The sequence below is a fragment of the Stegodyphus dumicola genome, chromosome 5 (genome assembly GCF_044657685.1).
Source record: "Stegodyphus dumicola isolate Sdum_Otavi_A_Nest chromosome 5, ASM4465768v1".
Classification (NCBI taxonomy): Eukaryota; Metazoa; Arthropoda; class Arachnida; order Araneae; family Eresidae; genus Stegodyphus; species Stegodyphus dumicola.
The window spans coordinates 206,435,984-206,580,162 of NC_140772.1; the positions used below are offsets into that span (position 1 = coordinate 206,435,984).

At 32.5% G+C, this 144,179-nt stretch overlaps 1 protein-coding gene across 2 annotated transcripts; it reads right to left on the reverse strand.

The window, feature by feature from the left end:
* Nucleotides 1-11,252: 11,252 nt before the first annotated feature.
* Nucleotides 11,253-81,848, reverse strand: LOC118185214 (uncharacterized). 2 transcript variants are annotated; one of them, XM_035355038.2, is made up of 6 exons: nucleotides 81,421-81,848; nucleotides 29,722-29,851; nucleotides 26,508-26,684; nucleotides 19,592-19,711; nucleotides 19,216-19,459; nucleotides 11,253-17,403 (listed from the first exon to the last, which is right to left on the reverse strand). In XM_035355038.2, exons 3-6 carry the CDS (start codon nucleotides 26,673-26,675, stop codon nucleotides 15,335-15,337), a joined length of 2,601 nt encoding a protein of 866 aa, XP_035210929.1. In that variant the 5' UTR covers nucleotides 26,676-26,684; nucleotides 29,722-29,851; nucleotides 81,421-81,848; the 3' UTR covers nucleotides 11,253-15,334. The 2 variants fall into 2 exon arrangements, with proteins under 2 accessions (XP_035210929.1, XP_035210930.1); XM_035355039.2 differs by lacking the exons at nucleotides 29,722-29,851; nucleotides 81,421-81,848 and adding an exon at nucleotides 27,753-27,913.
* Nucleotides 81,849-144,179: the final 62,331 nt, after the last annotated feature.

The following is a 144,179-nucleotide window of genomic DNA, read 5'->3' on the forward strand; positions in this document are numbered from 1 at the left end:
GTGTTTGAGATTTACTTCGTAATTTTTAATATAGATATTTTGAGCTTTTATGTATTTTTGCCTTCTCGCGAAGTGAGAACTGAATTAATTAAATGAGAAATACTCAATCGTCTGTGAAAAACTGTTTCTTTTTTGTTTTGTTTGCTTAATTTCTTTTATACATCATTCTAGCTTTATTATAGTATTTGAATAGAACATGTGGCAACGATTAGATAATTCTATTCTTTAAATGATATAAATTTTGTGCATTATGAGTTATAATATGAATGAAATATATACGTTAACTATTATGTAATTATTGGATTATATAACAGTTAACTTAGTTTCCGTTACATAATTATTATATAAGTTAACTGTTATATAATTATTAATACTGTTAAGTGAATCTAGCGCCAGAGTGTCGCTATGGTAAACAAATACTAGAGTGAATTTTACAGAATGCATTTATTCTATTGTGGTTTATGCGCTGTCGGCGAAGTAGATTTAATTCAATCTAATAAGTTTAAATGAAATGCAAGAAAACATGCGTATAATTCAATATTCCAATTTAATATTCCGATACAAGGAAGTCATGTGGTGTACACATCAGATTTTTTTAATATTAAGTACCGAAATTTAGTGAATTAAAACCCACAAGCTTATCTTTTTACAAAAAGAAATGCTAACAAATTATAATTTGATTTTTTAACTTTTCCTAAAATGTATTGCATTTTCGCGTCGTGTGAATAAACTGATAGTATAGTTCTCAGGTATACTGTGTTTTTTTTTTTTTTTTTTTTTGAAAAGGTTAATATATAATTTTTAAATTTTTTATTTACCCGGTAACAATTGGAATTCTCTTCCAATTTCAACACTAGAAAAGTCATCCAATTTTTATATTTTAATCTTAGCGTAATTAAAGTACTGGTTTTTCAGCTGATTTCCACAATAATATTTTCTCACAAAAGACTAGGTGCAATACTTCCACAAACATAACATGAGTGTAAAGGATTAATGCATGTAACAAATAGATTTTTAGAAACAATATCAGTAACATGAAGAGCGTAAAATGCGAATACCTTCTTTATAATATATTTCTAATATATAATATATATACAATCAAAATTTTAACAAAATAGTAAATACGTAAAAAAGCAAATTTAAAGTTAAAATAATGTGCAAACATATAAAAGAATTAGTTTTCGAACTAATTTACAATATCATTTAAATTCAGATAGCATAAGTAAATCAAGTGCAAAACCAAAACATGAAAATAAATTCACCAATTTAGCAAATTAAAATTAATCTAAAAAAATTTTTAAAAAATGCATAAGTTAATGACTGTTGAGCAGGCAGGAGACAGACTTATCAAGGGAAAGTTGCCTCTATTAAAATGGACGAAAGGGTTTCTTCATAATTAGTTTTCATCAGCAATCGATTGGATAAGGCTACAGAGCACTGGTAGTTTGAACTGTGGTGGACAGGCTAGCGGCATGGGGTTTTTCTTGAGTGTCGAATGAATAAGAGCCATGTTTTAGAAATACAGATTTGAATTAGTCGCAATAAATATTGTACAGTCTTAACTTATCTTTCCTACAGTAAATTAAATATTAAATCATATCAGCGTACCACAAAATAATAATAAAAACAAAATGAACTACTTCTACAGGAGAAGTATGAAAAGTTACTATAACATAACTAAAAAGTTACCATAGCATTAACAAGCACAGTTTCATATACCGGTTTTGCACAAAAATTCCGTTTGGCGAACGGAATTTGGCCGACAGAATGACTGAATTTCTTAAGCTCCCGGCAGGGTTTAGCCGCTCGTTCTCACATGGGTCAAGGTATGTAGAACTGGTTAGCTCATTTGTTTTTCGCTCTTTCACATGGTGCAAACTGAAATTCTGAGAGTTTTACTTTGTTCGTTATATGCGAAAAAGTATTTAAACATTAAACCTAATCTATATCGAACGTAAAAAAAAAAAAAAAAAAAAAAAAAAAAAAAAAACCGCTTCAACGTATTGCATTGTCATTGACAAACAAGTTGTATACAAAATTTGAACTCAATAGCTTATCAGGAAACAAGTTAAAAATTGATGACAAAATTCTGACCACATTGAAACATCACGAAAGAACTAAATAAAAGCGTGTGAAATCGAAAACACTTCTCTCAATGTACTTGTAAGTACAGTGAAATTGAAAGAAGTGTTTATGTTTAAATTTGGGAATGACATAATGGTCAGTATCGCTACCAAAACATTCTTTCTAACTTTTAAGAACTCTGTTCTTATATACAGGTACCTAATTTATATTCTGGTGAGAGATGACAAAAGTAGAAGTTATAATAAGTTCATAATAAGATAATGGGTTAATGAAACTACATTTTACAGGCAAAATAATGCAACCATGACTAAGAAAAGAAAAGATCAAAGTCTGTGATTCTGCAGAAGGCTTACGAAAAGAGGACCTAGGAGATTTTATGATAACACTAAATGTGGAAAGAGCGTCAAGCAAAAATGTATTAGGAAATGTATATAGAACAAGGTTAATTAATTTTAGCGCAGCTTTCGAGGGCTGTCTCCTTAAGGTGAGAGATGTCTTAGAGGAAAGTATAAATTAAAATAAATTTGCAGTGCAAGCAAGATCATAAACAATGAACATAAGCAAGTGAAGTATAAATCATATGGAGTGAAAATTCAAAGGAATAGATATAAGCAAAAATAAATCACGGAGTAAACTAAATCAATTGAGGGATTTTTACAAGATATGGTACAGAAACTTTTAGTATGAATTTTAAACAATTCAAAAACATTAACACGCATCGTTGATAAGTCCTCGGGCCGAATTCAATCTTGGCTCTCACAGCTTAACATTTTATCAAGCTGTCCACAGTTTAACATTTTAATTGCGGCATTGGGTTATACAAAAGTGCACAAGAAAAAGGTATTATGATATTGTTCCAATTGCTGATCTACCGAATTTTTTTAGTTAGTTAATTAATGTTATAATAGATGGCTCCATATCTTTTTCAGACTATTTTGTTTGTAAAAGCAATGTTGGTTTCGCCTGCAATTTTCCCGTTGAATTTGCCTAGAGCTTTGAAAATGCTGTCTTCGAAAATTTGTTACTCTCAAATAAATTTCACGTTTACATTACAAAGAGTTGAAATAAGAAACAAATGAAATAACTGTTATCTTCAGCTTCAACAGAGTTTAATTTACCACTCATAAATCCATTCTCTCTCTTTTTTTTTTCTTCCGCCATTTTATTCCAAGTTGAAAATGAAAGCTAGGGAATTTTATCTTGCGATAGCCACCGAAGAATCAATTGTTCAATTTCTTCGAAAACACTGATTATGACCATCATAAAATAGTTTTCCTATTTTAATAACTAATTACTACTGAACCAATTAGTACCATCACAAAATAGCCTTCCTAATTTAAAGTAGATACTCAGTTAAGGAAGGTAGATTGCCTATTATGACAATACTGATATTAGCATCTACTTCTCGCATATGATTAAGGTTTACAGTTTCGTGTAAATATTAAGAACAAATGATTAATTCTTAATTGACACAGCTCTAAATTAATATTTTGTCCTATGACTATCATTTATAAATAATGCGTTGCTCATGTCTATAATCATTTCCAAGCGTAAAATGTTGATATAAAAAGTTGTCCCTCTTTAATATAAATATCTATCTATCGTGTTAAGTTGCTAAGCTTTAATTCTAAGCTGAAAGTAGATTCTACTAAAGTTTTTTACATTTTGTTTCAATTAAAATTGTAATATTATTTATAATACTGCTGCCAAATGTGAACTGAAAGAAAATATCAACCAAAATTTTAGAAAGACAGTGGTGCTGCCATCTACAAGGGCATTTCTGAACTAAATATATTAACCAATGCTGAAACGGTTTTTGAAAAGAGCTTTACTTTTGGAATATTTTGTGATTTTTAAACTGAAATACTGCTACGATAATTAGATTCTCTAAAACGTTCTTATTCAACGAACTAACTCGTTTCGAAAAAAAAAAAAAAGATAGCAATACTTATTTCAGCTCGCAATTTTTAAACCGTACAAATCACTGTTTAAGCAGAAATAAACTAACTGTTAAAACCAACAGTCTGGGAACTTCAAATTATGCTTCGACATCTCAAAACAGAATTAATGACCAAAGGCTTCAAAAGTTAAAAATATAAAAAATATAAACATTAAAATATAAAAAAAGCGCGCAAACGGGTCTTCAGATTCCTTTTTAACATCTAAAATGTTCCTGGTTGAATATCTACGAAAATAATTAAGCTGCATAAGTTTAAAATAACTAGTTTAAAATAATTAAGCTGCATAAGTTTGAAATTATTTAATTAGGTGATCTTAGATTATTTTTAATTTGTTTGTTATTTTTTGTTATTTTATTATGGTTTTATTATTTCTTCATTTACCTATTTCATTAATTATTTACAGAGAAAAGATGAATTTCGTATGGTACTCCTTATTAAATGAAATTAGATGTATTTCAGTTACGGAGAATACACACGTGTTTTCAAAAATTACACTCAGACAGTATGGTGAAGTTAAAAGAATTTTAATACCTGTATCAGCTTATGAAAAAAATCTCCTTAGAATATGATGTAAATGCTAATCTGTAAATCTGACGTAATTAATGGCCTGCATTTTCTCATTTCAACTAATTCGCATAGACTAGTTGACCACCATCGTCTTTAAGTGCTGGAGAAGAAGTTCTTTATCGTGACTTTGTCGAAATCAGAAATTTCAGTGGACTCTGGCCATCATGGATTTAAACTACACAAATATCTATCGTTTTGTTTGATAATTTCACTATGCAGTATTCTTCTCACTAAAGAGAAACTTTCCCAAGGGCATTAAATTCACACGAATTTCATTTTCTTATACTGTGGAGTGAAACTATCTGCTGACATCAGATTCACTTTAATAAAATAGAGTGTTTATACGACTGCTTTTTATTATGAAGAACCAATATTTTTCAGGAATTTCAGATGGATATTTGATTTACATTCATTTATCGATCCTTACTGAATTGAGGGCTAATAACGAAAACATTGCAATAGCTGTTGCCTTTTTTGTTTTTCTAGTTTGCAGGTACCAGTTGTCGTATTTGTCAGGCTTTAATTTCGTTTCGCCGAATTTTGTTTGGTTACTTTGTAAAGAAGCATTTAGACTTAAACAAGTCAATTTTGTTGTTTAGTTTTAAACTAACCAATTTAAACTAATTTAATTTTAAACTAACCAATTTGCTGTTTTCTATCTTTCCTCATTTCCATTTCCTACAAGAATGATGTTTCAGTCCCCCCCCCCAATGATAGGCAAGATACAGAAGAAGGATACTATTATCAAGTTAGTGCCTTTGTTACTTCAGCCAGAACGTGTTCTGCCATTCGGCCATGCTGTTTCGCTGATTTAAGCTTGATATTTTTACGGCCATGCATATTAATTGCCGGTTTGTCTACGTCGGTGATAGGGCTAAGAGTCAACCTGAATTAATTATTTGAATGCAGCTTGGGTTGATTGTTTAATTTAGACTTAATTTTAATTTTATATTTCTATTCTGAGCTGCAGCCAAAGGTATTGGCTCAGTTTGTAAGGACCAGGAGTGTTGTCTGTAAGTTCTTGCTTCAAGTTGAACAAAAGAGTCTTTTCACCCTTCCTACGTTTTGACATTGATACAGTTTGAACTTAACGAATAGACGTTTTACAGTTCAAATAAAGATTTATCCAGCAAAGTAAAGTTAATTTAGCTAGCATGTTACAATTTGCTTATAGCATCATGAGTAATGTTAATTAATTTGTGGTAAAAGTTCCTAATTCATCATCGAAATCGTTTTCTGACTTATAAGGAAAATCAGCTCTTCCCTGACCGTGCTGGATAATCGAAAAGAAGAAATAAAAGTCTGTTAACGTCGAATCCATCGATCACTACCTCCTTAATAAATAAAGGTAACAAAAAACTAATTGCACCTTGTCTTTATTAAAAAAAAAAAGAATATTCTAATTCGCCTTTATGTAGTACATGCCCCTTTCCCAAATAAAAGTTCTGAGCCAGATTATTACAAGAACAGTTACTTAAGTAAGTTTCGAGATAAAAGAAAATAAAGTTTAATAAAATAAAAGATAAAGTTCCAAAATATAAAGTTTCGAGACGTTCAGATCACAGGTCTGGAGCAAAGTAAATTTAGATAAATTGTTAAAATTAAATAAAACCTAGGGACCTAAGGATTCCAGTAGATATTTATAGATCGCCTGCACTGATTATTTATGATTTTCACTCACCAGAGGGCAGTACAATATTGTTACAGTGACAAAACCTACCCAAACAATTGATGGTGCAACGCTACATGAGAGAGAACTTCCAAAACTTTGGAAAGACTTCGCTAAAGATGTTTCTAGCATCGGAATGAAATTAATTAATTAAAAAAATTATTCATTTGATATTTACTCGTTTATCTTATTCTTTTTTCTTTCCTTTTTTTTAGCCCAAAGGGGCATTTTTTTCTAGAAGGGGTATTAATTTCTTTTGGCATTTTGCGTTGGTTCTTAAAACTAGTTCCAGGTTAAAAGGGTTATTTTTTAACCGGTGGAGCAGATTTTCTTTACAGCATAGTAAAATTGTTAACATGTTTGTTCATAGATGGCAGCATTAAATCGAATTGTTACGCCTTCATAAAGGCAAAGAATATGTGCTGTTTGTATGTGTTGTTTGAATTGAATATGTAATGTTACATACACGTTCTTTGATAAGGGTGGCCACACACTTCTGCAATCAGCAGCTCTTTGCTCGGTTTAACCGACCACAGCAACTTGGAAAAGGCGCCAACGCCTTACTTTAAGTTACCCATCGTTCATCAAGGCTCAAGGGTGCCACAGCATAAAGGTACAAATGTAAAGGAAAATTTGCGTATTAACGATTTCTCCACAAGACATACGTAATTGTGCCCTGTCATAAAGGCATTTTTTTAGCTTCCGCGACCTCTGGCCAAGACACAAGCATGCCTTGGCATAAAAACAAAAACAAGCATTTTTTACTTGTTAACATTTTTGGTTTCGGTTTTATTTAATTATGGCAATGTTTCGAGGACTATCTGCCTAAGAGAAGTAATGCATTCGTGGAATACTTTATTAGTGAAACTGGCTCGCATACACGTTACACAACAGAAAAACTACGGAAACTCCCATGCAGACAGCCCGTTCGCTGGGATTCGAATCCATGACCGAACTACCAGTATTCAACAACTTTTCCTCTTTGCAGCTGCTGGGTTGCGTGTTAACGATCCCTCACCAAGACACAAGTGTACCCTGACATAAGGATCCAAAGGGCATAAAGATGACATGAAATATGCTATTATCTTTATTAAAAACACTGGATTGGAATAAATGTACCAATTCATCTTTTTTGAAAAATGGTGGATTGACATAAGGATACCGACATTTTTGTTTTGACTAAAGGGAAACTGGTTAATACTTTTCATGGGAAGAGAGAGAAATATTCCAATAGTAATAATAAGGAAAGTAAAACAAATAAATTGATAATCTTTAGCATATATGTTTTAGATGATAATGTTATCATGAATAGTATCTCAAAAATCGTAATTTTCGCCGAATTTTTCGAAATTTAATATTTGCACGTCCGTGCAATCTTTTTGTGCAAAATATTTTTTAAATGAGCATATCTTGAGAATTTCCGATATACAGTCTCGTGCGATAGAGATAATTTTTTTTTCGTGCAGTGTTGCTATTGCTCGCTTTGAAATCGTTGAGTTTGTTAATCAAAAATTCGTTAAAGTGTTACAAAATATAAAATACATAATAAAAACAAATTCCAAATTCCAAATTTGGGGTTCCAGATGTCCATATTCGGGTGGAAATGTACGTTATTCAAAATTTGATAGCTCTAGGTACCGCTGTTTTATCACAATGCGAGAAACATGCATACATTTACGTAGATTTTCATTATTTAATTTCTTTAAATATAATAAAAGGATCTAATATTTTTTGGCAACAGTTTAAAAAGTGATTCGCCGTTTATAGTGAATCGACGCAAAATACCAAAACGAAATTAATAGCCCTTCTGGGCAAATTCCCTCTTTGGGCTAATAAAACTCTATCTTGAATATTAATTTAGTATATTCCACAGGATCAGCTTCTCCATAATCAAAACTTATATTTCTTCGTCGAACTCTGTGACGTGGCTGCGTCAGTTTAAAGTTAGCCGGAATATCAATCTCGTCGGCGGGTTACGTTGCATCACAGAGTATTTAATTAAAAGTCCTGTTCCGTGAAAAATCCTTAAAGAAATCTTTACAGATTTTAATTCCAGAGCAGATGATAAATCGTATTTTGTCTGCAACAGTTTGCTTATTGGATTCATGAAATTTAAGATTTTGTATCAAATAGTAATAATAGAGCACAAGAACCTGAACTTTTCAAACCAGCACATCCCCATAGACAACTAACGAGACGCTGGACGAGAGGAGAGACAGTCTTTAGTAAATCTTTGAGATATTGAATATGACGCTTCCAGTTCATCTTATTGTCAAGAACAACCCCAAGATAGGTAAACTGTCAACGATGGTTTAAGAAGTAACTATCAAGTTCAAATATTTTATGTGCAAGAGAGAAGGTCTGAACTGCAGTTTAATCAAGATTAAAAACCATGTTATTAGTACTATACCAGTTTTTGAAAGTTTTAAGAGCACCACAAGAATCCGCTCAGTTACACTGTGCGCCCTTCTGCTTCGATTGCGTCCAAAAGACCAAATCATTCGCGAACTAAAGGTTGCGAATTATCCCAACTGAAATCAGGGCATCAGTTAAGTCATTTACGTATCTATTAAAAAGGATGCAACTTAGTCCAGATCTCTGAGGAAGACCAATCTGCAGCACAAAACTCCGAGATACTTTATTTCCAAAACGGACTTTGCAAAGACGTTGGCCAATAAAAAAGCAAATCCACCTCATTTTATATTAACTTCATACGCCTTTCATAACATACCCTGTCATACGTTGATCTAAAATCCATATAAAATATTTCCAAAATCAAGAGTCTCCTTCACAAAATGGACAACCTGAAAATGTGTCCATCGACCCTTACGAAATCCAGCCTGTTCGCACCTTAGTAAACTAAAATGCTCCAGATACCAATTTAACTTCGAATGAATCATCCTCTCCATCAACTTCCATCACATATGTTAGGGAAATAGGTTTATAACTTTACAAATACCTTGCATCTCTATCGTTTGTGAGAACTGGGATGATCAGCGCTTTCTTCCATTGTATGAGAATCACACCAGTCTCCCAAATGTAATTATAAATATCCAAGCGTATCTGCTTTGCATAATCACCATCTTAATCTTAGGAAATTCAGTATGGATGTAGTCCACGCTTGAAGATTTTCTAATTTTAAGATATCTCAACGTGATCTCTAATTCATGCAATACAAAAGAGAGATGAAGACACCATCCTATCTCTTTTAGAGCGAGGAAAGTTAAAAATTTTTATTTTATAATGCTTAAGACATGCTACAAACAAAATCACTCTTTTTGGGGTTTTGATAAAATCCCATCCAAATGCTTTTGCGATAGATTCGTCAGATGTTAAATTGTTAAATTACCTACACACATGGGTTCTTTCTTAGGTGCAGCATATTTATTTTGTATTCTTGGAAAGTGCTTGTATAACTTCAAGCTATCTGTTTTATAGTTAATCCCTGAAATAACTTTATTAAATGCTTTCCACTTATACTAACATAAAGATTTTTTTTTTTTAAGAACGCAGATTGTCTCCTCCAAAAAATTACTAATATTCTTTTTTTTATTTACACTTATTTTATTTAAGTTTTGAATTAGTTAACTGAAACACAAAATCATATGCTAAAATGCCGAACAAAATAACTGAATAGAATAAGCAACCGTCTTTACATTTCTAACCCGAGCATTATGTGGGTACAATTCAAATTCATTCACAGAGTAAACTTTATAATAAAATAGCCCGAAAATAAAAGTCTCGAATTTAACTTCTGATATTTATATAGAATGAAATATTACGTAAACTAAATAATAAATGTTTTTAGCTTTATGCAAACAGAAAAATACTCTTATCATCGATAAACCTGCTTTCAGAAGAATAAAAGATCTTTGAAGATTAATTTGCAATGACCAAACCAGGACAGAATTTACTAAAATTATAAGTATATCAGAAAAGTAAATGTTATGAATCTTGATATTATTTCCCTGTATGCCGATTCTGGCTGTAATATTATTTAAATTGTTTAATGCTATAAATCGTAAATTTTGTTTAATTTTTCTACATTGCATATATGTGTAAATGCCTTCACCATTACAAGTTTATTTATGGCTAACTTACAGTTTCTTGTATTTAACGCTATTTTTTCTAAGGAGTTATCTTGTGGTGTCATTAAGGTTTTTGATCATGGAGATTTGAAAAATGTGCAATGCCATCGCCGGAACTCGAAACCTGGACCTCTCGAATACGCTCTAAGTGTGTTACAGTTACACCACGAAGGCATGCTGGAAGGAGGGAGAAAGTACCTTATTTACTCCCCCTTGTTAAAGGGCGACTGGTTATTAGGGGATCCAGTCGCCAAATCCTGGTGGTGATGAATTATTGTCCACCACTTTTTTAGTTAAAGCATCACTGTCGAGTCATTTTTTTTTTTTTTATGCTGGAGACATGAAAAATGTGCAGTGCCCTCGCCAGGACTCAAACCCTGGACATCTTGAATACACGTCTATTATGTTTCCAGTTACACCACGAAGACATGCGGAAAGGAGGGAAAAAATGCCTTATACTTTTAATGCTGAACGAGCTGTTCACTTTGTTTAATTTCATTGTATATGGTCTGTATAGTTTACAGTTATTTTACGTTGTTTTTCCTGTTAAATATCTCACGTATCGATTATGTTAATTATTATTACACATATTTGCTGGCAGTGTCACAGTTGAGTGTTTTAGTCAGTAACTAATGACCCCACTTAGGAAAGACTATAGGTTGTTGCTTAGTAATATCAAACTGTTTCTTTAATCCCTACATATATATTTAGGCGAAGCAGGTCGATAAATATATATACATATAGAAGCCACTTAACATATTACGTTGTTCAAAATCATGTAAATAAAGAAACATTTATGCATATACAGATGGAATATACAGTGAGATGTGACGAATATGAAGATGTTTTCAATACAGTGCAGCTTAAAAAAGAAAAAGACAGTTTACAGTTTGTATCATTGCTTTATTGGAGAGTGAGGAAAAATTGCAGATTTTGCAGCAAGTACACATTCTTACAATATGGACAAGAATTTCCTCGGAGCAACATTTCAGTGTGAATACTTCATGATACTGAATACGTGATAAGTTCTGACACAGTAGGAGAAAATAAATTACATTTAATAGAATTTTAAGTTGGAATGACAAACTATTTTGGCAGTGAGAAACTTACTCCCATATCTTTCGAAAGAATTTAAAATTCAATATTAAAATATTCCGCGAATCAGTTTAGTTACAGAACAAAATTGGCTTCTAGAAAAGAGAAACCATCTTTTTAAAATCTATTACACTTTTATATTTTAATTAATATCAAAAGTTGAATTTTGAAAAAAAAGTTCAATTAAAAAAAGTTGAATTTTGAATTTAAAAAAAAGTTAAATTTTGAAAAATTTTTCATGTTTTCTAGGATAGTTGCACATGCAAATAAACAAAAACAAAAACAAAAAAAAAAAAAAAAAAAAAAAAAAACAAAAAAAAAGACTTGGCTGTTAGTAAACACAGTCAGATTCATAATATGTTGGTTTTAATTGCAGATTTACATACTTATTCAGAAAATTATAGTTTAATATTCTCGCAAAAAAATTATGAATTCCACATTCCCGTTTCTCCAAAGATTATTCGTGAAAATTTTGAATTTACGCTTCCTTTTTTTCTTTTCACATATGACTAGATTTTTATGTTTTTCAAAGTCATAAACCTTAATTTGAAAATTTATTAAATTTACATTATTTTGCGAGAAATGAGCCAAAAAATTATCTAGATTATTAATTCATTCGGAAATATTCAGATTTTATATCATAATATTTCCATTTAAAATTATTGCAAACTTCATAGTTTGTTATTCCATTTCGGTCAAATTATTGTTCTATGTTTTAAGTTAGAGTAATGTAAACATAAATTCATTTTGACAAATTCTTCCTTTGATGATCATATAATAACTATGTAAAATTCATTTGAAGAAGTTTTGGAATACAGGTCAAAAGTTCAAGACAGCAGAAAACATACACATCTGATTAGTTGTATTTATTCAATTAAAAAAATTGTAACTGTTATACGAAATCATTTCTTACGCATAATGCATACATGTATGCGTGTACTACGTTTTGTTACCCGTATTTTTATTAGGCTAATAAATTTGAAATATCCATATGTAGGTCCTATATACTTTTTCACTAGCAAATTTCTTTATGATGCACTTGCATAAATCTAATTTAGAGTGTAATTATTATAAAAAAACTAAAATTTAAAATGAAAAATTTTTAAATAATTATTTTGAATTTCTGCAGTTTATTCGAGAAGGAATTTAAAAATTACACAAAATATTATTTATAGGTTTAAATCCGTTAAAAATACATATATATGTAGCATATAAATACTTATCAAATATTTATTTAGCTGAAAAAAATCAGCAATTTTCATTTTTTTATTTTGTTTTAATTTTTATTTTTTATTTATTTATTTTTAACATTCAGTTCTTTATATTTCGATACATGGCCTTCAATATTTGCCAAGAATTTTAATTTCCTTTTAGAAGTTAGCACGTTATATTTCCACCATATGGTCATAACCCAAAAGGCATAAAAAAACAATTACTAACTAGAGTTTAATCTCGAGTTTTCGTGATTATTATTAACAGCGTTCTTATTTAATTTAATTTTCTTCCTAAATAAACTAATATTATGCTGTCTGTTAGTACAGAGCACTAAATACTTCTCTTGCACTGGAAATGGAAATGTTATTAACATATTTTAAAAAATCTTGTTAAAAATGCAATGAATTACAGAAAGACTGCATAACCGGGAGTCTATTGTAAACTATTTTTTTTAAATAAATTATTTTCAAAAAAGTTCCATTCAAGCAGTTAATAAGTGAAATCCAAAAAATATTTAATTTAAATATTTTTGCGCAAAGGGGCGTTAACGCAGAAGGGCTATTATTCTCCAAAAGGAATCACTTCAATGCGATGTATCGCTTTTCAGATTGTTGCTATCAAATATTATCGCCCTGTAGTGTATTTAAAGAAACTAAATAATGAAGAATCTGCATGAATGTATGTATGTTTCTTGCATTGTGAGGAAAAAAAAAAAAAAAAAAACGTTATCTAGAGTCATCATATTTTAAATAACATAATCCTGCACTCAAACATGGGCACCTCTAAGCCCGAATTTGGAATTTATTTTATTGTCTATTTCCTATTTTTTTAAAGTTTTAACGAATTTTTGATTAAAAAGCTCACTAATTTCAAAGCGAGCAGTGGCAAAAGTGTAGGAAGTAAAATATTTTTAGCTCCACTGCACGAGACTGTCTATCTGAAACTCTAAAGATATGCTGTTTTAAAATATTTTTAGACTAAAATGGCGATAGCCCAAGTTCTCTAGAAATATAAATGTGTGTATAAATGAAAAAAAAAAAAAGTGCCCCTTTGGGCATAATATAAAATCTAAAAGCTTTCAGACTTTTTTTGGGGGGGGGTAATTTTCTCTGTTAGGAACTTGACAGGTAAGTAGTTAATTAAATCTTCAGATTCAGATCCAAAATTAAATCTTCAGAACCCAAAAAATATTATTCCTTAAGCTATTAAAGACAAGGCAGGTAATCAATAACATTGTAATAACAATTTTATCTTTCCAATCACTCAATCTCCTGCTTAAATTTTAGTGTATTACATAAAATTATTTGAAGCTGCGTATTACATAAAATTCAAATAATTTTATGTAATACGCAGCTTATTACAATTCAGGCGAAGATTTAAACTTCAAATTTGTCGTTCGAGAATTTAAAATCTTATAAATAATATATTTACCCCTTTTCACAACATACTACAGATCAACGTATTTTTTATCATCTGCTCATTATTCATACTGCAGAAAATAAATACAGGCATACATGTACACATACATTCACTTTTTTGACTGAAAAGGTACTTATTGCATATATTTTGGAGAAGTAAAGATCGTTAGAGTAAAATATACCCGTAAATAATTACATAAAAATTGTACAATAGCTAAAACACACAATTTTAAAATGATTGGAATTCATTAAATTGCAAATCATAGTAAATTAATTTTAGAATGTAACTGAATGCATAGTTTTTAATTTCTAGAATTTTTAATATAAATTATTAATTTTTGCTATTTAGAAACTTTAATAAATAATTAAATATTTTTGTTTAGTTTTAAAGAAAAGTTCAGTTTCTACATGTGTTTAATAACAAGGTCTAATCAGGTTTATGGTTTTGATCTTACTGCAGAAGGAAAAAAGAAACTGTTGTACTTATTCTAACATGAATGACGTTAGAAGACATTTAAATATTGTTGATGGCATTGTAGAAAATCATACTTCGATATTCTATCTGTACGTACACATGAATGAAACATAAATATGTAAGTATAAACATTTCTTTGATTTGAAACGACACAAAATAATAAATTAAATTATAAAACTCAAATATTTACAAGTCATGGAATAAAATTCTACATTTCATTTTGTTAATGAGTAGATACTATGTCTTGGTAATCAAGTCCTTTTTTTATTGCTGGTCGCAATGAAAGCCTGCTTCTATGAGACCAAATAATTTTGTGCTCAAATCTTCACTCGTAGCATATTTACGTGATCATCAGAGTGATTGTACACAAACAAGTCCGATGCTGAATGCAAACAAACTGTGACATGGTTATAGGTTTGATGGGATAACGTTTCTTGAACGATTAATATTAAAACTTTTCAAGTTTTACTATGCATCATGTCCAGAATGAAATATCTACGACAGAGTTAAGTCAGTATAAGAACAACTAATCTTGAAACAAAATTGATGCCAGCATCATCAACAGGGTATTTCAAGTACAGTTACTGATGTGAGAATCAAATTATAACAGCCTACCAGATGCGGAAGTTCGAGAAAAAAATGCTTGAGCTAATCAATAGGGAACATAAAAATAAAGTACTAGGCAAATAAATGTGCTATGAATGAACTACATACATTTGGAGATCACTGTAAATTAATTTAACATTTATGAAACATGTCCTTCATTTAGATCTGTAGTGAAGGGAGATTTCCCTGACGGAAGCACATTTGGAAATTCCGTCATCAGGTGAACCAGGCTCACTGGATATCGATTCTTGTGCGGACCGCTGAGACAGGTAAGAATCATGAGAAGAAGCGTTAGACAGTGGAGGTGATCCTATTACGTCACTATAAGACGGCATTTTAAGACCGTTATGAAAATTTCTCCTCGCATTTTCCATGTTTGGATGAAGAGCTGGCACATTGATTGGGAGACTTATGGGAGGAGACGTAGAGTCATTATCACTGAGATCTGTCATTGGATATTCATAATGATGTCCATCAAGGCTATCAAAGAATACTGCGTTGGGTTGACAGGATGTAGTTTTCCAGTGAGTTCGAAGACCAGAAGCACTGATGTATTTCTTGTTGCAAGTCTGACAGGTATACGGCCGCTCGTTCGTATGTAGTCTCTTATGGAGTTTTAAATGAACAAACTGAGTGAATTTTGCCGGGCAGAGATCGCATGCATACGGTTTCTGTCCACTGTGCAAACGTAGGTGGGTTTTTAAATTGCTTGTGCTGCTGAACCTTTTTTTGCAAACATCGCACTGATGTGGCTTCTCACCCGTATGTACTAAGTGATGCTTCTGTAAATGCGCCAGTTGAGTGAAGCTCTTTGCGCACACGTTGCACTTGAAAGGTCGCTCGCCAGAATGTGTCCTTAAATGAACTTTAAGGTTAGACAACTGTCCAAATGTCTTCGAGCAGACATTACATTCATAATGCATTTTACCATCTTTTTTCTTTAAAGGATAGGGTAGCGAACGATAACCTCGTCCATGGGAACCAGGAGAATGAGGTCGCATGGGATGCAACCTATCAGAACCAGGTGGTGAATGCATATTTGTGTTTAAGAAGTTATTCTTCGCAACTTCCAGATGACCAGCAGAATGATTCATCAAGTTCATGTGATGGTGAGCGTTGGAATGATGAGAAAGATTCAGTTGTTTGGCATATTCCGATAGTGGTGGTGCATGAAATGGCCCTCCGTTACGTAACGGCAGTGGAGCGGGCATTCGTTCTTGTATTGAATATGTGTACATATTGAAGTGAGCAGGAGAAAATATCGGAGCAGCCGTATTGCTGTAAAGGAAGTTGTTTGTCGTGCTGTGAAGAAGGTAAGGATTTGGAGGACTGCTGGGAGCATGGCTTTTGTCTGTGGAATCTGGACTATGCATTTCGTGATTCTGACTGCTTGAAGTGACGAAATGTACCCCATTTTTGTGCGCGTATATATTTTTAACATTCTGAGATGAAGAGTCTGGGTTTTCGTTACAGACGTTAGGGACAATAACTCGAACCGGCTCCTTCAAGGTTTCTCGATGGAATTCTTGCAGTGTTCGTATTGAAGAATTTTCTTTCTTACACGCCGTCAAATATTGCGCTAAAATACCTGAAGGTAAAGGTCGTGTATATTCCTCATTCAATTTTGAAACTGTCCCTTCGTAATACATGAAAGCAGATTCCCTCCTATTGATATCATCATCCGGAAACTTAGGACTGCTTGCACATTTGGGGCTGCTAGGATGTGGGGCAACATACTGGCTGTCGATTTCCATTGCTTTTACGCTTGTGCTTATTTCTTGAAACTCTTCCTCCTTGCTTGATTTATCATCCACTTCCAACTTCTCTTCTTCCTCAGGATCTTCAACGATAGTAAGCTTACCATCGTATTCATTGTCATCAATCTTCTCCGAAACGTTGATGTTTCTACAGTTATAAGCCCTGGCGATTTTTATTTTTAACTTATGAAAATCGTTCCTACCGTGCATATTTTCATCTTCCTCTTTTTCTTCAACTTTTGACAGTTTATCATTTTCGTTTTCAGAGTTTTTCGCGGATTCTGGAATCTCGGTGGTCTTTGCTGCTTTCCCTTTGACGCTGAAATCCAGAGCGAAGCTTTCACTCTCACTATCACTGCTATCTTCCGGTGGGGTGAGAATATCAACATGTTGGTGGGATTCATAATGTTTCTTGAAGTTTATCGTTGGATGTCCAAAAGGTTCTGCCGGTGGGGTTAATTGATTACCTGAAAGAAACAACGAAAAAAATCTATTTAATCAAAATGCATTTTTAACAAAGATAACAGTTTAGATAACAAATACGTTAAGTATTTTCAAGCTTTTAAGTTAAGTTTTATATAACAGAGCGAAAGATATTTTCAACAGTTTCATTTTATAAAAGGTAAAAGATGACCAATTATGAAACAATATTCATTTTAAAAGACAACTTTATTCAATTTTAGAGATCAAGCTTTCGAAATAGCTGTTCAAAGATTTTCTGCAAAATGCAGCTAAAATTACAAATGATTAGGATGTCAGTAAATTTAATGGGAATAAAAATTAGGTTGATTTTAGTTTACATATGTCTGCATATATACATCAGACATGGTCATTAGATTTGTTTTCGCCGTATATAAGCATATTTTATCACTTTCGATTTCTATTTTCATTGAAAAAACGCTATAAATGCAACTATTTTACTTTTTGTAAGAAGTAAAGGAAGTATTGTATTCGCAAAAAATTTCGGATATCACATTTCAACCGAAATATCCATTTCGACTATTCCCGAATTCATGTGAACTTTTTTTCGCGTGACGAACTGTACGTAAGAGCAGAATAAAGGACTCTTTTCCCCTATGATGGATTTAAAGTGGATTCAAAACGGATTTTTTCATGACGTCTATATGTATGTATGCATTCATGCATGTATGTATGTACGTATTTCGCATAACTCAAAAGCGATTAACCTTAGAATGTTGAAATTTTGTACACGGGACTGTAATAACATATGGTTGTTCACCTCCCTTTTTTATTGCAAGTGGCTGAACCAAACGTATATATATATACGTATATACACGCATGCACAGTTTTATCCAGCTTAGAATTCCTTACCGGGTATTTATTTTCGCAATTGTCTGTCGTAGTTACATACTTCCAGTTACAGAATTCTTTTAAATGACGGAATTTTGTAACGTCATAAATCTGTTAACCAGCTGTTAAGAAAACTTAATTATGAAACTTTTGTCCCTGAATGTTATTAGAGACAGAAGGGGAGATAAATGTGTCGAAAGAATTTATTTTTTTTTACTTGACACTCCATACTGATTAGCCTTGCAAATGGCTGAAACGAAGTGTTAATAATATTAAAGCTCTTGTTCGAAACAATTCTAACTGAAGAGAAACAACTGAATAACAAAAAACGAAAGCTTCACTACAAATGTTGCCAACCCAATGAACAACGGCATGGACACATTTATCGACCCAATCAGAGCGAATTACTAGAATTCAATAATTTTATCTGCTCAGTTATATGCGAATCCAAACTTCAAATATGTGCATGGAGAAATTCATTAAGAGAAGAGAAGATCAAATACAAATCTTCATTTCCTGTTATTGATTCTCATTGTGAATGTTCATCTTTCGTATTTCAATCGGTAACACCAGCCACAAAACTAATACAGAAACCTGCTTGACTTCTCGCAATAAAGACAATTAAATTGATTTTTTCTTGCAAGATCTGAAAAGAATCTATGTTATTTAATTTAATAAATATAGGTCTGATGACTCTAAATTAGATCCAGTTGTCTAAAATACGAAAGTAAGGACTTAGGTTTAACAATGTACAGAAAAAGAGTAGCAAATGATCGGGTATCACTGGTCTACGTAAAAAATAAGTAAGAAGGAAAGATAAATTCATTTCTTCTCTCTCCCCACAGAATAAATAATGAAATCAATGTATTTCATCACAGTAAAAATATCTCTGAATCATCAGAAGAATGAATTTTATGATAGCAAAAAAGTTAAGCTACATGTTAAAGAAAACACCGCAGACTACTTACGTATTCCATTGTCAATTTCTATGGCTGCTTGCAGACGCATGGCATATTCTTTGCAATACCATACTAGAAGTTCTTGATTAGGTAGGATTGGTTTAAAGGTGTAGAAATAGATCTCCTCTTTGACTTGACAAGCAACTAAGTTTTGCTCCGAGAGTTGGTAAGCTGGACTCACATGGCGCATCCAGTTAGACTTGTGGACGTCAAAGCCATCCACATAGTAATATTCGTGATCATTTTTGTATACCTGAAATTGAGAAGGATTTTTGTTAAGAACATAGTTGATAACATTTTTGAAGGCAAAGTTCAAATTCATCCTCAAGTAATTGTAGTCATTTAAGCTTACGTTCTAATGAAGGTAGCGATTTAGAGAACTTACCCTCCAGAAGTATTTCTTGTTTGTAACGTGGTTAACCTCTGATACATGATAGCAGTCGCCATCCATTGGTCCGAAACGGGTGCCCTTTGGAATGTAATCGGTCGCCCAAACTCCCAAAGCCTATAAAGTAAAGTAAATGTATAGTGAGCAGCAGTTAGAGTTTGAAAAACGAAATAATTTAAGTCACTCCAAAGGAGTACTCACAAGAAGGATAAACAATACTTAAAACAGGAGATAAGAAAAATTGAAAGCTTTCAGATGTTACATTACGCCCAAAGGGACGTTTCTTTAACGTTTTGTGTGTTACCTTTATTTATTAAATATCACGTGCTTTGCACTTAACCATAAAATCCAATTCAACAGCAATATCGCAAAATAATTGTGAAATCAGCAAAGCTTTAGAATTTCCGATACACACTCTCGCGCGCTGGAAATATTTTTTTTCTTTTTTTCCCTGTACAGTGTTGCCATTGCTCGCTTTAAAATCATTGAGTTTCTTAATAAAAAATTCTTTAAACTTTTACAAAATATGAAATAGACAATAAAACAAATTCCAAATTTGGACTTCTAGATGACCATATTCGGTAGAAGATTACGTTATTCAAAATTTGATGGCTCTAGGTACAGGTTGTTTTATCACAATGAGAAAAAAATACATACATTTACGGAGATTCTTCATTATTTAATTTCTTTAAATATAACACAGGACGATAATATTTGGTGGCAACAATTTAAAAAAGTGAACTGACATTTATAGTGAACCAACGCAAATGCCAAAATGAAATTAATAGTCCTTCAGGGCAAATTTCTCCTTTGGACTAAAAATCTTAGGCAGAAATTCTAAGAATAAAATAGCATTCAGGTTATAAAAAGCTTTTGGGATAAAGGTCAAGGAAATTTTCAAAGGCTTAGGCAATGTTCGACGTATGTATTATACACATCCAGTGTGAATCCTTAAATTAGCTAAGCAAGATCTGTAATTAGAGATTAATTTCCACCGATTTTTTTCTTAACCAGAGTGAGGATTAATTAACTGGCTCCTGATTCTAAACATTTTAATTTCGCTTTTGCAAAACCATTCTTGCCATTGTAAACGGCAGTTTCATAAGACCTTTTATCGCTCAAACGGAAATGAAAAATAAAAGACGATGGGAATAACGAAAACCAATGAAAGGCGTCTGAAAATAGACTTAGTAACCTACATAACCAAATGTTGAAGATATTTTCTTCTTATCTTATTAATACCAACTTGTCGATCAGAAGCAGAAAAGGATAGCATACGTGTAGATAAGTTTAGAAAGAAGTTTTGAAGGACAAACAACAGCAGGAATACAGCGAGTGTGAGGAGGAAGGGGGTGAGAGAGCGATAGAATTTCGCTAGCTCTGTGTCAGCTCTCGATGATAACTCTTTCAAAGTCATTGACTTCGCATGGCCTTAATGATTAGGCGAGAAAATTTCAAGGTTAGATTAAAATGTCTGGTTTTTAATAGTTACGACTTTTAACAATAAAGAAATTCGGAAGTTAAATATTACGCTTGATGGCTAATGGAATAAAAAGACGGATGAAATTTACGTGAATAAAAGAGGGCCGTCTTTTGATGAAACTTCAAAACTGGTTTACTTGATTCCCACCACTTAACCCACCTCCAAAAATTATTGGTTATAGAACGTGCTTTAAAAAAATTAATTACGAAATTCTTATTCTTTATAATAAATGAACAGACATTTTCAACTGGGGAGAGGGAGAGTTTAGCCTAGCTATTGTGAAACGAATCTGTTAAATCCTGTGGAGAATTAAAATCTTGTGAAAACTTAATTTTGGCGATAAGATTTATATTTTGTGCCTAAAACTTGTTTCAGATTACAGCCAGGTACGGATCGTAAAATTCAGCTGCCAATGGTTAGGTTAGGTTAGGTTAATTAATTAAAGCAAATCAACTCCAGGACAACTCCAGGCCTATGCCGAGGGATGCCTTCGTGAAGGACTTTTTAAGGGAAACTGGCTCGTATGCACGTTACTCGTTCAGCTGCCTGGGGAAAAACGGCGATAAACAGTTAGAAATGTAAAAAATATTTTTATATTCGATTTAGAAGAATCCGAAGAATCATACTGAAAGCTTGTGTTTGTATGTGCGCCAGTTTCTTAGCTTCTAAGGGATAAGTCAAATGGTGCTCCTTTCACACCAGTCGTGACATGTCCGTTACAAAATGAAATTCTAATATACGTAGCAAAGAGAATTCAAAGTGTTACGAAGTTTATTTGCGACATTTTTTGCCCTTGGCAGCACCATGAACAAAAATAAATGAATAAATAAATAAAATAAAAAGCATATTGCCTGATATTAAAAATCGAATAAACTTCTTATTCATATTTTTGCCATGAACTTCTGCCCATGCGCAGACAGGTCGCTGGCATGTGCCACTATCTTCGAAGCGGTCATAATCTTAAAGGTCAGTTGTCCCGATCATCATCTCCCTCGTAAACCAAGATAATAGAGCTGCGATAGGGAATACGGGCCGGGAGGGGAATATTATGTAAAAGTGGATTTCATTCCTTTATTTTTATTTATTTTTCCCCTTTTCCTTCGGAAACGGAGAAATACTACGAGTTTCAAATTATGTCATATAATACCCGGGGATTAGAGAGTACACAGTTTAACCATCTCTGCTAGTTAATTACACAACAAAGCAAAGATGTACCAAGATCAAAATTTATGATATTTCGAATCAGTTTACCATAATCAATGCTCTAGTAACCCCAATATAATCTAAAATTTTGCGCAACTCCTGCATAGTGAGAGCAGTATGTTAGATTTAAAACGATAAGTAATATGCCAATCTTTTTACTAACAGTAAGCTTATTAAAAAGTTCACTTCATGAGCGGAAGACGAAGAAATCGAAGACTTCAGAAAAATGGTATAATACAGACTTTTCAAGTACAATATTAGTTTGTTTACATCGTAGTTTTTCAAATACAATATTCGTTAGCAGCTTTTGTTTTTACAAGAACCATTAGCTTCTACAGAATTTATGATAACTTTTAGCATTTCTTTGAAGCAAAAAGGAAGAAAAACAGAAAGAAAGGAAAAGGTATCATTTGATATTTTAAGCGTTAAGACAATCCTTAAATCTAACTATCTAACTCCTGTCATCGTATATTAGATGGAAAATTTACGTCATAACTTCGAGTGCGTTGTAAACGTATTCTTAATTACAAAATTAACAATACACAACATTAAACTATTAAGATAAGTAATTAAGATAATTAAGATAGTAAATAAAAGTTACATAGTATATAAAATTAACATGTAGAATTTGCAATTAGGACAATTTAGAAATTCATGAAATAAGTTACCAATAAGCTTGGAAAAGAGTTTATTGATTCGAGTTACTTAATAAACCTACTTTTAATCAAAGAAACTATAGATTAAAAATATATTACGATTAAAAAAAATAAAACTCCGTTATAGTGCATCTCTTATATTTTTAAACACCATAATAAGCAAATAATGTGCGAGAAATTTAAAGCATATCAAATCCAAATCGAAATCCTTCTTTTCCATTAATTTTCCTTCAATAAGAAAGCAGACATATTTCTTGTGATATTTATACAACAGCTATATATTTAAAATCATCATCTAATTCTACAGCACTATAAAATTCAGGGAATATATTACCCAAGAATTGACAATAAATAATAAATCCTCACTCTTTTAAAAATATAGTACAATGTTTTAAGAGCTGTGATATTTACAACAGTTAATAGGCTCACTTTAACCTGACAACTTCAGATTGGAGCAAACGATGGCAGCGTTAGCTTCCTTACATTTTTTTTTTATTAAGCAGGGTCATTAGGTTTTCCGAAACAGAAGACTTGAAAAATGTGAAATGCTCTCGCCGGGATTCGAACTCCAGACCTTCCGATTACTAATTGGACGTGCTTTCCACTTAGGCCACCAAAGTATGAGCGAATGAAGAAGAAAATACCTTATATTCACCCGCACTTGAAAAGCATCTGGGAAGGAAGGGACCCAATCGTCCACCTCCTTTTAGTTTGGAAGACACACAGTTTTTCGTGTGTTGCTGTGATTTATCTCACTTGTCTGACAGTAACATTAGAACAAGCCCACGAAATTCATTGTGGCAAGGAGAGCACGTTTCCGTCTGTCGTTGGCAACAGTCTTGAGCACCATGCAAGTGACAGACCGACGACTAGTTCCGTCCCCAATTTTGATGGGAAGGACGCCAGGAATGCGGACCCGAGGGTCTTCCACTTCTCCTACCATGAACCTCTGGCGAGGAATTCCGCTAGCCACATATTTAGAGTGGCCCCATGCAGCACAGACACTATACATTTACAAACATCCATGTGTTCTTCGGACGTTACCTCCTATGAAGGAACAGGCTATTTTACATCCATGCCTTCTCCGGGATTCGAACCCGGGCCCTTTGGTATCGCAATCAGGCTCCCCTAACCACTACACCGTCTGGGCGGCCGTTCTAAATAAATTAATAGTTTTAAATTAAGGTGCTCAAGAGTCAAAATAAAGTAAATTATGTTTGAACGCTGAATACTAACCAAACACTGAAAGAGTCAAGATAGACTAATTTGCAAGAATTTTTTCATTCTCACTACTCAGTCATAACAAAAATATACCAATCCGAGCTGCTTTACCAAGGTATTTTCAAAACTGAAGTCACTGAATTTTTTCCAGCCTTAAGTCACTCATAATCCCATTCTCTGTCGACTTCACGACTGTAAGTTCACGTAAACGACTATGAATGATAAACTGTGTATTGTTATTTACAAATTTCTGCTCATTTCATTTTTATCCTATTCGTAAAGACTGGAGTTTATAGTTTTTCGGGGTTACAAGTCGTTTTTAGTTTCAGTTAGTTTATTCACATTCTTTTCATAAGATTTCAAAAAGTCAATTTGTAGGAGATAGAACTGAATCATTTTGTGCTTCGCTTCTTGGGAAAATGTTCGCTTATCAGTAGGAGGAGGAGCAGTGTTTGAAATCATGTGCGCATCCTTTAAACTAGGCGATGAGTGGCCTTGGCCTTGACTTCATACGGTGTATTTTTATTCCTGTTGTCTCAAAGACAACCATGATCCATTAGCGATTGAAAAAACTCGAGTAGGAGAGAAAGATATTGTTGAAACGCCGTTGCGTTGAACGAATTTCGATAATAAACTAGTTTAATAATTTAACACGTTTCATGAGAGGAAAGGTTAAAATGGAACTGATGAAACAGGCGGAATATGGATGAAGAGAGTTGCTAAGAGTCGCAGCAGCTCTCGAATACCACTAATTCAACTAAAAAATTTTTGTATGTATGTAAAAGAATTTCAGATTTAACATGGACATTAGGTATTTCAGATTTTAACTGAAGATACTGGTCTAAATATAATTAATTTCTTCACATTTGCTTTTTGATTTAATTTATGTTAAAAATATATTTTTTATGCCCTATTTTATCGGTTATTTTATCCATTTATTCTATCTAACTATAATTTCCTTGACCATTTTATGCCCCCTTTTTTCTTCCAGTTATCCTTTTGTTTAGAACTTTACGTTTGTATATCGTTTGCTTTCTTTAGATTTATTTATTAAGAATATCTTTAAAACTCAATAAAAATATTTATAAAGAAATTAAACGGAAAATATGTCACTTTAAACCAATGGTTCTCAACCTTGTTTTGCCCTTTGCACCCTCTTCACCGTTACTAGACGATTATCTCCCTCTCCTTTCCAAAATTTGAAATACATATATATACATTTATTCAAATTCAGATTTCTTTTAATGTATTTTAAAAATTTAAGAAGAAAAAGCATAGAAAATGTTGATAAATATCAAAACTTGAATAAAAGTGGTTCTCCATAAATAAAAGTTAAATAACAGGCTGACTGCATCCTCCCTGAAACAATGAAATTCTCCCCCCCTGGGGGGAATTCACACCATGGGCGAGAACCACTGCTTTGAACTATTACAAGAAGCTATGTCCTATTAATCCACCCTGTGAATCAAGGACTTATATACAAATTCAGGAATTTTTAGACGAATTTAGGAATCAATTTATAAAGTATTTTCTCCCTCCGTTCCTCCAGAATGCCTTCGTGGTTAACTGGAAGCATATTCGACGCGTATGCGAGACGTCCAGTGTTCTAGTCCCGGCGAGGGCACTGTACATTTTTCACATATCCAAAATCCAAATGACTCTACAAATGGCCCCGAACTAAAAGGTGGTAGTCGATAATTCGTCGCCACCAGGATTTGGTAATTGGATACCCTAATTCCCAGTTGCCCTTTAAAAAAGAAGAGGACATAAGGTATTTTCTCCCTCCTTCCAGCTTGCCTTCGTGGTGTAACGGTAGCACACTCGGCGCGTATTTCGAGAGGTCCAGGTTCGAGTCCCACCGAGGGCACTGAACATTTTTTCAAATCTGCTGCTTCAAAATAACCAAATGACTCTACAGATTTATGGAAAATTTACTAAATTCTGATTGCACACTCACAGACTATCAAATTCAATTCAATATGCAGGTTTCACGTCTGCTATTGCTTGCGAACATATTAAAAATGATTAACTACATAATTAAACTATGAATAAATTTATTTTGCAATATGTCTGACCCATGAAATATGTTTGCTGAATTAATAGTCGTATATTTTTTCCATTCATCGATGCATTCAATGACGCGAAAAAAATCACTTTGCGAGGCAAGTAATTTGAATCTCATAATCCAACATGTTTGGTAACTGGCAAAGTTAAAGTTCCGAACATGCCGGGTTATTAGACTTTTGCTAATACATAGCACAAAATAAAACACGTGCTTCTTCGTGCTATGCATTATATTATTATTTCAGAAATATATAACATAAACTGATTGCATAGTTTACCAACTTACCCCGTGGTTTGACTTAGAAGGCTTGAGGGTAAGGTTCCTCGGCAGCGACGCTTCCGACTTGTTGCGAGTGTCATCTCTGTCCACCTGCTGATCGGGCACACGGTAGATCGCCAACTGGTCGAACTCCTCTTCCCGAATCTCATCGAGGTTCCAACAACCATCTTCCATTCTACGATTCTGAAACAAATTAATAGAAATTAATGGCAATCTAAATGGAAAATTTATTTTCAACGGAATCTAACACAACCAGTTTGCACCTGAGAAAAGATTACTCAGGTTATTCTTTTAATTATTTATTGCATCAGGTTAAGAATTCCAAATAGTTAAACATTTCAGCAAATAACAGAATGAAACAAATAGAATGTTGTAAGGATAAAAATAAGTTTTGAAAAATTCACGTCAATTAATTAATATTCGAAATGGTACAAATCGTATCTCCAAAATGCGATAAATATTTGCATTCTTAATCATTTTGCTAAAAGTATAAAAGCTTTTAAATTTATTATTTGCATTTTGTGCCACTTAATAACTAGCCAAGAAGATATTGTTACCATTATGGAAAATACAATCAATGCTAACATCAATTACTGCTATTATGAAAAATACAACCAATACTAAAACCAATGGCTACTCTTATGGAAAATACAACCAATGCTAAAATCAGTGGCTACTGTTATGGAAAGTACAACCAATGCTAAAACCATTTACTACTCTTATGGAAAATATAACTACTGCTAAAAAATATAACCAATGCCTTATAATAAAAGTAAAGTTTACTTTGAAAGAAAAATACTTTTAAAGTTTTTCATAAGGTAAACCGAATTTAATTTAGAAATAAATGCTTAATAACAGCAAGATGACAAAATTTTCTATTATATGCTTATATTAATTTATTTCTATTGCATATTACATGAAACAACATTGAGCATTTTAAAAAATAATATAAATCAGGCTTCTGTGATATGTCAATACTAGAATTTTCGTCTCTTTTCTCTTTAATACAATGGCGAAGTATTTTTGCAAAAGAATTATTTAAAAAAAAAAAAAAAAAAAACTTTAAACCAAGTATTTCAAATAATGCTCTTAAATATTATTAAATAATTTAATATTTACTGAATAGTAATTTTCACTAAGAATTCCGAACATCTCTTTGTGTTAATTATAGGAATTATAGGAACATTATAGGAAAACGACAGTTTTAATTAAGAAATCAATTTAATTTCCGTGTAAGAATTTAATATTTACCTCGTTCACGACAGTACTTTCGATAAATAAGTACTCTCCCGTCAGAAATAATAAATAGGTACTTCATTCCCACCGAACTAATCATTGCACTAAAAGTAATAACTCATGTTTACCTCATGTTTTGAAGACGCGGAGACTACTGGCATGTCTCGATTACTCTCAGCGACTTCGGTGGATGAGCGAAAAGGAAAAATTTTTATCTTAGGAAAATTGTTATAGTTTCGACCGCCCGTGGCGCTACGGTTCCGGAGAAAAGTACTACCGCGCAAGAGAAAAAGCATTATTCCTCTCCTCCATCTTGGATTCACCTGAAGATTGATAAAAGTGATAGACAGGATAGTGGAAAATAAGGCGGAGACTCCTGTGACGTCACGGGGCGGAGTTCGGATGAGGAGAAGAAAGGGATTCGAGAGAGAACTCCTCTGCGGAATTTCGGGAGTGAACCATTTCTGGGAAATTGATTAATAAGGAAGAGGGTGGGATTTATCCCCTTTATACCAAATAAAATATTCCAGGTTTTAGTGGTTTTCCGCCTAAAAAACTTTAGTTAACCAAATCAGAAGTCCCAGACTGCAAATTATAATTAAAAAAAGTCGCAAATTTGAAATAAATCCTTTGACAGAACAGTCCTTTTCAGCTACAAAATTTATGGAAGATAAACGAAAATAAGATGTATTAGTAATAATAGTAAACATAAAATAATAAATTATTTTGGAGTCATATAATTTTAAAGCATAAAAATATTCTATTACACCATTACTTTATAATTATAAAATATATACATTATTAAGAACATACATACAATAGTATGAAATAAAAATTTTTGGAAATTACTCGAAAGCTGATTTATATATTTTTATTTACGGATGTTTCGAATTAAAACACACAATTGCTCGTCCAGTGAAACAAGAAGCATTTTAAAAATTTGCGTAGTACTTAAAAAACTAAGAAAATTAATTTAGCGTTGGAATCCTGTTAAAATTAATAACATATTCTTTGCAAAAAAATACTCAACTGCTTTACTGTTTTCAGTTAAACATGTTCTGCATTAACAGGACACAAAGACATTAGAAATGTGTTTGAAATGTGCTGCACTTTACTATATAGTGGATCCCATTATAATTAAATTCAGATTTATAAGTTCTAGCAGGTCGCAGTGGCGATGGCATCCTTCTCCAAAGATCTTTAATTGCTTAAAGAAATTAAACATAATCTGTATTCTAAAATGAAGGCCTCACTCCAAAGATCAAGTAAAATGAACACCCTCCCTACTCCATGACTAAAAACGCTTGAGATATGTTTCTATTTTGTACTCTGTCTTTAAATTTTTTCTACCATTTTACAGGTAACCCCAATTACACCCAATAATACCATTTTACAGGTAATTTCTACCATTTTACAGGTTTGTTTGTTTTTTTTTTTTTTTTTTCCTTTTTTCCCCTTTCCGTCTTGCGTTACGTGTGAATTACGCTAATTTTTTTCTTTTCTAAATATATAAACTATACACGAAACCGCGCTTTTCGAATGATTCGACGAGAACTGTATTTCTATAAAATTTCAGAGTTGCGTAAGATAAATAAATAAAGATGCCAAGATAAATAAAAATTTTAAGTAACAAGATAAATAAAAATATTTTGTAAATTTAGGCTGAATTTACAATCAAAACACTTGATTTACGGGTCTAATTAACTTCCTAAAAGTTGACCTTGTAATCCAAGGGCAATTTAGAACAAAACGATCAAAAAAGGTCTGATTTTGATTCTTCTTATCAAGCACTTAACGTCGAAACTGACGTTATATCGAAAGGCTTCATTTTATCTAGAAATGGTTTACGATCCTGATATTTTTTTAATATCTGATATACCTTATTTCTTCGAGTATAATAGCTATGGATAAAATCACATTTTTCCGAGATATAGAATTCAGCTAGAAAATTCTGAAATCTTTAACGTGTTTAATGCAAACTTACCTTGTTTCAAGCTGTAACTAAAATTTTGTCGTCTGCAGTTCAAGGCCAGATGCAGCATGAGACAGTAGTCATGATGTAGAAAATAATGAGATTCAAAATTTTGAAAATTTTAATCTGGTAAAAGGCATGCCTAAAATCAAAAATAGATAATATAAATATTGTCACGCATTTTCTACTTTGAATAAATATAATAATACCTCGTCAAAAATAATCAGCTAGTTACTTATATATAAAAAACCTACCGTTGTAAATTATCTTCTAATTAACTGCTTATTGTTGGCCATTTAAGTTTCAGATGCACTAAAGTTTTAGTATATTCAGGTTACGTAGACTTTATTTTCAGGTTATATGAGATTTATTCTGAGACTGTACAAGATTTTATTTAATGCTTTTAAGATTAAAATTTCACAATGAAAATTTCTGATTCCATAAGTGATTTTTTTAAAATCAATACAGATCAGGAAGAATGAAAATTTAAAAAAAGATGGGGTAATCAGAAACCTGATTAATCTGCTGCCACTTGTATATGACGCACAAGCTCTGTCAAGCAATTTTTTGTTTAAAAATAAAATGTTACGGTGTTTCAGTCTCATGGCACAATGGTAAGTACGTTTGCAGAAATCTCTAAATACATAACCCCCTCCCTTCCACCATATTTAGTAATTCTCCGACTTGCCTCGACTTAGTATCATCCCGACTTACGTCGTCCATAATAAATTGTAAGAAAAGGGATTTTTTGCGTATAGTCTCGCTCGAAGAGAATTTTTTATGCGGATCAGGTGCAGATCCCCGTGTCCTACGGTTTTCTGTAATTATAGTATAAGGTGTTTTCTCCTTCCTTTTCTGCATGCCTTCGTGGTGTAACGGTAGCACACACTCGGCGCGTATTCGGGAGGTTCCGGTTCGAGTACCCGCAAGGACATTGCTCATTTTTCATGTTTCCTATTTCAAAAATCCTAATGACTTTACCAAAGCTTTCACGAAGATACTCTGGAATCTGCCCATTATGAGCGGGAAGGGGGGCTATGTCGCTTTTTAAATTATACGAAACATCAAATATCAGTTAAATTAGGATGAAAATCTCTGAAAATATTGATTCGAATAAGCAACAAACAGGAAGCTGGTCTATAAGAAAATATCATAAATTTGCTTTGGGATATTTGCTGCATATTTATTTTACTCCTGACATATTTGCTACTCGAATTTTCACTTGCTTGTTATTTATTTCGTGATCCGCTTCTAGATAATTCTGTATTTTTATAGCATCACTTTATCAATACCAAACTCTTATTTTCAATAAGGTTTTTTTCACTTATTCCAATTTTAACCTTTGCACGCAGTCTGCCCTATTTCAAAACTTCATTATCGAATATTTATACTAGCTGATTTCAAAAGAGCAATTAAACGTTTTCTTTACAGATAACACATTTTTAAGCAACCTTTGCTGTTTTATTCTTTGCATTTCGTGACCCTCCGTTTAGCTTAAAAACAGATAAATGCAGTTCGAAAATTTTGAGCTCTTTTTTAATTGTCAGTTTCTATTATCTGCCAGCTTGAGTCAGTCCGATGAACAGAATAAATCCGCCAAAATATACACAAATAAACAAATAACATATAAATAAAGAAAGAAAGAAAATCTAAAAGGTTTCAGATTTAAAATTACGTCCGTTTTTTTAACGTTTTGTGTGTTACCTTTATTTATTAAATATCATGTTCTTCGCACTTAAACCATAAATTTCAGTTCAATAGCAATGTCGCAAAATAATTTTAAAATAAGCCTATCTTTAGAATTTCCGATACACAGTTCCGCGCGCTGGAAATAAAAAGGTTTTTTTCCCCACCTAGATTCTGCCATTGCTCGCTTTTAAATCGTTGAGTTTGTTACTCAAGAATTTGTTAAAGTTTTACAAAATATGAAATTGAAAATAAAACAAATTCCAATGCGAGAAATATACCTACATTTATGCAGATTTTTCATTATTTAATTTCTTCAAATATAATGCTGGACTCTAACATTTGGTGGCAACAGTTTGAAAAGTGAAACGAACATTTATAGTGATTGAACGCAAAATCGCAAAACGAAAAGAATAGTTTTTCAGGGAGAAAGCCCCTTTGGACTAATAAATAACGGCTTATTTGACAAATGAACGTTAATTTATAGTTAGTTAAAGATCTCTTCGCCCGATCGGATGTACTGTAAATGCCCCGTCAGCGTAATATAACAGCTGTCAAAAATTTTTAAAAATTTGCTGTCAACATTTCAAGTATCAAAATATCAAATTTTGAGTAAGTTGTCCTCCACTAAATTATGGGTATCTGGAAGCCCGAACTTCGAATTTGGAATTTGTTTTATTATCTATTTCGTATTTTGTGAAACTTTAACGAATTTTCGATTAAGAAACTCAACGATTTCAAAGCGAGCGATGGCAACACTGCACGTGTGTGTGTGGGGGGGGAACATTTATATTTCCATCGCGCGAAACTGTGTAACGGAAATTCTAAAGATAGGCTCATTTTAAAATTATTTTGCGACGTTGCTGTCAGATTGAATTTTATGGTTTAAATGCGAAGAACATGATATTTAATAAATAAAGGTAACACGCAAAGCATTAAAAAACATTTAAAAAAAATGCGCTTGTGGGCGTAATATAAAATCTGTATTATTATTGTTATGAAATATAACCCTCGTTATTTTTAGCTTCTTTCGAGGGTCCGATTAATTAAGTTAGAATAATACGAAGAAATAAGTTTAAATGAAGTGGACCCAAACATGTTATAAGGTATTCTCCCGCCTTCTTAGCGTGCCTTCGCGGTGTAGTGGTCTGCACGTTGCGTTGGGCAGAGGTCCGTAGTTCGATTCCTAACAAAGGCGTTGCTCTTTTTTCATCTCTCCTGCTTCGAAATTCCTAATGTCTCTACAATGTGTATAATTTAATAAGACGTACAAGGGAGTCACGTGTTGACCACATCATTTTTTTTTTTTTTTTAATTTCTTCTCTTATTAACTGTGATTTTGAATAAACTGCGGACGTCACTTCCGGAAGTACCTTGTTTGATCTGCAGTTGACTGTATTTCTTTCAGCTCGTAATTTAAAATTCAAAGTAAATTTTTCGTCAATCTAATCATCTTCTATAGCGTCTTTCTTAACCGTTGCTAACATCCAATTTAAACACATTATTTTCTCTTTTTCGACTTTTTTATATACCCTCGTGACGGTTTATACAGAAATAAACAAAAAGTGGAGATCAGAAAGCCAGAACCAAAGCTTCCGCGAAAATTTCATTGAAAACGAGCCCCCAATGAAATAAAAGCGGAGGGAAACTCAGTTGCGTGAAAGGGTCACGTGGTCTGAAATCGGAGCAAGTGCTGCCATTCAAACGAAGGTGAACTGTGCGTTTATTTCCGAACTTGTAAACACTGAACGCGGCGGAATGGTGCTTCACAAAAGCACTGCTCTTTAATATAATGGGTAACCGTATTGCAACGACTGGAGTAGCGATGCTTTGATCAATTTGAGCTAATATTGACTCTCCGATGTTCATGCCCGTCTGAACCCGTTGAAAGGCCGACTAAACAGACGACGATTGAACTTCTCGCGCCCTACAACTCAACTCAATTCGACGGTCTTGTTTGAAAGGAACGTGTCGAATAATGGTGAATTCCCCGAGAGAATTTATCCATCGGCGACGATGTTTGACATGTTGTTATTGCTTGCTCTGCCGTGGATGGCTCCGAAATCGAAGATTTTATTCCTTAACGCTCCGCTGCTATAGACTTTCTCCACAAAGGCAGGCGCGTATGATTTCGTTTGCTGATCGGTGTAGCTTTCCTATTCGCTCTTCTGCGATGAAATTCGCGGCTCTATATTTATCTCTGCCCCCCTCCCTTTCTGCTGCAATTCTTTCCACTCTTCTTTCCTTTCATCAAGCAGCACCTTTCGCAACGAGGAAAAATTTTCTGATTTAGCGCTCGGCTTCGTATTTGCATAGCGTCGTCATCTCTTCTATGGTTGGCGTATGTTATTCAAGTCCTTTTAAAAATCAGTTCCACACTTTCTAAATTCTGTTAAATCTCTCTTGAATGCCTCACTCCCATAAATGTGGTATTTGCACTGTAAAACTTCAGTCAGAGATTCGAAATAGGGGGTCTACTAAGGTTGACCATTGCCCTATGGGATGGATTTTTATTATTATTATTATTATTATTATTATTATTATTATTATTATCGACGTAAGAGTTATATGGAAATGTTCTTGGATCTAACACAGTTCCCAAGTATTAACTTTGTAAGGTTTATCCCAAGTTTCTAGCAGTTAATCTTAGTTAAAGCTACTTCCCTGTCCATCCTAATTTCAGCTTACAATTTCCTACCAGAATGTGTTTTTAGAATCGCGTTTAATGCAAATGAGTAAGAGTGGTATTTAAGTGGAATTTCCACTGACTGAGATAGACAGCTTCAGAGTTTCTGACTAGCGTGCGTCCGTCTTTTGGCAACATCTCTCTCTAAGCTGTTACTACGCTCGGCCGTATTACAAGCCTTTGATAGCTTCGTTTATTCCATATTTAGGGGCCAACTACTTAGAAATTTGATAGCTTCGTCTACATACTTTTAGTTAAGCATTAGTTAAGTCTTAGAAAATACTTTATACATATTAAATTAAAACTAATTAAACCTGAAACTCCGTAAACAGAGATAATGCGATAATTATTTATAATATCATTAAATTATAATAAAGGAATGAATTCTGCATTAAAGACCTCAGTATAATTTATTCTTAGTAATTTTTTTACTAACGAGTACATCTGGAAGGAGAATCAGAGTTCAAATCAGCGTGGTTAAAACCGCTGAACACTGGCAGTTTGACCCGAAATTTAATCCCAACGAATGGGCGGCTGCATGGATGTTTTCCTGATTTTCTTCCTCTGTAGCTTGAATGCGATTCAGTTTTTATATATCAGGCGAGTTTCTTATATATAACTTTCAGAATTCAAGTAGACTGCTGTGACTTTCAGAATACCATTTCGACATTATTTTAATTTCATACGACTCCTTCTAACAGATTTTCGCAACAGAATGTACAGATAATCGAATTTTGAAGAATCCCATAATGCATCTCGCAGTTAGACATGGTGGAAGCAAATGGAATTATGATATTAACCGAGTTCTTAGCACGTTGAAAAAAAACCTCAAGTGATTCTCAGAAATTTTATCTCTGAGCTGACTGAGGAAAAGGGAATAATAAACTTTTTTTTTTTTTTTTAAGTTATTGGATTTTCATTTTACTAATATGTCCTAGCACATCTCCACGTGGAGAAAAAGATAACGACAAAAATCCAGTGTTTGAACTTAATCGTTCATTCACACGCGTTTAGCCTTGAAACTTTCGATAAATATTGGACTTGATAGAAAGGGAAAAAGTAGTACATGTGTTGATCTAGATAAATCAAATAAAAAAGTAAATGGGCGAAAGATAGGTTATACTAGAAGAAGTAAACAAATGAAAGGACTAAAATATGAAAGGGAAAAAAAAAAGGTTCCGCAAATTTTCAATCAATTGTTGCTGACTAGACGATATATTTTTAAGTGGTTTGATGTTTGATTATCCACCGGTAGACTTTTAAATTACAAGTCACTCTTGATAACTTTTTATTGTGATCATATTTAAAATGAAAGCAGACACGCTTTTTTTTTTCTTACATATTCAAGCTAATTTATTTTTATTTATTTATAATTTTTTTGGATTATCAGTGACAAAAGGATTCGAATTTTGCTGAATAATTCTAACTAATAACAATACTTTTTATAATATAGTTATTCACTGAAAGCATAGTTGTACATATTAAATAGTTTAAATTTGTTCACTTCGATTATTATATGCAAAAAATTATTCTATTATTATTATTATATAAAAATTATTTTAAAAATATCTTATGTAGACACAACGTGACTTCCTTGTGCTGGCTATTAAATTATACACATTGTTTACTGCATTTTATTTACCCTCTATTTCCTCGAATTTCATTCGAAATATATTTTTCGCTCATTTCGCGGCAAGGCAAAATACATAAAGACTAAAAGCATCGTCATTAAAAATTGTAAAATACAGAAAAAAGTAAAACACCAAATACAGTTTATTTTTTATTTATTTATTATTATTATTAGTCCAAAGGGATTTGAATCCCGAAGGACTATTAGTTTCGTTTTGGCATTTTGCATCGGATTCATAAATGTCGGTTCACTTTTCAAACTGTTGCCACAAAATGTTAGAGTCCTGCATTATATTTGAAGAAATTAAATAATGAAAAATCTGCATAAATGTATGTATATTTCTCGTATTGTGATAAAACAACGGTACATAGAGTCATCGAATTTTGAATAACGTAATCCTCCAACGAATATGAGCATGTGGAAGACCAAATTTGAAATTTGAAATTTGTTTTATGATCGATTTCCTATTTTTTAAAACTTTGACGAATTTTTGATTAACAAACTCAAGGATTTCAAAGCGAGCAATGGCAACGTTGTGCAGAAAAAACATTTTTATCTCCAGCGCGTGAGTCTCTGTATCGGAAATTCTAAAGATATGCTCGTTTTAAAACTATTTTGCGATATTGCTGTTGCACTGGATCTTATGGTTTAAGTGCGAGGAACATGATATTTAATAAAGAAAGGTAACACACAAAATGTTAAAAAACGCACCTTTGGACGTAATTTAAAATCTGAAACATTTCAGATTTTTTTTTTTTTTTTTTTTTTTTTTTTTACAATTAAAATTAGAGTTTCTATGGAAAAACAAACAATTCGGCCAAAGGGGAAGGCAAACTTTTCGCTGAAAGTTTTTCGTTTTCTTGGTATTAAAAGTTTAGCACAATCAGGGACGACCCAACGTTTGAGTGTTGTTAAATGACAATTTGGTTTAAAATATATTTGTTTTGCTAATTATTTGTATTTGTTTTTGAATTTAGGATTTGCATATAATGGTTTTAGACTTTTTTTTTTTTTTTTTAGGTCATTTTACATAATGTAAAGTTTTATGGTTTTTTTTAGCAGTCAATTCGGCACACGTAATGTTTTATTCTTTGTTCCAAGTATTTCGAAGGCGTGTAGGAAAAATTCTGGTACATTTGAGATTCGATTTTTCGGTTTTATATGAATTTTAATGTCTTAAATGAAAATTTAATTGATTCTTTTTTCGGTTTTTGATCTCAAATGGACAAGGAGAATGAAACACGTTTTCGAAACATTTTAATCGACTTTTATGAACCTTTAGCTCATTTTGCCCTGATGAGTTCTGAATTGGAATTTTAGTAAAAGGAGATTAATTTTTATATTTTTTATTATCTTGTATATTTTTTCCCTTTTGCATTTTTATTTTTCGAGTTGGTACTACTATGAATTCTTATTTTAAATTTTATTTGTTTATATATTGTGTTAAACCTCTCTTATACACAGTTGCAATTATTAATATTGTTGAGGAATTGCCTTGCCTTGATTGCAGTTTACTTTTAACTTTAGATGCTTTATTTTACTTCAGTCCTGCAGCTATAGCGCAGGACGGGTATAAAAATGTTGCTTTTGATTTTTAGCATCTTATTATGTTTCTTTATGTATATGTATTAATTTCTCAGGGTGAGAATCAGAGACAAATAATTACATCAATAAACTTTTAATTTAATTATGTAATTTCAGGATTCAAAAGAAGGTTACAGAATACAATATTGCATCTATTATACATGCATCAAAATAAAAACACATTTTTTAGGGATTTAAGAGGGGGGAGTGCCCAATTTGAAGGCCTGGGAAAGCGTATGTCCATATAAAAGCGTGTTGAGCAAATAAAACAGTCGTTGCTTCTTGTAAGAACCTTTTGAGAAGTAATAAAACCTCAGATTTTTTTCAGATTTTACCTTAGTAATAAAGGAAGTAATAAAGAAAAATAGATTTAATATATTCTTTTCAATATACATTTAATATACATTTGGGGACCTTTTCATATCGGTCGTTGCAGTAAAATGGTAACGAGATTATTGTATTTAGTTTTTTGAGTTTTGATTGCAGTAATTTAGAAATTTGTAAAGACAAATTATAGTTGGGCATATTGATTACAATGTTAAGCGATCTATACTAGTTATTTCTGAACTAGTTAAGTATCCAGCTAACTTATATTAAATAGCTGGAACAATACAGAGAAGCTTTTTTTTTTAAAAAAAAAAAATCTGATGTTTTAAAAAGTGTTTATATACATAGAAATGTCCAGAAAAATTAAGTATGACAGACTATTTTTCCATTTAATTAGATTGTTTCTCGTGCCTCTCTACGTAACGCTATGTATTAAAATAAATATACAATTCATGCAAAAATTAAGGTACCAGAAATGTAATTTAAAAATCTGATTAGATCCAGTGAATGTTAGTTACCAACTTCCAATTAATATTTTAAGTTATTATGTAGAGTTGTTTTAAACATTTTATTTTCCTAATGTTGTTTCTTCCGCTACAACATAATTTATTTAATGTATAATTTCATATGAACAAATATCTAAAAATTAAAAATAGACCAGAACCCTGTGTTGTCAAATACAATTTTAAAATTACCATTTTGGCAATACTTATTTAGGAAATGCTACTTCATTTGCAGTGACATTACAGGGAAAGAGGGAGGGCAAGGGGGAAAACGAAACTTGTCCCTAAAACTGTGCATGCTTGTAATGAACCGTATCTAAAAGTGCCAAAAAACGAAACCCAAAAGTCACTATCTCACGTAATAAAGAAAGCGACCTTTTGAGAGGTAACTTTTCAGGAAGAGGGTTAACTTGCACAGCTATTGACTCTCTATTACTCACTTGCAATCACCGCTTCCTCGTTTCCCCTTTCCATTACCGCTTTTATTCACTACCCTCCCCTTTCTTTTCACCGGACTCATCGCCTCCCCGCTCGTGACAATAATCTACCTCCCCACTTGTTACACACCAGATGGCGCTACTGGCCATTCAATTGCGAGCTCTTTTTAAGTCGCCAAATACTACCAACTGAAATTAAAAGCATATAAAGTTGATACTATAACTTATATCTTTTATAAGTCATATTAATTTTACAAAATGCTTAGCTGAATATTAAATTATGCTTAATATTTAGAACAAATATTTGATTACTAAAAAATGTTAAATAAAAAAAAGACGCCAAATACAGCAATAATACTGCCAATATAGAATGACTCTAACGGGAACTCGACAGGCGATCCAAAGTGGCCGTATAGTAAGCCGCCCTTGACCTGCAGCTTTAGGGCCGTGACCTGAAGCGGGTCGAAAGTTCAGTTCTCGCCTTGCATGTCTTCTTCCATTCTCTTTCATAGTAATTAACTAATTGTAATTGGTTTATTTCCTTTTGTTGCGATGAAAAGCTATAGGTATCATGTTTAGGGAATTCGATCTACAGTTTTTAAAAGAAAAAATGGTTTTATTATGGAAAATTAGTAAAGGATAGGGCAGGTTATCTTTTCTAACTTTGATCGGCCAGAAATTTTAAATTGTGGGTAAGAATAATTGTGCTTCACAAGTAAGACCGAGTAAAGATCCATTCTTCTCAAATAAACGAAAATATTCTCTTCTAGAAAATGGAAATTTTTAATTAGCTAGATTAAAAAAATAAATAAATAAATAAAATAAAGCTTTCAGATTTTATATTAAGCCCAAAAGACTTTTTTTAACATTTTGCGTGTTATTTATTACATTTCGTTATTTGTCCAAAATTATTATTATAATTATTAGTTCAAAGAGAGACCCTGAGGGACTACTGTATTCGTTTAGCGCCGAATCATTCTGAATGTCAGTTTCACTTTTCAAACTGTTGCCACCAAATATTACTGCTCTGTATTATATTTGAAAAAATTAAATAATGAAGAATCTGCATAAATGTATGTATGTGTCTCGCATTGTGTTGAAACAACGGTGCCTAGATCCATCCAATTTTGAATGACGTCATCCTACTGCGAATATTGGCATGTGGAAGACCAAATTGGAAATTTGGAATTTGTTTTATTATCGATTTCATATTTTGTAAAACTTTAACGAATTTTTAATTAACAAACTCAAAGATTTCAAAGCGAGCAGTGGCAACGTTGTACAGAAAAAAACATTTTTATCTCCAGCGCGGGTGACTGTGTATCAAAAGTTCTAAAGATATGCTCAATTTAAGATTATTTTGCGATATTGCTTTTGAACTGGATTTAATGGTTTAAGTGCGAAGAACATGACATTTAATAAATAAAGGTAACACACAAAAATGTTAAAAAACGCGCCTTTGGACGTAATTTAAAATCTGAAACCTTTCGGATTTTCTTTCTTTCTTTTTTTATTTTATTTTATTTTATTTTATTTTATTTATTTATTTTTTATCATTTGATTTTGACATTTCTAAAACATGTACATTTTCGTCATTTAAAACACTTCTGTAACTGGAAGTACACATATACAACCAACGATTGCGTAAATAAAGGTCGGGTAACGACTTTTAAGCCATACTCAAGATTAATGGAATAAATTACCTCTTTCGATATTAAAAAAGACTTTATTGCCTTGGAAATTAAGATGTAGAAATACAGTAAAGAATAAGGGGTATCAAATGGAACATTTAAAACACCAAAATTTTAGGTAAAATTAGGGAAATATTTCTATAAATGCAGTGAAACTCGTCTAAAAAATGTGTTTAAAGTCTCTGTATTTTTTACATTTCCAAGAGCTTGGAAGTGGATATCATCCATTGAATATAGCACCAAATAAAAGCAGCTTATCTTGACGAGAGGAAATACCTTGTATTTAGGATAGCGTATCCTTGAACCCACGTTACCATCGCCTTGACAATGTCCAGTTAGAAATAACTTCTAAATCATCGGAGGAATTTTTAAACAGCTTGGTGTCGTTTACGGAAAAGAAATGAAAAACAAATTACGTGTAATCCGTTTTAACGAAAGAATCCCCAACGAGCTAAGGTCAAAGCAGCTTCACATCCTGTTCTTTCCTTGTCATGACTTTTTTGTCTTTTTAAGGATTTGTTTGTTTTGTTTTATTTTGTTTTTAGTTTCTACGTTGATAGGCATGTTTGCTTTCGACAGAAGAAAAAAAAAAAAAAAAAAAAAAGTTCACTTTTGAGAAGTAACTGTTTTGGCATTACTTCATTGACTTGGTGCTCCTTTACTTGCATTAAGGTTTGGTTGCCCGTTAGTAAACTACAGTGATATCGCAGATAAGCATCTAAAAACGATACAGGTATTTGTGGAAATATTGAAAGTGTAAAATAATATTAATTGCTTATTATTCCAATTATTATACAGATTCAAGATAAATCCCGAACTCCAATTCATCCGGATCATTAGTCCAAAGGGGCATTGTCCCTGAACAACGACGTTTTCGTTTTGCGATTTTGCGTTGAGTCACTATAAACGGAGAATCACTTTTCAAACTGTTGCCACCAAATGTTAGAGTCCTGCATTATATCTGAAGAAATTAAATAATGAAAAATCTGCATAAATGTATGTATATTTCTCGCATTGTGATAAAAAACAATGGTACATAGAGCCACCGAATTTTGAATGAAGTAATTCTCCTGCGAATACGGGCATATGGAAGACCAAATTTGAAATTTGGAATTTTTTTTATTATCGATTTCATATTTTGTAAAACTTTAACGAATTTTTGAGTAACAAAATCAACGATTTAAAAGCGAGCAAATAGTAACACTCTCACTGGGAGGGGGAGGGACTCTTTTTATCTTCAGCGCGAGGAACTGTGTATCGGAAATTCTAAAGATAGGCTCATTTTAAAATTATTTTGCGACATTGCTGTTGAACTGAATTTTATGATTTAAGTGCAAGGAACATTATATTTAATAAATAAAAGTAATATACAAAAAGTTAAAAAAAACGCCCCTTTCGACGTAATTTAAAATCTGACGCCTTTCAGATTCCCCCCTCCCAAATTCTTTACGAATGAAACTGAATTTGTTAGCCTAAAACGGCGTTAAACCAAAAGGATTTTAGTCTCCAAACTCCATTTTGCATCATTTCACTTTCTCTGTTGGTTTACTTTTTAAACCATTTCCACCAAATATTATCATCATGTATTATATTTCAAGAAACTAAATAATGAAGAATCTGCATGAATGCATGAATGTTTCTCTCATGATGAAAAAAACAACGGTACCTAGAGCCATCAAATTGTAAATAACGTAGTCCTCCAATCGAATATGGGCAGCTGGAAGCCCAAATCTGGAATTTGGAATTTGTTTTAATGTTAAATGTTTAACCTTAGTTAAAATGTTACGTTTTTTGCTACCGCAGTAGGAAAAATATTCTTTTGCCGCTTCAATACGTATTTACTACCCAGGCAGATAAAGTACGTTTTAGTTACCTCGGTCGCTAAAGTGTTACATTTTTGTTGCTCAGTTAATTAAAATTTCCGTTTGTGCTATCGCGGTAGAAAGTGTTACATTTAGTTTTTACTACCGAAGTAGCTAAAGTGTTATATTTTTACTACTCCGATAGTTATAGTATTACTTTTTTTGCTACCACAGTAGGAAAAGTTTATCTTTTGCTAGAGTAGGAAATAACGAATATTTTAGAACGATTATTTTATACTATACCTTGAATCTAGGAATTTATTTTAATCTTACTATAGTTAAATCTATAATTTAACTTTTCATGAGTAATAGAAAATGGTTTTAAGATATTTAATTGAAAATATTTTCGTGACGTATGCAATCTTTTCTTATCTTTTAATTTATCTTATTATCTTTTAATTTTTTTAAAATTTCTGTATTTAATTTAATCACTATAACCATTCTCTTCAAATCTAAAGCGATTCTTTTAAAGCGTCTTTTTATTTTAACTGCTTTTAGCGTTTAAAGCCGCATTTTTATGGTTTGAGGCATTTAGAACGAAAAATGTTTTCCGGAAGTTATCTGTCTAGTATCTTATCTTTACCGGTCTTATGTAAATTACGATAAATTAGTCTGGATTCTTTTAGCAATTGTTTATTAGTTCTTTCATACTCTTTTCGTCTATGATATTAAAGGTCACAGCAAAATTAGGAATAAATAGCACGCCATTTAGAATTTCTTGCAATCTAATATCAGCAAATAATTTCTGTTATTCGGTTGATGTTAAGCGAAGAAAATATCTGATTTTAAAGCAATCAACAAATTAAAAAAAAGGAGAAAACATAAAAAATATAATCTGATGGCCTTCAGATATTATATTACGCCCAAAGGGGTGCTTTTTTTTTTTTTTTTTTTTTTCTTTTTTTTGAACGTTTTGTGTGTTACCTTTATTTATTAAATATCCTGTTCTATCTACTCCTACTCAAGCTATGAAATTCAGTTCAACAGCAATATCGCAAATTAATTATAAAGTGAGCATATCTTTAGAATTTCCGATACACAGTCTCCCGCGCTGGAAGTGTTGCATAGGCTCGCTTTGAAATCGTTTAGTTTATTTAATCAAAAACTTGTTGAAGTGTTACAAAATCTGAAATCGATAATAAAACTAATTTCAAATTCAAATTAGATGCCCACATTCGGTGGAAGATGACGTCATTCAAAATTGCATGGTTCTAGGTACCGTAGTTTTATCACAATGCGGAAACATACATATATTTATGCAGATTCTTTACTATTTAATTTCTTTAAATATAAGACAGGGCGATAATCGTGGCAATTATTTGAATACTGATACAGCCTTTTGAAGTTTTCGACGCAAAATGCCAAAACGAAATTAATAGTACTTCAGGGCATATTGACCCTTTGGACGGGAAGAAAAAAAAAAAAAAAAAAAAAAGAAGGGTTTCAAATTTTAAATTTTGTCCAAAGGGGCGTTTTTTTAACGTTTTGTGTGTTACCTTTTTTCATTATTAAATATCACGTTCTTTGTACTTAAACCATAAAATTCAGTTCAGTAGCAATGTCGCAAAATAATTTTAAAATGAGCCTATCTTTAGAATTTCCGACACACAGTTCCTGCGCTGGAGATAAAAAGATTTTTTCCTCGCCGTAGAGTGTTGTCATTGCTCGCTTTTAAATCGTTGAGATTGTTACTCAAAAATTGGAAGTTTAACAAAATATAAAATCGATAATAAAACAAATTCCAAATTTCAAATTTGGTCTTCCACATGCCCATATTCGTAGGAGGATTTCGTCATTCAAAATTCGATGCTATGTACCTTGTTTTATCACAATGCGAGAAATGTGCATACATTTATGCAGATTTTTCATTATTTAATTTTTTCAAATATAATGCAAGCCTCTAACATTTGGTAGCAACACTTTGAAAAGTGAAACGGACATTTATAGTGATTCAACGCAAAATCGCAAAACGAATATAATGGTCCTTCAGGGACAAAGCCCCTTTGGACTAAAAAATATCTCCAGCGTGCGATATTGTGTATCGGAAATTCTAAAGATATGTTCTTTTCAAATATTTTGCGATATTGCTGTTGAACTGAATTTCATGGCTTAAGTGCTAAGAACACGATATTTAATAAATGAAAATAACACACAAAACGCTAAGAAAAGTCCCTTTGGGCGTAATATTAAAATCTGAAAGCTTTCAGAATTTTATTATTTTATGTATTTTTTGAAGCAGAAGAGGTGAATCCAATTACAGCACAAAAGCATACGAAAAGGACGGGGAAAATACCTTAAAAGTTCACTCAAACACAACAGCAGTAAGCTAATTTCATTCTAAAATTTATGATATAATTATTTTTTAACTTGTAGTAGCAGTATAAAACTAAGACCCAAATGTAACGCTTAAAAGCTCATTATAGGGATGGTTAATATATCACTTTCAGAAAGTCCTTCAATTTTAAAGGTCGAGAAAGCGAAGGCGTCCTTATTTATTGGCTTTTATTTATTTATTTATTTATTTTTTTTTTTCTCGTCAATTTACCTGCTTAGAGACTGTGTTGGAGGTTGTCCTTGGTCTACTTTTGTTAGATCTACGAATCACTTTTTCCGTCGTTCGGTTTTACGTGAGAAAATTGTTAACATTTTAAGTCATTCTATTACTTTATCTTCTTCATCGAAGAATTGCAACATACTCGAAAAATCTGGTAATTTTCTTCATATATTAACGGACAACAATTTTTGTCATCATGATGACAATTTTCGTTTCGATTCTGGCAAGCGTGTTTTTTTTTTTTTTTTAAAAAGCCGGGTATGGAATTTATTTATGTACATGAGTTTATATTACACAACTTACTAAATATATTCAATGATCACCATTCCTTAACAATTCAGAATTATCTTCAATCATCAATTAATTATCCTTATCTTCAATTATCACAATACCATCAATTAAACATCACTTATATTATCAGATTTCAAATATTATTGGAAATTTATTATTTTATCTGTAGATTGTATATTATCTTAATTTATGTTTTTCTTGTGAAGGTAAAGTATTTCGGACTGTATATTATCTTAATTTTCTGTTTTTCTTGTGAAGGTAAAGTATTTCGGATTTCCATCTTGCATAACATTGCTCGCCAAGTATTTAAAAACTAGACATTTCGTTCCATCCGTTGCAATTAAATTAATCTATCACATAAAATTTCAGTGTTCTTATTATTTTTATTTTGTATAATTTTACACAGTTAATAATAATACATGATTCAAAATATCTCATGCGAATATGTAATAATAATGTTTTTTTTAATCATTGAAGTAACAAAAATAAAGTGTTAATGAACGACAGACGTGTGTTAAAACACTGACATGATATTTCTTCTCCAATGCACATAAGTTAAAAATTATTGGTCATAGGGACTTCGTCCATTTCGAATAACTAAATTTAAAGTAGCTTAAAATTATTAGACCAAATAAGCGTTAACACAGAAGGGCTCTTACTCTTCAAACGGCATTTTGCGTCAAATCACTATTAACGGCTCTATCACTTTTCAAATTGTTGCCACCAAATATTATCGCCCTGCATTATATTTAAAGAAACTAAATTCATGTTTCTCGCACTATGAAAAACAACGGTACCTAGAGCCATCAGATTTTGAATTACGTAGTCCTCCACACGAATATGGGCAGCTGGAAGCCCGAATGTTGAATTTAGAATTTTTTGTATTATCAATTTCATATTTAGTAAAATTTTAACGAATTTTTGATTAAAAAACTCAACAATTTCAAAGCGAGTAGTGGCAGCATTGTACGGAATGAAACATATTTATCTCCAGCGTGCGAGATTGTCCGTCATAAGTTCTAAAGATATGCTGTTTTTAAATATTTTTAGCCTAAAGGGACATTAGCCCAAATTCTCTCTGAACGTGTATGTTTGAGTAAATTGAAAAGAAAGTCTCTTTGGAATATAAAATCTGAAAACTTTCAGATTTGGTTTTTCCTATTTTTACTTTATTTCTCTACATTTTGTCTAACTTTGCTATTCGCTAACCTTTCCTGATTACCTTCCATAGGGTATCGGCATTTCTAATTTTAGAAATGGAGTCCAAATAAGAAATAAAATCATTCCTTGCTGTTGATAGAACTCTGTCAATATAACAAGCTTCAAGGAAATCTAATTTAAAACCCGAAAAAGTTCTTTGGAGGGTTTTAGCAGAGCTAAATTTAAAACCCTCAAAATTCCAAGCGCAAGAAGAAAAAGTCAACAATAATTAGCTATGGTTGACTTATTTTTTTTTTTTTTTTTTTTTCCGACACAATATTTAACTCATTCTTACTTTGGCTTATGCAAGCGAAACCACATTCACAATGAATTTCATAAATCTGTAGAAACAAAAACTCTGAGATACGGGCAATGCAATAATTACAAAATTATATAATTATACGGTATTAGTTATAATTAGTTAACATTGCAAGCAAAATGGGATTATAAAGTTCAGTTTTGGATAATTTTAAATTGTCAACTATGTTTGCTAAACTAAGAAAATTAAATCTAGCTGCGTTAAAAGAATGTTCGAATATTTATCGTGGAATTTTATTCTTCGTACGACTGCGAACGAGTTTTATATCGCCCAGACGTTGCTTTCATTTCATTATGCACTTCTGAAAAATGAAATGTGTGCTTCCTTTGTAGCCCCCGAAGTCCAAGAAGATACGCAAAGTGCTTAAAACAAAATAATCTTATCGTCATCTTAATGCTAAATGTCTGGCTGCTAGCTTCTAAATTTCTTAGAAAAGTGGTAAATTGGATACATTCTTTGAAAGAAAATGGGTGAGGCACGTGGACTAGAAAATCACGTGGGGCTGGTAGACCTCTCTATCAGTGGCGGTTCAGATAAAAGCTACATTCAATTTATTAACCAATATTGAGCCTAGTGCAAACTCTAGGACATCCTTGAAGACGTCTTCTGAAGCGAGAGAAATGAAAACCAAGGACATCAAGGTGTCGTGCTCTGAATAACTGTCCCTACACCACCCCTCTCTCCCAGAATAAAATGGAGATGATATATGGAAAAAATGACGTAAAAGTGGTTTACTGTCTTTACCGAATGCGGTGAAAAGTTGCATTTGGACTTTATGGCCGTCCTTGGTTTCCGACTTAGCTAATTTGTAGCGAAGACTAACAGCTCATTTGTATGAGTTTGGTGCGCGCGCGGTGGGTTTATTCCATAAAACAGGAACATGTAAAATTCGCGATGAATCAGCAAATGGAAGGAGAAGATGAGAACGACTTCATAAATTTTCTTGAAGCAACAAGGACACGTCTCCGCAGTACGTTTGGCAGCAAGATATGGTATAAAGATCGTTATAAAATACTACATTACTCTTGACCCCACTTCAAACTGCTTTATTTTTATAATTTACAAATCAGAAAAGATAAGCAATGGAAGGAAATCGGAACAAGTTTTACTTGTGAGCATTTAATATAACGTGCTTTGGTTACACAAACAGCATCAAGATAGTTATGAAATTCTAGCTGTACTTGCTCTAGTACAAAGTGTGCCTATAAAGTAACTGGAAAATTAAAAGACCAAACCATAAAGTAAAAAAGTGAAAGAAAAAATGTAGGTTTAGAAAGGGTGACATCTCAACTCTTATTAAAGCCAGTTTTAAAGGGTTATTTTGTCGTTTGCATATCAAAACGCAGGAGTTAGATTTCATTAACTGGGTAGACATCGTACAAAAAACATTTTTCTCGAGATGCAACTACGTTATAACATTAAATTTTGTTAAGGATAAGCAAAGAAAGCTGTAGATTAATCTTAATTGAAAATCTGGGAAAACGAGGAAAGTTTGTGCTCGATTTGTGCCACGTATTTTCACAGAACAGCAAAAAGAAGACTTGCTGTGAAAGTTTGCTGACTACTGCGAGACGACAACAATTTCTTAAAGTGTATCATAGCAAGAGATGAGACTTGGTTTCTACAGTACTACCCAGAAACAAAAAGACAAAGTGCACTGTGAAAAGTCACTGTGACTCTTATGTCACACCGTCTTCTCCCACGCTTTAAAAAAAAAAAAAAAAAAAAAAAAAAAAAAAAAAAAAAAACCCCACCAGCACGGGTGTCGAAATCAAAGACTAACATAATGCTGATTGCATTTTTTTATTATAAAGGACTAATCTGAATTTGTCCCGCAAAATCGATCAGTTAATTAATACTTTTACAAAGAAGTGTTTTCCAGCTAAGAAATAAGATAAGGCAAGTTGAAAACGAACTTATTGATTATGGGCAATCGATCTTTCACAAGATAATGCTAGGCTCCCTACAGTGCTGACTATATAACAATTATAAACATTGGATTATTATCTTTTACATTAGCTGATGTAAACTTCAGAAGTTCAAGAATCTATACAAGGAGGGGGGAGAGGATGGAACATTAGGATAAAGAAATTGCTGTGGAAAGCAGCTCGAACTTGTAGATGCATTAGAAAGAGGACTTCAAGAATAAAATGGAGTAACTAACAGGTGTTCGGATCACCATACTAATACGCGTTCTGTTTTAACCCTAAGAATATATCATTACGTAACAGCATGGAGAGCTTGAAAAAAGTGAAAAACTGGTTCAAAAAAAGTAAACATTAATTCTTAGCCTATATAACATTTTTTTTTTCCTCTGGCAATACACCCACATGTAAAAACAGCAAAAAAGTACACACTTCTTTCCTGTACTAGGCTCAGGCATACTCTGCAAACTCCCTTCTTACAAAAACCAATCATTCCGTTATGGAGGTCAAAGCAGGAGCAGGTGTTTCACTGGACCGCAAAATGCAGCTGCAGCCACCGGGTGGGGATGCGGCGCGATGCCGTCGGGTCGCTGATGGCACGCGCCTGCGATTTTCACTTTAGTCTCGATTTAGGCCTAATCATCGGAATCTTTCTTCCTTTCTTTCTTTATCTTTTATTTTTTTTTTTTTTTTTTTTTTTTTTTTACCGGCCGGTTGACCCTTTACCGGAAGTGAGAGCAGGTGATCATTGTTGTATTCGTTCTCAGTCTTTATGTGGCAGTAAATAAGGCTCCTGGAAGCGTGAAAGTGTCGGTATCATGATGTTTTGGGTATGTTGTTAGGCTGTATTTTTTTTTTTTTTATTTATTTTATTTTTAGGCTTATAATTTTTAAAGAAAGTGCACTTTATTGTTTATTGCGAAAGTTAGTCCAACTGGAAGAAAGGAGTTTGTTTTTTGTTAAAAAATTTGATGCTTGGAAAAAGGGGGGGGAATTGAAAGTTTTCAGATTTTATGTCACGCCCTTTGTGTGTTACCTTTATATATTAAATATCATGTTCTTCCCACTTAAACCATAAAATTTAATTCAAAAGTAATATCGCAAAATAATTTTTTTCCGATATACAGCCTACCGTGCTGGAATTTTTTTTTTTTTTTTTTCCTTATAGCTTTGCCATTTCTCGCTTTGAAATCGTCGAATTTCTTAACCAAAAAGTCATAAATATATTACAAAAATGAAGTAGATAATAAAACAAATTCCAAATTTGGGCTTCCAGATGCCCATATTTGGGTGGAGACGTACGTTATTCAAAATTTGATGGCTCTAGGAACAGTTGATTTATCACAATGCAAGAAACATACATACATTTATGTAGGTTCTATTTCCTCAAATATAATACGGGTTTTTTTCCTTTTCAAGGTTGCATCACCTTAAGCCATGACTATATTAAAATTTTTGTTTTCAAAGAGTACAAAAACCTTCAAAGTAAAATATTTATTCTTTTACCTCTGTACAAAATAATCGTTTCGCTTCATTCCCCCCTCCTCCTCCTTCTTCCGCATGTTTAATTAATACAAATATATTTTACTAAAAATATAACGAAATTCCATTTTCAGTTTTCCTTTTATTAAAGATACACATGAAATATAAAATTACATTATTATTTCAAAAATGTATCCTTCAGTTAATAATTAGTTGAATCACTTTTCAAACTGTTGCCACCTAATATTATCGCTCTGTATTTATATTTAAAGGAATTAAATAATGAAGAATCTGCATGGATTCGTGTGTTTTTCTTGATTGTGAAAAAGCAGCGACACCTAGAGCCATCAAATTTTGAATAACGCACAAATGTTGAATTTCGAATATGTTTTATTATCTATTTCATATTTTGTAAAACTTTAGCGAATTTTTAATTAAAAAACGTAACGATTTCAAAGTTAGCAGTGGCAACACTCTACGGAATAAAACATTTTTATCTCTAGCGTGTGAAACTGACTGTCCATCGGAAATTCTACAGATACGCTGTTTTGAAATACTTTTAGCCTAAATGCTCTCGAAATGTGCATGCGTAGGTAAATAAAAGAAAAGGAAAAGAAACAAAGAGCGCTCTTTGCGCGTAATATAAAATTTGAAAGCTCTTTTTTTTTTTTTTTTTTTTTTTTTTTTTTTTTTTCCCATGGTGTAAAATGCTTTTGTTTCAAAGAATTTTATATTAGGTATTCAAAACTCAATCTACATTTTAGAATGTTTGTGGCAGCTAACATTTGAGAAGGGCATTTGCTATTAAATTATGTACTGATGGAAGAACTAGTGATAGAAGAAGAAACAAAAATGTATTTACCCACTTGGAAAAATTAAGAATCCTTCGCCGTCATAGTGAAAGTGAAATCTCAAAATTAACATATTACATTGTTTTCGGATTAAAGCAAACCACGTGCTTCATTTTGGCGGGAAGGTCAATCGAGCATGTCATGATTAGGCAGGTGCTTCGAAAACAAGACCCACAGCCATATTTACGTCACACTTAGTTAAGTCGGCGGTGGGGGTGAATTTTTATTGTTAGAAAAGGAGGGAAGGAACTTCGAATTTTGGAGGGGAAGATACAGACAGGATCGAGTTGGAAAGGAAGGTTAAAAAAAAATGGCACCTGATTCCAGCTTAAGCACCGGGCTGTAATTTTTACTGATCACTTTTGTTTTTCGTCTGGGTTAGTTTTTGTGACCCTGATACTATATAGCAATTGTTATTTGACATACTTATCTGAAAGTTTTGGAGCTCACCTGCCACGATTTTATGTCTCAGCACGTGTGCTTCGTACCATATATGGTATGAGGTGGTTAAGTCGTATGGACATCTCCAATTTTAGCAGCTGTTTTACCCCTGCTCCACTTTTACGTAATATATTACTTTATTATATTTCCAGCAGAAATTTTTTTATATAGCGTGATCTTTAAAAAAAAATCTGAAAGCTTTCATATTTTATATTGCGCGCCCAAAGAGGTGTTTTTTTTTTTTTTTTAAACATTTTGTGTGTTACTTATTAAATATCATGTTCTTCACACTTAAACCATAAAATTCCATTCAACAGCAATATCGCAAAATATTTAAAAGAGCATGTCTTTAGAGTTTCCGATGCACAGTCTCGCCCGCTGGAGATAATTCCCCCCCCCCTTACAGTGTTGTCATTTCTCGCTTTGAAATTGTTGCGTTTGTTAATCAAAAACTCATAAATGCTTTACAAGATATGAAATAGATAATAAAACAAATTCCAAATTTGGGCTTCCAGATGCCCATGTTCGGGTGGAGGACTACGGTATTCAGAAATCGATGGCTCTAGGTATTGTTTTTTCCCAATGCAAGAAACATACATACATTCATGCAGATTCTTCATTATTTAATGTCTTTAAATATAATGCAGAGCTCTAGATATTTGGTGGCAACAATTTAAAATGCGAACCGACATTTATAGTGAACCGACGCAAAATGCCAAAACGAAATTAATAGCCCTTCTTGGCAAATTGCTCCTTTGGGGTAAAAAAAGATATGTTAAGGATTACTACTGTCTTAAAATACTTGTTTAACTTCAGCATGCAAAATTTCAGTTTATTTCTGATTATTTCTCTTAGTTTTCTCAAATACAATATTCCGTTATGTGCGATTTCAAACATCGATTTATCTTTTTGAATCCTTACAACTCGAACAAGATAACCTACGGCTTATGTGAAAATCATTTTTATAATAGTGTAGAGTCATCAGGGTTTTGTTTCGCAACGGGAGACATGAAATATGCGAGATTTTTTAGTCGGGAATCGAACTTCAGACCTTCCGATTGTTAACCGGACGTGATTTCCAATTACGTCACAAGGGCACGTGGCAATGAGAGAGAAATAATATACATGCCAAAATTTTTATATAGACATCATCTTACCACATAGTAAGAGTATAAACTTTTTAAGTGTAAAGTCATTGTTTTGCATTGTAATGCAACTTTCGCTTTACAATCAAAATACACGTGAAGCAACTTTTCACTTTTTGAATAATATGAGACAATACTGCACTTCCTTTCCTCCAAGCAGTGATAAAATTACTGTAATAGTTAATCTGCAATTAAGAGAAACAACTGGTATAACTAATCAAGGAAAAATTCAGAAGGAATTTAATACTACAAATATAATTTATAATTTAGATATGGGGTTGAATATGATGCTGTGTGACAGCTAAAATACTCTTTTAAAAGTGACGTACTAGACAAACATGATTATTGCAGAAGACCTAGGCATAAGATCATTCATTTGTCTTCTATATTGAAGGACAAAATTTCTAACTGTATAAAAGTATGTCCAAAATTATACTATATACAGAATTGTAAGTCTTGCGTTCATTATTGCCAGCAATGAAAAATAAAATCTTATGGTAGTTTTAAAATTTTGTAGTTACATAACCCGTGTTTGTTGTCGTGGTGTAATTGGTTCTCACGCCCAGTTAAGCATTGGTAAATCCCTGATAACTGACGGTATAACTGATTTTTTACGTTTCATGTTCCAAAAAACTAAAAGTTTCTACCTAATAACATGGAGACACCTACGCATTTATAATATATAGAGAGACAAAGAAAGAGGGAAACGGGATCTATATCACTAATATTTGAAAACATGCAATTGAAGGAAAGAAGAAAGAATAGATTCCTCACATAGATAATAGGATTGCTAATAAATATGTATGCGATATTTTACAAAATCCGCAAAGTATAGTGTATAAGGTATTTCTCCCGCCTTTTTAGCGTGCATCCGTGGTGTAACGGTCAGCATACTCGAGTGGTCCGAGGTATATATGCGATATTGATTATAATAATCAATACGAAGCAAAAAACAAAACGTAAAACCCTTTGCCATATTCTCATTTGTTTTCTGCAATCTTCCAAGAAAACGGCAACTATTTGTCTCTTGGAAATATAAATTAGGAACATACAATTAAAAACCTGCCGCTTAAAATTGATGCTTTACGCTGGAAATTTATCATTTAATTTTAAAAAATTCAAAATAAAGGAAGAAAAAAAGGGCGGAAGAGTTCTTTTTACGTGATTTTAGAAAGTGAGAATTAATCTGCCGCGAAGTTTCGCCAAACCAGCGATTATTCACCAAATGTGGTCGTTATTACATAAGCAGTGCATCCATCAACCTGTCGAATTCTCCGCGTCCTCTTACGCTTCGTGGCCATCAAGAGCAGGCGTGCTGCGGTGACGCAACATCTCGAGATGCTGCTCAGCGGTGAAAACCACACGGGCTTTTGCCTTGGGGCGGCTCCTGGGACGACAAGTTTCACTTCGATTTGGCCCCGGGAGGCAAAATAATGACGGCGCCACTTGTAAAAGCCACCGAGAAGAGTAAAAGCTGAATCTCGGTTGCAAGAGGGGATATATAGATACTATTGTGGTACACTTAATATCGAACAAGGAAGAGAAAAGTGGTATAACAAATACCTTTTCAGCGGCAAAAATTGATAAAACAAAATTCAGTAGCATGCGGAAATTTGTAGTATGCCTGTATTTTCTGCAAACAATGCAATGTTAAGCTACACATGCAACGCAATTTCCTTACTTAAATTACACTTAAAGACTGCTATAATAAAAGTGAAATTTAGAAACATTTAGGATATCCATTTTTTTTTTTTTTAAATTCCAAAACATCATAAAAAAAGATGAAAGAAAACAATCTGAAAGCTTTCATGTTTTATATTACGCCCAAACTGGCGTTTATATCATTTACACACACATACACGTTTCAAGAGCATTTGAGCTAATGTTCCTTTGGGCTAAAAATACTTAAAAACAGTATATCCTTAGAATTTCCAATAGACAATATCGCACGCTGGAGATAATTTTTTTTTTTTTTTTTTTTTTTTTTTCCCGTACAGCGTTGTCATTGCTCTGTTAATCAAAATTTCGTTAAAAGTTTTACAAAATATGAAACAGATTAATAAAACAAATTCGAAATTCAGGCTTCTGAGTGCTCCTATTTGAGTGGAGAACTACGTTATTCGAAATTTGATGTCTCTAGATACTGTTGTTTTTTTCACAATGCGAGAAACATATATGCATTCTTTCATACAGATTCTTCATTACTTCATTCTTCATGCTTGTATTTAATTTCTTTATATATAATAACATGGCGACAATATTTGGTGTCAGCAATCTGAAAAGAAATACAACCCTTTTAGTGATTCAACGCAAAATGCCATTTCGAGAGTAGTAGCTCTTCTTGGCTAACGCCCCTTTGGGCTAAAAAAAAGATTTTTTTCTTATCCACAAAAGCCTTTACTGTCAGTTTCAGTTATTATTTTAAGTATCTTCTTATCTTTTACTTTGATTAAATTGTAGTCTAGACTGTTTTTTCGAAACAGTCTAGACTACAATTCGAAGGCGACCAAATACTATGTAGCGTGTATGTAGTACGCTACATAGTATTTGGTCGCCTTCGAAGTAACATCCGCCGGAACGTACACATTTTATCCGGCGTTCATGATAGTCCTGGAAGCGCTGGTAGAATGTCTTTCTTTTGTACCTGTCAGACTGAACTCGAGTTATCTAAAAACCTTAACCCTGTAGAACCAGCCATCTTGATAAAATAAATAAACAGCGATAAAAGAAAGTGAGAAATAAGAATCTCTCTTTGCCCGAAGAAACCCAATCTTCATTGCTCGAAATGAAACACATTTTGAATGGTACTTCAATCCCGTTTGCATTACAACACGAACTACGCTGGTCCGGATAGTATCACTTCGCATATAGCTTCTGTAGACAGACCATTAACACTCTCTGACATCCAGATTAATTTTATTTCAATTTTCACGCATGTGACTTGACGTATTTGCAATTATTTTTTTAAATATATCTTTTCGGCGAATTTTTTAAATTTTATTTACGTTTTTATGACCAGATCAGATTTAAGCAAAGGATAAGTCACAGCACTTCAAAGTTAGAAACAGAACGTGAACGATACATTCGCTCAAGTGACTCTTTCTTTAACTATTTCATGACACAGCATTTGTATAATATATGACACGCTTAATTATAAAAGATGATGTTTATAAAAACCTATGAATAAAACATCGAGCCTTTCAACAACTAATTAACTTTATTACAACAATCTAACAAACATTGAAATCTTTAAAATCGTAATTTGTAATTGTTCCAGCATTGCCATTTGATTTTTTATTTCTGTCTGTCAATAAAACCATAGACGGAAATAAGCCGGATGTATTCAACGAGCCGTGAACCGTTCGTTCTTCATTTGAAAACAAAGCGATGCAAATTTAATAATCCATTCTTGCGTTAGATTGTTTAGGAAGAGAACGACATCAATCAGAATTTCAAAACAGAGCTATCATTGTTTTCTCAGCCACAGATTCCCAATTTCTGTTGCCTACCAGAATTGCCGCAAACGCGCTCTTGAAAACGCGGATGTCTTCAGGTTTTTCTTTGTGACTCACTCTTTCGTTTCGAGCAAAAAAGAATATTATTACTTCTTTTTTTTTTTTTTTTTTTTTTTTTTTTTTAGATAGCGTGTGTTTCGAAATCCTATTCAAATGACAGTAAGAACCATCTTCCCTGGACATCAAAGAAAATGAGTTAAAAAAAAAAAAAATCCCCATCCGTGGGGATTTTTTTTTTTAACCTCTACCTCGATACTCTATTGTTGTTAATTTCTTGCTTCACTGGATTTTTTATGACATAAGAGACTCAAGGAAGTATATTTGTTTTGTTTTGTTTTATTCAGTCGGTTGTAATTATTGATGAGTTTTTATACTGCCGCTCGGGTAGAATTTGATCATGAAACAACATCAGGCGAAGTTTCTTTCTTCCTTTAGAACAGGAGGGGGGGGGAATTACGGTAGTATTGTAATCTCCTTTTTAAGACAAGTTTTCTAAACAAGAATTGGAACACTACCGAGGGTTCGTTATTTTCAAGAATATGTCCTTAGTTTCTTCTAGAAGGAGAACAAAGGGAAAGAGAAGCTCTTTGTTCTCTCGAACTTCAAAAGTTTCTTTGGGAATTCTTAATTTTATTTCAGTAGAATAAATATATACTGAACACTTCTGATTTGGCAAGAATATATATATTTTTTAATTTTTATTATTATATTTTAAGCGTAAGGCAATTGCACAAACTTAATAAATTTAGTTTTATTATTCTTTTACTGCTCATTGAAGTTTAAGAAATTCGAAATACGTTCATTTAACACAGTCAGTGATTTCGAATACCATTATAGATCAACTCTACCATTGAACATGACATTTTTTCTTTCCATAGGAATTTTTTTTTTAATTTTCTTTCATTTATGCACATGAGGGCTATTTGTCTAAACTCCATCCCAATTTCGATAGCAGCCTGAGGCATGGAATCCGAAGGTCTTTACCTATCTTTCTTCTACCACTTCTGGAGAGGATTTTATGAGCAACAGATTTAAAGTGCCACTATTCAATAAGCATCCTGCAGTTCAAATTTCGTTGTTCCTGTTCGAGTTCGTGTTGTATCTCGATTGCAATTCGAACCGAAACCAATAACACATACCTATTAGCTGTTTATGTGTACAACGCTCCGATATGGCTTAAACCATAGACTAGAAAAGCAGTCGAATATTCTATTGTATTATCTTGATAAAGAATGCTGGAAAAAATTTATGGAAAAATAATTTTGCTTTGAAGATAAAAATGTCAAAAATTTATATTAATTCCTACTTAAGTCATTTGTACTAAACTTATAAAGTGAAAAATTCACACTAAAATTTTTCTTTGATAGCACTAATTAGCTAACTTTGAGAGAGGTCGTAAATAACAAAATGAATGTTTATGATAACTAATTTTAAAAAATGTCTCAATTCTTCCCCTCCCCCCAGCGGTTTTGCACATTTGCCTTACGAGAGCCTTCTATGTATTATATACAGAATCTGCAAATTTATCTTTTTGTAATCGAATAACAGAACATAGATTATCCGATAATATACTTGAAGAAAAATGATAATATACTAAGAAAAAATGACAACCTTTTCTTCTCCATATCACACCTTTTACCTTAGAAGAACATCATCCCCCCTTCTTTACAAAACTAGAAACTACACATATATTTATTTAAATTTAGATTATTTTTAGTGCTTTTTATAAATTAAACAAGAAAAATTATAGACGATATTGATAAATACCGAAACTTGAATAAAAGTAGTTTTTTTTTAGTCCAAAGGGGCCTTCCCCAGGAAGGCTATTAATATCGGTTTGGCACTTTGCGTCGTCCACTATAAAAATAACGTCTCAATTTTCAGTTGCCACCAAATACTAGAACCCTGCGTAATATTTAAAGAAATTAAATAATGAAGAATCATCTGTATGAATGTATGTATGTTTCTCGCATTGCGAAAAAACTACGGCACCTAGAGACATCAGATTTTGAATAACATAGTCTTACACTCGAAAATGAGCATCTGGAAGCCCACATTTGGAATTTGGAATTTGTTTTAAAATCTATTTCATATTTTGTATAGTTTTAACGAATTTTTGATTAATAAATTCAACGATTTCAAAGCGTGCAATGGCAATTTGTACAGAAAAAAAAAAAAAAAAAAAAAAAATTACTCCAGGGCGCGAAATTATGTATCGCGAATTCCAAAGATATGCTATTTTTAAAATATTTCGCGATATTGCTGTTGAATTGAATTTTATGGTTTAAGTGCGAAGAAGATGATATTTAATAAATAAAGGTAACACACAAAACGTTATAAAGAAAGCTCCTTTGGGAGTAATATAAAATCTGAAAAATTTCCCATTTAAATTTTATTTATTAGTCCAAAGGGATTTGAATCGCGAAGGACTATTAGTTTCGTTTTGGCATTTTGCATCGGATTCATAAATGTCGGTTCACTTTTCAAACTGTTGCCACAAAATGTTAGAGTCCTGCATTATATTTGAAGAAATTAAATAATGAAAAATCTGCATAAATGTATGTATATTTCTCGTATTGTGATAAAACAACGGTACATAGAGTCATCAAATTTTGAATAACGTAATCCTCCAACGAATATGAGCATGTGGAAGACCAAATTTGAAATTTGAAATTTGTTTTATGATCGATTTCCTATTTTTTAAAACTTTGACGAATTTTTGATTAACAAACTCAAGGATTTCAAAGCGAGCAATGGCAACGTTGTGCAGAAAAAACATTTTTATCTCCAGCGCGTGAGTCTCTGTATCGGAAATTCTAAAGATATGCTCGTTTTAAAACTATTTTGCGATATTGCTGTTGCACTGGATCTTATGGTTTAAGTGCGAGGAACATGATATTTAATAAAGAAAGGTAACACACAAAATGTTAAAAAACGCCCCTTTGGACGTAATTTAAAATCTGAAACATTTCAGATTTTTTTTAATTTAATTTTATTTTTTTTTATTTTTTAATATACATAAACTAAAAGTAATTATTAAGAGGTAAATAAAAGACTGACCGTATTTCCTCACTGAAACTATAAAATTCCGTCTTGCTTGTAAATCTCTTGACTCAATGCAATTTTAAAACCACCCATATTTAATACATTTTATCTCATTCATTCTGTAGTAAAAAAATTAAATTAAAAAATAAATAAAAATTTTAAGTTATGAGACCACTTATTTAAAGTATTAAGCAGTAAAAATATATAACAAAGAGATATAATAAACTCCTTCTTCATATTCTTCTCACATCGAATCAGTCTGCTACCTTGATGAAATTTTTGGCCTGTTGCCAAACGAATTCCAAATCATCTGGATGAAAATAAAAGTAAACTGCCATTTTAACAGGAGTTGAAAGTCAAGTTGATTTCCTAATAAAACTGCTTTTCAAGGCTGCGTTCATTTTCTGGCGATCTAGATTAACTTTTAAGTCCCTTGTCCTTTTACATCTTATATAATATGATGGGGAGAACACGTAATATTTCACCACGTAAAATGCATCTTCAGTAAGTAGACTTCAGGAACAGATTGCAGGAATTATAGGATACAAACTGTGTAACGAAGATTATGATAATTTTAATACTCGGTTTTTTACTCTGAAGGTTATTTATTTATTTTCTTTTTTAGCGGTAAAAGGTCTGAGACAGTTCTTGCATAGCATTACTATTAATGTCATAAATGAAGACACTGGCAAGCTTTTAAAGTCAGAATATTGGTGTTATACTATAATTCTCAGCAATGGAACGAACACTTAGATTTTTGTAACTATTGGTTAATTAAATTTGAATATAAATTTGTGAAATAAAATACTTTTTTTTTCACTTATAATTCAGCTCTTCAAAATAAATGTTTTAAATTGAATTTCATTCTTGAATTTTTTTAAAATTAAATTCATGTTTTTGAGTAACCTTATTTAACTAAACATAGTTAACTTCCCATATAAACAATTCCAAAATATTTCCTATTCTGGCAAAAGTATATAAGTAAACATGCGCGTTCAATTCTTCGATGGAAGATCTGAAGTAAATACTTATTACACAATTAAATTCTTTTAGAAATTGATAATTTTTTATAATAAATTGCAAAATATCAAAGGTAAAGTTTATATCATTGTTTAAACGCTTTAAATCAACTGAAACAAAAATAATCAAATATTGAGAAAAAGTACACAGCAAAAATGTTAAATAAATGAAAAAGAAAGAAAAGAAAAATTATTAAATGTTGAAAAAATATGTCATCGGTTTATTCCGTTTTAATTCAAATTTTAATACTTAGTTATAAAAATGAGATTCATTTATTCTTGAAATTTAATTAAGTCTAATGCTTTTAACTGCATTTAATATTATTTAAATTCCACAAAAATTTACTTTTTACTGCAATTTAGAAGAATTCAGATGCAGCATTCGTAAGACTTTTGCACATTTATTATACATAATAAGCTCAGTTTAATCACACATTTTTATGTATCATAGAAACATGTACCATACAAAAATGTCGACAAAAGGAAATTTATATTGGATCATTCAGTGTTCCAACTTCACAAATTTTTAAATCGATTTTTAACAAACATTAATTCAATTTACAAAAATACAAATAATGTGGTTTTTAAAAGGAAATGTTGCAAATAAAAATCGTAGTTAATAAACAAGCTCTTGCCCAATTTGAAATTAATTCTCTCCAAATAGCAGTTGCCAACCATAGCAACCCTATCGACTCCCACTGCGGATAGCCAGAGGGCGCGTGCGGATTTCACCGAACTACATGCATCTCTTTCAGCACCAATGAACGCGCAGGTGATATCGACAGCATTGTGGAACGCACGACCGCCCCCAAGAGTGCGCATTCTCTTGAATTTTTTTAAGCGTCTCTTGAAGTGCTTCACTTGCACTTGGAAACAAATTTTATGTCAAAATAACCTGTTTCGAAACCGATTCTGTAAATCTCACAAATTGTTCAATTAAAAAAGAAGAAGGAAGGAAGGAAGAAAGAAAGCAAAAAAATAACAGAAAAGGAAAAGTTGTTGGAGTTTTCTAACACCAGGAGCGTTATTACGGCTATGAAAATGATATACAGCTTTCGATATAATAAATCGATTTAAAATGTGCCAGTTTCACTGGTATGGCATCACTTCTGCAAACGATTCAGATAAGACATTTTGCTTTGATGATTGACTTGTTCAAATACTTTAAGCGGAATTATTCTTCCATAATGCGGCAATTAGATAATGGCAGTACATTTAAAAATAATAGATACGTCGCAAAACTTAACTGATGTGTATTACCTGAGTTAATATAGTATACGGTGACACGATATGATACGGAGATCCATTTTTTTCTGGCCCACAGAATGTCAGAATGCCTTTTATCTCTTGCATATCATTCGAAAACTTTTCTACAAAATATTAAAAGTCGAATGCTTATTTCGTAGATTTAAAAATCGTGTGCCTGGCCTAGTGGTGTATGACTTTTCCAAATGTAATATAGTTTTGACCCCTTAACTCTACAGTGTTTTCTTTAATAGTTTTTAATTAAAAAATAAAAAAATAAATCTCATTACCTAATCACCACATTGTGTTCGCAGAACAGTTGACTTTTACATACACGTGTCTCCTTTATTTCCAGTCTTATGGAAACATAATCCAATCTTAAGAATTTAATCCATTTTTGTACATTCAGTTGTAAATAGTTTGCATTTCATTTCCTTTCTTAATAATATTTTGCAGCTTCCCTCCCCCAAATAATAACTGAAAAAAAAATCTGCCATAAATGATGCCCCATAGATATGCTATATGTGAAATTATAAATTCGTCGGATTTAGAACTTTTGTTGAACAATTCCATATCTAATCCACTTTTGAAAAAGTAATCATCATTCACAAATTCCATATTCGTAAAACTGCATTCAGTATACAGTTAAGAAAGTTTAAAATTTTCTGTATGCTTTACAACCCCCGAATATAATCCTCTGTTGTCCAGATCGGAGTTTAATTCTTCAGAATTTGTTCAAGTTTGGTGTTTTATCAAACAAAGCAACAGATCGCTGCTCCAATCCATTAATTCTCCCCCCCCCGTATAAATCGTTATAGTCGATTTAACACATCTTGTTATAAAAGAATAAAATAGACCCTCATAGATGCGTGTCTGACTTCGTTGTCTTGGCTGTCTATTTTTCTTCTTGATAGCCGATAAAAGCCTTAAAATGAATTACCGTAATGTTGTCTCATAACTGTTGCTATTTACATCCTATCGTTATGGAAAATAATCTAGAGCAGATCTTCAGATATTTTACGATAACAAAGGCTATTTCATCTTCGAGAATACAGATGGCTGGCTATATTATAGGTTAAATTTTTTCAATGTCTTAAAAAATCTAAAAGCAGTGTTAGTGAAACTGATTATACCGAAGACATAGATTTTGGAAAAGCTTTTCCAGGAATTCTGCAACATTTTTATAAAAATTCAATTTTTGTTTGGTATTTATAGCACTTTTACTAAACTTTTTAATTTTAAAAATGCCGAGATCTCAACTGGACCGTCCGTTCTCAACTGAATCCTTTCTCATGGTGGGACGCATCCAACACACTACGGCAAGAGGTGATCATGCGGTTTGAACTAATGAACAATGTAATGTGATCGTCCTTTTTGAAAGGGTAGAAATACTTTACGGAAATTTAGTTAATATGCTGGGCAAAATAAAGCAATCCACCTAAACAATCTTTTTACACACAATAACATTGTTAATGATTGTTGGAGCATCACACCTACAACGTCATGCAGAGATTCCTCCCGAACAAATTGCTGATCTATAGGAGCAATATAAACCTTTCTGTATCAAAATTTATTAAACAATTATCCTAATATATGTTCCCGTAATTATTTTTCTCTGATGGGCAGCTATCATAAGCTATTCGTGAGGCAGCAAGGAAAAGGCAATGTACAGAAAACCAATAGAATTCGATGTGCAGCAATACTAGGTGCGTAATAAATATAAAACTGAAGATTAAATAAATACATTGATTGAAACATATATGCGTATATAAACATACATGATTTTAAATGAATTTGCTGAGTTAAAAAAAGATACCTTAAAGATAGCTTGAAGTTAATTAGAAAATGCAAATCCCTTTTTTTTTTTCGCGAAATATTACAAAAACTCTGAGATACCTAAAGAAAGATTTAGCTAGATAAATACAGATATGTTTAAACTTTTATATACCTCTTGTATGCAAAAATTAACGTTTGGGACAATTCGGAAATCTTTACTTTAAAGGAGAGACAGAAGTGCAGTCTCAGCTTTTAAACTGTCATTCGAGATTAAAGGATATTTAGACACAGCGTAAGCTAGAGTATCATGAGACTTTTCTTCAGGATTTTGAATTTGTAACTATTTTGTCTACTGAACAACACGCATTTTTTTTTTTTTTTTTTTTTTTTTTTTTTTTTTTAACGACACGCAAGCCATTGTGTATTTTTAAAGGATTTCAGATTTCAGTGACATTTTACTGAAGCATATCATCTTGTCTGTCATCGCCGATGCCACATCTTTTCTTTGTCCTTTAGCAGGCAGGGTCAATCTAAGTGAAGAGGCAAACATAACTGCGCGATTAAAAAGAGTACCATTCTAACTGCAAAGATGCAAAAGCATGCAATCCTCAACTAATACCTGACCATACTAATAATATCGATGGAATTGCAGCTAATTTATCACGAACTAAAGATTCCATTTTTGGAAGAAAAGAATAGCCGAAAGAAAGAGAGAAACTTTTCGGAAGACAGCAGCTTCCGCAATGTTGGCTCTTCAAGGGCAAGGCCACAGTTGTGTGTGTAACGTCTGGGAGGCCTGACAACGGGGACAAAAGGGCAACGACCGAAGTTGCGCTACTTCTGAGCATTGTGGGACGCAGGAACAGGTTTCCTCCCCCCTTCTCTTGTTATAACTACACTGCATCTACCAACGAAAGGTATTAAATGGAAGGTGAAAAGCGGGAGGGGGGGGATCAATAAAGAGCAGCACGTTTTGTGTGTGTGTATATCTACAAACGGGCTTGTTATGTCAGGTATGCGATCACATAGCTAGTTCGGAAGGAATTTTCACTTTTTCTTCGGCCGGGGCGGGGGGACAGGTAGGAAAGTTTAAAGACAAGCTAGGTGACTGAACAAATAAATAAATAAAATGAGAAGTTCAAAAAAAGAAGCCGGTTCACTTTTATTCAAGAGTTTATAGTTTATTTTAGGAGGTATCATGTTCGGGTGATTCGAAGAGCTAAGAAACGCAGTTTGTTTGGAAAGGCGAGAAGCATTGCAAAGCAAATAGAAAGATAAACATTACTTAGTTCCAGTTATCACAAGAAATGCCATTAAGTGAATTTTTCTATTAATCATTAACAAATTTGATTTGTGTGCTTGCTTTTAACGTAAATTTATATACATATTTTTTTTAAAAGACGAAAGAATTTACTTTTTTTTTTTTTTTTTAAGAAAGAGAGGAAGGGGATATTTCAAGTTTTTTTTTAATAATGCTGTTTTTCTGCTTACAAATTTTATCTGCCAATTATTCGATATCTTTGAATATTGATGCCATCTACCTGCACAATCGTTTTAAAAATACTACACCGTAATGCTACTTATATATCTAACACTATTACTACTAATAATAATAATGATAATAAAAATAATAACAGCAAGAAGTATAAAAAATTGAAAGCTGTAAATTAAACTTCAGTTTGGTAATTTATAACCTCTAAAGGTTACTGTTAAAGTTTCAAAGGGTTAGAATAAAATAAAATGGATAAATAACACAAAATAAAATAACAAATTTAAATCCAAATTAAAAAAAAAAAAAAAAAAAAAAAAACATATCTTTAAACTTAGAATGCAGATTTCGGTTTACTATAGCTGAAAATGTTTTGAGTTAAGCAGTTACTACAGGCCTGTTAATTTAAGAGTTAGTCGTTCAAGAATTAAAAATACATAATATAAAATCTTAGGTGTTTTTAAAATATCAAACCCAAATAGTAAAGAAACAAATTTAACTGTGGTATTATTTCATCCTCAATTAATACCACGTGAATAACTGAGTTGTTATTTCATAATGAAAATATTCTTAAATATTCAGCATTTATTTTAATGGATATTCTGCGTAGAAATTATGTAACAAATATTTCCAAATGGCCATCATTTTCTATTTTGTCAAAATACCATACCTTCAAACAGAAAATAATAAACACACCGAAGATTTCCTTAGTTATGCTTAAAGTAATGCATTTGTCCTTTTTGTTTGTTTTGCTCTAGATAGGCTCTAGCATCCATTGTTCCGTGTAATATGGTACAAGACAACAACAACAACAATCAACTAAAAAAATAGTTCTTTGCAAACTCTTCAAAACTATAGTCCTTAAATTTAAACTACTCCATACATAGTTGTAGGGGAAGCTGTTGATATTTTTCTTGTTCTTCTTCTTTATTATTAATAATATTATTCAGCTATTTACAGTATTTTTAGAAGTTTTTCCTCCCATAAAGAACAAATAAATGTTACGTTTTTAATTGGTTAATTAACAGAGCACGTCTCATACAGAAAATGTTCAGGACGGGAGCTATATATTTATTTTCTTCAGTAAAATTAGTCTTCAGTAAATTAATTGGAATCCTCCCTTCCCCAAGAACAATTTGGAAACAGTAAGGGAGTGGGAATGTTACTTATTAAGTAATTAATTTGTTTTCAGTATTAATTGAAAAAAAGTATAAAAAGCATCCATGTTGAGTTTGAAGCTTAAATCATCTCCTGTTTAAAATTTACTCAGAGAAACTTGCAGAATGCAACGAATAACAGTAAGGTAAAATAAAATAATCTCTGCAAAAACTTCTTATTTTGCAGGACATCCTGTAATCGTAGTAATTATACTGTACATTTTATTCTTAATTCTAATACTGTTGTAGTATAAAATTTATTGGAATATTACATTCTGTATTGCTACAATGTCTACACGAATGCAGATTTAACCAAAAAACTAATGATTTCTAATTAACCAATTAATTCTAATTTACTTAATCAAGACTAATCAATACTAATTATAAAAAAATTAATGTGAAAACCAATATTTATAACCATTTTTATGAAATTATTTATACTCAGATCAAACAAAAAATGACTGTTAAATTTTAATTCTGAAATAGGGTCCTAATATTCAGTATTCAGATTTTTTCATACAATTAAAAGTGCAGTATTTCAATTAAAAAAAAAAAAACATAGATTTTCCCTCATATAACCAGCTGCCAATTTAGATTTAAAATATTTGTTTTTTCTAATAATTGATCTCAAGGGTAAAAAAATTCTCACGCATACAAAGTCTGTTATTGAAAGTAGCTATTCAAAAGATCTCTAGTCATTGAAAGTGTGCAAACAGAGAATATACGAAACTCACCTCCCTCTTAACTGAATTTTCCATTTTTTTCCCCCGCTAAGCCCTAAGTGAAAGGGGTCGACGAACTTCAGGAGGGAGGGTCAGAAAGTGTTTGGAAAAGCAGGTAGTGTAAAAGGGGAGAAGCAACTTCTTTTATAAGGGTTGTAAACAGGTGGGGTTTTTTTTTTTTTCCCCCTACTGGTCACTAATGCTGGTCATATATTGGCGACTTAAAATAATAGCCAGAGACAATATTCTGGATTAAATTCATGATGTATTCATGATGCAAGCATTTTGACTTGAATTCTGTTCTATATTCATATTGTTGTCATATCTGTGGTTTAACTCTTTCGCATCGAAGTCGCCCAAAGCGCCCTAGCATTCAGACATCGGCTCGACGCCCGAAACGCCTGAATAATTTCCTACCCAGTGCTTTCCCCCATCACGTTACTGCATTACTCATTGCTTTCAGGTGTTGTTAAATCACACGTCAATCATTCTTTGTTGTCAGTTTCCTTGTTTCCTTTGTTCCTTCCTTTCCTTTGCTTACTGTCAGTGTTTAGCTTTTGATGCCCGAAGTTGCAATCCCAGTGTCAAAGCGTCGAAGAAAGAAGTTCTCGCTTTACTTAAGTAAGGCTATTGTTAGCGCTGTAGTATTCAACTTGTCATGGGGGAAGGAAAAGCATTCCAAGAGAAATTCTTAGATACGGGCGTTTTCGATGTTTGGGAAATTGAGATTTTGTCCTCTCTCGATGCGAAAGAGTTAAACTGCCATTTTACTTTTTTAAATTTTTAAAGTAGTTTCACTTATTTTTTCTGTTAACAGAAAAAATAATTCATTAACTGTATTTGTTAAAAAGAATAGAATAAAAAACAAAGAAAGGCATAGAAAGCACTATCTTCAAAACCAATTTTTGACAAAAATACATTGAAATTGCGAATTATGATATAAGAGAATGTAAACATTTTCTAAAATATTATACTAAATGTCTTGCTGGTAGGAGTTGGTAAGAAGGGCAAATACAACCATTAAAAGACTGGAAAGACTAACCGAAAGATTTTGGACCTAGGGAAGTAATATTTGATGTTAGAAATAACTTTGATTAGTTATAATAATTCTGCATATATCCACAACTAGCCGCTATGCGGCCAGCCTTCGTCTGGCTTTTAAATGAACCGGAAAACAAACGTCCTCTCGACAAACTTTCAGTATTCAAGAAAAAACACTGAGTTTAAAAACTGCGCAGAATTATCGCTCTCATTTTTCTGAGTGGCAGCAGTGCAGATATCAGCAACAATGGCAACAGTGATATATCAGCAACAATGGCTACGTGCCATTGATTTGATGTGATTTCATGAAAAAAAAAGAAAAAAAAAAAAGAAAAAACTCATCCGAATTTCGAAAAAAATCGCTTTGAGGTGCACAGGCACCCTATGTACCAGATTTCGTAGCTCTGAGTCACCCACTTACGAGCAGCACAAACGAAAGACACACACAGACAGACTCTTCCTTTATTATACGTAAAGAATGTCTAATAGATGTATCATAAATTAAATGCACTTTGAATTATAAGAATTAGATGCGTTCTTAAAAAACGGGCGATTTAAATTATTGAGAAATATAAGGTTTACTTCTTATAATTCATTAAACAATAGTAATTTGAAAGCTATATTAAAGATATATGTCTTGTTGAATGATTGCTGTATAAACTGGCTACTTGTCAGGCTGCATGAATGAGAAGTGTTGCATCTTGTTCAAAGACAACTTTTACCGGTAGGGCCATATTTACCTAATCTGAGATCCTAAGTAAAGTGTCTCAAGAGCCCATCTTTTTGTTTTAATGAGGGGGGGAACAAGATATTAAAAAAACAGGATGATTAACATCTACGTTCCGAGGCACGGACAAACCCTAATCGTATACTGCTCAAGTAGATATAAGCATAGTCATACTGCTTAAGTAAATATTGGCATGGTAATGAGATATCAGACATGCTATAAAATGAAATGAAATTAAAGACGTAATTAACACTACATAATCAAACAAAAATTTAAATTACGCAGAAAGGCAAAACATAAAGCAATAAATAAAAAGGCAGAAAGTTTTAGAAAATTGGCAACCTTATTCCTCCTGCACTTGCGCCAATGGGGGGTAAAACTAACTTCTGTTGGCAATGCAGTCATGCACAGCGGGACTGGGCGGGTTGTGAAAGGGGAGACTATTTCCCACGATTTGCTGACCACAACTTTCTCACTCTGAAAAGAGTTGTTTTTCTCGTCCAAAAGGCGGGACCGAAGTCATTGAACTGTGAATTTTCTCCAAAAACATACCAGTTATAGGAAACATGGTAACTATTTTGTGTGGCGACACTTCTAAAAGCGAAAATGTTTACGTTCTCGATACGTAATAGAGTTCTTTGGTCTGTTGTTCAAAAACTGCTCATGGCAAAGGTCTTGTTGGAGACAGACGTGGAATGCATCACAATGAAAATGTCCAGCTGAAGATTTTTCCAGAGATTAAAGACGAACTTTTAGAATTAAGATGGGCAAAAAGCAGCTTTTGCGAAATAACTAACTGGTTTCTTTCTTTTTTTATCAGAGTTGATGGAGAAATGGAGATAAAACAGAAGTAACGAAATACTCGCTGAAAGATTAGCAAGCCATTCTTTGCAAATTCCATCCTGGTAAGAAGTTTACCATCAAATAGAATGCAAACAGAATTACGATGCGACTAATTTTAGAATATTTGATAACTTCCGAAAGTTATTTTCAACAACGAAACAGAAAAAATATTCTTCAAGTGTATGCCTGACAATATGATAATCGAAATAAAGATACATTCAGTGAAACCGTATGAAATGTTGCACTTAATAAAATTTTACGGCGAAGAATGAACGGAGAATTGATTTCGTTATAGCTAAGGCTTTGATTTATTTATATATTTATTTACATACTGACATTTATGTTTAGGTTCTAAATTATGAATACAGTCCTGTAAACAATGCTAAAAGTGATTATATGATATTTTCTTTATTAAGTCTATTAAAGAAGACTTGAAAAGCTTTGATATAAGACAAAGAATTACATGGCTATCTTCACTATTTTTATAAGATATTCTTTTATCACAAGATTTTTCGCTTTCATCACCTGGTATGATCCTTACTATGTAAAACAGCGGGGAAAAAAAAGGGTAATTGAATTAGGGAGAAATTGACTGGAGAATGGCTGTAATAATATTTTGCACACGAAAGCATTTCGTATTAAAGAGAGGTTCAGAGCTAAAGTGACTTAAAGAACTTCGTACAGAACTAGTCTTCGATTATTTTAAATTAGTGCTGATAACTTTTTAATTTACGTAAAAACGCTTTAAGAAAATTGCAATTACGCAATTTTAATGCTGCATTAAAAATTAAAAATTATTTCATTTCATTGCAGCGTGTTTGATCAACTGCGGTAGAAAAGGGGCATCTTGTAATCATTATCTGCAATTGCAAATTACATATACAGGAAGATATATTTTCAATATGATATATCTTCATGTATGTGCAATTTAATTTGTTACAAATTTTCGTGTAACAGGTAAATATGTTGTAAAGTATTTTCTCCCTTCTTCCAGCACGCCTTCGTGGTGTAACGGTAGCACACTGGGCGCGTATTCGAGAGGTCCAGGTTCGAGTCCCGGCCAAGACACTGCACATTTTTCACATCTGCTTCTTTAAAATAAACTAATGATCTACAATATTTATTTGAATAAAGTAACTTTTCAGCACTTTTATATTCCTCACTCAATTTCCATTTCAGTAAAGGTCTACGGATTATTAAGCCACAGACTAAAGTTTCTATGCGTCAACTTCCATTTCAGTTCAGGTCTGGGGATTATTAAGCTACAAACTACTTCCATGCGTCTATATGCACTAAATTAGTGTTAAATTTCATACTTCTGTATGAAACAAGCAATTAGTAAGTATATGTGCTAATTTAAAAGGTAGTCGATAATTAGAAAGGGAACAATTTAGCCTCCCAGATCTAAAACAGCATATGGTATTTATAAATTTTGAATAAAATTTGCTCACAAATTGTAATTAACACTTCCTAACAACTATGTTCAGCCTCTTTGTAATATGCTTTAGCGAATAGATCATTCAAATATTTGATTTCTAAAGCTTACATTTATCTGAAGCAGCAGCCATTGGAAATTGTCAGAAGTAGCTTTTAAGAAACACTGAAAGACATTTATTTGTACCTTTTACTTCTCACGTCACTCTGCCAGTAATCGTTTAGCAACTGTATTAAATCAGAGACCATGCGGCCGAAGCCAATAATATAAAATCTCTCCATCGTATTATTAGTTTGGCGACCACTACAGGAAGCAGTCTTTGTACATCTCAACAGCGGAACATATGCTGCCACTTTGTACCCGCGTCAATTTCTCACGCCCCAAGTGAGAGCTGCAAGAGAACAAAAATAATATCCAGCTATATATAAGATAATAAAGTAAAAAAAAAAAAAAAAAAAAAAAAAGTGAGCAAGAAGTGAAGGGAAAACTTCGTGACAATCCTATTGAAAAACATGTCAATGGAAGCGTGTAAGAGAGGGGAGTTTGGGGTGATGCTATCATCCACCAGTGGAGACACTACGCAATCCTCCTCCTCATCCATTCTCCATCTTGATTTCAGAAATATATATATATATATAAAGACGAGGACGCTTCGGTGGTTTTCCAGTTTTACCGCTATTCGGGGGATTGAAAATATATTCTCCATTACACAGTTCTCTACATCAAGGTATATTTTATACAGTAAACATATATTTCTAGCAATTTCTTATATTACGAGAATATATACATATAGATATGTTTAAGAAGAAGAATGCATGTAGATATACAAAAGTTCATATTACATATGCACGTATGTTGAATCGAATGAAAAGTGCCATTTTCTTTCAAGATATCAAAAAATTCGTCTGTTGTGTTACTGATTCATTTGCGAACATTTAGGAAATAAATAATTGTGTTCTATGAGGAAGCTGTGTTCTTGTAAAGATATAAAAAAGTCTATTTCACTTCATAGAAATAATTTAGATACCCTTAAATATTGCTTCCTTCTGAAAGCTTAATTATTCAATAATTTTCAGCATTACCCACGCTGTTGTTGATGCGTGTCTCGCATGAATTCCCTCTTCGTAACACTCGCAATCATGTCAACTCAATGCACTGCAGATTTGGAATTAATTTATTTGGAGATCTGATCTACTACCATCATCGGGCAACAACTGACTTTGTGCTTTTACCAACTCCTGGTATGAATAAAGATAAAAAGGCGAAAAGACGTCATATGAAATCAGCGTTAAAAAAAATACATTTGCACCCAGATGGAAAAACTTCTCTTGTGCATTTTAATACAGACTAAGTTAGATAAACAGCGTTTTTAAACTGATTTGTCTGAGATTGCGTTTAAATTCACTACCTAAAAGAAATATGATTTTTGGAGAATATTAAGACCAGTATTTCTTTGCCCCAGTTCCACGAGAAACATTAATGCATAATCTAACCATGCGTAAATATATGTCTAATCATATACGAGTATTAGGCTTAGATAAAAGTTTCAAGAAACATGAAGATTACTTCTAGGATTTCGTAGAAACTAAAAGCTCGAGGAATGCCAATTACAGTAATAGGTCTATATTCCAAGAAGATTTGTAGTCTATTGATAAGCTGGCGATAAAGTTGAAAAGTACTAATTTATTAAGTTTTCAGAAAAAAAAAAAAAAAAAAAAAAAAAAAACTAAGAATGAAACCTCAGAAGAAACCCTAAGAACCCTGAGAATTATGTCTATGGATATAAATGAAGTTTTCCACCTGTTATGTTTATTTATGTTACAATGGGAGAAAAATATCTAAAGCTATGCTGTGAAGTTAATTACGTTTAGCATTTAAGATAAAAAAGATAAAAAAATGGGATGATAAAGAATGATACGCCAAGTAAAATTAAGCATAAGTAAACAAAGTTATTTGTTAAAAGTTAGTTTAACAATATTAAGTTTTATTTTAGCAGAACCGCTTTCGACATATGCTGTAAAATATTACCAATCATTTTGTATATTATCGCCTTCTTTAGAGGTATCAAGGAATAGAGAGCTGTGATCTTTATATACGGACAAATTAAACTGACACGTTTTATGTAATTCTAGTATTACGTAAATAAACACAAATAAAGTGAAAATATTTAATCATGCTTTCGCAAATGATTGATTTGATAGTTTTTTTGAGAATAAATACTCAAAATGTATATATATCATTATCACAAGAACTAAGTAAAGGAATAAAATTAACTGGTAAAATATATTAAGTAAAGTTAGCTAAGTAAAGGATCAAGATCAATTGTTAAAAAAGGAAAAAAATAGGGTATTAAATTTAGAGGAAACCAATGAAAGTTCCTACAGGCTTTTAAATTACTTAAAACGAACAGAATGATGAATATATAATTAGAAAATATATATAAAAAGGGGATATAATTTAAAAAAGAAATAATAAAAATTTAACATAAATGTAATGAACAAAAATTATTTTGATCAACAAATAAAAACAAAGAAGATAGTCATTTTTTAAATTTAGATAATTTGATCTAACTAAGCAACTTAAATTAGAGTCAATTCTGAAAATACAATCCATTAGTGGTTTCAGAATCGCTTCCGCTAAATAAATCGCAATAAATTTAGTGAAATAAATTCACTCGCAATAGATTTAGTGGAATGATATAAAAAACTTTATTTCAGTGACTCTACAAATGAAGTTTATTTCAAAACTTCTTACGGGTTCTTCAATATACTTCTTACGGGTATCGAGAAAGTGAGGAAAAACTCCTCTTTTTTATATAAATTAAGATTTCAGTATGATTAACTGAAAAAATGATTTTTTTACGTATAATATGTATTTCTGTTAAAAGGTATTTATATATATTACTTGTTTGGCTACAGATGCAAGAATGGCTGCTTAAATATAATATTTGTTGCACTGTTCCGCAGTTTATTTCATTGTCTTTCCGATAGAATACTTTAGTTTAAATTGACTAAGAATGATTGGTAATATTTTATAGTATCAATCACGATTTCTGTTCCAATAAACATTGGTTTCTGTGATTATGGCAAAGCCTCGAGGGCTGTCTGCGTAAGGGAAGGGATGCCTTCGTGGATTTCTCTCTAAGGAAAACTGACTTGTATATACATTAAGCATGAGGAGTACCCCGAAAGCGTCCATTCAGCTAGTCCGTTGGCGAGATTCAAATCTCAGATCAAGCTACCAGTGTTCAGCGATTTTACCGCTCGGTCTCTGGTGGTCTTCCAATAAATATTGTACTAACCAATAGTAGTAAATGCAGTAATGAGTTTTATGTTCATCTGATCATTGTAATGAAATTTTAACTAATTAAATGCGGCGTAAGATAACTGAGTCGTCATGATCTTTATCCCCACCTTTAAATAATTCATTGAATTTAATTTAGTTAGTTTTGAATATAAATAATTATGTCATAATAAGAAAGTACAAACAATGAGGAAATCACGTGCAACTTTTTAAACCACATTCGAACAGAAGAGACAGATAGAAAATTTTTACAAAATTCAGTTACATTCTGAAACGAAGACTAATACGAAGTTTTAATTTTTTTTAACGGTCCGTTACATTCTCTCCCCTCCTTTTTTAATACACAGTAGGGATAAAAAAACTACTGCGTTCCTTTAAAAAAAGCCGGAACCATTCTAAAATGTCACATACGGAAATAAGTTCACGGTCACGGTTTTTTCATGGAAGTCTTGAGAAAGAAGAAATCCCGTACAGAGTACAAACTAGTATATAAAAAGCCTACGCGTAAAAAATGCTGAGGCAAAAAATTAAAATGGAATATTAAAAAAAAGGGGGAAAGAAGGAAGAGAGAGGAAGGAAAACGCACTCTAAAGGGCATATATATATATTTTTATTTGGTTCAATTTTTTTCGATTTATGCGTTAAAAATCTATATGCAGTTTCTCTATTCCAGATTTCAGATACATAAATTTTTTCAAGCAAATTACAGGTGCATTAGGGTCGTATTCAACATACACACGATCTGGTAAACGGCCAATTCTGAGAGGTATTTCCATTCCCTATTCTTTAAAATATCTTCCAAATTCATAACAATGTAATAAACGGAGTACTTTAAAAGCAATAAATATACTTAATTAACCTTAATTTTTTTAATATAATACAGCCAATTAGCGCATTAGACTGACGAATTTCATACCTATGATTTAATTAACAAATTTCTAAAGCCATGAATTGTATATTTCAAAACAGTCGCCTATAGGATCTATAGCGGTAAGTTTAATTTTAATATTTTAATATTCGAAATCTGGATCCTTGTTTTTAAAAAGGAAAATAATTGCGCTTAAGCAACAAACTTATAGTATAGAAATATATAAAAATAAAAAAATACTTATCAAATTAATTACAGTAAGCATGAAAGACAATGCAGATTTTTTTAACTGAATTTTTCTCATTATATGTTTCGTTTAATAATACTTTGCTGAAGCGTGTTTAAGTTTGAATCCTAAAAACATATTTAATGATGCATTAAAATATGTCTAAAATTTATAAGTCTATTATAAACTGATAATGTTTGTCCCAACTCATAATACAACAATTTTTAATAATATTATAAACTAAATGTACAAATTGCCACAATAAACAATGTTTAAAAATTTTTCAAAATAAAATGCCACTTTTTATTGATTAATTACGACCTTATTTTGAGCTGTGCCAACGGTCTCCCGGAAATATAATTCTATCCAATGGGAAAAATAATCGAGCGGAAATAAAAAATCACCGAACAAAAAAAAAAAAAAAAAAAAAAAAAAACACCCTAATCGTTGATTAGTACAAAAACACCCGCACACTTTTACTAGAGAATGTCTTCCGCCCTCTGCGTCATGCCGAGGTTACGCCTGCCTTTAAGAACGACAACTCCAAACGGTGGTGTTATTTTCATGCGCAGAGAGATAACGGTTTACAAAACAAAAGTGTAAAACGGCGACCGCTCGATCCGACCAAGTCATCGCGTATAATAATAATAGTAGTAATAATAATCGCAAAAAAATGCGATCCCGTACCTATCGCAACAAAAGGTGACCCGAGTTGGCCGTCGCTACGGTCGACCGCGGACGTCGTCAGCCGCACGAGAAGCTAGAGAGTCCCGTCGGCGGAAAGCTGCTCGGATGCGCCGGTATTTGTGTCACTGCCAAGTCCAATGCCGATGGTTGTAACACGAACGAGCCAACGGGTTGCGGTCACGGGCGGGAAAGGTTCGGCAGGAAAGCCGAAACGCCAGGCGTTTCCTTTGTTTGATGTCGCTGCGAGAAAGAACACGTTTGGATCGCTGGATAAGAAGCTAAATTGAAACACAAGAGTTTAATATCTTATATCGCATTATCAGGATAACATGAGATATGAAAACGCGCACAATGATGCATGAAAACACAGCCAAATTTATATTAGAATAGCGAAACGTTTTAGTATTATAATGAACGAAATTCCTGTAATTTAAAACCACTATTTATTATTATTATTATTAGCCCAGGCATTTTCCATTTTGCGTCGAAAACTTTAAATGTCCGTTTCACTTTTCAAATTGTTGCTGTCAAATATTTTCGCCCTGTATGATATTTAAAGAAATTAAATAATGAAGAATCCACATGTTTCTCGCATTGTGATGAAACAACGGTACCTACATCCATCCAGTTTTGAATAACGTATGTTTCCACCCTAATATGATCCTCTAGAGGTCAAATTTGGAATTTGTTTTATTATCGATTTCATACTTTGGAACACTTTAGCGAATTTTTGATTAAGAAACTCAACGATCTCAAAGTGAGCAATGGCAACAAAGTACGGGGAAAAAAAATTATCCCCAGCGCGCGAAAATGTGTATCGAAAATTCTAAAGATATGCTCTTTTTAAATTGTTATGCGATATTGCTGGTGAAACGAATTTTATGGTTTATGTGCGAAGAACATGGTATTTAATAAATAAAGGTAACACACAAAACGCTAAAAAAAAACGCCCCTTTTGGCGTAATATAAAATCTGAACTTCCAAAACTGTGACTCCAGAAGCAACTTTACGGCCCACCAGCGGCCGAGCGGTAAAGTCGCTGAACACTGGTAGTTCGGTTCGAATCCCGCGAACGGGCTGGCTGCATGGGTGTTTTCGTGGTTTTCCCCATGTGTAACGTGTATACGAGCCAGTTTCCCTTAGAAAGCCCTCCACGAAGGCATCCCTCCCCTTAGGCAGATAGCCCTAGTGTGCTTTGCCATAATTAAATACACCACACCACACCACCAGAAGCAACTTTAATCATAACTTCCGTAACTAAAGAATAACAACAATTAAAATTAGCTGAAGCAAGAAGTTTAAATTGCAGATATACCTGCCATGAATGCATATTTCACGTGCTTCTATGGAAATTTTTAAGAAAGCAAGTTTCGTTGCAGAAAAAATACGCTAAGGAAAGGAATTAAAACGCATATATCCCAAATTCGATTCTGAATTTATGCAGTTGATACTTCATTGGATACTAAGTATGCAAAAAATACTTCCGTCTTCAAAAGACTTCCTAAATTTTAAGATTGCCCTTCGATATGTTCAAAATAAATAAACAAATAAAATTTAAAAAATTTACAAAAATGTATCCCGAATTCATGTTTTTACTTCTGAAACAAAATGTAAAATAAAATTCTCGACAGGCATGAATATTTTGAATTTATATGTAAAATAAATTAATAGTTGCTTCGAGCGTATTTAATAAATTGAATCACTAAATAGTCAATTTTAATTGCATTTCTAAACGAATGATATTCAGAAATTATTATGTAAGGTGATTTGGAAAAGTTTGGTAAATTAGTTTCCTAAATAATAATGGCGTTCTCTTCTCCAGTTTAACTGACAGTACATTAAAATATTTTAAATCGCTTCAATTACGGCAGAAGTTACTGAACTTTTCTTAGGCATATTTAATCATATGAGCTGCGATACAAGAATTCAGTGGTAAGAAAGTTGAAAAATAAATACAGTTGTCAGTTAAATAAAGTCGTCAGTTGCCGATGCACAATTTTATCTGCATCAGATAAATAATGAATGATGATATTCTTTTCGATGGATCAAAGATAAAACGTCATACTCAGTATTTAAAAAACCATCTAACGGCTTTTAAAATTCTGCTGATCAGTTAGTTTTTCAGAAAATTAACTATTCATATACCGTCAATTTGAAGAAGACAATTTCAGAATTTCCGTCCACTGTTAGCGTATAGGGCTCGATTATTAAAGCCGTAACAAGGATGAGGCAAGTTGAGGTATTTGTTTCAGGTGAATATATAAAACGGGCTCCAAATTGGTCGTGATTTCGAAAATTATTAATTAATAATGTTTTAAAACTTGTCAGTTATATTATTAGGGAAAATAAGATTCAAACTTAAAATTAATAAAATAATACACAAAACCTTGCCTAGATTAAAAAAAAAAAAAAAAAAAAAAAAAAAAAAAATTTTTATGCACGGCTGTTTTTTTATACATTTAGTCAAAACATTACTGCTGATTTTACTCACTAAAACAAGAAGAATTAAATTAATAAAACAATATGCAAAAAATTGCCTAAATTTATAAAAAAAAGAATAAATTACGTCCAAGGAGGCCTTTTTTTTTTAACATTTTGTGTTACCTTAATTTATTAAATATCATGTTCTTCGAACTTAAACCATAAAATTCAGTTCAAGAGCAATATCGCAAAATAATTTTAAATTAAGCATATCTTTAGAATTTCCGATATACACAGGTTCACGCGCTGGAGATGAAAATTTTTTTTCTGTACAACATTGCCATTGCTCGCTTTGAAATCCTTGAGTTTGTCAATCAAAAATTCGTTAAAGTTTTACAAAATTTGAAATCGATAATAAAACAAATTCTAAATTTCAAATTTGCGCTTCCAGATGCCCATATTCGTAGTAGGATTACGTCATTCAAAATTGGATGGCTCTAGGTACCGTTGTTTTATCACAATGCAATAAGCACACATACATTTATGCAGATTCTTCATCATTTAATTTTTTCAGGCGATAATATTTGGTGGCAACAATTTGAAAAGTGAAACGGACATGCAGAGTGATTCGACGCATAATCGCAAAACGAAAACAATAGTCCCTCAGGGACGAAACCTCTTTGGACTAAAAAAGTTTTATACATGGCCGTTTTTTCTATAGAATAAGAATTAAGTAAAATTGTCGATTTTGATTCGCTGAAGCAAGAAATATTAAATTACAAGAAAAGCTGAATATTAATACAGTGTGTTTAATAGTATTTCAGCGTTATTGCGTATTTATCAAAAAAGGATATTTCAACGTTTTTATTTGAAAATTATAAATAATAGATGTATTATGTTCCTGAATTTATAAAGCTATTTTTAAAAAGTGCTTTAAGAATTATGGTATCTTGATTTAATATAGTTACTTTTGCTTAATACATATATAACTAATTTGATTATTTTATGATTGCTAAATATATATATTGCTAATTCACTTAAAGTTTTACAAAATTTGAAATTAGTATTTTATACATACCGGCAAGCTTTTATCTTTTTGTCTCAGTTGAAAAAGTATCTAGGCAAGGCTCTAATTTATTTATAAAGGCACGGCACTAAATGTATAAAGCTACAACATGTGATGAATTAAATTACATGAATTATTACTGAATTAGAAAGTTATATCACATTTAGCGGAAGGCTTACCTGCAGATGTCTCAGACGCATTGTAATCTTTTCGGTATTACAGTTTCCGTTGCTCACGAAATGAGAACGATTAAACTTCAAAGAATTCATCAAAAATTTCCACTGGATTACTTTTCTTAGTCAGTACTTGCTTAGCGGTTTTGATTTAAGTTCAAAGACCTTTGCGAATCGTCATTGTTGCTGAGATTTTAAGACACTAGGTCGAAATGCATTCTCGGAAAGTCAAAGGAGATGAAAAACCGTGCGTCAATACCTTTAACCTCGTTTTGCTAAGGAGATCCTGAAGAAATGCAAAATCGCAGTCTTTCTCCGAACCCGACTGAACCAGGATTTCCTCAACGCCGGTTGAAATTGCAAATTGGTTTGAAACGAAACCAAGTTCTAATCAAACCCTTTCACTTTATCCGGGATTCAAGACCACAGTTTTTACCAATCATGTCAATGACCTCTGGATTTAAGTGAGATGCTTTTGGTCAAATACGGATGATATAATATACTTTATTACACATACAGAGCTTTTAAAAAGTCAAACTAGATCTAACGCAATTCTATTATGAAAATTATGAATTATTATATGAATTATGCAAATTCTGAGCATTAAATGAAACAGTTAAACAGACTTTTTTTAGCCCAAAAGGCACAGAAGGGCTACTCATTTCGTTTCGGCATTTTGTGTTGAAAACTTTAATGTTTGTTTCACTTTTAAAATTATTGCTCTGCATTATATTTAAAGAAATTAAATAATGAAGAATATGTATAAATGTATATTTCTCGCGTTGTGATAAAACAACGGTACCCAAAGCCATCCAATTTTGAATAACGTAATCCTCCACCGAATATACCGGTGGGTATATGTAAACCTAATTGAAATTTATACCATATATATAAACCTAATTTGAAATTTGTTTTACGATCGATTTCCTATTTTATTTTGTAACCCTTTCAAGAATTTTTGATTAACAAACTGAACGATTTCAAAGCGAGCAATGGGAACACTGTACGGGAAAAAAAAAAAAAAAAAAAAAAAAAAAAAAAAAATTCTCCAGCTAGCGAAGCTGTGTATCGAAAATTCTAAAGATATACTCATTTTAAAATTATTTTGCGATATTGCCGTTGAATTGAATTTTATGATTTAAGAGCGAAGAACATGATATTTAATAAATAAATATAACACATAAAACGTTAAAGAAAAAGCCTCTTTGGGCGTAATATAAAATCTGAAAGCTTTCAAATTTTTTAAAATTTTCTTTTTCGAATAGAACAATAAATATTTTTATTTATTTAATTTAGGATAAAAATAAGACTTCATCAATTTAAAATTCCAATGAGAAATATATGTATGATTAATTTAGTATTTATTTATCGCATTAGATTGAATATATTCGGACTAAACATTTTTTAAACGTTCTGCAGCAAAATTCGTGCATAAAAAATGCCCTTTAAAATATGAGCTTAACACCTTAAAGGTAATATTAAATGATTTAAATATCATTAATATTAAATTATTTAAAAGTCAAGCTTAAAGGAATGGCAAGAATTTAAGATAAGCAATAAATTTCCTTAATATTTTCTTTAAATATTGTTAGACGTGTATGGTTTTCTGAATGGCATTTTAAAGGAAAATATACCATTTCATATAAAGGTCTTTTGGGTCTATATTATTAACCATTTTAGTTCACATAAGTTTACGCTCATAATTTTATGAATTAATCATGTTAAATAAAGCTACATTAAAAGTAACACAAATAAATTTATCTTAAATTATTGGCATAAATAATAGTGGCTACACATAGTCGAAAAGTAACATAGCTGTTAAATTTCTGCAAAATTAAAAAATTATTAGAAATATATTTTTTTATGAACTTACTGCTGTCTATTTATTTAATTTGGAAAATGATCACGTTATACTTAGTCGAACATAAGACACACTAATTGATATAAATTCGCATGACACAAAAAGGTGATGCGAAATATTAGTGGTTATTGGATGGTTTGCAAACAAACAATATATGAAACGTTATGCTTCTGATATTCAGTGATTTTTAAAATTTAATTACTTCTGTTTCCTTCAAACCTGAAAAATTAAGCAGCGTTTTCACAGAAATTAAATTTTCGGTGAATTTTTAATAATACTATTCATAATCGAATTTTTGTTCCACAGAAATTAAATTTCGGTACGTTGTCATAATGTTATTCTCCAGTCTAATTCTCCTTTAATTATATATGTATATTTCATAATGATAAATATTAATTGATATTTAACACCAAATGCGTTATCAATATATTACTCTCTAGTAATGATGGGTTTTAAAAAGAACTGAAATATAGTTTACCTTGTGCAGAATTGACGTGCAGAGAAGTTCAGTTTAGATGTATAGTTCACACAAATAAAAGAACATGCAATTTGTTTCTCAAAATATCCAAGTAGAGTATTCACACTATATACGTCTCACTGACTATCACTGATGACAAAATCAGTTTTGGCAGAACGAATTAAAAATTTGTCAGCTTTCAGTCAGCATCAATTAAAGTTTTTGATCACGCACAATAAAAGCGAATATTGTTCCAAGCTATTAAAAAAAGTTATGATTTGAAAATAAAATTTAAAGGTCAAAGTCACGTGCAGCTCTTGATGGTCAGTGCGGAAGAGTCCGGCAGAGTAACGGCATTGCGAGCGACCTTCGTATGCTGGCACACCTGTTCGACTAGCGAAGTTTTCTGATCTACCTCCGGAGTACAAACCTCGACGGCTCGTCTTCCCCGGGGTGACGAAGAACTCCAGCGACCAATCAGAGGACGGGAATGAACCCGCTAAGTTTCCAGACCACAGCGCATCACAACACGCGCAGGTAAAGAGGGGAAGAGATGGATCTGCTTTTGTTATACTATATTCTCTTTACTTCTCTCTCTCTTTTCTTTATATTTATTTTTTTTTTCCAGCGGAACTTGTTGGCGGCGACCGCGTGTTGTGTTCCGTTAGACGTGACGTGAAGTTTTGCTTTTTATTATCTTCTGCATTTGCTTATGAGATGATTCGTTGTTATTGTTTTATGCACTTAAGTCGCGGGGTCCTTTCTTCGTGGTAGGTCACTGATTCCAAATTTCGGAAACAGGTGATATGAATATCTCTTAATATCTACTTTGCAACAGGGTAGAATGGGTTTGACAGTTTTAAATACTTTACTCTTAAATGGCAAGTAGAACAGAAATGTGACGGTGCCAGTAAAATACATGCAAAATCTGGAACCCTCTCTAAGCCGAAACGCTTTTTGTAAAACTGATTATTATGTCCATTAATCTTTATAATTAGAACTATGTTTCTTCAAATAACATTAATTCACATTTTAAATCAAAAACAATCTTTATTATCGTTTTTAGCAAAAGTAAACAACTCTTTAAAACAACATCATCAATAATCTTTTGCTGCCATTCCAAGAACAACAGAATTGAATAAACTTTTTAGTGCCATTCTCAAAACAAATAAAACAATATTATTCAGTAGTTAAAGTTTCTGTATAAGTTCAATCCACAACAGCTACCACACCAGTAAAAATCATTCAGTGATGGTAGAAGGAAAAGAGTTGTTAACTTCCGGTGTGCCGTAGTCTCGCACAGTAAATGATGATGAAATTATGATAATGAATTGATCATGATTCAATGAACATTTCATAATTTATGATTTTTAATGATGAATTCAGTTTTTAAAAAGAACTTGACATGCTATAAGAAGATTTAGCAGTCAATGGGATTTATCAAAATTCCTATGCGATATCACGCTCACTTCCATTCTTAATCATAATCCTGAGAATAATTAATAATATTGTATATTTAATAATATCGTATGATCATCCATCTAATAATTTTCTCGGGGAAAATAAATAATCTCACAAATTAAACACTTCTTATCGCTATTCTATCGGATATTTCACATTCCATTTGAATAATTAAAAAGCTTCATTTGTAAGCAAAATAGAGTGAACCATTTTTAAGACGACGATGCATTTATCTATTTACAGGTTCTTGGAATATTTTACAAACAGAGAGAATACAGAAATAGAAATGCCGTGTATCGATTTGTTAATGATGTTATGTTAATAAAATTTCAAATTCATAACAAAGAATAATTCTGCAGATCAAAAAAACCACTTTAAGCTTCATATTGACATATTTTTAACATTTCCTCGTAGTGAACTATCTACTTCTAACCATTTTTTTTCTTCACCTAAACAGATGTACAACTTTGCTGCTTTGTTCTTTGCTTTCCTCTATTTGACTTTTTTAGTTACATGTAGGTTTGAACTTTTGAATTTCAATCATTGAAAGGATATGTAGCGATAAGAAAGATTCGTGTTCATCAACATTATAAATGTCCTCGAAATAAAATTGTCTCACAAGAAAATAATAAAGTTGAATTAAATTTAAATAATTCTCTTGCGCCATTGCTGCAAGTAATAATATTTGAATTTAACAAATATTCTCTATTCGTATAAAGCTAATATTAAATTAAATTTTAATTAATAAATTTTAAAAGCAAAAAAATTATTATTATTATTATTATTGCTGCGAACTAATTTAATCTTTTATTTGATATTATTATCAATAAAAGTATTTTAAAGATAAAATTAATTTATCTTTATTAATAAATTAATTAATCTTTTATTGGATATTATTATTAATTAATAATTATTTATTATTATGAATAAAGATATTTGATAAGATAAAATAAATTTATCTTTATTATTATTAATTAAAGATAAATTTATTCTATCTCTAATTAATCTTTTATTACTGGTGACTATCGTAACCAGTCTGTCACACAATCTGCATATATACACCTACTAATTAGTTAGTATAAACAATTCAGGAATTTAATTAACCATTTAAAGTGTTCTGTACCACAAACGGGACATTAAGAAATTTCATTGCACTGAAAGTAAGATAACGTTATATTTCAATATAATGCTGTGGTTCTCAACTCCAAGCACCTCTTTCATTATTGTTAGAAGATCATTCCCTCCCCCACACACACAATTATTTTGAAAACTTGAAAAATAACATTACATAAATGATCCTCACTCAATAATCTTCCAGGCTAACCTAACTCAGTTGAAAAAATTATTCTTACTGACGTTATAAGGTATGTCTTCCCTCCTTTCCGCAAGCCTTCGTGACGTAATTAGAAGCATACTCGATGTGTATGTGAGAGGTCTAGGGTGCGAGGCCATTGCCCATTTTTCACGTCTCAAAAAAAAAAAAAAAAAAAAAAAAAAAAAAAAAAAAAAAACCTAATAGCTCTTCAACGTACCAATCATAGCTGATCAAGATCCAAAAATTAAATACGGTGTTCGAATATGACTCGTTGAATAAATTCATCGCAGTCACTTCACTTAGCTAAATATTAAATTGCAAATTTAAGAAACTCGTCTTAGAAATCGGTTCTTGATGATGAATTGTAAACTCGTATTAGCGTACCACTTTTAACATCGCTTTTCTTACTTTTTTTAACTAATCTTAAAAGTACTCCTCTAAATAACCCTAAAAGATACCCTGGTACTGATAATCTACCAACCTCTGTACTATAATAATAATTTCTTCTCACTCATTTTCTCTTAATATTATAATCGTATATCTTATTACTACATCATAAGCCAACCGAAAATAAATACAAAATATTACTACAGAGAATGAAATTATGTATATTAATATTAAATATAAAATATTATTACGCACAATAAAATTATATATATTAATATTGTTAAATCGCAGTCCATAGAATTCATCAATGTTCGCCACTGCCCCCCCCCAAAATTCCTATTTAGGGAGGTATTAATCCTACATTTGATACCCAAAATACAAACATTCACTTGCTTTTAAATTTACTTACATCATTATACTAACAACCTCTTCGTCTGTCTAAAAAGTACAAATGAATCAATAATTAAATGATAAAATTATAATCCCTCTTTCCATAACATATTTATTGAAATTGCTTATACATTTATTTCAATTCAGATTTTGTTTAACACGCGTTTTCCGAATTAAATGACAAAAATTATGGAAAATGTTGATAAATACAAAAACTTGTATCAAAGTGGTTTTTTTATATTCATTCTGCAGAAACATTAGTTTTTTTTTTTTTTTTTTCAATATGCTGGAGACGTGAAAAATGAGCAATGCCTTCACCGGACTCGAACCTCGGACCTCTCGAATACGCACTAAGTGTACACCGTTACCCCACGAAGGAATGCTAAAAGCAGAGAGAAAATACATTACGTACTCCCCCTTTTAAAGAACGACTGGGAATAAGGGAACCGATTACCAAATCCTGGTGTGACGAATTATTGTCCACCACCTTTAAGTTCGGGCGCCACTGTTGAGACATTAGGTTTTCTTTTTTTAGCAGGAAACAGAGAATATGAGCAATACCCTCCCCGGGACGCGAATCTGGAGCATGCTAGGCATGCTAGAAGGAGGGAGACAATACCTTATAATTCTCAACAGAAAAATAAAAGTGTGACTGCATTCCTCCCTAAAACTATAAAATTTCCCTGGGAAGAATTTACCCTTGGTTGATAACCCCTGATATAATATTAATTTAGAAGTCAAACAACATATATGATGTAATGTATAAAAATTCTGATATAATGTATAAAAATCCATTTTTCTGTTAAAAACAATTTTTCTTTGGAAATACATTTTTTAATTTGTGTAGCATTTGGATATATTCAAGTTTGATACTGTAATTAAGATGTTTTTTGGTGATCGTGGATAAAATATATATTTGATGGTCTTGTCTTGATGGGTTAGATGAGTGAGCAGTCTTCATACTGTAATTATCAGTGTCTAAGAATACTGTAATTATCAGTGCCAGTTTTCATAGCTTACAGTAAGACTGCATACCTTCATGGTGTCCGGTCGCAGTCGAAAGATCTGGAGTTCCGAATCCTGGTGAAAGCATCTTTGATTTTTTTCGTGTTTCGTGCTTTGAAATAAACCTAATGACTCTACAAGTTTGAATAATATTCATCGGCAAACTCGAATTTCCAAGAACGGTCTTGATACAATAATTTGTGAAAGCCCTTACTTTGTTGGAAAGATGAGACGCATGAAGTCTGATTAAATGTAGAAGAAATTTTCCAGACACTTCCCCATATGGCGAGCTAAATTTGTTGTTTCACTACAGTTCTACCATTGAAATTAATTCAATAAAGTAAGAGTAATGCGAGGTTCATAATAAATCAGAATGGTAGGTCGCCATTTGGTTATCGCTGATATATGCTATGCTCTTAAACAATTTTGAATTAGGGGAAAGATATTACAAAATTATGTTTTAATGTACATGTTATACTCTAAAACAACTTTTACTGTGTAATATCTAAGCTAAACTAGAGTTTCTTCTAAGCTAGAATACTGAAGAACTGAGTAGCGAGTATTCGCTGAGTTCTTATAGTGTAAGTAACAAATCCAAAGGAGGGTTGAATTACCCTGTTATTCCAGCTCAACAGAATTATGAACATCAGAAGGCCCATCTCGGGCATACAATAAACTTCTACTTGGGCTTTCATTCAAGTTAGAAAATATAAACAAATCTAATACGAAATAAAACTAATCAACGCTTCACAGAATCAATTCGTAGAGTTGGCATTATTTAAAGTTCACCAGCTTAGACTAACAGGCATGCATTAGGTACGACTGCAGAATAGGAAGCTTAAACTAATAGCAACGATGTGACCGAATGGCAGGACAAGCTCTCTTACTGAAGTGACCCAGATTTCAGCTTAAATATTTGTTTCTATCTCATTTGCATAAATCGTAATCCTGAAAACTCATTCTGGCAAGGAAACATAGGTGGAAAATTAGAATGTATAAGAAAGGCTTGTTCCAAAATAAAAATAACTATTAGGAAAATAAATTAAAACTCTACAACTACTCTAATGATGTATGATGTGCTCCAAAAAAACTTAATTTAAAAATGTATTTAAAAGGTAGCCCTTGTACTTTATCGAAAAAAAAAATTAAATAGGAGAGAAGGATATTATAAACTTCTACAAATAACAGTAAGAATAATAATAGTAATAACAGACTTAAAAGAAAATCGCTGATTCCTTTTCAATTAATCTGAAAATAATTAAATAAAAAAAGTCTGAAAAATTTGAGATTTTATATTACGCCCAAAGGGGCGTTTTTTTTAACGTTTTGTGTTACCTTTAGTTATTAAATGTCATGTTCTTCGCACTTAAACCATAAAATTCAATTCAACAGCAATATCGCAAAATATTTAAATAAAGCATATCTTTAGAATTTCCGATACATAGTCTCGCAGGCTGGAAATATTTTTTTTCCTCTGTACAGTTTGTGTTTCCATTTCTCGCTTTGAAATCGTTGAGTTTGTTAATAAAAAATTCATTAAGGTTTTACAAAATATGAAATAGATAATAAAACAAATTCCAAGATGCCGATATTCGAGTGCAGAACTACATTATTCAAAAGCTGATGTCTCTAGATACTGTTGTTTTTTCACAATGCAAGAAACATACATACATTCATGCAGATTCTTCATTGTTTAATTCCTTTAAATATAATGCAGGGCTCTAATATTTGGTGGCAACAATTTGAATAGTGAAACGCCTTTTTATAGTGGACGATGCAAAATGCTTAAACGAAATTGAGAGCCCTTCTGGGTAAATAGCCTCTTTGGGCTATTTTCTTCTATTAAAATTCTCTTTAGTGGAAATATATGAAATTAATGTTTATAGGAGTTTGAACAGTATTTCTTAAGGAAGTGGTATTTATAATGTCAGTGAAACCCATTTTTCTGTACGATTTTCTTGTATTTGGTAGCTATTAAAGGAAATTTTATTTCAGATTTAGCTAAGTTTTACAGCAAATTTAAAACAACTTTTATTTCGCTTACTGGGATTCTATGACGGGAATTATCTTACGTTTTCTATATTCATCAACATTTAAGCGTTTTAAAGATTATTAATATTTTGATTATAAGACGATATATTTCATATATGATCATATATTTATCATTATATATCAAAAATGAAAAACATTAGTCATAGCATAAAGGTAGCTTATGATTATCAAACTAAGATAAAATATAAAAGATTAGCTTAGGAATGCCTTTCAGATTTCATTGAGTTTTCCATTTGTAATCGATGTCCAAATAAGGCAGTATATAGCCTGCTTGTAAAGTTCAAGTTATTATGTCAAAATTATACTCAGCAAACATTTTTGCAATGAATTGCAACTAAAATCATTTGAACATTGTCTGTAGTTGTAACAATCTAACATCTTACAACAATTTTACAGTTTCGTAGTGCATGCTTTTTTCTGGTAGTTCGTAATACATAGTTTTTTCTGGTTCGGTCTCTGACCTTCTTGGGTTTAGTTGAACAACTTCTTTCTAACACACTTCTTCTAAGTCCCATTACTTAGACTTGTCACCATCTGTAGTGTTGTTCGCAGTTCTCGTAATGGTGCAAAAGATATTATCACCTACTTCGGGTGCTTCCGATGTTTTCATAAATATTACCTACTTCTTCGCCCACCTTATTATGAATCAGCACGCGCTATAGCCACCCTCTGCAATACCAATGTCTATTGTACCACTGCTGCTACCCATGCCGGAAATTATTCGAAAAAAATTGCGTCATACCCCTCCGAGTATGCTTCCGGGTCTGCAGACACAGCTTACACAAAACATTACGGAACTACCTTTATTTAAACCACCCTCCTCTCTTTTTTTTAGGGGGTGGCTGTACATCCCCCGATTCCTTGCTCCAGATACACAGATCCCGAAGTGTGCCCTTTCTTCTACCACCCTCTTTCTTAGAAGACATAGTTTATTTTGTGATTCTTCTAGATTTGGATTCTTTAGCCCGCCCGCTCCAAGCTTCTCCAAGATCCGCAACGTGCACGAGCGGCGACACAAAGGGACCAATAGGTGCTCTACTTTCCTATAATGCGGGAGTGATGCCACATTTTTTCACCAATATTAATAATACTTGCGGAACCCCCTGCGCGTGCACTGCTCAATGAGTGTAGGCGATCTACAAGACATAAGGCGCGGCATCATTTTTTATGGCGTACCTAAAATCGGAAATAATTTTTTCCCATTCATATACACTATTGTTCCGTTATTGGGTTACCAGGTCCAGGTGCACTTGTGAATAGCTGCAGCACGCGCGATTAGTCTGAAATATCGTGAATCTCGATTATCAACCCTAAAGTAGCGGAGATAGTTGGTAGTAGGTAAGGAAACTGATGGACAAAGATCAAATTCACCCACCTTAAGAGGCCCTCCTAGTGGGGGTTCGCGAGTTTCCCTACTTCATAAGAGTTCATTAACATTGAGGCGAACCAAGCTTCAATATACACATCGCTCATATGGCTTCAAATCAAGTATTAGTTCACATAGAGCAGTCAGGGGTCAAAAAGTAAAAGCACCCAGAAATATGACGCATGTATCTTTGACTGCCTGCAAGTCCATTTCAGTAAAACCATTACCCAGATGTCTGATGCATGCATGGAGGTAGGAAGTAACCTCCATGGATGCATGTGTATTTTTAACAATGAACTGCTTGCAGGTACTTCATCAGTAGCTCTGTCTGGATGGTATTCATCCATTCTGGATTGGTCGGTCAAAATAGTATTCATAGATGAAATGCAAACTTGCCTTCAAAAATTAATTGCCTACTATTACTATTCCAGTGAATCCGCTACACAGAAACATTACGCATACATGTCTTTGAAATTAAATGTGTGCAGTCAAACTTTCTGTATCCAGTTGTCTACTTTCTGACAACTAGTTGCTGGCAGATATTGTTCATAAGCAGAAAAGGTTTTTAAATCGTGCAAATAATCATTTAACCGCTACGTAAATTAGTCTTGGAATGGACGTAATAAGCTTTCTATTATTAGTCCAAAGGGCGTTAGCCCAGAAGGGCTATTAATTTCGTTTTGGCATTTTGCGTAGATCCACTTTTCAAACTGTTGCCACCAACTATTACAGCCCAGCATTATATTTAAAGAAATTAAATAATGAAGAATCTACATAAATATAACTATGTTTCTAGTATTGTGATAAAACAACGTACCTAGCCATCCAATTTTGAATAACGTAATCCTCCAGCGAATATGGGCATCTGGAAGCCCTAATTTGGAATTTAGAATTTGTTTGGTTATCTATATCATATTTTATCAGACATAAAAAAATTTTTAATTTACTCAACGATTTCAAAGCGAGGAATGGCATCTGATCTAACACGCGCGCTGGAGGTAAATTTTTTTTCGTACATGTACGAAAAAAAATTTACCTCCAGCGCGCGTGTTAGATCAGAAATTTTAAAGGTATACTCATTTTAAATTTTAAAGGTATACTCATTTTGCGATATTGCTGTTGAACTGAATTTTGGTTTAAGTGCGAAGAATGTGATATTTAATAAGTAAAGGTAATACGCAAAACATTAAAAAAGTCCCTTTGAGCGTAATGTAAAATCTGAAAGTTTTCAGATTCTTCTTCTTCTTCTTCTTCTTATTATTATTATTATTACGATTTTATTCCTATTTAGCTTTTGAAAAATCGCATGACTACCTTGTCTAATTCCCAGTTTAATGATGAGACTTCTTGTTTTTCAACTTGCTTGCAAGTTGGGTTTTCATCTGAGCTTTATTATCTGTTTACGTTCTTTGTTGGATTTAGAATCTGTTAAATTATATTTCTGTATGAATAGTTGCTTGGATTTTTAGTTTGTGCGTAGCTTTGCATAAGGCTGTTCGTTTCTTTCATGTAAAATGTATTTATTTCCTAGTTCTATAAATACAGTTATGTAAACTTCTAAAACTGCTTTATGCCTTTTTACTTATTAACAACAACAACAACAAAAAAAAAAAAAAAAAAAAAAAAAAAAAAAGCTCCTTTCATGTTCTAGTTACATAAAAAATTCGTTATCATAGGCTTAATAGATTTCTCTAAACATTTTACTCCGATATTTGGTCTGTCTGTAGCCGACAGAGCTTTAGACTAGCAACTATGCATTAGCCACTGCCTATAGCAGAGGTTATCGAAGTATCTGCCGTTACTTACTGTCGCATTCATAAGACACAAAGTCATAGAAGCATTTTTAATTTTTACTTTTAATCAATATTTAGGTAATACTAAAATTTTTCTACGATTTGAAAGCGAGCAGTGGCAACACTTTTCGAAATAAAGTAGATTTTTCTATCCAGCGGCGAGAGGGCGAAAATTAGCGTTTTAAGATTTTTTAATTTGTAGCTCGTTTGATTAAAGTCGTACGAAGATGAGAATGGTGAAAATGGCTTCCCACGAATTTTGAGAATATTTAGGTAACTTGATTTTTTATCTATACAAATAATAATATGTACTTTGTATCATATTAATATTGTGGCATTTTTATGTTTAATTTTTACTAGCGAAATGTTCTTTCATTTATTTCTTTCCTTTCTGGCACCTTTTACCACGAGGTTCCTTCATTCTAGAATTTATGAAGATTTCGAAGGTCAAGCAGTTTTGTTATAAAGGTTTACGAATAGGAGTGTGAGAGTTTCGCCTGTTTCCACTGCCTTGCAGGTAAAAGAAAAAGATTGTCCTTTCTGAAAATATTTTAGACTGACGTTAGCTCCTATTTTAAGCGCGTGTTTGAAATTCTACCGTGGTGTAGAAAATCTTGCAATCTCTGCCTACAATGAATAGTCAAGCGAAAAAGTAACGCAGATTGAGGGACAGAATAATGATAAATGTTATCTGGTCAAAAAGGATTCCCATTGAAAAATGTTTGCAAAATATCTTGCACTAAGCAATTTATTTTTACATAATACTTGAATCTGTAATCTAACATTAAAATGGATGACTACTGTGCTTTTCCAGATTTTAGGATTTATTCTTCCCACTTAAAAAAAAAAAAATAATAATAAATAAAAATAAATAAATAAAAAAAAATACAAGTTCAGACCTTGATTTATAAACTGCTTTATTATTATTATCATCATCATAGTGATTTCCACAGATCTTTTTATGCAAAAGTTATTTATCTGCTTTGTTTGATTTGCTTTCGAGGGTTTTTCATTTTAAATTTTTTTGACATCGAACACTACGTTATCCTGTCTGTAAATCATTCATGCGTTGCCCCTTCAAAAATATTCTAAGATTAGTGATGATCATGAATGACAAAGTAATAATAATAATAGTAGTAATAATAAAACTGGTAAGTTTCTAGGGGATTTTTCAAGCAGTGAATGCTAAGACTTGGAATGAAGCTAGACATGCAACGCTAATTCAGGGTTAGAAAATATTATCGTAGGTAGATATCATCAAAAGTCTCTAAGCAAGAATGCTCCGTCGGTTGAAGAAACGTATTTGTTGAAGAAATCGTTCGAAATTATTTACAGAGTTTAAAGTTATAAAATGTAAACAAAACAAAACAAAAAAGAAAAGAAAAGAAAAGAAAGAAAGAAAAATATATGTAGAAAAAAATAAATACCTGATCAAGGCATTTCTGTTGTAACGTATCGAAAAAACGCAGTAGAAACGCTCGAAGGGAATAATGAAGATGCTGTATTAACAACGTCAAGACAAGCAGTTAAACTTTATGGGTGAATACACCGAGTTCGAATTCAGTGACATAGCTTTATTTAGTGTTTATCGTATTGTATAAAAAAGTGTTAACGTAGTTTTGTAAATTAAAAAGGCCTTTTAAAAATAATGTTCGATTTTAAAAGATGCAGAGGTAAAAAATACTCGTATACGGCAAAACACACGATGGCTATTTGGCTAAGTGAAAGGATGTTTTCGTTGAGGGCATTTTAACAGAAAATGGCTCGTATTTACAATTTAAAGATCATGAAAGTCCTATGAAGTAATTGCATCCTGGAATTCGAATTACCAGCGTTCAGTGATCAAACGAGAGAGAAATTTCATAATTACATCAGAGTTCTTCAAATATATAAAATAAATCCATTTAATAATCATATAATGTGATAAACTATCCCTGTAAAAAACAATCTCATATGGACGCCATATGACTGTGCGGGCTATTAAATTATACGCATATTTTCCTGCTCTTTATTTAAACTTATTTCCTCCAATTATTCTAACTTAATTAAACGATCGCTCCGGGCAAGTGAAAAATCACATCGAAAACTGCAAATTTTGAAATTAAATGTTCCGATAATTTTTTGTCGTATGAGAGTCGTTTGTCGTTTATTTTTTCATAATGCAGATAAAGCTCTTCAAAATATAAGTATAGGAAGCGGGAGATTGCATTAAAGTTAGATTTCGTTATCTGTAAAAATTTATTAATTAATTTTTTTAATTTCATATTCTTAAAACAACCAACGATTGCGAAAATAAAGGCGGGGTAAGGATTTTTAAGCCGGTTAAAGAATGGCTATATATATAAATAATGCATACACGTTTGCTGCTGCCTATTGTAATAAAAAAGTAAGCTGTACGATTGCAGTCCAATATGCAAAATTTCAGCGTTGTATGGCTAATCATTTTTGAGTTATACAAGAGACATATGAATGTACGTACAGCTGTCATGAAAAAAATTCCTTCTGTATCCATTTTACAGTCCGTTTCGAAAAAACGGAATCCCTTATTCCGTCCGTACGTAGAGACGTCATGCAAAAAAATAGTTCAAATTGCTTCAGGAGCGGTCAAAATGGGGATTTTAGTTGAAATATGATACCCGAAATTTTTGCGATTACAGTACTTCCTTTTATTTCGTAAATGGAAGTAAAAATGGAAATTATTATCTTTTCTTGTACAGTACTCTCTTCTGCTTTGTTTTCAATACTTGGTTGGCACGCAAATTAAATAAGTGTATCCCCAAAAGAAAATATTAGACAGGTATTGGTGGTTTGGTGCCTGCATTTTAAAAATTAATTCCTTCTATCAAATTTTTAAAAAGATGAAACTGAAATCAACTTTCAAGAAGTGAAACACTTATAATGTATTTCTCCCGCCTTCTTAGCATGCCTTCGTAGGGTAGTGGTCAGCACGCCGGGCGCGTATTCCAGAGTTCCGTGGTTCGATTCTCGGCGAAGGCGTAGCTCATTTTTCATCTCTCCTGCTTCCAAAATATACCTAATATCTCTACAATGGCGCCTGAACTAAAAGGGTGGTGGATGATGACTCTCCATACCCAGGATTTGGCGACTAGGTCCCCTAAATCCCAGTCGCCCTTTAAAAGGGAGAGTATATAAAGTATTTCTCCCGCGTTCTTAGCATGCCTTCGTAGTGTAGTGGTCAGCACACTGAACGCGTATTCGTATTCCAGAGGTCCGTTGTTCGATTCCCGGTGAGGGCGTTCCTCATTTTTCAAATCTCCTGTTTCCAATTAACCTAATGTCTTTGCACACTTTTTAAAAAAGCGATTCCGATTTCGTTTTAGCACAAATGGGCGTTAGCCCAGAAGGGCCTTCGTTTTGGCCTTTTGTGTTGGTTCACTATAAAACGGCGTTTCAGTTTTCAAATGTTTCCCACCACATCAAATTCTCAATAACGTAGTCCGCCAATCGAATATGACCATCTCGAAGTCCAAATTTGGAATCTGTTTTACTATCTATTTCATATTTTGTAAAACTTTAACGAATTTTTGACTAATAAACTTAACGATTTCAAAGCGAGCAATGGCAATACTGTACGAAAAAAAATTTTTTTTATATCCAGGGCACAATTCTAAAGATATGCTCTTTTAAAATTATTTTGGGTTATTGCTGTTGAATTGAATTTTATGGCTGACATGCGGAGAACATGATATTTAATAGGTAACACACAAACGTTAAAATACGTCCTTTTGGGCGTAATATAAAATATGAAATCTTTCGGAGTTTCTTAACATTTTTTTTTTAATTCTATTTTATTCCTACCATCAATTTATTTCAGACTTCTTATAATGCTTGTCTACCTATAAATGATGATCTGTTTCCGAAGAAAATTTTTAGAAGGAGTCAATTTACTTTAATCTTCGAATCGAAGGAAACAGTTTCTTCGCTACTTTTACTAAATTTTCTTCATAGAAGGTGGTTCATTTTCTTCTTTTTTGCCTTTTTGTTCATTTTGCGTGCTGAAAGTTCTTTAAATATAGACGCTATTGTTAATACCAGGGTTATGACCCACATGAAAGGGTTGAAGACTTTTCAGAGTCCCCCTTTGAGCTATTTATTCCTAAGCAGAAGGAGGGGAAAACTTGTATTAGTGCAATTCATGGAAAGCTTCCTCATACAATGAAGTTCTCTAATTCGTAGTTGTAAAAGTTGACATTTGTAACCAATATATTTAAAGGGAAGCAAAAGTAGTGCCGAAATTTCTTTCGGCATGAACCAACTTCAAAAGTTCCGCTCTTTTTAAAGCTAGTCGAGAAGAATACGATTATTTTTTATGGCTAAATATTGTTTCCTAAATTTATTGAATACAAAATAAAGCAGGCAGTATAAAAATATTTGTGTAAATAAGGAGAATTTTGCTAGCAAAACTTCGCCTGGTAAACGACGCCGATTAACAATAGCAGAGGCGCTTTGAAGTCAGTAATGCATTCTTAATACATACTTACCTAATGTAAAGACTTTTCTTCTACATTTTTACTTCCTTGCCCGAAGTAAAGGAAGTATTGTAATCGCCAAAAAATACGGGTATCATATTTTAACGAAAATATCAATTTCAACGGCTCTCGAAACCATTTGAACGGAGTTTTTGCGTGACATCTGTACGTACAGACAGAATAACGGACTGTTTTTTCCAAAAAGAATTGTAAACTAAATTTAAAATGGATTCGAAAGAGATTTTTTTCTTGACGCCTCTACGCACTATATACATATCGCATAACTCAAGAAAGAGTAGCCGTAGAACGTTGAAATTAGTATATGGGACTGCTAAAACATGCAGTTTTGCACCTCTCTGTTTTTGTTGCAATCGGCTGCAACAATCGTATATGTATATATATATTTCCACTCTGTTACCTGGCTCGGTGAGCTTGTAGAGACATTAGGAGTTTTTTTGAAAGCAGGAGAGAGAGAGAAAAATGAGCAACATATTCGTCGGGAATCGAACCGAGGACCTCTGGAATAGGCGCCGAGCGTGCAGACCACTACATCAAGAAGGCATGCCAAGAAGGCGCGAGAAATACCTTATATAGTTCCCCTTTTAAAGAGCGACTGGGGTTTTAGGGGACCTAAGCGCCAAATCCTGGGTGTGGAGAGTCATCATCCACCACCCTTTTAGTTCGGGCGACACTGTAGGGACATTAGGAATTTTTTGAAAGCACGAGAAAGCGAAAAATGAGCAACGTCTTCCCCAGGAATCGAAATGCGGACCTCTGGAATACGCGCCCAGCGTGCAGACCACCACACCACGAAAGCATGCCAAAAAGGCAGGAGAAATACCTTATAATCTTAGTTTCTTTATCCTTATGCTGGTATATTATGTGTTGCTTTAAATGTGATTGAACTATGTTGATATTATGTCCCGATTAATGTTTTTATGCCTTTAGTTAATCTGCAAGCAACAGTTGCAGAATTATCAACAATTTAAAAGTTGTTTATGTTCCACTAAGCCTAATGACGCCGCCACTTGTTTACGTTTGAACTCAGTAGGCTAATGAATTAAAGTCAGTTTCTACACTAATCTCAGTGTCTTTTTGCATAGTGGAACGAAAAGGAAACTTTCAATTTTGTGCACCGAAAAATCTGCCTTCTTTCCCGTTGGCCGAATTGCATTTTTTTTTTAGTTCAAAGAGACTTTATCCCTGAAGGGCTATTGTTTTCGTTTTACGATTTTCCATTGAATTACTATAAACGGCGAATCCCTTTTCAAACTGTTGCCATCAAACGTTAGAATCCTTCATTATATTTGAAAAAATTAAATAATGAAAACTCTGCATAAATGTATGTATATTTCTCGCATTGTGATAAAACAATGGTATTTACAGCCATCGAATTTTAAATGACGTAATCCTCCTACGAATATGGGCATGTGGAGGACCAAATTTAAAATTTGGAATTGGTTTTATGATCGATTTCACATTTTGTAAAACTTTAATGAATTCTCGAGTAACAAACTCAACGATTTAAAAGCGAGCAATGGCGACAGTCTACGGCGGCAAAAAAAACTTTTTATCTCCAGCGCGCGGAACTGTGTATCGGAAATTCTAAAGATAGGTTCATTTTAAAATTATTTTGCGACATTGCTACTGAACTGAATTTTATGGTTTAATTTTTTGTTTCGTATGAACTCTAATTTTATTTATTTATTTATTTTTACTGCTTTAACTGTATTTGGTGTTTTAAGGTTTTCTGTATTTTACCATTTTTAATGAAGAAGGTTTGAGTATTTATGTATTTTTGCTTTCCCGCGAAGTAAGAACTGAATTAATTGATACAGAAATATATCTCTAGTGAAATTCGAGGAAATAACGTTTAGCGAAATGCAGCAAAAAATATATATATAATTTAATAAGCCATACAAGGAAGTTATGTGGTGTGCACATAAGATTTTTTTTAAAATTAGATCTGCAAAGAAAGAGAGAGGAAGCTAACGGAAGTACAGCTAAGTTTTACGCAGCTACTGTATATGTTTGATTTTTAGGTAGACATCAAATAATTACTATAGCCTTCAGAGCGGCATAGTGTAAGAAACAGTAATGCACAAATGCATTTAATAACCAACTCCAGGATCATTCTATGTATTTCAGACAACAAATGATTTATTCAAAGAATAATAAAACGAAAACACAATTATTAAGAAATATGATTTTATTGTATGCACGTCAAAACAATCAATATTCTAAACTTCTGATATTCCGTACTAATTCGTACACGAATGTGTTAGCCTGCGAACACGCGACGGCAGAGCCGTCTCTGTTCTTAGGATAAGACTTATCATTAACTTTCCGTTGACTTGGGAATGTTAAAGAAATTTTTACAAGAAAGGATTAGTTAAAGCTGGAGAGTTCCAGCTCAATCGAAATTTTATGAATCACAAAAATATTGCTCGCTATAACGGGTTTGCTCATTAAAAGCGAGTTATGCTCCCGTAAACTTAACCTTGCACCAACCAAGTATTTTCGATTTTCTCGTTAAGTTCAGGTTCTCCTTAAATTAGGGCTCGTTATTAGCGAGTTGTACTGTATTTTATATACAACATTTTCTCATTTCACATATGCTGGCTTAACTTCAGAAAAATTGGAACTAAATGCAAATTTAAAAAAGGGGGTTAAAATTTTTGCGATTTATTAGATAAAATTAAAGTGTAGTAAAAAGATTATCTAACTACTTACCTTTCGAATTGCAGTTGCAAGAACGTTTTACACAGAGAACTTCAAGCAAATCTGTTTTAAGAAATATTAAAAATGAGCGCTCAATCCTCTAACACAACAAATGTCTGTAAACTAATTTATTTTGCAGGAAAAATAAAATCTTTTGAAATGAAAGCATCTTAAAATTTTGTACCTTTTTGATGAAAGACTAGAAAAAACACATTAATCAAAATTCAAAACATTTTTATCAATACAAATTATCCCATTTTTTTAATAAAAATCAGATATTTATATTTTTAAACAAGCAAAAGATGAATCTTGGAAGAAATCTTGAATTATATGCTGCATATTTGCTATTAACTTGCATAGCACCTAAAATAAAAAATGAATCATAAGTATTATATAGAAGCACAAATCATAAATAAGTTTATAAAAGCAGGAGTGAATCGCATGAAATTATATACCAGAAGAAAGAAAATTTTTTTATTGATATTTGTTAGCTATAATCAGAGTAATAATGATCGGTTAATTAACTACAGTACAGCATGAACGTTACAGCATTATTTTAGTATAGCATGCATGGGATATCTTGCCTTAGGGAATTATTTTCTATGAGAAAATGCCTCATAGTTACATTACACATGATGACAACTTGCAAACAGCCTGTATGAAAATATAGATCAAACAACTTGTATGAAATTGGCTCACATTTACATTACACATGGTGAGAATCATGAAAAATTCAGGCAGGAACTGCGCTTCTGATATAACAGCCCGCATGAAAATGACTCACATTTCCATTATTCCTGGAAATGTGATACGGATAATGGAATCATTTCCATCGATTTCATTATCCATGAAATCCATGGAAATGATTTCCATTATCCATATGATTCAGCCATTGATAGGCAACCTGAATATAAATGTATATAAACTAACAAATGAAGTTTCTAGATAATTATTCATTACAAGTTGAGCAAATGTATTCTTGTACCTAGCATATTTTTCTTAGGACATTTAACTCAATTTCAAATAATAGCAATGCATGAAATTCTTATCTCCCCCCCCCCAAAAAAAAAAAATTGCAGTAATTCAAATGCTGAGGCCATTCGCACAATTTTTAGATGATCTTGCTGTGCTATTAAAAAAAATTGACTACTTCGAATTTTTTTAACTGTAGGTATATTTTTCAAAGTATAAGCAAAACTGCTCTTTAACAGATTTGTTTTCAGATTTGTTGTTTAAAAAAGCAATGGATGGAAGGCTATATTTTTGCTCTTTCCAAAGAAAATTATTCTTATCTAGTTATTAAAACACGTTGTAAAAGCCGTAGATCTCCGACATCTAAAGTTAAGATAGGCAGTATTAAGCTAGGCAGTATAATCGACAAGAAAGGCAAAACAGCGATAAGTTTGGCTCCAAGTGGAGAAGTTGCTCCAAATACCTATCCAAGGAAAAAAAGGAATGTTTCGAATATTGCAAAGGCAAGATCTTTGATGTTAAAAGAAAATCTGACAAGTTAAAGGACAGTTGCAAAATCGTTAAATTGCTATGTGTCAACTGTAAAAAAAGACTAATGCTAATTTGAATTTTAAGAAGCAGAAAAAGCATAATGTGCATAACTTTTCTTCACGATATATCCCCGAACGTAGAACGTGCTGCAGAATTCTTTATGAGGAAAATTTTCCGGACAAAAATGGAAAAATATTCACAATAAATGAATTTTGGGTGTATTTAAATGACTGCAATAAAAAGAGATCCGTTTATTATCGTCAAAGAGAAGAAAAATATTTTAAAGCATAGTTAAAATCATCTAAAGAATGTTTTTCAAAGGGATTTTATGATTATTGCTGGTTTTTCATATAACGGCAATTTAAAAATAAAGAGAGAACAGGAAATTGATAAAATCAACTCCACATATTTATCAAGAACATATTTTACATACTATTTATTTTCAAATATGGAAATGCGTTCTTTTTTCCCGCAGTCCCATCAATCAAGACAAAGACAAAGACAGCATCAAGACAGCATCAAGACAAAGCCAGCAGCCACACGTCAAAATCCACTGTTAATTTCCTGGAAAAACATGGAACAAGAAACGGGTATCAAGGTCAGTTTTCACTCGTATTCCTGTTAAATCTCCTGATGTAGCATCCATGGATGTTTGCGTCTTTGGACGCAAAAAGCGAATTGTCCAAACGTCCACCGACAATCCTCCTCGGACTTCCGAAAGCTGTTTAAGAGGAATGGGATAATATACTTCTTCCGATACAATAAAAAGCTTCATTATCTTGGGAAATCATGGTGTAGGAAGAGAGTGAAGAATAAGTGTTATCAAAGAGAATGTTTAAAATACAAAAATTTTAGATGAAGTATTTCCGTAAATAGAATAAAAATCGTCTAAAAAATACGCGACAGAGGTTGTTCACGAATGTAAGATACAATTTGCTTAAATGATCTTAATAGATGGAACACAATTAATGCCATAATAAAAAACTTACTATAGGAGAATAATTTATTAAATTTGGTCTGTTTTATAGAACGTTTTAATAATTTGATTATATTGTTCAAGAAGTCAAGAATATTCAGCTTAAATGTCAAATTCCACCAAAAAATAAGTAGTAAGGTTTCTTACACATGTAAATAATATTACACATTCAGGTTTTGATTTCTTATAAACAACGCATCAAGACTGGCTGATCAATAAAACATTTTAAGTACTACAAAAGAGCAAGACTGATATGTTTTGCTTACTTTTGTGAAACAGCATCACTATACTTGTAGTTACAGCTATAGGGTAATGCAAATGAAATAAATAGTAAATGTTATACGTTTCGTAGTTATACAACTTTGTTATACAGCGCACAGTCTCCCGTTTATTTGCAAGATTTAGGGACCACGGAACTGGTACGGAAAGATGGCAGTCAGTTAAACGGGAACCCAGCCTTTTTTAGGTTACAAGGAAAAAATGGTAGATGTTATTTACAAAACCTAAATAATGTATTTTACTTGCATAAATATGTAATAAAAAACAAAAGTTTGTTTTTAAATTTAGAAAGTATGATTATGGTATTAATTCGAAAACAAATTACATGTTAGGATAAGTAGATCTTGGCTGTAAAAGAAAAGTACACAAAGCAGTAAATACGAATAGATTTTACTGAAAAAAATGATTTATCAATAGTGCAGATAATCTATTTACTGTAAAAAGAGATTAGAAATAGTGCCTTTAAATACTAAAATTTGAACAAAAAATAAATAACTAAAAAAAAAAAAAAATCTGAAAGCTTTCAGACTTTATATTACGCCCAAAGGAGCGTTTTTTTAACGTTTTTTACTTAATTTGTCATTTTCCATAAAAACCATAATATTCAAACCCAATCGCGCGTGCTGGAGATAAAAATGTTTTTTTTTTTTTCCCTTCGTAGTGTTGCCATTGCTGACTTTGAAATCTTTGAGTTTCTTAATAAAAAATTCTTTAATGTTTGACAAAATATGAATTAGATAGTAAACCAAATTCCATATTCCAAATTTGGGCTTTCAGATGTCCATATTCGAATGGGAGACTACGTTATTCAAAATTGAATGTGTCTGGGTACCGTTGTATTTTCACAAATTTTAAAAACATACATATATTCATGCAGATTCCTCGTTATTAATTTCTTTAAATATAACGCAGGGCTCTAATATTTGGTGGCAACAATTTGAAAAGTGAACCTATATTTATCGTGAACTAATGCAAAATGCCGAAACAAAATTAATAGTCCTTCTGGGCAAATTGCCACTTCGGGCTAAAAAGAACTTACTTCAATTTATTTCCCAAAATATAAAATCTTACTTGAAAAATATTGTAACTTATTTTGGCATCACTTACTAACAAAGGAGGGGAGAATTAAATTTCTTTTGAAAAGTTAGCCATTCTTCGCTACTTCATTTGCGCGTACCTTTTTAAAAAGAATACCATAAATTAGCTTAATTTGATCCGCATTAATGCTTCCTAATTATCCAATCAGTTTTGTCGAGTCGTGTAACTTAATTGAGTCTTAGATGAAGAGCGAATTTCCAGATGAGGTGAGTACTTCATCATCAGTGACCGCAACAGTCTTGACGGTCAAGCGACTACAATAAAAAGCTCCAGTGTTACGTTTTTCTCTGTCTGAAGAAGATTTAAAAAAAGATTTTTGTCAGTGATCCTGATTAAATGCACAATTCTGCTATCAAGCATAGTTTGATATCTGAAAAGCAGATGACGCGTTTACTTAAAAAAATGAAAAGAAAAACCGACATTATTTATCCAATCATAAAATCCGTCCGGATAAAACACAGGTTGCTGTTTTTTCCGTAATCAGTTGTACAGACTCTTTACGTACATTTTTTTAGACGACTTTGTTAAGAAAAAAATCGCCTGCGTAAAAAACTTTTTTTTAACTGCAGCTATATTTTTGAAAGTGTAAATTACCATCTGCTACTTGATAATTTTGTCTCTATGCAAAATAACGCTTTTAAAGTAACAGCAAACTATAAAGGCCATGTTTGTGCTCTTTCCGAAGAAAATTATTCGTCTTTAGTTATTAAAAAATGCTGCGAAAGCCATGATTTTTCAGTATCTAAAGGTATTGTCAATAATAAGTAGTAGTATTGTCAATAATAAGAAAAAAAATCGTCAAAGTTTGACTTCAAGGAGAAAAATTGTTCAAAATACATATCAAAGGAAAAAACGGAATGTTTCGAAGGTTGCAAAAGTAAAATCTTTAATATTAAAAGAAAATCCGCCAAGGCAAAGGACAGTTTCAAAATCATTAAAGTCCTCAGTTCCAACTGTAAAAAAAGTGATTAATGCTGAGTAGAATCTTAAAAAGTTGAAAAAACGTAACGTACATCGTCTTTCTCCACTACATATCGCCGAAAGCAGAACGTGCTGCAGAATTCTCTATGAGAAACATTGATCAGGGCAAAATGGAAAGATGTTGTCCTAACAGATGAATCTTGTATATATTTAAATGACCGCAATAAAAGAGATGGATTTATTATCATCAAAGAGAAGAAAAAAGTCTTAGAAAATGGTTCAAAGAATATAAAGAAAGTTTTTCAAAGGGATTTATGATTGTTGCTGGGTTTTAATATAACAGCAAATAAACTATAAAGAGAGTGCAGAAAACTGTTCAGATCAACTCCGCATATTATCAGGAACATATTTTATACCTAATTTACAAATATGAAATACCTTCTCTTTACCCACAATGCCATTAATCAGTAGAACGGCATCTAGACAAGGCAAGCAGCCGCACTTAAAAATCTATTCTTAATTTCCTAGAAAAATGGAACAAGAAATGTGTATCACTTTAACGTATAAACCTTTACTTATATCCATACTAAATCTCCTGATGTATTATTTGCTTTTGGATTTGTGCTTTTGGAATTTTAATAAGTGAATTGTGCAGACGTCGACCTATCACTCTCCTTGGACTGTGGAAAACTGTTCAAGATGAATGGGATAAAATACCTCTTGCAATATTTAAAAGATTTTTACGTACGGTCTATACGGCGCAGAAAGATAGTGAAGATGGTGTCCGCCGATAACATCGCGGCAAAAACATCGCGGACGAAAACGTCGCGGAGAAAACAACGCAAGGAGAAAACGTCGTGCTACAAAACATCGTGGGCGAAAACATCGCAAAGAGAAAACATCGCAGTTCTAAAACATCGCGGTACAAAATATCGCCGTCGAAAATAAAGCGGTTCAAAAACTTCGCAGTTTAAAAACATCGTCTTCGAAAATATCGTGGTAAAAAATAAAGTATCTACGAATCATCGCATGACGATAACATCGCAGACATACTTTTTTCAGGTTTTAATAATTGTAAATGGATATTCCCATAATGATTTGTGAGCGCAAGATGTTAAGAAGGAGAATTTTTACTTTCACATTTTTTTATTAACTAATAAATTTTTGCTGAAAAAGTAAGAAGGAAACTTAAGCATAGAAAATTAAATGCAACTTATAGATTATAGTTTTCATGAAAAATTACCAGTAAAAACTTTATAAAAAACGATTTATTAATGGCCTTTGTTAGTTAACTATGTCGGTTTAAAATTCTATTAAGTGCTATAAGTTGCATTAATTTTCTATGCTTAAGTTTTCTTTTTATTTTCTCAGCAAAAAAATTTATTGATTAATAAAAAATATGAAAGTAAAAATTATCCTTCTTTCCATCTCGCGCTCACAAATCATTACGGGAATATCCATTTACAATTATTAAAACCTGAAAAAAGTATGTCTGCGATGTTATCATCATGCGATGATTTGTAGATACTTTATTTTTTATCACGATATTTTCGACGACGATGTTTTTAAACTGCGAAGTTTTTGAACCGCTTTATTTTCGACGTCGATGTTTTGTACCACGATGTTTTAGAACTGCGATGTTTTCTCTTTGCGATGTTTTATCCCACGATGTTTTGTAGCACGACGTTTTCTCCTTGCGTTGTTTTCTCCGCGACGTTTTCGTCTGCGATGTTTTTGCCGCGATGTTTTCAGCTGTAACCGTGAAGATTAAGGATTATCAAATATAACATTTAAAGTGCAGAAATTTTGAGTAAAATGTTCCTGTAAATGCAATGAAAATCGTCTAAAAAAATTTACGAACAGTTAGAATATATTATGGACATTTAGATTACGTATTTGTTTATGTCGATAATAATAAGCCAATTATTACGTCGGTAATAATAAAGGGGGCTGTATCAACCGGCCATGATCGCCTCTCCGTCTTCTACTTCAGCAATATCAACCAAAAATTTTTATTACGTATAAACTGTGTGCAGGTATTAAACTAACAGGCGAGGCTTCCTTTATATTTTAATTTTATAACAAAAACGTTGGTAACTTTTTTAAATATTTAATTTTGTAGTGTATTTAGAAACACCTTTTATTAATTACACTAAATATGCAAATGTATACGTAATTAACTGTCAGATTATAATATACAAAATTTAGATTACTTTTAGTATTAAACTACTTTTTAGTATTTATGATATGAATTATATCAAAAATATTCTAAAATATTTTCTTTCTGCTAAAAATCATATCAGTTAGATAATATTAAAGCAAATATTTAAATTATAAAGAAATATATATGTAATGATTTGGAATGCACAGTCGAAGCCTGAAACACTTAACAACTTTCGATATCCGTCATGGCTGGGGTTAAGGCACACAGATGAAGACAACAAAACGGAATTTCGACAAATCACCAGTCTTTGTTTTCACATATATCGAATTAATTTGGCAGACACTTATTCAATTACAATTAAATATGGGAAATTTCTATATCCACTGGCTTTTAAAGAAACAACGCAGACATTTTGTTAACATCATTTTTCAATATAGTCTTCCTGCTTTTGAACTCACTTAGTCCATCGTCGCACAAGCTTCGTGATGCCCTCAGAAAACAGAAACGTTTTCGGCTGAGCAGCTAGCCACGGATATACAGCGTCCTTCAGTTCTTGGTCCGAGCTGAATCTACGGCTGCTTAATGCCTATTTGAGTGGACTAAACAAGAGGTAGTCATAAGGGGCAAGATCAGGACTATACGGAGGATGAGCCATTGCTTCAAACTTGAGCTTCCGGAGCGTTTCAGCAGTGTAAGCGGGCTCTTTTTTTTTTTTTTTTTTTTTTTTTTTTTTTTTTTTTTTTTTGTCGTGCACCAACGCAATACCGGTTCGACAATAGTCCTCGGCGTTTGCTTCGAATTGCAGGCTCTAGCTTGTCAATAAGCCTCTCACTGTAACGCAAATTGTTTATTGTTGTGGCACTCTCCTGATAATGCTCCAGTACTAGTCCTTTTGCGTCCCAAAAAACGGTAAGGATCAGTTTTCCTGCGGATGGTTGGGTTTTGAACTATTTCTTGCTGGGCGATTGTGGATGTTTCCATTCCATACTCTGCCACTTACTCTCCGGCTGTGTGCAGGTATTAAAAGCCTGGTAATGACGGATCCACGTTTCTTCACCATTGATGATTCTGTCTTAGAAGCCGCCAAGTACGTTACCATAGCGATCCAAATGTTTTTGGCAGAGGCCCATGCGGGTTTGTTTATGCAACACTGTGAGTTGTTTTGGGACCCATCTTGCACAGACTTCATGAAACCCAAGTCTGTTATGGATGATTTCGTAGGTAGAACTATGACTAATTTGCAGACTATGTGCCACTTCATCAAATAGTCACTCGTCTGTCTAACAGAACCATGTCTCGTGCAAGCTCAATGTTGTCATCAGTTGTGACCGTAGATGGTCGTCCGGCTCCTTCCTCGTGCGTAATACTTGTGCGGCCATTTTTGAATTTTTCAATCCATTCGTAGACATTCTGTGGAAAGACACTGTTCCCGTATTGTGCCGAAAGTCTTTGATGGATTTTGGCCCCTGATACACCTTGCGACCGCAAAAACCGGATCACTGCTCGTTTTTCCTCTTTGGTGCAAACTTCTAATGGAGCGGCCATGAACTATCTGCAACAAAAGGATGACAAATGAAGGAATTAACGATCAAACTTTCATAGCAGGACCACAACATCATAACAATAAAATAAACTAGGACAGCATTCAGTATTAACAATGTAAGAAAAGTTATAGCTACATGGCGGATAACTTTTGACTTACCCTCCTTATACATATACGTATATAGTAAATAAGCAAAAATGCATAAATGGACTTTAAAGGAAAACAATCTAGCGCTATCGCTGCTAAGGCTATAAATTTAAACTTTATTCTTTATTTTCGATTTTTTTCTATAGGAAATGAATATATATAATTATATAACATATATCTAAGTAATAATTTGGAAAACCGTAGATGACTTATGTGTTGAAAAGCGCTATAGAGATGTTTGAAAGATATGATGATGCAATGAGAAGCAATCATAGCAGATTTTATTTTAATTTAAATTTGCGGCCACAGAGAAGTGCGTTATCCAATATGGAGTCTTAGTTCAGCAAGAGAAGGTTTGGGTTTGGAAATTTTGACTTTAAATTTAAATTAGCTGGACACACTGGCATTACGTGCCGCATGGGAAACCATGTTGTCCTTTTCTCGATCGAACATCATCCAGCATTAGGTAAAGGAATGGAAGCGGATATATCCAAATTGTATTAGAGACTAAGGGCGCTACTGGAAAATTAAAGTTAATTTTGTTTTACATATTTTTTTAACTTACATATAACACACACACACACATAGATAGATATACCGTGTTTACTCGCGTAATATTTTCACCCCCGTTTTGAAGCAGAAAAAAACCTTCAAAACTGTACAATATTGTGCGGTAGATTTCTTCGCATAATAGACGCACATAGCCTTTCACAATGAAAAATTGGCAAAAAAAGTGCAGCTATTACGCGAGTAAGTACGGTATAGATATATGTGTGTGTGAGTTCTAAATTCGCGTAGTTTATTTATCAATGAACAATTTTAATTTGAAAGTTAATTAATGACTTTATGAGTCATGCATTGCCAGCGCGTATTATTATTGTTGTTATTTACGTGTTCCGCCCTTAGGCAATACACGGAAGGGAAGGATGCATTCGTGGAGGATTTTGTAAGGGAAACTGGCTCGTATTAACACGTTGCACACGAGGAAAGCTACGAAAAACCAATGCAGCCAACCCGTTCGCGGGATTTGAACCTCGAACTGAACTACCAGTGTTCAGTGACTTCAACCGCTCGATCGCCTATGGGCGCAGCACGTATTAGATCTGGAAATTTGTAAAGCAACCTGCCTGGTAAATTTAACACTGTATACAGAGAAATTAAATCAAAATACAAATGAGACACAAGAGCAACTACAGCAGTTCCCTTTTCGTCCTTAAACAACACTATCGTAAGGATGCATAAATGACAGCTATAAATGTTATATATATATTATTTATATAATTCAAAAATATAAAGACTAATGTTTATTTTTCTTTTTTTTTTTTTATATATATATAGAGTGTTAAATTCTGATTTACGAAAGAACGCTGAAAAGGTAAATTTATGAAGTCTTATGTTCTTGGTTTTTATCCGAAACGGCTCAGGGTCGGTATATTTAATGAGAATTTTAATGACCCGAAGCGGTAATTGATCGTATTACTTCAAATAGTTGAGTTTCAGCTCTATCCTAATCAAAGCTTTTTGGTGAACGGAAAATCCGCGGATGAGGCAAGGCTGCATACAAAAAGAAATGATTTAAACATATGAAGTGTGTTCTGATTAATTTTTATCTAAATTGCTTAAGAATATCGTTTTATGATGGTCGTTACACCTTCCCAAGGGAAAAATTTCAGTTTATTTTAGAGCGAAAAGTAGCTTTAGTCTTATATGGCATAAAAGAAACGTCCAACAAACGCATCCATTGTCTAGCATCAGACAAGTTGCCGAACTGGTATAAAGCTTTAAGAACAATTTACTGTTTTCGTGATAATACTGTTTCAGGTAAAATCTGTTTTAACCCTTTAGTACACAAGAGCCAGCGGCGCCATGGGGACACTTTTATTACTGACGAAGATCCTTTCTGAAAACCCGCTGCCCTAAATACAGCAAAAACAGATCTTTCTCCGAAAAACTGGTGATTTCTGTGTGACCTTCTAATAACTACGCATGACCTTGGATCGCACGAATCCTTTTTTTACCCTTTCTCGTTGAATTAGACTATACTCATTCCGGAAAAAATCGTACAGCAAAGCTCTGCCTAAATACTTTTCCACTTTAGGCAAACATATAAATGCAAGCCGTTAAAATACACACACACACATACACAAATATCTAAATATATGTACATAGAGAAGAATGTCGGTGCGTTTGTTCGCGATTAACTCAGTCACTACTATAGCCATCGTTAACAAACTTTCTACAATTCTTTTCTGGGTCCTCGAAAATATCAACCTCGACTTAAAAAAAAAAAAAAAATAATAATAATAATAATAATAATAATAAATAAAATAAAATCAGAGATATTAATTACTTTGAAAATGCTAATTTTCGCTCTCATTTTTTCGAGTGGCAACAGTCTCGCACGCTGGAGATAAAAATCCGCCTTATTTCGAGAAGTGTTGCCACTGCTCGCTTTCAAGTCGTAGAAATTGTTAATAAAAATTTTAAGTTTTACAATGAAATAAAAATAGCATTTCCAAACATTGAATACATAATTCTCGATTCCAAAAATTCATGGGAAGTCATTTCGACTGTTCCCATCTTCGTCCGGCTTTGATCAGCCGAGATATTAATTAAAAACTATGAAAACAATATAATTTTCACACTGATTTTTCCGAGTGGCAACAGTCTCCCGCATTGGAGATAAAAATGCTTTTTTTCGAAAAGTGTTGCTACTACTTGCTTTCAAATCGTGGAGTTTGTCAATCAAAAATTTGTAAGTTTTACAAAATCTATGTACATATAAAGAAGAATGTCTGTTTTTGTGTTTCTTTGTTTGTTTGCGTTATTGATTTCTGATCAGTTATGATCCATGTTTTGGCACATTTAATTGACTAAAATTGAATACAAGTGAAATATTGGGTGGAACTTGAACTTTTACGACCATTTGATTTGATTAGAAAGACGAAAATAATTAAAAACTGCGTGCCATTGTTGCTGATATAAGGAAAGAGAATTAGTTTATTTTTGTACCGAAATTTTTTATGTGGGTTCCATATCGCATCAAACTGAAAAATGGATGATATCCACGCTAGATGAATGTGGTGTCAGATTTTTACTTACGTGAAGCGAAGATTTTACTTCTTGCAAACGTTTTATTTTGTATACCTCGAACGTACTACTATTTTTAACATTTACCTTTTATACGCCTCTAATATATTTTAGTTCATTTTATTTTTATTCCTACCTGCATTCTAATTCATAGGTTTTCGTATTCTCTGAGCGTAATGTCATTAGAACAGCATTTTTTCCTCCTTCCTGCCTGAGGCATAGCCTTTGGATTATCTTTATTAATTTTCACTCCTCTGTCGCAACAAATAATTATAAAAATTGCATGTTTTCTATTAAATGCATTAGAAATGGGTAAATAGTTATTTTGATTTTTCCAATATATTTGGTAATATGTGACTGAAACTTAAATTATGGGCATTCATGAAAAAGACGCTAATTGTCAGAATTTTAAGAAATAATAGAAATAATACATATAAAAAAGCTATATTTAAAATTCTCTTTGTTAAGCTTCATGACTAAGCGTCAGGATTTTTAATAATTTTTTAATCACATATAATCAACAATATTGTGATAGCTAAAAAATAACTTTATTTATTTAATTAACTTATTTAAATTATAAAATTTTTACATATTTTACTTTATAGATTAGAGAATTAAGACTAATATAAAGCAACTTCGTTTAAAATCACTCGCAGAAGTCTAATTTGACTTTATCTATCTAATTAAAAAGTACGTATAATTTCTGCTTATCTATGGAGCCATGATTTTAGCTCTTTTAGCTTGAAAGCAAATCGTTTCAGTTGCCAGATCTGCTGTGCACTTAACATTAAATACGTCGTGGCAACATTTTACAACGACATATGTTTCGGCGGTGTTTTCTCGAGCGTTCACAACATTAAGGGGGATTGCAAGGCGGAAACAATAGCAAGTGCGGAGAGAAACGGGGAAAAAAATCAAAAGAGGGGTAGCGATCCAATAAAACTGCCCTTTCCTCAGTTCCACAATGACAGTTACATATCGCTTTGACGATACACTTGTGCAAGGTTTTAAACACCCAAAGATGTGCCCAACTAAAAGTTAATGCAACCTTTATGTGTATATATATCTGATGGGGGACTAAGGGTGGGGGATTTTTTAAGTGATCTTAAATCTTGTTTCCTCTCACTTTGAAAAAGTGAAGTGGTATTTAGAGACTTTAGGCGATAAGTGGACAAAATAAGAAGACAATAATAAAAATAAAAGAATATTTCCTTTATATGCTCGCCTTCATCGAGATGAGAGATCTTTTAAAAGTGGAAAAAATAAAAAAAAGAACAAAATAGAAGTAAAAAACTGGTGGAGAACTGGAATTTTTGATGCTTCGGAGTCATTTTCTGGAGAGTTTTTAAGTGAAAGACGAAGTGGTTTTCGATAACTTTCTGCCGCCGTTGAAGTATGCTTCTTAGTCAGTCTGCGGACGAACTCATTTTTCTCTTTCTTGAATCTTGACTCTTTTTATTTTCTCTTTCTTTCCTTTTTTTTTTTTTCTTTTTTCTTTTTTTTTTTCTTTTAAAGGGTTAGATTTTGATGTCAAGAAGAAGAGGAATTTAATTAATTGCTTGTCTTAAATCGTAGATATTCTTAAGGAGTTTGAGTAATCAATGAATTGGAGGGAAGTTGCTTTATAAAAAGATCTTGAGATCGTGTCAATTTTAGCAGAAGTTGCGCGAGAACTTTAGCTACTTGCAAACAAGGCTTGATTAAGGCAGATTGGAATTTTCGATATAGCGTGCTATCAGAGGTTCCTCCCGTCCACTTTTTTTATTTTTATGAGGGGAAGACAGGATTGGAGAAAGCTTTGGTCCCCTTTAAATCTGGAGTTCTTGTCCGAAGCCCAGTGAGCCTATATATATATATTATAATTAACAATATGATTACATTCAAATTGAATTATTTTCTGGATGAAAAGTGATGAGTGGTTCATCCTGAACTATATTCTTATTATGCATTTCGTCAAGCTATATGTTATCGGCTATCGCTGCAGGAATTCCAAGCTTAAAATGTGTCAAAAATATATATCAACTTATATTTCATTTTAAGTATTCATGCAGAATACTAAAAAGAATATTAAAAAAATAAGATAAAACACCCTCTCCCCCCCAAAAAAAAAACATGTAGCAAAATTTATCGTAACATATAGCATATAGAATTTTTGAACATATACCAAATTGTATTCGCACCACAGGTACTATTAGTCTCGATCCTCATTTTTTAACCTACTTTTCAAACAAAAATGATGTTGCCATCAAATGTTATCGCCATATATTATTTTTAAAGGGATAGTGTAACAAATATATAAAAACGTATGGCAATAGAAAAAAAAATGTTGCCACCAAATAGTATCGCCATTTATTATTTTTAGAGATATAGAATAGCGATATTAAAAAAAAAATTGCACGCTGCAAGACTTGCTGCAAGTGAAAGTGAGATTATACACGCAGTATGGCTATGAGAAAACATCAGAACGCCTTTGTAAGTGGCAGAAAGATTGGCAAGCTTTAGGAGAGGCATAATTCGACGTCTGTCGCCCAAAAATTTGGAATTCATAAAAGTTTCATTTCGCGAGCTCAAAAAGCCTTCCGGGCGACAGGTACAGCTGTAAGAAAGGTTGGTGGTGGTCAGCAAAGGAAAACAACAGTCACTGAGGACTTATGTATCGCCCTGCAAGAGAAAACTAGACAGCGGGCAATTTTGCTCAGCAAATGAACGACAGGTGTCCCGGTTTACTGGGGCCAGACGACTTCATAAATGTGGTCTATTCGTTGCTGTCTTTAACGTTGCATACCATTGACAGCAGCACGTCGGCGGTAGCGTTTACAGTGGTGTAGAAAACGCGAAGACTATATACGTCATCTGTGGAGTCCACTCCCCTATACCAATGAAAATCGTTTCAGTCTAAGAAACAACTCTCGGTGCCATTTGATATAGAGAGGATAGAGGAACTACTTTATCCCACTAACATCAGCGAAAGAGACCATTGGTGTGGTCCTGGAATAGTTGTATGGGAAATCATGACGACGAACAGACTAATGGAGATCCATATTTCCAACAGAGGTTAACTTAGGGCAGGTAGTTGAAGTGATGAAAAGTTATCCTCTTCACGTGCGTCTCATCCAGGGTGCCATAGGTCCCGATTTTGTTTTTGGATGACAATGCTCGGCCACGCTGGACTCATGTTGTTGAGGTGCTTCTGTAAGGTTAAGGTATATCCACAGAATTGGATTGGTCAGCTTGCTTCCCTGATTTAAATCTCATTGAACATCGCGTTACCTTACCTTCCGGAGAACACCAGACCACTGAAACAAATGGTCTTCGAAGAGGAAGATCTTTTACTCCAAGAACTGTTAGATAATCTGATGCTGAATATCAACAGACGGTGTAACGTAACTATTGCAATTAGAAGAAACCATATCCCTTATAAAGGCTCATTGGTTTATTCTTCTTCTTGGCCAGACAGTTATTTGTACAAACGTCATTCTGTCAAAAGCCTTTTACTCTTCGGTCCGTATCGAATACGCCCTATTAATGTTTTTTGCTACTATATTTTCTGCATCCTTTAAGTACTATATTTTGCCTCTGCAGTATAAATTTCATGTCTCTTTGTTGATTTTTTCAGGAATTCCGACCAGAATCAGAAAAGTTGCTTCAGTTTTGCCCACCAGCGTAGAATTTCCTGTTAATTATCATCCAGGTTATTTCACTTTCCTGTGCTTTTTTTTAATTTCTGTCATATTAACCCCGATTTTGTATTAACAGGAATTCGGTTAGTTGGGGGGATCTACTACATATGTAAAAAATTCCTTTAAACATAGTCACGTTGAAATTTCTGAAAATAGATACTTTGTTGGCTTGCATTCAAAATTGAACGCAAATTACAAGCTTTCGTTAATTATCGAAATACTACAGTGCCAAGGACAATTATTTTATCTATTTAATAGTACGAAAATTTTTGTTATCTTCAAGGAAACTTTAATAAAACTAAGAGGGAAAGACACCTTCGGAACTTTTTAGTCTACTCTTTAAAAATCCTCTCATTTCCGGAAATTCTCCTCATTTCTTGGGAATTCCGCCTACTGTAAAAAATTCACGGAGCTTTTTTTTTTTCTCTTTATGACAAATACAAGACAAAAGTGGTAATTAATGAATCAGGATGAGATATTTTTATTCTAGTATTTGAAAATTATTTTTATTTTTAGATGACGTATATAAGGAATGTTTCTATATCAAGTCCCTTAGTTATGAATAGTCATTTTTTATTGATCTTCAATTAGTGTACCACTCGCGAAGGGGTTGTTAATATCGTCATCATAAAAATACCGATTCTTCTTCTTTTACTTTGGAGGGATTCTTTTTAGCTTTATAAATATAATTAAAAATTAATTTTGCTTCTGAAAGCATTTGAACTCAGCAAATCTCAGTTAGTAGAAATTTAGATAGCAATGTAATTATACGACATTTATTTCCCTTATACCCTAAAGTGGAAATTCCATCTTCAACACAGTAAGCACTTTTTTATATGTATTCGAAAAAATTTCATGATATGAAAAAAATTCCTGTAACTTTTAAATTAAAATTTCCGTCATTTCTTGTCAATGGAAATCATTATTGTTTATTCTTGTACAGTGATACTCAAATTATATTTTGTGAAATTCTGCATTCAAACAGTTTCGAAAATTTCAAAACTTTTGTCGTCAGAAACCTTTTTAATCACTTTCTCTGTTTTTCCCCCTCTTCCCCCCTTTTTTTTCTCTGTGTGTGGGCCTTGGTTGTTATGTTACATTACTCCTCCGCAGCATTTATTACCGATGTGGTGTCACAACAGCCTATTGCTATCCAACGTTACAGGATATATAAGTTATTTAATTTTTCTCTCAAATTATAAATGTAATTGCTTAGGAAACTAAGCTACTTATGATTGGTGCAGGAATATATATTGGTGAAGGAATATAGTAGGAATATATATATATATATATATCAATGGCAATGATTACTTGCTTTTAATTTAATTATTTGCTTTTAATTTAATTTCTTTTTACAATTGAAATTTTGTCATTCATGATTTAATTCAAGTCCCCGTTAAACATTTTTAACAATTTACATTCAAGTTACTTTAAAACAATTTTCGGAATTAAACTTACTAACTATGGATTCAACCTTTTTAGATAATTCTACTAAAATTAATCTTAAGAGATAATATAATCAATATTTCCTTATATATATATATATATATATATATATATATTCCTACTCTGTTGCCTGGTTCGGTGAGCTTAGTTCTTTTGTGGATTTTTTGCTTTAAATGTCATTGAATTATGTGGTTTTCGTATGCTCCGGTTAAGGGTTTTATGTCTTTAGTTAATGTGCATGCAATAATTGTAGAGTTATCAACAATTTACAATTTATTTATTAAGTGGCCAGCTAAGCCTAACGAAGCGCCATTTGTTTACATTTGAAACTCAGTAGAACACTGATTAAGTCTGTTTCCGCACCTTGAATGTTTTTTGCCGAGTGGAACCAAAAGAAAACTTGTAGTAGTAACAAAATAAACAGTTTTGTGAACCGAAAAACAGCCTTCTTGCCCGTTGGCCGAATTGCTTGTTTTAGGGTAGAAACTCTAATTTTAGTTGCAAAAACTGTTTTTGGAATGTTTTAACTGTATTTGATGTTATATGTTTTTCTGTATTTTACAATTTTTAATACAGATCTTTTGAAATTTTAGTTAAATGAAATGCACAGAAAATATGCATAATTTAATAGACCATACAAGGAAGTCACTCATGTGGTATCCACATCAGATTTTTTTATTCAAGTATCCTAACCCGTTCGGAGAAAATTTAAATAAATATAATATATTATCATTTTGATCAGTTCAGCTTTAGTTTTCGTAAAAGGTAAATTATCAATTTTGTAATGAGCATTTCAAATTTTGATAGTCGGTCTTTAATTATTATAACATCAATATTTTAAAAATGCGATACGTAAAACATAGGAGCTTAAAAATAACAGCATTGAAATAAACTATATGCTTCCTTCCAGTGCTTGTGCTATTATTGAAGGGTTTTGCAATACACAAAAGGTTTAGAGATTATAGAATAGTATAATTGAAAATATTTATAATGTTATACCTGAAAAGAAGGCTATTATTGGAAAAGTACTCACAAAATCGAATTTCTCTAAATGATGCAGATCACTTAAAAACAAAAGACAAAGCACACGGAATTTCGTAAAAATTGGATAATAATATTTTGAGCTATCATTTTTTTAATGTAGGAAATGATGTGTAAAATTAAGTTTTGAGAAAAATAACACTTTAAGCTCAAATTATTGTTTTGAAAGAAAAATGTGCTAACATATCTAAAACTCGGCATATTTGTAAATTATATTCCTCTGTTGGTCATACACAGTTATTTTTCTTCTTGTAGTCAATTTACTTTTTTCCCCGTGGCAATTAGTAAATCAAAAATCACAAGAAAGTTTAACTTCCGTAATCAAAATTCACATTAGTTATGAAAATCACAGATCGGAGATAAAAAAGATAAATAGTTTCTTTTTGAGCAGCTGCAAGACAGTATTTAATTCTCAAACCACAGTTTCACTATTAGTTCCAATACTTTAGCAGCTGTTCCTTAATCCTTTTATCTTCCGTTTCAAAAGATTGTTTATTATTTTTCCGTGAGCTGAACCATTTGTTTAACCCACACATAATAAATAATTATTTTATTTCTACTTATTTTACTTCTACTAGTATTACAAAAACAGATATAAAATTAGCGTTATTAGGATTTAATTCAAATATTAACTTCTGAAAGTCAATCGTGGTTGGGGCACTGTAAATAATTCAAGATCAATATTAAAAGAAATATTAAAATTATACCATTTCTAATTTGAAGCCTAATTTTATCGAGTGCAGTTTAAAAAAGACTTTTCTTCAAAGCTGCAATATAGCAAACATTAAACGCTCATGGCAGTACTCAACAAATGTTACAACAAATAACATTTCGTAACATTCTAAACCACAAAATAAACCAAACAAACTACTAAATACTAAAAGAAGTCATTGACTAATTACACTGAGATCTTTTTTATTTTCACAGTTTTTTGTAGGCTATGAAAATATCTTGAAAAACTACTCTAAACCTGGGCTGCCGTTTCTCAATTAAAGCCCTTCTTTTATACAAACATTGCACAAAGGTAACGCTGAAAGATTTGAAGGAGTCCCCCTAGCGTGCTTTCGTGGAGTAAGTAGTTAGCATGTCCAGTTGGCAATATGAAGTTCTGCGAGGATACATCCTCACACATCGCAATGAGGGTACTGTTGATTTTCTGCTTTCCTCACTCCGGAAATCACACTAGTCTCTGCAATGTCTTTCGACCTAAAGACAAAGAATCTCTTCTTAGAGATTCTTTGCTAAAGATGCTGTTTATGTGAGTATCGTTTGCTTCATTTTATTGTTGCAAACAGCGTAAATTCCTTTTGTTTTCTTCCTTTAGTTTTGAACTTTATGTGTGGCAACAAGATAATTGATTGATAGAATTGTGTTTGTGACAGCCATGTAGGATGGTTCGCTTATTTTGTATTCAATTATTTCGCATCGCTGACAAGTGAAATAAAATAAAAATGTAGGAATACAGTCCATTTGTTGATTGATTATTGTTTGTGAAACATATTAAGTTTTAAGAACAAGGACTGTTGGTCAAAAGTCTAGCCGGAGAGCTAGTGAAGATAGTGACTGTTCTAAGTGTATTCTAACAACGCAAATATGCATATGGTTGGTGAAAATATTACTCCACTTTGTGAGGTAAGTGGATTTTGAACAAAAATTCGTTTAATTTGTTGTTAAATTTTAAGAACAATGTTGTAATACAACATAGAATTCGATTTCATTTTAATAATAGTGTTAAGTGATTTAAGAACAATTTCTGTTTTTGAATTGATCAATTATGAGTGAACTTATAACTTTTAAAACAAAAAGAGCGGTCTTACGCAGGAGTGTTACTAATTATGTAAAGAAAATTGAAACTATTTTAACTGCAGATGAAATTGATTTAATAGAACTAGAGGAATGTGTCGAATTATTGACACAAAAAGAAACTGAGTTAAGGAAGCTTGATTCTTAAATCGAAAGTTTAATTACAGATACTAAAGAATTAGAAAACGAAATAGATAGTGTTCAGGAGTACACAGATAAAATTTATTTGTGGAAATTTAAAGGTGAAAAAATATTAAAAAATCAAAATAGTAAAAATAATTCTAATAGTGTAATTTCAGAACAGGTTCTTGACAATATAAAATTACCCAAGTTAACATTACCGACTTTTGGTGGTAATATTACAGAATGGATAGCTTTTAAAGATCTTTTCAGTGCTTGTGTAAGAAATAATACAAATTTATCTAATGCTCAAAAATTGCAGTATTTGAAGGCTTCCTTGAAAGGTGAAGCATATCGCATTATTCAAACCATTCAAATTTTGGATTGTAATTTTGAAATAGCATGGAATCTGTTAGACGAAAGATATTCAAATAAGAGAGAACAAATTTTTGCATATATTAAACGTTTTCTAAGCTTACCAACTATTCAAAATGAATTAGCATTTGCTATTTTAAATTTAGTTGACAATATTAATGAAGTAATTGGTTCTTTAGAAGTATTGAATCAAACCATTGATAATTTTGGTGACACTTTAATGACTTATTTAATTTTGCAAAAATTAGACCCTTCTACAAAATTATGGTGGGAACGTCAGTTAAAATCTTATGAGATTCCAAAACTTACGACTTTAATTGAATTCCTAAAAAACTATGCAAGAACACTTCAAAATGGCAAATCAACAAGTAATAAGGTACCTAAATCTGTGTTTCAAAATAAGAATAATGTTCTGGTTGCTACTTTGTGTTGTGGTTATTGTAAAGAAGTTTAGCCAAATGTTCGAAATTTCTAAATTTATCGGTTCAGCAAAGGATAGAATTTGTAAAATCTAATCGTTACTGTTTTAATTGTTTATCTAATATGCACTTTCTCAAAAAATGCAAGAGTTTAAATACATGTCAACATTGCTTTAAGAAGCATCACAGTAGTTTGCACATTGTAAATAATTCAAAGAATAAAACTCAGTTAAACAGTATATCTCCGCCTACGCAATCTATCCCTAAAAGAGATGAATTAACGAGTCCTAGGGACGTTTCAGCCACAGTTTGTGCCTCTCATTATGATTCGAATGCAAAAGGTAATCAAACCAGTCACATTTTATTGTGTACTGCTTTAATAAAAGTTCAAAATTCTGAACAACAGTTTGTGAAGTGTAGATGTTTATATGAAACTGGATCTCAGAGATCCTTTATTTCAAGGGATTGTGTGAAGAAATTAGGATTACGAGTGAAAAATAATTCCATTTCTGTATCATGTCTAGGAGAATTTAATACTATAAGTAATGGGGAAGTCGATTTAGTATTCACTTCTCATTTTAAAAGTGATATTCGTGTATCAACATCACCGTTTGTACTGGACAAGGTGACAGATAACATTCCCTATGTATCTTTGCCATCAATCATCTTCGATATCTTCAGTGATTTACAATTAGCTGATCCATTATTTTACAAGTCACAACCAGTTGACATTTTATTTGGAGTAAATGTATTTCTGCATTTAATGACGGGAGAAATTGTCAAACGAGGTCCTGATCTACCATTTGTTCTAAATTCGAGGTTGGGATGGATAATTTCGGGTACTACAAATTTTGAGTCTACAAATTTTGAGCCAGTATATGTAAATCATTTGAATACAAACACAGATGAGTTAGTAAATTCTTTCTGGGAGTTAGAAAAGTTTCCAAATGTACAACCTTTAACAAATGAAGAAAAACTTTGTGAAGAACATTTTAAAAACTCGCATTTTAGAGACACATCAGGTCGTTATTTAGTTGCATTACCATTCAAACATAATAGAGATATTCTAGGTGACTCCCGTGAAATGGCGTACAGAAGATTTCAATACTTGGAGAAAAGGCTGTTATCTATGAAAGAAATTTACAACCAGTATATGCAGTTTATGAAAGAGTACTTTTCACTAGAACACGTAGAATTAGTGCCAGACACAGATTATGAATTAGAGAATAAACACTATTATATCCCACATCACTTCGTGTTGAAGGACTCTAGCTTAACAACAAAATTGAGAGTTATTTCGATGCAAGCGCTAAAACAACCACAGGTGTTTCTTTAAATGATACGCTAATGATAGGCCCAAAAATACAAGATGACTTAATTTGTATTTTACTAAGATTTAGACTTCATAACATTTCAATAACCGCTGATATTAAAATGATGTACAGACAGATAAAGGTTCATGAAAAAGATAGAGATTTTCAGAGAATATTATGGAGAGATAGCCCGTATAAGCAAATACTAGTTTGTCGTTTGAAAACAGTTACATATGGAACTGCAGCTGCTCCATATCTTGCAACCAAAGTTTTGAGTCAGTTAGCGATTGATGAAGGATTGAACTTTCCAAAGGCAAAGAATATAGTTTTAAGAGATTTTTATGTTGATGATATGTTAACTGGTGTAAAAGATAGTTCGGAAGGTATTGTATTGATAGACGAATTGCAACAACTTCTAAAAAGGGGTGGCTTTGAGCTTCACAAATGGTCGACAAGTGAACCGTCGTTGTTAAAAACCTCTGGCTTAACAAACATAGATAGTGACAATATTCATCGTGTAATAGAAGACAAACCATTGAAAGTTTTGGGATTGGAATGGCATCCGGACAATGATGAATTCAAATGTAATGTCGGTGTAATAGAGTATCAAAGTGTTCCGACTAAAAGAATTATTTTGTCATTCGTAGCAAAACTATTCGATCCATTGGGGTGGATAGCTCCGTTTGTAATTCTCGCTAAAATGATCCTTCAGCAATTATGGAAATTACAATTATCATGGGATGATCCTGTAACAGAAGAGATTGATCGAAATTGGAGAAATCTATGTAGAGAAGTTAAACTTTTGAATTATATAAATATACTTAGGAAAATTCTGCTACCTGACTATTTTCGATGTGAACTTCACGGATTTTGTGATGCGTCTGAAAGAGGTTATGCAGCAGTTATTTATATCAAAACTTGCAATAACTCTGACATGCATTAGTTATAAATTTTGATTTAGTGCAAGCTTGGAGTGATTCACAAATCGTGTTGTCATGGCTAAGGTCAGATCCTAAAAAATGGCAAGTATTCGTATCCAATAGAGTTTCTGAAATACAATCCATCTTACCACCTGAGAACTGGAGTCATGTTGATGGAAAGGAAAATCCAGCTGATTGTGCTTCACGTGGGTTATTTCCTGCAGAACTATTATCTCATCAATTGTGGTGGAATGGTCCTTCTTGGTTAAAGTGCAGTGAGATTGCCTTGTCTAAAAATATTCTTATAGATGAAGAGGCATTACCAGATGCACGTAAAACAGTCTCATTTGTAGTTTCTGAACCTGTACAGGAACTTGCTATTATATCAAATATATCTTCATTTCCAAAGTTACAACGCATATTTGCTTGGATATTAAGATTCATATCGAATTCTAAAGTAGCATATCTAGAAAGAAATGCGTCTTTTTTATCTAGTAATGAAATTCGAGCTGAAACTTTCTGTATTGTCCGAATAATACAGCGATTTCACTTTTTTTAAAGAAATTCAATGTTTGGAGTTGGGAAAGGACTTACCTACAAACAGCAACCTCCTTAGCTTGTGTCCAATTTTAGATGACAACAAAGTGTTACGTGTAGGAGGAAGACTGAAAAATGCGCAGCTATCAGAAAATGTAAAACATCCAATCTTATTACCTTCAAAACACAATCTGACAGAAATCATAATTAGACACTTTCATGTCAAATATCTGCATGCAGCACCGGAACTTCTTCTATCTTTAACTAGACAGCACTTTTGGATCATAGCTGCTAGATCTGCTATCCGAAAAGTAGTAAGATCTTGTATCACGTGTTGCAAACTTAGAGCTAAAACTGCAAGTCAAATAATGGCTGATCTACCGGAATCTAGAGTAACACAATCGCGACCATTTCATCGAACTGGAATAGATTTTTCTGGACCGTTCATGATTAAACATCGTGCAGGACGTGGACAAAAATCATTTAAATATTACGTATGCTTATTTGTGTGTTTTGTAATCAAGGCAGTACATCTTGAAGTGGTAGAAGATTTGTCAACAAAGGCATTTTTAAGTGCATTGAAACTTCTTCGAGAAGATGAAGCATAGTCAGTATAACGCAATTAAACAAATGTTGGATTATGATCCAACCATTGAATATACTGTCAAATGCCCAAGGACAATTCATCACAATTCGTTATGGTGGTAACTTGTAAAATTTAACTTAAAAATTTACTTGAACTCTAATTGGACTCTATCCTATTATTTGTGTTGCATCTTATGTTAATCAAGAAAATTTTTTATTCAAGATTTTTATGTTACTATTTCATTTTTAAAAATTATTTTGTATGAATTTTTACTTTATCGTATGATTCTACGAACTTTTGAACTTTTTACGGCCTATCTAACTACTGCATACTTCTGAAGGACTTTGAACTCTTATGCCATTCACAGCTTCAAACTGTCTTCGCGCCATTTTCATGATGTCTCACTATTGCTTATCCTGCACTCTTACTAGCTATATTGAGCTCACCACCTGCATTTGCCATACAACTCACTGAACCTGCCTACATGCTTCAATTTAATGCCATTGCTTACCACTGCACAATTTTTATGATGAACGCCTACTTTCGTAAGTATTAAGATATGCCTGCTCACGCAGCCGAATTTTCTTCGCCCACGGGTGTTGGTACTTCCCTAGTACCATTTATTTGAAAATATCTTTGCCTAGTGCACTTTAATGCGATCTACTGGCAAAAACTCTTTAGTAGTTAATGACCAGAAAAAAGTAAGTCATAAAGTGCATTGAAACGATTTATTGCAAGAAGAGAGAAACCATTTGAGATTTATAGTGACTTCGGTACTAACTTTAAAAGTGCAGACAAAGAAATCAGAAAATGTTTTTTGCAATGTAAGCAAAATCAAGAAATTCACAAATTTTTGTCTTTAAAAAGGAAATTAAATGGATATTCAACCCGCCATCATCTTCCCATTTTGGTGGACTATGGGAATCGGCAGTAAAGTCAATGAAATTACATCTAAAGAGAACTGTTGGTGATACTGTGCTGACCTATCCAGAATTTCAGACCTTGATAGCGCAGGTTGAGGCTTGTCTCAACTCTAGGCCATTGTGTCCAACATCGGCTGATCCAAATGATTTAACTGCATTAACACCTGGTCATTTCCTAATAGGAACGTCTTTAACTGCCATACCTGAACCAGACCTAAATTATAGTTCCTACAATCACCTTGACAGATGGCATGTGAGACAGTTCATTTTTCAGCACTTCTGGAAAAGATGGAGTCGAGAATACCTGTCTCAGCTTTAACAAAGACCTAAATGGCAAAAAAGTCAAAACAATTTAGAAGTCAATGACTTAGTACTCATCAAAGAAGACAACCTTCCGCCTCTTAAATGGAGGTTAGGGAGAATAATTGCTGTTCATCCGGGCTCAGATCAAAGAGTCAGAGTTGCTAGTATTAAAACTGGTCCTGGTGTCATAAAACGACCAGTCGTGAAATTGTGTCCTCTTCCTATTCAGACTAAAAACTATGAACTGCTTCGCATATAATATTGTATTATTTTTCTTATGTTTATCTTTTATTACAGACTAAGAAGTTTCAAAATGCTCCACATGTTGAAATTCCTTGGGATTTCAACGAGGGCCAGGATGTTTATGTGAGTATCGTTTGCTTCATTTTATTGTTGCAAACAGCGTAAATTCCTTTTGTTTTTCTTCCTTTAGTTTTGAGCTTTATGTGTGGCAACAAGATAATTGATTGATAGAATTGTGTTTGTGACAGCCATGTAGAATGGCTCGCTTATTTTGTATCAATTATTTCGCATCGCTGACATATTATTTATAATTAGTGTAATGAAATAAAAGTGTAGGAATACAGTCCATTTGTTGATTGATTATTGTTTGTGAAATATATTAAATTTAAGAACAGATGCAGTGGGTGATAAATTGAAACTGCTTAGATTGGTCGGGTAAGTTTGTAAGGTATTTCTCCCGAGCTCTTAGCATGCCTTCGTGGTGTAGTGGTCTGCAGGCTCGACGCGAATTCGAGAGGTCCATGGTTCGAGTCTAGAAAAGGATATTGCTCATTTTTCATCTTTCTTGCTTCAAAAAATTATCTTATGTCTCTACAAGTTGTCCTCCAAGTAAAAGAGAATATAAATTATTATCGAATTTTACCAAATATCTCATTGCTGTTTAAGTGATTAGCACTAGAAAATCCGGGATTTGAATCCCGGCAGGGGCACAGCCGAATTTTTATGCTTCGAAAAATGTAATGCTCATTAGAGATTTTTTTTTATACATCCTTTTTACTTCCTTATACGAAGTAAGCGGAAGTAAATTGTGTTGAATTTCGACACGTTTGTCTGCAAGTCAGTCATTTCCTGGCTCTGTCAGTCTATCTGTGCAGTTTGGGAATCAACAAGATAGCTACACCACCGAATCATAACAATTACATATTATATGTATAACTTTATATATATAAGCGGCTTAAGTGTTCGTCGCCGATAGTTTATTGTTGCCGCTCGGAAAAATGAGCGCGGAAATTAACGTTTCCGCAGTTTTTAATTAATATCTCGGCCGATTAAAGTCGTACGAAGATGAGAAAGGTATCGATGGATTCGGAGATTTTTTTGGAATCTCCAAATTTTCGGAGAAAATCGGAGATTTTTTTGGAATTTTTTTGGAAGGATACGCGTCTCGAATTTCAATTCGGCCCCGTTCCGTAGATATTCGAGGGAAAAAAAATTGGCACGTAGCCAAATCCCTCTAATAGGGAGAACCCAAGAAAGAAAGTGGAAAATGTAGGAAAAGTAGGGGAAAATTAGTTTTTAATTAATATCTCGGCTAATTAAAGTCCCACGAAGACGCGAATGGTCAAAATGGCGAGCCACGGACCTGCGGAATCCAATGGTGTGCTTCGCTAAGCCCGGAAGCCAGCCGTTTCGGAAGAGATGACGTAAAATTAAAAATAATTGATCTCCTCTGCAAGGCGAGCTTAAAAATGATGGAAAGATCTACACAAGAAATGTTGTGTACAAAGAGATTTTTGACATGTGAATTAACATTTTATTATTTAAATCACCTTTATTTATTGAGCTAGCGGTGGGCTCTTAAGAAATGTACCGCCAGTGGATTCCTTCATTGCACTCTGCTTTAAGCAATTAAGCAAGTAGAAGGGGGAAACCCCGTGGGGCAGTAAGCAAATTGGCGTCCTCGCCGCCTGCCCTGGGTAATACAGTTTGAATTAGCAGACACCTTTTTACAAATCATTTTAATTACAATTTATAATATCTAGAACAGCGGTCATTTCGTATGACCGCCGAGCTTTCTAGTATATATATAGAGAGAGTGTGTGTTCAGAGTTTATCTAAACGTATAATCATCGATACATTTTAAAATTATATGAAAGATAAAAAAATGCGTTAAGTCAGAGTTATAATTTAAACTAGCGGTAGCCCCGTAATTTCCGCTATCTATTCTAAAAATCGTAATAGCTCTTCTGGACTGCGTTATTTCCAGATCAATCCATCTTGCATGGCTTCCGTAACGCTGATGACATTGCTAATTCGGAATTTGAACTAAAAATTTCTGGAACTGAAATCGTTCTAATCTAAACCATAACCTTCTCTTAGTGAGCTTCCATAGTGAATAACTGCGCATTCATAGCTTCTGAATTTCTTAATGTAATAAAGTTATTTTGCTGTGCCTTCTTCCTATCGCAACCTTATTAAAAATATAAATGCTCTTGAATAGACACGCTTAGAGTGCCGAGTTAATTGTGAAAACAGAATGACAATTGAAATAAAAATGTGATGTGTACACCACATGACTTCGTTGTACGGAATATTAAATTATACGCATTTTTTCTTGCATTTTTTTAAACTTATTGGATTCAATTAAATCTACTTTGTCGATAGCGCACAAACCACAAGAGTAAATGCATTCTTTAAAATTCACTATATTCGTTTACTATAGCGCCACTCTGGTGCTAGGTTCCCTTAACAGCGTTATATTTCGTTCATATTATAACTTGAAATGCAAAAAAAAAAAAAAAAATTATATCATTTAAAAAATTATCTAATCATTGCCACATGTTCTATTCAAATACTATAATAAAGCTAGAACGATGTATAAAAGAAATTAAACAAACAAAACAAAAAAGAAACAGTTTTTCACAGACGATTCAGTATTTCTCATTCAATTAATTCAGTTCTCACTTCGGAAAAATATATAAAAATTCAAAATATCTATATTAAAAATTACGAAGTAAATCTTAAACACTTATTTCCTCGAAAAATTCCAGAAAGGATTAAGCATGATTTAATTCGCAATAATAAATGACGGCGTTATCTTTGTTGTTGCGAAGCTTAGTCTCTCTAGATTGGCTACAAATCTACTGTTCTGCTGTTTCAAATGTAAACAAGCATATCCGCCATCTTATTTAAAAATTAGGCTTAACCGCACTTAAACAGCTTTTAAATTGTTGATAATTCTACAAATATTGCTTGCAGATTTTCGAAAGGCATAAAAACCTTAACCGGAAGATAAGAACAACATAATTCAATCATTTTTAAAGCAAAAAACGCACAATTTACAAACATATAAGAGTAAAGAAACTGAGATCACTGAGGCGGGTAACAATGTGGATATATATATATAAATATATGTTTGGTTGTAACCAAAATACGAGGTGCACATCTACATGTTATAACAGTCCTATATACAGAATTTCAACGTTTTGAGGCTACTCGTTTTTGAGTTATGCGTTTTTGAGTTATGTATGTACATACGTATGTACGTATAGATACCACGAAAAATTCTCTTCAGAATTCCTTTTAAAGCAGTTTTATATTTTTTTTCGAGGCAGATGTCACGCAACAACATCGTTAAATTGCATTCGATAGTGGTTAAAATGGATATTTTCGTTGAAATATGCTGCCTGAAACTATTCGCAATTACAATACTTCCTTTTTATTTCGTACAAGGAAGTAAAAATGAAGATTTAATTTGTCTCGACTGCCAAGTTTGCTGTTCATTACGGATTCAACATTTTAACATTCTACGCAATAAGAATTCTTCCTCTTCAATATGCTATCCACGTGCTACGCTATCAACACTGCTACATCTTTCATTTTTTTTATTACTATATATATATATATATTTCTCTTCTTTGTCGTTCCTTTTTATTTTTTGTTTTTCTTGTGTTTGTTTACTTTAATTTTTCTTTTAACAATTTTAGAATTCTTATTCTATATCTAAAGCATTTCTTGAGATTTATTAATTATGAATTTCAATCTTTGGTCTTTGTAAAAAATTAGTCTTAAATTTCTGTCTTTATATATATACTAGTTAAATTATAAAAATAGGGAAAAAAGAACTTAAATATACATCTTGCGCAAACTGTGCCAATATTTAATAAATAAAACTGAATAAGTTAAAAATTATAACTAAACAGCCAGAAGAAATTGAGCAAAAATTACATAGAAATAGCTTCGATTCAAATTAAATTAAAAATTAAAATTAAATTAAATTACTTTAATTAAAATGGGACTGTTAGCGAAATTAATTTATTGTTTTAAATTAATAGATTTGATTAATATGTTTTACATTTTTACACTTGTATAGAATCTGTTTGAAATGGGTACTATTATGCGTTTAGCATTTTTACAGAAATTGAGTCTTTTTTTGTAGGGGAGGTACTTTCAAATTTCAGCATGCTAAAAGCGTTTGTCTACTTATTTATTTAGTACCTCGGTTAATTTTAAAGACCAAATAAATAAACAAACAAATAAACAAAAAATCTGAAACTTTCAAGCTTTACATTACGTCTAAGGTTTTTTTTTTTTTTTTTTTTTTTTTTTTTTTTTTTTTTTTTTTTTTTACGTTCTGGCGTCATTTTTATTTATTAAATATCATGTTCTCCGCACTTAAACCATAAAATTCAAGTCAACAACAATATCACAAAATAATTTTAAAAAGAGCAAAGCTTTAGAATTTCCGATACACAGTCTTACGCGATGGCTATAAAAATGTTACCCTTCCCTCGTACAGTGTTGCCATTGCTCGCTTTGAAATCGTTGAGTTTGTTAATCAAAAATTCCTTAAAGTGTTACAAAATACGAAATCGAAAATAAAACAAATTTCAGATTAAAAATTTGTGCTTCCAGAAGCCGGTGGAATATTACGTTATTAAAATTTTGATGGTTGTAGGTACCGTTGTTTTATCACAATTATAATTCTTCAAATGATATAAATTTTGTACCTTCTGAGTTATAATATGAACGAAATATAATGCTGTTAAGTGAACCTAGCGCCAGGGTGTTGTTATGGTAAACCAATATAATGAATTTTAAGAGTGCATTTATTCTATTGTGGTTTATGCGCTATGGATGAAGTAGATTTAATTCAATCCAATACGTTTAAATGAAATGCAAGAAAAAATGCGTACAATTTAATATTTCGTGCAAGGAAGTCATGTGATATACACATCAGATTTTTAATTTAAGCTATTATATTTTAATTTAGCTATTATATTATATATTAATTTAAGCTTTTATATTTAAAATTTAAGCTATATAATTTTTGCTCGACTTTTTCTGCCTGTTTAGTTATAATTTTAACTTATTCTATATATATTTATATACATTATATATATATTAACAAGCAAGGTAGTTTGTACAATACTGTAAGACCAATTTGGTCTAGATAATTTTTTGCGCAATATGCTGCAAAATTAAGTATATTAGAAATTGTAGAATGCTCGCCTAAAAGTTACCAGGAGCTGTGGCTCCAAGAAAAGTTCAACACATTTTTTAAAAAAACTATGTCATTATGCTACACGAGAAATTAAACACAGTAAAATACTAAGCGTTGGAAACTAGTAATGGCAAAATATACAGTAAAATACCTATCGATATGACACTTGAAAAGTTAAAACATATGAAAATCAAACGATGGAACAAGTTAAAACATAAAACAAACATAATCAGATAAAAATATAAAGCGGAAAATGGTGAATTAGCTGAATTGGAAGTCCACTGGCTTTTCAAGGAATATTTCTAATTGAACGTCGAATCAAGCTAACTCCATTACGCGTTTCGCCGAAAAAGACAATTGAAACTTTTGCATTACAAAATTATACCCACTGTCTTATCTATCTTAAAATTCCTTACCCGAATATTATTTTCGCAATAGTTGGTCTTTGTCATATACTTCCAATTACAGAAGTATTTTAAATGGTGAAAATATTCGTGTGGCAGTCTCAAATTGAAAAATAAAAGTTAATTTTCGACAAATAGCGAAATCTATCTTTGATGCGGTCTCCCAGTTCTTATACTTATATTTGTGTAAATTTTATACTCGTTATGGAAAAATAAAATTTTTAGAAATTTGACTCCCATACGACAAAACATTGACGGGGATGTTTAATTTCCAAATTTGCAATTTTTGATGTTATTTGCAACTTGCGTTGAGAGATCGGTTAATTAAGTTAGAATAATTCGAGAAATAAAGTTTAAATGAATTGCAGCAAATAATGCATATAATTTAATAGACCATAAAAGGAAGTCACGTGGTGTATATATCAAATTTTTTTCGTTTTAATGAATTCGTCTTCAAATTCTTTTTAATATGCCTCAAAACCTACTAGTTTAGATCTTTCAAAAAAATGGCGTAAGCCGAAATTTCGTAAAGTGTATCTGAAATGCGTTCTTATTGAAATATCCTCGTTTTTCAGGAAAACAGTGCTCCCAAGCTCGGATCTATTTTATTTTATTATATATATATAGGAAATAGTCGAAACTTAATTGCAAGTTTACAATTTCTTTCCTATGAAGTTCCTGACCATTTTTTATCTAGAAGAAAGTAGTACCGAAATGTAGTACACGTAAAAATTACAAATATTGATACAATACTGAAAGCATTACATAATAAAATAAGAAAGTAAAAATGAAATATTGATATGTTCAGTTTAAACAGAACTTATTAAGGGAAAAGTGTTTTGAAGTCCTAAATTAAGTTGATCAATGAGTTCCGAATGCAAGTGGCTCTAAAAGGTTCAAACCTTTTCCCTACTTGCATTCGCAACCCTTAAGACAGCAAAATTACAATACTAAAGAATTAAAATTAAGATTAAAAAATACAAGAAAAGATACAAATAAAAACCACTAAATTTTTTAGGCAGTAACCTGAAATACTAATAGGCGTAAAAAGCCTAAAAAGGCCAAACGAACTATTACCATCTATTACAATCTAGTTTTCCCCTAGTTGTATATGATTGAACTATTACAATTACAATCATATACAACTAGAGGAAACCCTTATCAAAACAAGCAACAAATTAAAATGGTCAGTATTTAAAACCTATATAGGCTAAGTTTTTTTCTCAGTTAATATTTAAAAAGAGTTTCGTATAAAGTTTCCATTGTCTGTTTCGACGAAACGCTATATGGAATTAGCTGGATTCGAAAATCATCATAAATTGTCCCTGAAGAGTCCGTAATGAAATTCGAATTGGGCTAATCTACCATTTACCGCTTTTTTTGTTTTTATATTTTTGTTAGTCTTATGTCACACTTTTATTCTACTGTTTAAAGTTTGCCTTACCTTGATCAACATATTACTTGCAATGTTTTGAATTTTATTTGTAAATATTCTAGTGATAATATTGTTTATTTAATTCTCACACTTTTCAATGCACTTTATTTTACTTATGTTAAAATTTGTCACCGGAACCACAGTATCTAAGCTACTTTTTAGCGTAAGCACTAAGAATTTTCTTAAGAGTAATGTTTAAAAGCTTATGCTAAAAAATACATTTGACTCTATAGTTCCTTAGAAAAAATGTAAAATCATACAACAACTAGAGACAATAATAAAGCATTAAAAACCATCTCGTAAAAACTAAATGTTAAAATTACAAATCGAGATGACTACAAAATCAAAATCAAAAAAGGCGAGTAAAAAATTAATAAATTTAAACGCACAATTTTTTTTAAAAAGGACTCTTGTAAAAATTAAATATATTTCAAAAATACAGCAAATATTACAAAAAATTGCAAAAAATGGTAAATGGCTCAAATCGAAGTTTGAGCCGGAGTTATCAAGGGAACAGCAGCTCAAAACTCGAATCGAGTAAATACCTAAAGCGCATTTCGTCAAACGATAATAATTGAGACTATGAGCGTAATTTCACTAATAGAATATTCCAACATAATGATCTAAAAAATTTTGGCAAGTCTCAATTATATCGCTCTTTTCCCGACGTGCCGTAATTTAAATTGTAAACGTAAAACTTACTAATTAACATAGAAAAGTTTTACAAGAAAGCCTAGTTAGGCAAATGTAAAATTAAAAGAAAACAGCTAAAAAGCTATTGACGAGCTGTAATTTAAGATATATATTTAATAGGGAATGACTCATTCTGTCATAAAAGGTAGTATTATCTGTAACTCACATTTAAGCGGAAGAATCGATTCCAAAGATTAAATATTTATTATGAGTTTAAAATGCAATTTAGATAGATTTGAACTCGGCTTAAAAAAGGCAGTTGAACAGATAAGGCAATTTGTTAAAAGAATGAATAAGTCGCTGAGGTCACCGGTGAAAATAATTTAAGTATCTAAGCAACATTACGAATAGTTTGATCTATCTCCCGAGGCACAGTTTTTGTCCTTCAAGAAAAAAAATTATTTTCTTCCAAAGATCTGGCGCTAAAACTTCAACACTCCATCTCAGTTGCTAATGCAACCCAAGCACGAAATGTTATGTACTACGTGCATTTAAAAATACGTTGTGTGACTTCACTAAAAGGTATAGTGCTTAATTACGTAAAGGGCCCTGCTTCGAAGGTAAGTGAAAGGTAACTCTTTCTCACGTTCAAGAACCGGAAATATCACCGGTTTGTGTCAAGGCTAATTGTCTTGCTCTGCCGCTTGCGCTACTTGGAGTCTCTGAGATCGGTTTGATGGACGGACACCGTTTCCGCTTCAGGCTGATGTGTAATTGCAGATGAGATTCATTTATCCGTGTTATTTAATAACTAAGCTCTGCGAGGAAAGTGAAAACGAGAGGGCAATAGGAAGATGGTTTCCTACGTGACGTCAGTATTGTCCCGCAAACAATCTTAATAAACTGAAAGATGATGATAAAAGGACGCGAAGAAAAATCTGGTTTGTTACAACTTAGACAACCTTCTTTCCATTTAAATTAGAAGTAGTCAAGCTTGATACTGTTGAATCTCCTTAAAAGATTTATAACGTATTTGGATTCAGATAATTTATAATAATGAAAAAAGAAAAGAAAATCTGAACGGTTTCAGGTTTTAAATTACATCCAAAGAGGCGGTTTTTTTTTTTAGTCCAAAGGGATTTGAATCCCGAAGGACTATTAGTTTCGTTTTGGCATTTTGCGTCGGACGGATAAATGTCGGTTCACTTTTCAAACTGTTGCCATAAAATGTTAGAGTCCTGCATTATATTTGAAGAAATTAAATAATGAAAATCTGCGTAAATGTATGTATATTTCTCACATTGTCATAAAATAACGGTACATAGAGTCATCGAATTTTGAATAACGTAATCCTCCAACGAATATGAGCATGTGGAAGACCAAATCTGAAATTTGTTTTATGATCGATTTCCTATTTTTTAAAACTTTGACGAATTTTTGATTAACAAACTCAAGGATTTCAAAGCGAGCAATGGCAACGTTGTGCAGAAAAAACATTTTTATCTCCAGCGCGTGAGTCTCTGTATCGGAAATTCTAAAGATATGCTCGTTTTAAAACTATTTTGCGATATTGCTGTTGCACTGGATCTTATGGTTTAAGTGCGAGGAACATGATATTTAATAAAGAAAGGTAACACACAAAATGTTAAAAAAACGCCCCTTTGGACGTAATTTAAAATCTGAAACATTTCAGTTTTTTTTTTTTTTTTTAAACGTTTTGCGTGTTACCTTTGTTTATTAAATACCATGTTTTTCGCACTTGAACTATAAAATTCAGTTCAACAGCAGTATCGCAAAATAATTTTAAAATTGAGCATATCTTTAGAATTTGCGATACATAATCTCGCGCGCTGGAGATAAAAATGTTTTTTTCTCTACAAAGTTGCCATTGCTCGCTTTGAAATCGATGAGTTTGTTAATCAAAAATTCGTTAAAGTTTTACAAAATATGAAATCGATAATAAAACAAATTCTAAATTCCAAATTTAGGCTTCCAGATGCCCATATTGGCAGTAGGATTACGTCATTCAAAATTGGATGGCTCTAGGTACAGTTGTTTTATCCACAATGCGAAAAACCTACATACATTTATGCAGATTATTCATTATTTAATTTCTTCAAATATAACACAGGGCGATAATATTTGGTGGCAACAGTCTGAAAAGTGAAACGGACATTCAGAGTGATTCGACGCAAAATCGCAAAACGAAAGCAACAGTCCCTCAGGGGACTAATAATAAGACTAATAATAAGAAGAATTTTAATCCATTTAAACCAGTGATATGAAAATGGAGGAATCTTGCAGGAGGAAGTAAAAAAGCCTCAGAAAGTGTTGCGTTTATTACACATTTAAAGAAACTTCCTCTCATATAATTGAAAGATATTTTAAATGGATTCCGCACAACCATACTAGACAGTAGAAGCTTTTTGAGACCTATTTAAAAGGTTTACTATGGATCCTGGGTGTTATTAAAAAATACAAGCAAGAATCGTGGCTTATTACAATTTAGAGAAAGTTATCTCCTCCTAGACTAGCAATATTAAACTGGTTTATCTGATTCGCGAAATTTCGTGAAATGTTCAACAACCGTAAAGATTTTACTGTTTGATATCAAAAGTGCATGTAAAGTACTCTAGTCCTTTTCTTTCTCTCTTTTTTCCCCCCTATTATCTTATAGGCTCCCAGGGCACTTACCATACACGCGACGTGCAAGTGTTATTACTGAAAAAGACAGTTTTTTTAATGGCCGGACGCTTTATTTAATAGCCATTAGCCTTGAGCATTACAAGGTCCGGAAGTGGTGGCATTTCATTATGGAAGCACCTAATAGGTGGCCGTCATTGCCTCCTATGAAGGGACGAACAGTGCAACCATGCTTTCTCTGGGATTCGAGCCGGGGCCCATCGCTTCGGCAGTCAGAATTGGGAATTAGTTCCTGTTTTCCATTAGACGTTTTAACACCTTTAAAGAATTTCTGTATTATTGTAGCCTTTTTATAAACAATTAGATCCATGTAATGGAATAAATAATAACATTTTTTAGAATATGTGCTTTATATTGTTGGAATACCAGTCAATTTGTTTAGACTGGAATTGTATAACAAATCTGTAGTTTTGAACAACTTAGAATTGTATTGAAAAAATTTAAGAATTAGTTTTCTTTCCTTCTTTTTTTTTTATCATCTGGGAGCCAAGTTATTATTTACAAAACATTTGCTTCTGTGGATAATAGTAAAATAGCGTATATATTACAATGAACTTCCCAACTACAATTTCGTGATTGCTTTCTGGATAACTGCGACACAGTGTGCAAATTGCTATGGGCACACATAATGAGGTGTGCAAACTGTTAAGGACAAGAAGCTATCATGTATCGAAGTGGGCAAGTAGTATTTACGTGAACAATGAAAGTTAACTTAGAAGCCAGTTTATATGAACATAGAATAGTCTACAAAGCATCATATACTTTGGGCTATGGAACTATCAACTGCCTGAACTGATGTGACTGGCCTACTCTGTGGATAACTGTGCAACAATAATACGGACACACATCATTAGGTGTGTGACTGATAAGAATATGAAGTACTGACGTATTAAAGAAGACATAGGTTTAAAAACTGGTTAATATATAAGTTCCACTCTCCACAATATAGATCCTAATCTATTATACTTTAATAACTCTGCTACTGGGGGACTTAATATAACTTCAGCAGCCTAGCTATTAACCAGTTCTCTGATTTTTGCATTTAAACATTGCATACAGTCTTTAAATTATTTTTCACTGTGACCGTAGTTGTTTAACAGACTGGATAAGCAGTAAATATATATACTAATACTTTATATTTTATTTTATATTCATCTTGTATCTAAACGATGTAATTTATAATATATCTGATAGTTTTTATTAGCATTTTCATCGTTATTATAACTTATAAAAAAGATATTTATAGCATCGCATATTACCTTCCTCGGTATACTATAATTGATTTGTACCTCATTCCTGTATTTCTGTACATAATTTTATAAAAATTATATTAAATTTTTGCTATTCAAAAATTTCGATAATCTCAATTTAAATCATCTTCATCATTTAAATCGATAAAAAAAAAAAAAAAAAAAAAAAAAAAAAAAAAAAAGAACTTTCTTAGAGCATTCATTAATCTTTTAAATTTACACAAATGAGATTCTTACAGAGCAGCAACTTAATGCAGTTGTTTCATGAATGGAATTGTTCAGACATTTTTACGAAAGTTTAAAATCATTTTTCTAGGCATCGAGTCGCTAGCTAGGCTCTAGTTTAACGTATAGATAAAGGGCTTCTTGAATCTTTTCAGATATGAGCTTTCTCTAAGACTAAGTGCATAGGATCGACATCGCCACACTACCGACTCCAGTTACCAGTTTACAATCGGCATCATAAAAATACAAATATTGCTAATGATGTGATAATGAGTAAGCAGATTAATGCGCCTTTATCACTTTGACAGATTTGTCCCAGGCAAAGATCGACACCGGGCAGAGTCGGCATCGACTTGCAGCTGACGCTGCATAATATAGCCAAGGATTATAATTAGCAGCAGCACATTATCAAAAGAAAAAAGAATTTTTGATGAAATTACTATTTTCTTTAAGTTTGCTGCGTAGGATTGACATCAGCAGAGTGTTAGAAACTTGTTTTAATCCACCTTGTCGATCTTGTACCAGGAGAGAGGCTGTGTTGCATTTAAAGCTTTTTCTGTCTAATACTCGTTTGGACAGCTTCAACGTCCTGATCAAGTAAAGTGCCATCTACATACGAAAGTACATAAGTCAGCTCTAAATTTAAGAATGATTCCTATGATACGAAATAATGAAATAAACCGTTCCATAATTCCTGGTAAAAGGGGAAAAATGCATTAAAAATGTCATGCAGTAGCACTACGCGTTACTTTTCTGTCACCCGAAATTAATTTAAACAAAAATAAAGGGTTTGAAGAAAACTTACCTCTAAATAAATGAATTTTAAGACCAGCTCACTAGATTAAAGAAATGAAAAATAAAACGGGAAATAAGTCAAAAACGAAAAATAAATAAATAAATAAATAAAATCTGAAAGCTTTCAGAAAAGCTTTTTATATTACCCCCGACCGGGCCCAATTTTTAATCTAAAGGAGCTTTGTCCCTGAAGGACTATTGTTTTCGTTTTGCGATTTTGCGTTGAATCACTATAAATGTCCGTTTCACTTTTCAAACTGTTACCACCCAATGTTACAGTCCTGCATTATGTTTGAAGAAATTAAATACTGAAAAATCTGCATAAATGTATGTCTATTTCTCGCATTGTGATAAAACAACGGTACATAGAGCCATCGAATTTTGAATGACGTAATCTTCCTTCGAATATGGGCATGTGGAAGACCAAATTTGAAATTTGGAATTTGCTTTATGGTCGATTTCATATTTTGTTAAAACTTTAAAAAATTTTTGATTAATAAACTCAAGGATTTCAAAGCGAACAATGGCAACACTCTAAGGGGAAAATAAAATAAAATAAATAAATAAATAAAAAAAATAATTTTCTATGTCCAGCGCGGAACTGTGTATCGGAAATTCTAAAGACAGGTGCATTTTAAAATTATTTTACGACATTGCTATTGAACTGAATTTTATGGTTTAAGTGCAAAGAGCATGATATTTAATAAATAAAGGTGACACACAAAACGTTTAAAAAAAAAAAAAAAAAAAAAAAAAAAAAAAAAAAAAAGCTCCTTTGGACGTAATTTAAAGTCTGAAACCTTTCAGATTAATTTTTTTTCCATTTACAGACACATATACGCTTCGAGAACATTCGTGCTAATGCCATTTTGGGCTAAAAATACTTAAGAACAGCATATCTTTAGAAATACACAGTCTGGTTACACAGCCTCGCGCGCTGGAGATAAAAATTTTTTACTCTTTCCGTATTGCCACTGATCGCTTTGAAATCGTTGAGTTTGTTAATCAAAAATTCGCTAAAGTTTTAAAAAATGAGAGATAACCCCAAATAAAATAAATTCCAGACTCGGGTTTCCAGGTGCCCATGTTTAGGTGGGGGATTGTATTATTCAAAATTTGATGACCCTAGGTACCGTTGTTTTTTCAGAGTGCGAGAAACATACATACACTCATGTAGATTCTTTATTATTTATTTTCTTTAAATATAGTACTAGGCGTCAGTATTTGGTGGCAAAAATTTGAAAAGTGAACCCACATTTCAACGCAAAATGCCAAAACGAAATTAATAGTCCTTCTGGGCAAATTGCCCTTTTAGACTTATATATATATATATATATACATGTAAATATATATATATATAAATCGTCAGATGCTTTCAAATCGTGACCACTAACTTGAATATTGCTGAAAAATATCATTTCTGGTGCTTAGGCTAGTTTTTATTTGATTTATTTCTTAAGATGGAACTATGGGTTTGGATCCACTAATAAAGAGGTACTCAATCAAGCAATCTTTTCAAAAATCTTTGTATATCCATAGGGTTTCGTGGAGTTACATGGCTGTGTTTAGACAGAGGAACATTGATGAAATAAAAATAGTATATTCTGATCCCCATTTTTGAGAAAGAATTATAAAGAGAACTGGAGGCAAAATGAAAGCTGATTTTGTATATTTCAAAGAAAGATTTAAAAAATTTTGAAAGTAATTGAATGTTTCGGTTGCATTCACAAGAGGAACTCATAACACAGTAACCCGATTGTGTCTGACAAACAAGAATGCCATAACATTCGTTTATTTGAACAATGCTCGGGAGGAGTTGTCATAGCAGCGGTAATCAATATTTTCGTTGAGAACCACCCTTTCTCTACTACAATGCGCAAGTGCGCTTTGTCTCGGACCAATCACTGGATCTGGGAATTAATATCCATCCACGTGATTTCCATCATGTGGTACTGGGATGGAGAACAGAATTTGGTTCAACTTATACATATTGTCGCGTGCGTACGGGTTTGGAATAGATTGAATGCACACAGGGGGCCGATGGTAGGTGAATGAAATTTATTTTATCAAAAGAAACACCTCAAAGTTATGGAATTTTTAAAGAAATACTCGTACAGGTGTTCAAAATATCACAGCGTACAATCAGTAGTTACGCTTCAAACTACTAAGAACGTTAAACACAATCAATCAAAGCGCATCTAAAAGAGAAAGCTAACCCGGAAATATCTCCAATCTCACGCTGTAGTAACAACTCGTAACAATAACAACAAACAGCTAACAAAGGGTAAATGCTCTCTCTCTCCGGTCTTATGTAGTTTTTTTAATCGGTCGCCGAGATATTTCTGAAATATGAGGTTTGAAAAAAAATGTATTTATTCATGATCTGTCTAATTACAAATATTCAGTATTTTCATAGAATTACGGTGGCGTAAGTAAAGTTAACTCATAAAACGTTAATAATAAAAATGACAAAAAAAGTTTTTCTAAGCCTATAAAGTATTTCTCCCGCCTTCTTAGCGTGCCTTCGTAGTGTAGTGGTCTGCACGCTGGGCGCGTATTCCAGAAGACCGTGATTCGATTCCCGGCGAAGGCGTTGCTCGTTTTCATGACTTCTGCTTCCAAAAAATCCTAATGTCTCTACAATAGGGCCCGAACTAAAAAAGGTGGTGAATGAGGATGCTTCACCACCAGGATTTGGCGATTGGGTCCCCTAAAACCCCAGTCGCCCTTTAAAAGGGGGTAGTATATAAGGTATTTCTCCCGCCTTCTTAGCATGCCTTCGTAGTGTAGTGGTCTGCACGCTCGGCGCGTATTCGAGACGTCCGTGGTTCGATTCCCGGCGAGGGCATTGCTCATTTTTCATGACTCTTGCTTCGAAATAACCTAATGTCTCTACAAGCCATCTTTCTAAGAAAACCGAACATTGATATGATGAACTGAAGAAAAGATAAAAAGACTGATGAGAAAACTAATAAAAAGACTGAAAAAAAATAGAGAAATATTTATGCTAACACTTAACACTGCTTCGGGAATTCTAAACATATGCTGTTATGCTAATTAAAAAAAAAAAAAAAAAAAATTGCGACATTTCTGCTTAACTGTACATGACGAAAGTGCGAAGAAAACGATGCTTGATAATAAACCTAAAAAGACAAAACAAAAATCGATTAGTATGAGTAAATGTAACAGCAGACTTATAGACTGCGAAGTCAGCGAGAGCATAAAAAACCTTAACAAGCCCTTTCGGGCGACCGTTAAATCTGAAACCTTTCAGATTTTTTACCCCCCAAAAGGAACGTTATTCCCGAAGGGGATATTAGTCACTAAACGGCATTTTGCGTTGAATCACTGAATAAAACAGATCTCACCAAATAAAAAAATTGCATTTATCAGACAATATGAATTAAATTTGCTATGTCGGCGTCTGCAATATTTTCGATCTGCTCGTAAGGTAAACCACACTGTTTAGAACTGCTTATACTCTGTCTAGAAATTTTGATGCTGTGTTGAAAATATTCCATCATAATTTCACTGGAAACTTCGCGCAAGTCGTTGTCTGTTTTCCAAAATCTCATATGAGGGCCTCGGCCTAAAAAGTGTACACTCACTTATGAAATTTAGTTTTGAATTTGAAGAAAGCAAGTTTCATAGGGAAGGGGTTGGGTACCTACGGGGGGTGTCATAAAAAGCTTCCCTGTTATATAATCCCCCAGCGGTCTGTCCGCTTAAGAAATCGAAATAAAATTTAAAATATTGTTATTTAAAAGTAGGCGCTCGAGATTGTGATGACTTATAACAATAGAGCTCTCACGTTTACGGTATAGTGAAAAAAATTCGGAATTTTCGAATGGCAACACCAACTTTTTTTTTTTTTTTTAGTCCAAAGGAGAAATTTGCCCAGAAGTACTATTAATTTCGTTTTGGCATTTTGCGTTGATTCATCACAAGCGTTGTTTCACTTTTCAAAGTGTTGCCACCAAATGTTACCGTCCTCTATCATATTTAAAGAAATTAAATAATGAAGAACTTGCATGAATGTGTGTATCTTTCTCGCATTGTGATAAAACAACGGTACCTAGAGCCATCCAATTTTGAATAACGTAATCTTTCGCCGAATATGAGCATCTGGAATCCCAAATCTGTAATTTGTTTTATTATCTATTTCCTATTTTGTAAAACTTTAACAAATTTTTGATTAACAAACTCAAGGATTTCAAAGCGAGTAGTGGCAATGTTGTACAGGAAAAAAAAAAAAAAAATATCTCCAGCGCAACGAGACTGTGTATCGGAAATTCTAAAGATATGTTCATTTTAGAATTATTTTACAATATTGATGCTGAACTGAATTTTATGGTTTAAGTGCGAAGACCATGATATTTATTAAATAAAGATAACACACAAAACGTTAAAAAAGCGCCCCTTTGGACGTAATTTAAAATCTGAAACCTTTCAGAATTTTTTACCCCAGCGCAAATTGATTAGCATATTGAAAAATCATAAATAGCGTTGGAGCGATACACGTAACACGAAAATTGCTGGAATAAAACATTTTCAAGTAAGAGCATTGTAAACGACGTATGACAACACGAGAGAGGAGAGGCGGGAAACTTTTATTGGAATCACAAGTTTTCAGCGAGTACAGCGTTTAAAGATACCGTCATCTCCCGTACATTTGTAGTTTCACGACCGCCGAGATCTCCCGACCTCACTCCAATGGATTCTGGAATTATTTACGAGATTTGTCAGAATTAAAGAATGCCATAAAGCATGAAGTTATAGTGATCCTCTCTGCGATGTTTCTTTCGTCTTTGCTGTCAGCGATCTCCCACATGCAATGTGTTATCATCTGCAAAGTTGGGCGCATTGAAAACTTGTAACTCCGATAAAAGTTTTTCTCCTCTCCTGTCTTTTGTTGCCATTGGTCCTTAACCATACTCTAATGCTCCGTTCAAACGGGGGCATAAATGTCATAGAGGAATAGTCATAAGGTATAAAATGCGGGAGTTCCGTTCACACCTGCGAGACAGAGTCTGAGCCGTAGCCAATTAGAAAAGCTGAATTTGTGCATGTGTGGATGTATCTACTGCTTTCCCGCTCAATAGGTTTCGCGTGTTTGCTCGACTTTTATACCACGTCGACATAAAGTTTAAAACTTCTTTATGCCAAAACTCCTAAACTAGTTTTTGTGAGGTTAAAAGGTCTGGTTATCTAGCAACGAATCTTGGATTAAACCAGTTACGACATTTGTGCCACGGTCTGAACGAAGCCTTATATGAGTGTCTCTTTCCAACAGCATTTATGGTGTTTCAATGCTATGATAAATTTGCGCAGAAAAAAGTGAGTATTGTCGTTCAAAGATTTCGAAATGTTTTCATTGTAACCTTAACCGTGAAAGCTCGGTTGTTTTAGATCTTCACAATCTCGAGAGCGTACGTTCAGTTAACACTATATGAAATTTAATTTCAGTTGTTTGAGTGGATATGCCATATATCGAACGTATATATGTTCATATATCGAGAAACTTCTTTGATGACCACGCTGTATATGCCAAAGTACAGCTACGCAAGTCAAATTTTTTTTTTATCTTGTCATATTAATCAGAATAGGCACACGCAAAAAAAGCAGAACAAATTTAAGGTCTTGCGGATGATTAGAAAATGACCTATTGGTCTTAAAGATCAGAAACTGGAAAACGCTAGCAAGGAGCAGATTGGCCCGGAAAATGCTTCATGAGAAAGCCAGGGCCCATTAAGGAAGGATTAACCAGAAAAGAAAACTAAAACATTACTTTTATAGTGCTGACCCGGTAATAAAGTGAATGAAGATTAGGAAGGTTGCTTTCAAGTTTGAAAAATTGATTTTCAATAAGGATACAGACACCTTTATGCCAGTTCACCTTTATAAAGGCTTTTGCTTTAGATAACAGTAGCCATCATACCTAAAGCCAGCATACCGGAAACCTTATGACGGAGCACTGCTATGACGTGGTCCCCTTTTGTCAATGCGTGGCGCTTTGTAAATGACAGTGAATTTTTCTAGAGCTTTCTTCAACATTATTGCTAATGCAACAATAAATCAGGTAAATTTCGAAGCTAGAAACTAAATGACTTCCAGACGTACAGCAGCTTTCATTTAGTAAAGATTCAATGTACTTAAGTTAATTCGTAGTTAACACTTTATCAGCCATCAGCAATTACGACTAAAACGATTCATATGAGTCGCACACCTGCTGAAGTTTCATCCACCCCCAGCTCTTTTTGCAGACAATAATATCCACCGACCGCCGAAAGCGATTTCAGTGCAATTTTAAAACTGAGCAGACGAGTCTTTTCTTTTACAGCGTGGGGTAATGAAAAGAAGGGGGTGTGCGTGTTCCAGGTAAAAAGGAGAGGGGGGAGCAGCAGAGTTCGTCCAGTCGCATCTCCATGACGTGTATACCGGAAGAAAATGTTTGTTTCAACTCCACAAGGGCAGTGGGACAAACGTTCACGATCGCTGTGCCGTGAAATCAAATTTATCATAGCTATTTTTTTTTTTTTTCGGGAATGGAATCTTGTGTTCTTTATTTTCGTTTGAAAGAGTTTTCTTTATTTGTTTTGTCTTTCATTCGACTGATACTTTGTTGATGGCTAATAATGAAGTATTAGAATAATCTGCAAAGAAAAAGGGAAAGAAAAAGAAAAAAAAGTTGTGTCCTTTCTCATCCAAAATTGCTTTTTCTTTTTCTTGTTTTCTTTTTTCTTTGTTTTTTTCTTTGTTGAAGCATCTCTTCTTCCAAGTTCTCGCCTTGATTCGCGTGACATGAAATAATTTAAATGAGAGAAAAAAAAAAAAAAAAAAAAAAAGGAAAAGATATTTGCTATTAAGCGTTCGTTCGAGTGGAAATAGATGAATGACAGAATAACACATTGGAATTCGCGGATGTGATTAAATAAAAGTGCATAATAACTGAAGATGGAAGCTGACATCACAGGCCTAAAGTTTATAATAACTATGCGATCAATAGATGCTAATTCTCACTATTTTCCTAATCAGAAAACGTTAACTGCTAAATACTATAAAAGTTTAGCTATAACTGAATTTTAATCATACTCTTTTCGCATTGCACAGAATGATTATTCCGATCAGTTACCTTAAGATTACAAAGGCTGTTTTCACAATTTTTAGACGATTTTGTTTTGCTCTAAAAAACTCGACTGCTTGGAATTTTTTTTTTTTTTTTTTTTTTTTAAATTTTTGAAAGTTTAAATTATTATCTGCTACTTAACAATTTTGTTTTCATGCAAAATGGCGCTTAACGAAGCATTGCACGGAAGGCTATGTTTGGGCTCTTTCCGAAGAAAATTGTTTGTATTTAGTTATTAATAAATGCTGCGAAAGCTATGATATTTCGGTACCAAAAGCAACGATAGATTATATTATCAATAACAAAGGGGAAAAAGGTCAAAGTTTGGCTTCAAGAACAAAAATTGTTCAAATTACGTACCCAAGGAAAAAACGGAATGTTTCGAATGTCGCAAAGGTAAGAACTTTAATGTTAAAAGACAGTCTGTGAAGTCAAAGGACAGTTGGATAATAATAAAAATGCTCAGTATCAACTGTAAACAAAGCGATTGATGCTGATTTGAATCTTAAAAACGGCGAAAAAACGTAATGCACGACATATCACGGAAAACAGAACGCGCTGCAGAATTCTCTATA

Coding starts and splice junctions, on each gene's coding strand:
- LOC118185214 (XM_035355038.2), bottom strand. CDS start 26,675: ATGGAAGATGGTTGTTGGAACCTCGATGAGATTCGGGAAGAGGAGTTC. Junction 19,460..19,591: donor ACAAGAAATACTTCTGGAGG/GTAAGTTCTCTA, acceptor TCTCAATTTCAG/GTATACAAAAATGATCACGA. Junction 17,404..19,215: donor AGAAATTGACAATGGAATAC/GTAAGTAGTCTG, acceptor TGTTTCTTTCAG/GTAATCAATTAACCCCACCG.